The sequence below is a fragment of the Epinephelus lanceolatus genome, chromosome 7 (genome assembly GCF_041903045.1).
Source record: "Epinephelus lanceolatus isolate andai-2023 chromosome 7, ASM4190304v1, whole genome shotgun sequence".
Classification (NCBI taxonomy): Eukaryota; Metazoa; Chordata; class Actinopteri; order Perciformes; family Serranidae; genus Epinephelus; species Epinephelus lanceolatus.
Window position 1 is genome coordinate 376297 of NC_135740.1, and position 144179 is coordinate 520475.

The 144179-nt window shown below is 41.4% G+C and overlaps 1 protein-coding gene across 1 annotated transcript in view; it reads left to right on the forward strand.

The window, feature by feature from the left end:
* The window catches only part of LOC144463869 (uncharacterized), a 1323-nt gene extending 1128 nt beyond the window's left edge, over positions 1-195 (forward strand). The window contains exon 2 of the mRNA XM_078169648.1: positions 1-195. This exon is cut by the window's left edge and continues 273 nt beyond it. Within this exon, the coding sequence (XP_078025774.1) occupies positions 1-120 (120 nt within the window). The 3' untranslated portion in view covers positions 121-195.
* Positions 196-144179: the final 143984 nt, after the last annotated feature.

Consider the following 144179-nt stretch of genomic DNA (forward strand, 5'->3'; position numbering starts at 1 on the left):
TCCACTTGCTTTCTGCTACCATTCTGTGGCCACAGATGGGTTGAAAATCTTCCTGTGGCCGAGAGGGCAGTTCAAGTTTGGCCAGTGATTACGAAGGTAAAATGTTTATTTACTATTTAACCTACTCCCCAATTTTTGATAGTGCTACATTTCTTATAATGTACTACTTTTCTTTGCACACGTTTTGTAAAATTGTTATATTCAAATATATTTGCTATAGCAAATATATTTGAATATATCCCAGAAGCTTACATGATTGTGTCATTGAGAGATGTCAGGGAAGAATTTTTACAGTTTTCCTAAATTGGCCTCACCTGGAACAACAACGGAAGAAGAAAGAGACAACCACACAGAGCCTCAAGAGGAAAGCAGCTGAAGATGAGCTAGAGGAGCTGAAAAAGAAAAGAAAATTCCTAAGAGAGGTGTGCAGCACACTGCAAAAAGATGCTGATCAGCTAGCAGAGCAGACGGAGGGGAAATCAGGATCACTAATGGCCCAACTGATCACAAAGTCCAACACCTTGACGAGGAGACACAAGGAAAAAACTAAATGAGCTGATGCAGACTGAAAAGCGGGCAGAAATCAAAGCAAAAGAACTGAGGCACATGTTATGAGCTTTGATTGGTCTCTATATTATTGGCTGACCGAGGAGGTGTCGTGGAGTTCCTGTGTTCCTGGCTGACTGAGTCAATGTTATTGTAATGTAATGTTATAATGTTATATATGCATGCGCACACATGCACACACAAACACACATACACAGCACTTACTCACTGTGATGTCACCCATTGGTTTGTGGTCTATATTTTAATAAACCTTGTCATTGATTTAATTTATTCTTTCGAGCTTTGTTCCTTCCCACTATGGTTGCGCTCTATAGATTTAATTGAAGTGGCGATGAGGTCTTAAAATATTTTGAGAGGGTCTTTAAAAAGTCTTGAAAAGGTATTGAAATTAACTTCAGGATCCCTGCATATACCCTGAAGAATAGCCAAAAAACCAAAACTGGCGTATTCGTCTCATCAAGATCTACAAATCACGACACCCCTGACCTAAATCCAACAGGAAGTGAGCTATTTGCCCTTTCAAAGTAAGATTTTGCCTCAAAACTGCTCTTCCTAAAAAATCAACTCCTCCTACACCGTTTATTGTATCGGCTTCAAACTCGCACACATGACAGATCAACTCGTGCTAATCAAATCTTCTGTATAACTTTTTCATTACTCCAACAGTTTTGATTTTATGGGCTCCTTAAGGTGACATGTCACAAAACGTCCTGACGATCTTCGAAAGCTGTCCCATAGGAAATGAATGGCAGCAGGGGGAAAAAGGGACCAATCTTTTACCGTTTTTAATCTGTGCCTCTCAAAGTACTATGAGCAAATGTGGAGAAATTGTCAGTTTATAATGGGTGTGTATTACACGGAATGCTGTGAGCTAGAGTGGAGAGGGCTCTAAAAATCGTCTAAAACTTTTGTCTTTAACTGGCTGCCATGGCCACAATTTTCACTGTACATACACAATTTATACAAAAAACGTAGGAAAATTTGTCCTGGTCACAGATATGTTGATATGGAATCTCTCACACGTACACATTTTTGCTGAGTGGCTCCAAAGCGAAGGGAGTGCCAATTTTTTTCTCATTCACTCCCATGTAAACCGAGAGGAGAAATTTCTGGAAAACAGCTGAGGTGCAACACATTTGTAACTCACTCGTGTGACCACATTTTTGACTCTCCACATGTAAAACATGACACGTGCATTCTCTCTCACCATCATTTTCTTTTCATGATTGGACCAACGGTTTGGGAATGGAAAGAACTTGTTTGAGAAATTTCAAACCCATATTAAACAGCCTTTGCTGATCTGCTCACGAGCTCTCTATGTGCCCCTCAGGTGCAGGCAAGTCATTAATCGCCATGACAACGGCTGCTCACACAGACACGCACACACAGTTCTCTGTGTGCGTGTCTCACAATCTTTTAAGGACAGATTACAGCAGCAGAATCTTCATTTGAAACAGCAAATACACATTATTAACCCCTAAAGTGCCAAAATGGGCTCTCTAGCACCACCGAGGTGCACTAAAATGGCCACTGTGGCCCGTAGGAAGGTTGTTGAAAGATCAAACCAAAACTGGCGTGTTTGACTTACAAATCACACGCTGACACCCATGACCTAAATCCAACAGGAAGTGAGCTCTTTGCCCTTTCAAAGTAAGATTTCGCATCAAACGTGCTCTTAAAAAAAACATCTTCTCCTACACCGTTTATTGTATTGGCTTTAAAGATGCACACATGCCAGCTCAACTGCTGCTAAACAGATCTTCTGTATAACTATCTCTCTCACCATGACATTATTTTGATGACTGGACCAACGGTTTGGGAATGGGAAGAACTTGTTCCAGGAGTTAAATCTCCACTAAAGCCCAGCATACACTGTAGGATTTTTAAAATCTTGCTGTTAATACCAGCTCACACTGTACAAATGAATCGTCTGCGATGTGTGGCCAAAGCTCACGATTTATGTGCTCACACTGTACGTTCCGATCATCAAGCACGATCAGAGAGCTCACACTGTACGGGTGAAAACGGCTCGTCGGCCCCAGCTGACTGTCCTGACCGTTGACAGCTGTCAATAAAGATACATTTGAAAGCTCCGATTTGTTCCGGAAGTGATGTTGCCAATGAAGCAGGACAAGCGGTTTGCTTTATTGATTTGCGCTATACTGTGTGCTGAAATGTCCAAAAAGAAGAGACATCGGCGCATATGGACTCGCAGATGGCTCAAGGGACGTGGACAATATGGTTTATCAATTTTACAACGAGAGTTGGAAGTAAGCCGGCCGTTACTTTACTGTTAGCTTGATAACAACCGCACGCAAACGTTCCCTGTTGTGCGGTAGCTATTAGCCCCAAATCTTACTTTCTACGTTTTGACTTCATATCACAAACATTTGTTTTAATCAGGGGACATAATTAACTTTCTGTCCACCAGCTAGTGGCCAGTAAATGTAAAAGTTTTACCAGCCACACGCAATAGATTTAAGCACCAGTTTGCACGAACAACTTTAAAGCAGATGTGTATTTCTGTAGCTGGGGTTAAGCTGTGGAATTCCTTACAGAGTGATTTAAAGGGCTGTTTGAACATATTTCAGTTTTAAAAAATGTTTAAAGAAAGAATAGTTGCATTGTATGAACTTGATAGTTAGGTTTCTATATTGTGTACGAGTGTTAAGAAAGAATTTATTTCTGTTTTCCTTTCATGTTAATGTTATATTGACTATAGAGTAAATGTATTCGGGTAGACCATCTGTTTCTATTGTTTGTGTTTTGAGTGAGGGGCAGGTAAAATAAGATTTTCTTCTTCCTGCTGCTTTTCGGTCAAGGAATATGTGTTAGTTGATAGTTGTTTTTTGTTTGTATGATTTTGAATATTGCCATGATCGGAACAAATAAATAAATGAAATAAAATGAAATGAAATATACCTGTCACTTGCATATTTTACTAGCATTTGGCTGGTGGGCCTAAATGTTGCTGACTTACAACTCTTGTTGTAATTATTGTCAAATTGTAGCCTAGCCATACTGTATGTGCGCACATCTATAAAAATTATAACTTTGCTTTATGATATTATCAGCAATAAACAAAAACACACTGACATATGTTACCGCCAAACATGCCTTAACACCACAACCAGTACCTTAAACTCAAAGCAAAATTGATCTTGTCAGCTTAATCATGTCACCAAGCTTCTGAAATTATGTTTTAATTTTGAACCCTGTCTGTATGTATGTATGTATGTATGTATGTAGGCGGACGATATGAAGGGATTTCGCGACCTTCTAAGAATGTCTGTGGAGGACTTCAGTCACCTTCTGGACAAAGTAACACCTATCATCCAGAAGCAGGACACCCATCTAAGAAAGGCCATTAGCCCAAAGGACAGGCTCTCTGTGAAATTACAGTTCCTGGCTACAGGTCAGTCTACAGTACACACAAATCTTGATAGTATGGCTGGACAATGTACAATAATATAGGGTGTACAAATCATAGAAATATTGATGTAGTACGTGACATCTATAATTCTCTTGTTTTTATGATGCTGTCAGCAATAAATATGCAGTTTTCATGCATTAAGACAGTAATAAGATTTTGTGGTGGAAACCCAATGAGAGTGGACTTTTTTTTCTGAAAAGATGGAATTGAATGAATTACTGGAGAAACTAAGAGAAACATGATGCTACATTTTTTCATGTATCATTAAGTCCAAGAAGAAAGCAACCAGCACCAACAAATCAGTAACATTTTGATTGATGAAGGATAACAAAATTGTGTATTAGAATAATGTCATTTTCATGTGTCATTTAATGTAAACAAACTAATTTCCCATATACAGTGTATGTCTCTGCTCACTATTATTCCACTTTGCCTGAATTGTCATTTAAGAATCTGTATTCACTTTGACAGGTGAAACATTCAACTCAATGAGTTTCCAATATCGGATTGGAAGCACAACTCTGAGCAGGATTGTTATGGAGACCTGTGCAGCCCTAACTTCTGTGCTACGCGAGGATTTCCTGAAGGTAACACAGTCAGAAACACTTACGGCCCTAACTGTACGTCACATGATCTGTGATGATTTCTTTAAGCACAATACACAAGAATTATGCTTTCACTATTGAATATTTTTAATCGCACCTTTTTTAGCTTTACTGAAGGGTGTGATGGTATGGTGTGAAATGTCAACTAACCATGCTATCAATGACATCCTACTCAATATTATATGATTGTCTGAATTTGTTTTGTTTTTGTGTATATATAAGTCATTATTAACATTTCTTTATCTCACTTTTGGTTCACAGACACCAAGAACTGAGCCAGAGTGGAAAGCCATTGCCAAAGACTTCCATGACAAGTGGCAGTTTCCACACTGCCTGGGTGCAGTAGACGGGAAACACATTTTCATTCAACCTTCTGCCAACAGTGGAAGCATGTATTACAACTACAAGTCCCGGTTTTCCATCATAATCATGGCTGTAGTAGCGCAAATTATAAGTTTATTTATGCAAGTGCAGGAACCCAGGGCAGAGTGTCAGACGCTGGCGTGTTTGCACATTCAGACTTGAGAGCCGCAATGGACAAAGGCCTACTTCATGTCCCCCCTGATGACACACTGCCCAGCACTGATATCTTGATGCCCTACATGTTCATTGGAGATGAGGCCTATCCACTCAGAGCAGACCTCATGAAGCCTTACCCCTTCCGAAACCTGAACAGGAGTCAGAGGCTCTTCAATTACCGTCTGTCTCGGGCTCGACGAGTAGTGGAAAATGCCTTTGGAATATTAGCCAATCGCTTCAGAGTTTTCAGAACAACTATTTCCCTGGATCCAGACAAGGTCATGAACATCATCTTTGCATGTCTGTGCCTGCACAACTTCTTACGTGACAGAAGATCTGATGCCTACTTGCCACCTGCCTATGTGGATTCAGAAGATGCCAACCATCAGCTGATTGAAGGTGCATGGAAGAGAGAGGGCATACTACAGCCTGCACCAGTGGGGAGAGCAAGAAATCTCTCTGTTGAAGCGAAGAGGCAACGAGACAGACTATGCCAATACTTTGTGTCACCTGCAGGAAGTGTTTCATGGCAGGAGGGTATGGTGTAGGCTTAAAATCAGGGATGCAGGAAGTAGGGGTCCTGAGGGGGCTGTAGCACCCCCTACTGGCTGTAGCTGCAAGGCAAAACTGTTTACTAAACAAATCGATAAAAAAAACATTTATTTTTTGAATGTAACATTTTAGCATAAGCTGGCTGAGAAACATGTTTATGTGTTAAATGGTTGAAATCCACCCTTTGTTATGTTTTATATTTCATTTCATTTCAGAACATCCATTGTATTTTCTGTGTATCTGATGCATAAACACAGACAGGTTAGATGTGTAACTTGTTATATGTCTCTCAATTTCCTGCCTCACTGGTTACAGGACGTATGAATTTATTATTTCATTTAGTATATGTATTTCTTGTTTCTGTCACAGATCTGTAGAGTGACATGCTTTGAATAAGAGCGAGCAATGATCATGTTAACTGATTTGGCAATGGCTTGAATGTAGTGAACATTGCTTGACATTAATTTAATATGTAATAGTTATTGCACTATAACTTTTAAGAGTGAGAGTGGTTTGATTTTAGCCAGTGTACCTTTCTACAAAATATAGGTTAATTGTTCTCTTTACACTTTTTCTGTTTTTATTATTACAATATCATTATATTCTAGTTATTTGTGTGGTTTTAAGTCCATGATATTTGAAAAGATGTACCTTATTCTATTTTAAACTGTTTATTAAAAGTAATGCAAAAAAACACTTGACTGCTATGCATGTACTTAATTTTGTTTTATTTTGTGTCATATGTCATAAAAGTCAATGACCAAAAACAGTTCAGAGTATTCAAATATAAATATATAAATACTGAGAAGAATATTTAAAAAATACTCATCTGTACTAAAACATGTACAATAGACTAAAAAATGCACTCACTACAGAGTGAATGATAACATTTCCATAAACATAAACAAATCGCTTTTCAAGGCACTTAGAAGAGAACAGTAGTGCAAAAAAAAAGTGCAAAAGTTAACTTGCATCCTGATCAACCACTGCCAATTTTCAACTATTCGTCTTCATTTATCATCCTTATGAAGGACATTGGTTGAGGCTGGAGGCTTTGAGACTGGGTCTGTTGGGCTGGTTGGCTCTGGAGCTGGAGACTGTGCTGGCTCTGATATGGTGGATGTGGCACTTGCATTGGCACAGCTGTGTAACAGTCATACCTTCCCTGAGTTGACTGGGACCCCATAAATGGTACTCCCCCTGGTTGGTACTGACTGAGGGTTGCGTGTTCCCGGGCCTGCTCTGCCTCTAGGGCATCATACAGTATGTCCATAATATTTCTCCTAACTCTTAACCGAAGCACTCAATCTTTAATGCTTCTTAGCTCATTTGCAACTTGTTGACCAAATACCTCCTCACTGTCATTAGTTGTAGAAGACAGAGTATTATGAGCCTGTTTTAACAAAGCTAACTTTGCCAACTCAATATTGTTAGCATCAGAGGACTTTCCCTTTGCTTTGCTAAAACGTGGTCTTTTGGGGGTCTCATCATGACGTGCTGCTAATTTAGCTGAAGATGTTTCCCCCTCTACAGTGGCAGAGACTGAACTTCTAGAGGACTGAGCAGAGGTTGATGGAGGGGAGAGCATCTAGGACATTTCATTGTTGTCAGTTGACATGTCAAGCACCACATCTTCGTCTTCCATTTGCCCCTCCTCTGTCTCATCAATGTCCTCAGAGTCCTCGACGTCAAACAACACAGGTAAAGACATGCAGAAAAAAATAAGATAACAGAAGGGATGCCAACTAGACCTTTTTGTTGAGATCAAAATCTTTTCAACACAACGGAAAGTGACAGACAGTTCACCCAAAAATTAAAGTTCAGTCATCTACTCACACTCAATGCACTGTTGGTGTTTCAGAGGAAAACAGTTTGCAGTTATCCCCCAAACATTTGAATGAAATGGTGACATTGGTTCAAACCAAAATAAAATGTATAATAAAACCATGCCCCCACATAACTCATACAAAGTAATTATCCAAGTGTCCTGTTTTGGAAAATGTCAGAAACACTATGTTTTTAACCTTAATGTGTACTGCAGACGGTGGCATTTTATATGGGAGCCATGTTAACATATGATCAAACATGGCATACAAGTAAGGCTAAAAACATGGCATCAGTGATGTTATTAATACCGCAGTGCATGTCATGGCTTTAGGACACCTGGATCACTTTGTTATGAGCTTTGTGGAGGAATTATATGGTTGTATTATGTATTTTAATTAAATCTGAATTCTGGTCACCATTTGCTTCAATTGTTAGGGCAATAACTGCAAACCCCTTTCCTCTGAAACACCAGCAGTGTTTTGTGAACTAAAAAATTTAACCCATCCTTCAATCCATGAGTGTGAATAGATCATGACAGAATGTTAATTTTTTGGTGAACTGTGCCTTTCGGATTGCACATGCTCGAAAACACTTACTCTCAAGGTCAATTCTGTTGCTCTGTGCGTCATATGGGGCTTTAAAAACTCCAAGTGTGCCAGGATCCATCTTTATTTTGGTGTTAGTGGCTTCTGTCCACTACTACTTGCTTTTGGCTTCACAAGTTTACCATACTGGGTCCTGAGAGATGCAGCTCTGGTTTTCACTTCATTGACTGCATAAAGATGGGAACACATTAGGACCCTGGCCAGACAAATCGAAAGTACAATGTACTTTTTTTCTTTGTAGCCTAATTGATCTGCAATAGTCTGTTTCATATGTCCTTCTCATATAGCCTATATGCACAAAAACAGGTCAGTCCAAGTTTTGATTCTCTCTCTTCTCTTCCCTCTCTTTCTCTTTTTCTCTCTCTCTTTTTATTTTTCTCTTTTTTTCTTTAACGTTATCTATTTTTCTCTCTCTCTTTCTCTTTTTCTTTCTTTTTCTCTTTTTTTCTGTCTATCTCTCTCTCTCTGTCACACACACACACACACACACACACACGGGAACTGCCCATTGGTCCGACAGCCCATTGGTTCGACATCCCATTGTTCCGACCATATTGATCCAATTCACAATTGATGATGGCAGCATGGCGGCTGTGTGGAGTCGCAGTGTGGCAGGTCCTACGACCCCAGGCATCCTTTTCCATCAAGGAGGCCGTTTACCGTATCACAGAGCATACCTATCAAAAACTGCACCAAGGGCAAAGCAGTTTTTTAGCAGCAAAAAGACCTGGGATGTGTTTCATGGAGTGCTTTTTGGACTATTGTTGCTTCTCACTGCTGTATCACCTGTACGTATCCACCTGGCCAGAGCAATCAGTGCTGATGGAAAGCACCTGTGCCATCATGCGCCCCCGGCGCTTGGACCTGGATCAAACACTGGCTTTCGGCTGAACGACGATCTGTCAGTGAGTTTGCACTACAATCTGCTGGGATATTATGCGATCTATTCCTCTGTCCTGCGGCTCGGGCGAGCACATGTACCAGAGCGAATCACTGTTCCAGCGGACCGGTCATCGGTCACACCGTTTCGGAGAATGGCAGGTCTCCTCTTCACGCTGCTCCTGCTGTCCGGAGATGTCCAGCCGAATCCGGGGCCAGTGACCTCTGGAGCGCTGCAGAATTTCGGTGCTGATTTGTGCCCGAGTGTGACCGGGACTCCTTCGGTGCCGGTGGTGAGTAAGCATGAACCTTCTGAGCCGGGCTTCTCCCTTTATAAACTGAACTCTTTTAACATCGGGCATGATGACCTAATGAATAAATCTGCTGCTGACCCTACCGTGCGCTGTAATCCCGCAGTGAGGAGGCAGAGGTTATTCAGAACTTTTCAAACTGTCAATCATGCGAAAGTCCTATGGGACCCGAAGCTGAAACCGAGGGGACTATTCGGCGGACAATTTAACATCAGAAGCATTACTCCAAAAAGTAATCAGTTAATTAATCTTTTGTCTGACTCAAAGATGGACTATCTCTGTCTGACTGAGACGTGGTTGAAACAGTCTACTCCCGCAAGTGTATTCACGGTGCCTGGGTACCAATGCTTTAGACGAGACAGACCTGATGGCAGGGGAGGAGGGGTGCTTTTTTATGTTAGAGAAGACATTAAATGTGAACGTGTGATTTACAAAGCGGGTAACACCTTGGAATATGTATGGATAAAAATTATTTTGTCTCAACAAATGTCTTTTAACATCATAGGTGTCTATAGGCCTCCCTCTGCAGGTGACACTTTTTATGATCAACTCACAGAAGTTCTGAAAGAGTGCCATCACAACAAAGAATTATTGGTCATGGGTGATTTTAATGTTAATTGGGATGACAAATCCAAGAGGAAAAAACTAAAAATGATCACAGAGAAATTCCACTTAGAACAACTAGTGAAAGGCCCAACTAGGATTGCAAAATGTTCCAATACGCAAATTGATATTGATACTGATATTTACCGACAAACCTGATAGAATAACTAAAAGTTATAATTTACTAACTGGCTTATCTGATCATAACTTAACTCTATGTGCTAGAAAGTTGTCTAAAAATAGATTCAAAAACACAACTAACAAGACAAAAATCTGTCAGTGCATACCCAGAGCTAGGCAAGAAGAATTTGCAAGTGAAATTAACAGTTTGAATTGGGGTGACATACTATCTTCTGAAGATCTGGACTATGGGTGTGACACTTTCACTAACAAAATTAATTCTGTGAGGGATAGATTCAATGTGAGTATTCAGATAAAACCTAAAAACAAAAACAATTTACCTTGGTTTAATGTAAATTTGTGGAAGCTGATGAAAACTAGAGATGCTGCATTAAGGAAGGCAATTAAAACTAGAAGAGACACTGACATGCTGCTCTATAAAGGCCTAAGGAACAAAGTTATCCAAGAGCTAAGGTTAGCTAAATCTCGTTTTTATGTCAATATATTGAATGAGGCAAAAAGCAACAATAAAATGATCTGAAAAAACATAGATGATCTCACAAGGAGGAATCCAAAATCTTTAGGTGATCTCACACTAAAAGTACATGGAGAGTTAATTGAAGATAATTGTGCTGTTGCTTCTGCCTTTAATCATTTTTTTCTTGAGTCTGTATGTGAACTTGGGAAAAAATTTTCACCAAGGGAACTGGATATTGTTTCATTGGACACAACAGACCAGGTTTTTGAACTGATAGAAACAAATGTGTCACAAGTACAAAAAATCATCAGCTCCTTAAAAACATCCAAAAGTAGAGATGCTTTTCATCTTGACACCAAGTTTGTTAAGTCACACAAAGATATCTTAGCTTGTCCTATTACTCATTTAATTAATTTGTCTTTTAAACTGAGCCTTTTTCCTGAGGACTGGAAATGTGCCATTGTCACGCCTGTTTTTAAATCTGGAGACCGCCTTGATGCCAGTAACTACAGACCTATAAGCATACTGCCAGTACTCTCAAAAGTTGCTGAGAAGGTCGTCATTGAACAACTGACTACATTTCTTAACACTAGCAATTTTGGTCTACATCGTATGCAATTTGGTTTTAGAGCCAATCATTCCACTGAGACTGCTACCTTGTATTTAATAGAGCAAATTAAATCAAGGCTCGACAAAGGAGGAGTAGTCGATGCTGTACTCTTAGATCTGCGTAAAGCATTCGATACAGTCAGTCACAGTGTTTTAATATCAAAACTTACTAAATTTAATTTTTCTCCTAGAGTGCTGGCCTGGATGTCCTCATATCTATCAAACAAGAGGCAATGTGTTAGAGTGTGTGATGCACAGTCCAACTACATGAAGTGCACTATGGGCGTTCCACAAGGATCAGTTTTAGGTCCTCTATTGTTTAGTCTTTATATTAATGATCTCGCTGAAGAGTGTGCTGATGTAGACCTAAAGATGTACGCAGATGACACTGTTGTATATGTACATGCTAAAACAGCTGACTTAGCAGCTGTCCAGTTAACAACTGCGCTGGAAAGGATCACTCTTTGGCTTGATCAATCATGTCTGAGTTTAAATGTAGATAAGACAAAATGTGTGTTTTTTTCTAAAACCATGGTACAACCTCCTAATGTTGGTATTCTAATTAAAGGCAAACAAATTGACATAGTTACTGATTTTAAATATCTTGGCGTGATTCGGGACTCAAATTTGAACTTTAAGAAACATGTTAAAAAAAATGGTTAAATCCATAAAATACAACCTAGTAAATTTCAGACATATCAGAAACTGTCTTTCTTTGGATGGAGCCAAGACATTTATGCTCTAAGACCTCTCGAGTCCTTATACAAACAAACTTAAAAACTCTAGACAAAAAGCCAATGCGTCACCATCACTGCAGGATACTGGAGAAATATAAGTTATTGAGCTTTGAGAATTTTAGGTTATTTTCCAATTTGTGTGTGGTTTATAAAATTTTAAATGGTTTGGCCCCCCCTCCACTATGTGATTTTGTGCATACTCGCCCGTTAAATTCTACCAGATCCTCCAGAATATCCTCCATACGAGATTGTACCATACCATTTCGCCGTTCTGTAACTGGGCAATCAGCTTTTTCTGTAAAGGCTAATCAGGCAGGGTGTTCCACTAATCAGTGGAACACCCTGCCTGATGTTGTGAGGAGCTGCAGCTCTGTCAGCACTTTCAAAATCACCCTAAAATCTGTTAAAAGCTGCTCAGCTTGTATGCTGTTTTTATCTGTTTTGCTATTGTACTGTATTTTTTGACCTGCCAAGGGACTACAGACGCGAATTAGCTTGAAGCTATAATCTGGTACGGTGCATCAAATGGTGACATTTATGTTTGAGCTGTACATTGTCCCTTTTAAATAAATAAAATAAAATTAAAAAAAAAAAAAAAAAAAAATATATATATATATATATATATATATATTAAACCCATTGATCTGAAATCATCATGATGATCTGTGGTTAAGGTCTGGTTAGGTTTAGGTACAAAAACCACTTGGTTAGGGTTAGGAAAAGATCATGGTGTGGGTTAAAATGAAAAAGAAAGTGGCAAACACATAAGCCGTGAGCCTGCTTTGCCTCAAGTCTTCCCAGCTGACCCAGAGCCGGTCACAGCGCACAATCAAGGCAGAAATACGCCCGCTGGGAGCCGTTCAGCACCGCAGAGAGCTCCCCACACAACCCGGACCCCAGAGTTAATAACAGGAGGTTATGGTGTTTCATTCTCTCCTCTCTATGGCACTTGTATCTCGATCAGTAGCCTACTTTTGTTGCGTTTGCTGATCCTCTATGGTACACAAATACAGTATAGCCTAGTATTATCACATATCGGAACAACAGGACGTCGGACTAATGGGCTGTGAGGGTGCACCCTCTGTGTGTGTGTATGTGTGTGTGTGTGTGTGTGTGTGTGTGTGTGTAACTGTAACCGTTGTAACTGCCGTTGTACCTCGTCTAGCGCGCTAGCTTGTATGTTTGTTGCGCTTGCTTGAATATGAGAGCAGACAAAACTTACCAGGCAGCTGAAGAATATTGGCTATCTCCTGCCAGCGTTTCTCCCGTTGATAGCGGTCATGGTAGGTGGAAGAAAAAACGTCAAACAGGCACTCACACTGTTGCCACAACTCAACCAACCTGGCCTCCATATTTTCAGTCCACCGACGCGTCGCCATGGTGATCTATGTCTTTGCGCAGGCACAGTGAGGGATAAATGCACAGACGTTGGCGAATCGGCTCGTGGCTCTGCTTCTACTGTGTGAATGTCTGTGCTGGCCGACCAAAATTTCTGACATGTCAGAAATTCATCCAACCGTCCGACCGCGCTTCTGGAACAGATGATCGGACCTCGCTCCCCCCTGTACACTGCACGGCAAAAGACGCACGTCGAAGCGGAAATCCGGCCCGAGCGTCGGTAGGTCGTGCGTCTCAAAAATCGGGTCAAATCCGGTCAAATATTGTACAGTGTATGTAAAAGAAGTCTCTTCTCTGTGTTCTGTCTGTCTCTGCTCTTCTGCCAGGTGCACTTACTTAATTACCATGGCAACCGCTGTCACAAACAAACTCACAGAAACATGATGTCTGTGCGTGTCTACATCGTACATGCAGACATGACAGGGGCAGCATCTCCATTTTAACCTTTCAGGTGCCAGAGTTAATTGAGGAAAATATTCCATTTTCATTTCAACATTTCAAAAGACTGTGGCTTGAAAGTGGTGAGAGATAAAGGCATACTGTAAATGACAAAACTATTCATCATGACCCAAAGCTTGTGATAGGAGTAAATTGACTCATCTAATTTGCATATTGTGGCGTCACTAGCCAGCAGCCATATTGGATTTCATAAATCTCAGTAAAACAGCATTCATTCATTCATTCATCTTCTAACCGCTTCATCCTCTTGAGGGTTGCGGGGGGGCTGGAGCCTATCCCAGCTGACATCGGGCGAGAGGCAGGGTACACCCTGGACAGGTCGCCAGACTATCACAGGGCTGACACATAGAGATAAACAACCATTCACGCTCACATTCACACCTATGGACAATTTACAGTTTCCAATTAACCTAGTCCCCAATCTGCATGTCTTTGGACTGTGGGAGGAAGCCGGAGTGCCCGGAGAGAGTAAAACAGCATTTTGAACATATTTACACAGTAGAATTGTTTTTTTGTGCTGTTTTTGTCATCTCATCCTCAACATAAAGGAACAGGAATCAGATGGGAGTAAATTAACTCATCTAATTTGCATATTGTGATGTCACTAGGCGGCAGCCATATTGGATTTCATACATCTCAGTAAAACAACATTTTGAACATATTTACATAGTAAATTTATTTTGTTTTGTGTTGTTTTTGTTGTCTCTTCCTCAAAATAAAGGACGAGGAATCTGATGGGAGTAAATTCACTCATCTAATTTGCATATCGTGACATCACTTATCCATACCTACAGCTACAGAAAGCATTCAAACATCAAAACGTTCAGCTCTGTACGGATTTTCTGATGTTTGTGGCAACATGTTTGATATTTCTAAATAATTCACAGTGACGACATAAGCTGGGGCCCGAAACGGGCGCGAGTGCGAGGTCCCACCAAACGCTGCTTGCAGCTTTAATTATTATTATTCTTTCTCCCGCTGCCTCTTTGAACTGGAATTTGACCCCCTAAACATGCTCAAAAACTCACCAAAATTGGCATGCACATCAGAACCGGTGAAAAATTTTAGAAAATCATGACATTAACCCCTAAAGTGCCAAAATGGGCTCTCTAGCGCCACCTAGGCACACAAAAATGGCCGCCACGGCCTGTAGGAATGTCGTAGAAACATGAAACCAAAAGTGGCGTGTTCGTCTCATGAAGACCTAAAAATCACGCGCTGACACCCCTGACCTAAATCCAACAGGAAGTGAGATATTTGCCCTTTCAAAGTAAGATTTTGCCTTAAAACTGCCTTTCCTAAAAAATCTTCTTCTCATACGCCGCTTATCCAATCGGCTTCAAACTTGCACAGATGACAGATCAACTCGTTCTAATCAAATCTTATTCGTAACTTTTCCATTACTCGCTTAGTTTGGATTTTATGGCCTCCATAAGGTGAGATGTCAGAAAAACGTCCTGACGATCTTCGAAAGATGTCCCATAGGAAATGAATGGCAGCAGGGGGGAGAAAGAGACCAATCTTAGGGCTTTTTCTAGCATTTACAGCGTCTCCATACTTTGTGCTACAGACTCCATTCCAACTCTCAAATGTTGCCACAGCTCTCATCTATTCACTCATGTTTTCATCTTTTTCATATCTTTTACCGTTTTTAAGCTGTGCCTCTCAAAGTACCATGAGCAAATGTGGAGAAATTGTCAGTTTATAATGGGTGTGTATTGCACGGAATGCTGTGAGCTAGAGTGGAGAGGGCTCTAAAAATCGTCTAAAATTTTTGTCTTTTCACTGTACATACACAATTTCTACCAAAAAACGTAGGAAAATTTGTCCAGCTCACAGATATGTTGACATGGAAACTCTCACACGTACACATTTTTGCTGAGTGGCTCCAAAGCGAAGGGAGCGCTGATTTTTTTCTCATTCACTCCCATGTAAACTCAGAGGAGAAATTTCTGGAAACAGCTGGGGTGCAACACATTTTAAACTCGCTCCCCTGACCACATTTTTGTCTCTAGAAATATAAAACATGACACGTGCGTTCACGAGAAGTGGCGCTCTCCCACCATCATTTTATTTTCTTGATTGGACCAACGGTTTGCGTATGGGAAGAACTTGTTCGAGGAGTTAAAACCCATATTAAACAGCCTTTGCTGATCTGCTCTCTCATGAGCTCTCTGTGTGCCCCTCAGGTGCAGGCAAGTCATTAATCGCCATGACAACGGCTGCACACACAGACACGCACACACAGCTCTCTCTGTCTGTGTGTCTCACAATCTTTAAAGGACAGATTACAGCAGCAGAATCTTCATTTGAAACAGCAAATACACATTATTAACCCCTAAAACGTGCCAAAATGGGCTCTCTAGGTCCACCTAGGTGCACTAAAATGGCCACTACAGCCCGTAGGAATGTCGTATCAAGATCAAACCAAAACTCGTGTGTTTGACTTACAAATCACGCGCTGACACCCATGACCTAATTCCAACAGGAAGTGAGCTATTTGACCTTTCAAAGTAAGATTTTGCCTCAAACGTGCTCTTAAAAAAACACATCTCCTCCTACACCGTTTATTTTATCAGCTTTAAAGACGCACACATGCCAGCTCAACTGCTACTAAACAGATCTTCTGTATAACTTCTCTATAACTTCTAACTATCTCTCTCATCATCACATTATTTTCATGATTGGACCAACGGTTTGGGTATGGGAAGAACTTCTTTGAGGAGTTAAATCTCCACTAAAACAGGTTTCTCTGCATTCTGTCTGTCTCTCTCTGCTCTTCTGCTAGGTGCACTTACATAATTACCATGGCAACTGCACACAAACTCACAGAAACATGATGTCTGTGCATGTCTACATCTTACATGCAGACATAACAGGGGCAGAATCTATTCTATTCTATTCATCATGACCCAAAGTTTGTGATAGGAGTAAATTAAGTCATCTAATTTGCATATTGTGGCGTCACTAGGCGGCGGCCATATTGGATTTAATAAATCTTAGTAAAAACATTTTGAACATATTTACACAGTAGATTTCTTTTGTTTTGTGCTGTTTTTCTCATCTCATCCTCAAAATAAAGGAAGAGAAATCTGATGGGAGTAAATTCGCTCATCTAATTTGCATATTGTTGTTTCACTAGGCGGCGACCATATTGGATTTCATAAATCTCAGTAAAACAGTATTTTGAACATATTTACACAGTAGATTTTTTGTTTTGTATTGTTTTTGTCATCTCATCCTCAAAATAAAGGAACAGGAGTCTGATGGGAGTAAATTCACTCATCTAATTTGCATATCGTGACATCACTTATCCATACCTACAGCTACAGAAAGCATTCAAACATCAAAACGTTCAGCTCTGTAAGGATTTTCTGATGTTTGTGGCAACATGTTTGATATTTCTAAATAATTCACAGTGACGACATAAGCTGGGGGCCCAAACGGGCGCGAGTGCGAGGTCCCGCCAAACGCTGCTTGCAGCTTTAATTGTAATTAATCATGCATGCTATGGAAAATGACGGCAAGGCCACCAAGCATAGAAGACAGAGTAGTTGTGCGCACATCCAATCCTGCTTTAGGTCAGGTGCTGGATAATGGGGGTCCATACAGAAAGAAGAAGAAAATCCGCACACTGAATTAGAGCTCCCAGTAAGTTTTTAATAACTAAAAAAGCAACATCTCGACCCAAACGGTCTTCCTCAGGCAACTTCAAAAGAATGAATGAAAAGGCAGGTGGCAGGTATACATATAGGCTAAGAGCCAAGTGTCATCCCACCCACGTCATCTGTCTGTAGCACGCAGCGCAATTAGCTAGAAGAGTGATCACTGGAATTATTACTGGAACTGGTTTATGTGTGATATTTACTGATGCTGGTTATATAGTATGGGACCTTTGAATTCCCAAAGGGGGGAATATGTATTTTTTCCTTCCTCTGATCCCTAGCATTAGATGGGAAAGGGGGGAATGTAGTGTAAGATTTAATCATTAACCATTAATCAGTAAAGTTGAGGAAGGTTGAAGTTCATATAATGATGTTTTTATGTATCCATGTATGGCAAAACACTTTTACACAAGGTTTTTTATTCATATATTGAAAACACACACATACCATACCATGTACTGCCTGGAAGTGGAATAATAGACACACACACACTCTAAGGTTTTATATTACATGAAAGCACGAGGGACCTTATAGAAATAGTCCCCAAGTTCCATATATTTTTAAAAAATGGTGTGAACCCGAGTTCAAACCTAATGGTGGGAGAGTTTGGGGATGTCCAGGCCTGGGGAAAAAGATTACACCATTAAGACATGCATCATTCATCATGACCCAAAGTTTGTGATAGGAGTAAATTAAGTCATCTAATTTGCATATTGTGGCGTCACTAGGCGGCGGCCATATTGGATTTAATAAATCTTAGTAAAAACATTTTGAACATATTTACACAGTAGATTTCTTTTGTTTTGTGCTGTTTTTCTCATCTCATCCTCAAAATAAAGGAAGAGAAATCTGATGGGAGTAAATTCGCTCATCTAATTTGCATATTGTTGTTTCACTAGGCGGCGACCATATTGGATTTCATAAATCTCAGTAAAACAGTATTTTGAACATATTTACACAGTAGATTTTTTGTTTTGTATTGTTTTTGTCATCTCATCCTCAAAATAAAGGAACAGGAGTCTGATGGGAGTAAATTCACTCATCTAATTTGCATATTGTGGCATCGCTAGGCGGCGGCCATATTTGATTTCATAAATCTCAGTAAAACAGCATTTTGAACATATTTACACAGTAGATTTCTTCTGTTTTGTGCTGTTTTTGTCATCACATCCTCAAAATAAAGGGAGGGGAATCTGATGGGACTAAATTAACTCATCTACTTTGCATATTATGTCTGCCGGCTATTACTTATATCCTCACAGCAGCCAGTAGACATCAATCAAGCTTTCACTAGGTCACATGATTTCAAATGAATACGGATCTGTTTGATCACACATGTCAAAGTTTCACCAGGTGACATGGCAACTTTAAAAATATAAGCTCACACCATCTTCTTAAAAGCCCTTTATTTTTAAATGACTGGATTCATTTGTTGTACACACAAGCTCTTAAACAGGTCAAGAGGTTTCACATTTTAAATCACTTATTTCTCCAAACCAAACTGAATGACCTGGAGGCTTAGTAAATTAACCCATTTCAAGTACAAGCCTGTAACAGGAACAAATGCAATATCTTTACACCTTCCTGTAATTATTTGAGTGTTACAAACATCAGGAAAGTATACACAACTTTGAGGAAATGTTACTCTAAAATTGCAAGCTCCTTTGTTTAATCACCACTTTCATTGTTCTTTTATGATTTACTCTCCTTTATCATTCTTGTTTTTTTTTAATCCTGTTAAAATGTATATTATTTATATATTCATGTACTTACATCATAATATGTTACACAACAAAGCAGGAGTACTGTCACCACAGACATTTGTTTTTTAACAATACATGGGAAACACTTCAATTCTTAACAGTATGTAATGAGGCGAAAATCGGTGCCTCGAATTGGGCCAGTTGGCTCCCGACCTCGTCCTCACCTTTTCTTCAAATTGTCCTCTGTGTTAATTTTAAGTATCTTAGGTTCGGTTGGCTGGTACTCAGAGAAACACTGGAGACCAACTGAATTCGGCACAATTCAGTTTAATGTGTTCACAAGCTTCAACACATACAACTCATGAGTCAGGCTCCGGAGCAAGACTGAAGACTCACTTTCTGAGCTCTCCCTTTTATGCTGGTGAAGATTCGAGAGAATCTCCACCCTTTTCCTTTTAGCCCTTCCTACCCGGGCCCAAACCTACTGGTGACAGGCCTTTTTGCTTTTGTTCAGACATGTCCGAACATACCCGGGCATGTCTTAATGGTGTAATCTTTTTCCCCAGGCCTGGACATCCCCAAACTCTCCCACCATTAGGTTTGAACTCGGGTTCACACCATTTTTTAAAAATATATGGAACTTGGGGACTATTTCTATAAGGTCCCTCGTGCTTTCATGTAATATAAAACCTTAGAGTGTGTGTGTGTCTATTATTCCACTTCCAGGCAGTACATGGTATGGTATGTGTGTGTTTTCAATATATGAATAAAAAACCTTGTGTAAAAGTGTTTTGCCATACATGGATACATAAAAACATCATTATATGAACTTCAACCTTCCTCAACTTTACTGATTAATGGTTAATGATTAAATCTTACACTACATTCCCCCCTTTCCCATCTAATGCTAGGGATCAGAGGAAGGAAAAAATACATATTCCCCCCTTTGGGAATTCAAAGGTCCCATACTATATAACCAGCATCAGTAAATATCACACATAAACCAGTTCCAGTAATAATTCCAGTGATCACTCTTCTAGCTAATTGCGCTGCGTGCTACAGACAGATGACGTGGGTGGGATGACACTTGGCTCTTAGCCTATATGTATACCTGCCACCTGCCTTTTCATTCATTCTTTTGAAGTTGCCTGAGGAAGACCGTTTGGGTCGAGATGTTGCTTTTTTAGTTATTAAAAACTTACTGGGAGCTCTAATTCAGTGTGCGGATTTTCTTCTTCTTTCTGTATGGACCCCCATTATCCAGCACCTGACCTAAAGCAGGATTGGATGTGCGCACAACTACTCTGTCTTCTATGCTTGGTGGCCTTGCCGTCATTTTCCATAGCATGCATGATTAATTACAATTAAAGCTGCAAGCAGCGTTTGGCGGGACCTCGCACTCGCGCCCGTTTGGGCCCCCAGCTTATGTCGTCACTGTGAATTATTTAGAAATATCAAACATGTTGCCACAAACATCAGAAAATCCTTACAGAGCTGAACGTTTTGATGTTTGAATGCTTTCTGTAGCTGTAGGTATGGATAAGTGATGTCACGATATGCAAATTAGATGAGTGAATTTATTCCCATCAGATTCCTCGTCCTTTATTTTGAGGAAGAGACAACAAAAACAACACAAAACAAAATAAATTTACTGTGTAAATATGTTCAAAATGTTGTTTTACCGAGATGTATGAAATCCAATATGGCCGCCGCCTAGTGACGTCACAATATGCAAATTAGATAAGTTAATTTACTCCCATGACAAACTTTGGGTCATGATGAATAGTTTTCTCATTTACAGTATGCCTTTATCTCTCACCACTTTCAAGCCACAGCCTTTTGAAATGTTGAAATGAAAATGGAATATTTTCCTCAATAAACTCTGGCACCTAAAGAGTTAAAATGGAGATTGTGCCCCTGTCATGTCTGCATGTAAGATTTAGACACACACACACATCATGTTTCTGTGAGTTTGTGTGTGACAGCGGTTGCCATGGTGATGAAGTAAGTGCACCTGGCAGAAGAGCAGAGAGAGAGAGTGACAGAACACAGAGAGACCTGTTTTAGTGGAGATTTAACTCCTCGAAGAAGTTCTTCCCATTCCCAAACCGCTGGTCCAATCATCAAAATAATGTGATCATGAGAGAGATAAAGTTATACAGAAGATCTGTTTAGCAGCAGTTGAACTGGTATGTGTGCGTCTTTAAAGCCGACACAATAAACGGTGTAGGAGGAGATGGGGTTTTTTTTAAGAGCACGTTTGAGGGGAAATCTTACTTTTAAAGGGCAAATAGCTCACTTCCTGTTGGATTTAGGTCATGGGTGTTAGCGTGTTATTTGTAGGTTGAACACTCCAGTTTTGGTTTGATCTTGATACGACATTCCTACGGGCTGCAGTGGCCAGTTTAGTGCACCTATGTGGCGCTAGAGAGCCCATTTTGGCACTGTAGGGGTTAATAATGTGTGTGTTCTGTTTCAAATGAAGTTTCTGCTGCTGTAATCTGTCCTTAAAAGATTGTGAGACACACAGACCAGAGAACCCTGTGGCTGTGTCTGTGTGTGCAGCCGTTGTCATGGCGATTAATGACTTGCCCGCACCTGTGGCAGACACAGACACGTCAGGAGAGCAGATCACCAAAGGCTGTTTATAAAGGGATTTAACTCCTCGAACAAATGCTTTGCATACCCAAACCGTTGTTCCAAGCAAGAAAATAAAGTGATTTTGAGAGACAGCCACGTCTCGTGAACGCACGTGTCGCGTTTTATATTTCTCGAGTCAAAAATGTGGTCAGGGGAATGAGTTTAAAATGTGTTGCACCCCAGCTGTTTCCAGAAATTTCTCCTCAGAGTTTACATGGGAGTGAATGAGAAAAAAATCAGCGCTCCCTTCGCTTCACATATCTGTGAGCTGGACAAATTTTCCTACGTTTTGTGGTATAAATTGTGTCTGTACAGTGAAAATTGTGGCCATGGCAGCGAGTTAAAGACAAAAGTTTTAGACGATTTTTAGAGCCCTCTCCACTCTAGCTCACAGCATTCTGTGCAATACACACCCATTGTAAACTGAGAATTTCTCCACTTTTGCTCATGGTACTTTGAGAGGCACAGATGAAAAACGGTAAAAGATATGAAAAAGATGAAAACATGAGTGAATAGATGAGACCTGTGGCAACATTTGAGAGTTGGAATGGAGTCTGTAACACAAAGTATGGAGACGCTGTAAATGCTAGAAAAAGCCCTAAGATTGGTCTCTTTCTCCCCCATGCTGCCATTCGTTTCCTATGGGACAGCTTTCGAAGATCGCCAGGACGTTTTTCTGACATCTCACCTTATGGAGGCCATAAAATCCAAACTAAGTGAGTAATGAAAAAGTTACGAATAACTTTTGATTAGAACGAGTTGATCTGTCATCTGTGCAAGTTTGAAGCCGATTGGATAAGCGGTGTATGAGAAGAAGATTTTTTAGGAAAGGCAGTTTTAAGGCAAAATCTTACTTTGAAAGGGCAAATATCTCACTTCCTGTTGGATTTAGGTCAGGGGTGTCAGCGCGTGATTTTTAGGTCTTCATGAGACGAACACGGCAGTTTTGGTTTCATGTTTCTACGACGTTCCTACAGACCGTGGCGGCCATTTTTGTGTGCCTAGGTGGCGCTAGAGAGCCCATTTTGGCACTTTAGGGGTTAATGTCATGATTTTCTAAAATTTTTCACCGGTTCTGATGTGCGTGCCAATTTTGGTGAGTTTTTGAGCATGTTTAGGGGGTCAAATTCCAGTTCAAAGAGGCAGCGGGAGAAAGAATAAAGAATAATAATAATAAACGCTCCAATAAACGGCGAGGACTGGTCTGTGAGAATGAACGCAGCAAAAAGTATAGGGAGGGTGAGTAGTCCACTGCTGCTGGGCCCGGTCACTAATAAACGCACGCAGCAAAAACAAGAGGGTCCTCGCCTTTGGCGAGGACTGCTCTGTGAGCAGTCCTCTGCCTTAGGGCTCGGTCCCTAATAATCTTCTCATATACAGGTCACAGTTGGTAAAGTACATATCAATCTTGGCTATTAATGCTGCCCAGTTACTGTCCGTCAGACACATAGGTGGATGCGCCAGCCATCCGCAGGCGCCGGTAGCACGCCAGTTGACCAGTTGTTGCTGTAGGTCATCCCTAGCCTGCGTCAATTCCAGGACTTGGTTACGCAGGCTGAGTACCTCTGCTGCACGTGCTCCCTCTGCAGCCATTTGTTTTCTGCCTTCCTGATTGTGTAGGTGCCATAGCGGATTCTGCGGAGTCTTTTCCGCAGTTCAAGGGGGAAACTGTGCACCAGCCGGCGGTAGGGGCCTGGGGGTACAGGATGAAGCTGGGTGCGCAGGTCGGCCACCAGTTCCAAATGCCGTTGCGTAGTTGGCACTCCATCAGGCTGGCACCGGAGGCAGCTTTCCACCGCTTCTGGACACACCTCGAACTCGTGTTCCAGAAGAGCTTGTTTCATGTGATAGGGCCTTCATTTTCAGGTGACCCTCACTCTGGGGCCCTAGGCCAGCCCCTGGGAGCGGCGCCCTGGGTGGTGGGCCGGTTGGTGAATAGGATGACAGTGGTCTAACATCGTCCTCTGACGATGACGATGTGTCGGGGGAGCGCAATGGCAGCAACTTATTGTGGGTACTGTCCTTAGGGTTTCTCTGCTGTGGTGGTGCCTGTGCTGTGGTGGTTGTCTGAACCTCTAATGCGGCCTGCACCAGGTACTGGGAATACTTCAGGCCCGAATTCACCTCCCCCAGGTTCCTGTCCCGGCTGGGACCCACCTGGACGCAGCTACCCGGGTTAGTGTTGCCAGTGAGTGGGTTGGGTGTTTCTTGGCAGGATGTCATCTCACCCGTAGTTGATTTCCAATCCACCATAGCCCCGCCCTGGCTGGGGGCTTCGACCGGGTCCTGGAGCTCTTGCAGTATATAGCGGTGCAGGGGGTCAAGGGGGAGCTGGGTCAGTGGCTGAGTTGATGGCAGGGGCTGGGCGTAAAGCATCGATAACGTCATCGGGGCGGGGTGCCCACAGGCTTCCATCGGGGCGCCTCCGCTGGGGGTATAGGCTGATGAGGGTCGGCTGGCCATCGGGCGGGTTGACTCTGGGTATGGTGGAGGTGGCTGGTACGGCATGCTCGGCCACTCCTGCTGATACTTGAATCCAGGTTGGCCCCCTGGGTTCTGCTGGTATGGATATGGGGCTCTACAGTTCTCAGCCATACTCTGCACCTATCTTAAGGTTGTAAAGAATATTCTTTAATGCAATTCACTTTTTCCGTCTTTTCCTTTCCTCTCAACACTTAATTATATACATAAGCCATGCAAGCGGGTTAATTATTAGTACTGGTCTGGTGACAGCAAGAGTGTCGGACAATCTCCTCATATTCTCTGTCCGCCTGCCTATACTTCTGTTTATATAGGACTGCTTCTACTGCCACGCCTCCTAACATTATCTCATATTGATTTCTGGCATATCGCCCTATAATTTGGTCTTGGTTTTCAGGAACCTTTCCCTGAGAGCCACTCATGTCTTCTGGTAGCGCTGCACCCTCAGTGGGCCGCGGACCCTGGTCTAATACGACAAACTGTCCCATGTGGCTTTCCATGGCCTTTCTAAACACAAGCCGCACTAGGGGAAGACCACAGCAAGCTACTACAAGAAGGGTCAGCATGACAAATCCTAACAGCATTCCTATCATTTGCAAAATCTTCCCAGGGGATAGTTTTCCCAGCCACTCCAGAATCGAGGAAATCTTAGTGTTCCAATTTGAATGCTGCACATGTTGGTCTCTTAACGTACATATGTTCTCTAAAGCCCGGGTTAAGTTGCCATCCTCCCCTGTGTGCATGGGGATGACAGTACAACAGTCTTCTCCTATCACGTCACAGGCCCCTTGGTCCTGAGCTAGCATTGTCTCGATAATGAGTCTGTTTTGCACCGTGATCAGGGATGTAGCATGTAGCTGCTCACTTACTCCTTCTAAAGCCTCTATTGTCCAGTTCACAAATCTTTGCTGATTATACCACAAATAATTTACCCAGCGGCTATTACGGGCTATGTACTGGGCGTTCATTATGGTTCCTACAAATGGCATAGCACCTAGTCCTCTACCTCCCCCTATCCAATCATCTGATATAGCCTGTTGATCCTTGGGAACCCCTTGAGGTACCAGATCCCATGTAATGTATATGTTAGCATCCTTCTCCCAGGAACGTCTCTGAGTCTCAGCCGATCTACGAGATCTTTTTAGAGTACTGTTAGTTAAGCTTATTATCGTAATTACTGGGGCACAGATTCCAGTCCAATTAGCTGGTAGTACAGCTTTTACCTGGCGATCGCTCTCACACGTCCAAAATATATCTGCCAATGGCTCTGTGCCGTTACTAAGGTCACCAATCCATACCCAAGCGACATGGGTATAATTGCGTGATACAATAGATGAATTCCTTGAAGCACCGCTGACTACCTGATGGCACTGAATTTTGGCTTCTTTGGTGGTATTACATAACTTTTCCTGCCTCCGGGAGTCAGCAACTCCCTGGTTTGTGATATTTTCATACCTGCAGTGGATCAGCTCCTCTGCCTCTTTAGAGGTGTTGCTAGAGGTGGAGTTGTCTAACCAGTGTTCTATATTATGTCCTCGTGCTATGCAAAATAGGAATACGATATTCTGTGCCAAATGCACTACTGGAGGTACTTGAACCTCCTTTTTAAATTGGTCAGGGGCGTCTTTAAGACTTACTGGACAAATTGCAGTGTTATTGGTGTGTTTCCCTCTCCCTCTTGCCATCCATATGGTGCACAGAGCAAAACAGAAAAATGTTCATGCACACTCCTCTATATCTGGGAGTGGCTTGACCCTGGGTAAGCCCATCTTCCTGTGACATGCTATACACGAGCTATTGGTTACCTGTTTAGCGGAGTATTCTAGCCATTGATAGAACATATTAGACTTCCAAGTGGTCGTTCTTATTATCTCTACTCTTTGTACCTGCACATGTCTTGGTTTTCTCTGGGACACTGGATCTAATTGGAGCCACTGGTGGGCTACCTTTGTAGGTATGCTGCGCCCTGTGTCTGTGTTGGTGCAACCTCTTGTGTCACACATAACTCTTGCTGTCACCCTTCCTTCGGCACTACAGCGTGATCCTATGGACCAGCCATGCAACCTAATGCTTCCTGGGCCCTCCACCGATATGTCGTCGTAAGCATGCGATTTATAGTAGGTTAATTCTATTATCTCTCTGTAAGGTATCCTGCCCTGCTTTGCGGCCATGGTTCCTAGTGCCACTACGTACACCTACGACACCCTTCTGCCCTTGCCTACCTTGCTCTGCTCCTTCACTTTGTTTCACTCCTGCCAGGATGAGCAATAGGGTTAGTAGTACTGCCGCTATTATTCCTATTTTAACTCCTCCCCCCATACTGCCTGGGCCCTCAAGCCTTCCCTGGGCTGGTCTACCGAGGGGCTGGTCCTGCTCCAGGGCTTGTGTCTCCTGTGTCTGTGTCTCCTGTGTCTGTGTCTGACCTTTCGGTGTCCCTAGCTTCGCCTGTTTCTGAGCTGTGGCTTTCTTCTCCTTCTTCTCTTTCTGCCTCTGCTCCCTCCGCTCTCTCTGTTCTCTCTGCCCTTGGGCCCTCATCAACTTCCCTGCGGCCATCAGGTGACGACTCATGAGATTCATCGCCAGCCACTGTGGATGGGGTGCTTCCCTCCGAGGTGCTCTCTGATGACACCCTCTCTGGTAGCGACCCACTGCTGTCACTCCGGGCTCTGCCTGGGTCCCGTCTGAGCACCAAGCGTACAGACCTCCTGGTCCCCTGTTCCTGCGGGGAGGCATCGCCTTCCCCTTCTGGATGACCCCCTTCTTCCCTTGGGGCGGCTTCGCCCTCCCCTTGTGGATCTGGGGGAGCTGCTCTCTGTCTGGCTCTAGACTGAGGTATAGGTCTCTCTGGGTTGTTAGCTCTGCAGTAGTGGTTAAGATGGAACCAAACATCCTTACCTTCAAGGCAGTTGGTGTGGCTAATATGACCTTGTATGGACCTTCCCTTCCTGGCTGGTCCCAATTCCTTTTGAACACCTTGACGTATACCTACTCTCCAGGAAGTATTCTCTGAAGGTCCTCTGGGATTTCGACCCTTCTGTCCTCGGTGGTGCGTTTCACCTGCTGGAACACGGCCCTGTGGATACGAGTCAGACTTCATAAATAGTCAAACATTTCGCCTTGCAATTGCTCCAGCGAGGGCCCTTCGTAGGGACCTCTCAGGTATGGTATTGGCATGGGTCGACGCGTAAGTATTTCATGCAGTGTTAGATGCGTGATTCTGCTGGCTTGTGAGCGCATAGACATTAATGCAAGCGGTAAAGCATCCACCCAATTAGGCTTATCTCCACTTACTCCACAGACTTCTTGACACAGAAATTTTGCAACTGTTCGGTGGTCTGATTTTGCGGTGGCTTTTGCCTCCACCCATCTACTGTATCTACATATATATATATATCTAAGATATATCTAAGATATATCCAAGATATATCTCATTCCTCTTGCTCTCGACTGTGGTCCCATGTCTATATAGTCTAACATGAGGTGTCTGAAAGGACCATCTGGTAGCGGTATATGCGCCAGTGGGGCTGTAAAGACTTTCCTGATGTTGTATCTTGCGCAAGTTTCGCATTCATACTCTATCTACTGTGGCTGCCATGAATGGTGACCACCATACTGCTTGCAATTTCCGTAGGATCTCCCCCTTGCGCAATGGTCACTACCATGCGCCCAAATTATTGCATGTCGTAACAGTAAGGTTGGTAGTACAAAATGGCCATGACTATCTCGCCAGAGACCATTTGTTGGACCCTGTTGCACTGTTCTGATGGCTCCTCGTTTCACCCATAGGCGTTTTTCGGCCTCACTTACTCTGTTTTGAGCGGTTATAAGAGAGGACATGGTAGTGAGGGGTTCACAGTCTTGTATGGTTAATATGGGTGCCATTATTGCACCTATTGCTGCCTGTTTAGCTGCCACATCAGCAAGGTTATTCCCTTTGGCTATTAACGAATCAATCTTTTGGTGGGCTGGACATTTAATTACTGCTAAAGTTGTGGGAAGAAGCATGGATTCTAATAGGTCAAGGATGGCTCCTCCATGAGTTACAGGAGTGCCATCAGCTCTGCGAAACCCTCTTTGTTTCCATATGTTAGCATGAACATGGCAAACGCTATAGGCATGCGCTGAGTCTGTGTATACATTTAGCGACTTCCCCTCCACTAATTTACATGCTGCTGTTAGAGCTTTTATCTCCACGAGCTGGGTTGAGCAGGGCTGAGCAAGTTTACATGATTTCAATGACACGAAAGTTTGGTCATCGTTGTTGAGTTGGACAACCCCGTAGCCTGCATGGCTACCAGTGGCATCACGGAAACATGACCCATCAACAAACAGTGTGAGATCAGCCGGAATTGGTTGGTTATGTAAATTTTCCCTAGCACGCATAAATTTCTCTGTATCATGAATACAGTCATGCGGCGCACCTTCTGTTGGTAACACCAGTTTTGTGGCTGGGTTAATGATGGTACAGCGCTGAATGTTAAGTTCAGGGGCTGATAGGATTACCTCATAGCCCGTGCATCTGGCTTGTGTTAAAACAAATTGTGGACTTGTCAATACCGCATGTATTTGGTGGTAAGTGTACAACATCACAGGATGTCCCATGGTCTGTGATGATGCTTTCTGAAATGCAAAAACAGCTGCGGCTAGCCCCTGATAGCAAGGTGGCAAACCAGCCTCTATGTTGTCCAGCTTGGTGCTATAATATGCTAAAGGTTGCTTTCCTGTAGGTGTGTCTTGCATAAGCACTGCGCAGGCAAAGCCTGACCTTTCAGCCACATATAGATGAAAAGGTTTGGTATAGTTAGGAGTCCCCAACGCTGGAGCGGATTGCATGTGTATTTTTAGAGCCTGGAATGCTCCTTCTGCTTCCTCTGTCCATACCAACTGTGCTGTGTTATTGGTTTGTCCTGCTGCCCTTATCAGAGCCCTGAGTGGAGCGGTTTTTATATCATAGTTGCAAATCCACGGCCTGCTGTAGCCTGTCATGCCCAAAGAAGATAGCATTTGGCCCACTGTTTGTGGTTGCGGGGCCTTGATCACTGCTTCTAATTGAGATGGTGCAATACATCTTTTGTCCCCGCATAGCCTTCTCCCCAAGTAGTCTACCGACTGTTGGCAGAACTGCAGTTTGTTTTTACTGACCTTGTGCCCTCCTTCTCCTAAAGCTGTGAGCACGGCAGTGGAGTCTTTCTCACATTGGTCTTTTGTAGGGCTACAGATAAGCAGATCATCTACGTACTGCAGCACTGTGCTTGGCACGTTCAAACTTGCTAGATCTTGCGTCAACACACGGTTAAAGAAGGGGAAAATGACCAATTAACAGTCCTACATTGTCTCCCTGTCCATGCTCTCAACAATTAAGATAGGATTACTTTTTGAACTTTTGTAATGTCCCTCACATAGACTACTCAGACTACAGTACATCTTAGGCAGAACACACACAAACAAAGGGAGAGGAGAAATCATGGAGACCAAAAACAACAACAACAGCAACAACAGGCATGGCGATCGCGGCAGGTGTGTGTCACGCCCCTTACCGGCACCTGTAGTGCAGCTGCGTTATTGGCTGCTAATGCGGACCTGTTCATATACCCCCCCGCTGTCGTTTAGTCGCCCTCTCTCCCCTGCTGAAGCAAGTGATGGCCGGCGTGCAGCTCCACCGAGCCGTGGTTTCCCGGCGTAGTATGTGCCGTGTGTTCGTTCTCCAGGTTGGTGTGTTGAGCCGAGGTGTGTGTGTGTGTGTGTGTGTGTGTGTCCCCTTCCGGTTAGCCGCCGCTGCCTCCGTTAGTTTCCATCAGCTTGATTATTGATTTGTGCAGGCTACAGCTGACCACGCAGTTTGCTTGGCATTAGGCTGCTGTTTTGTCCTGCCTTGCCTCTTACCTCCATAGTTTGTTTTCTTTTTGTTTTGCCTGGCTCACTTAGACAGCCGCCCTGCCGCTCTGCCTTCGTCGTTTAGACGCCCTTTTTTAAAGTAGTGTATTGTAGCTCAAGACTGACCTCAGACCGTGACTCCTTAGTGGGGGGTGGGAAGTTAACACAGCATTGAGGACCTGCTAAATTTATGCATGTAGCATGTTTATTTTTGTTTTTCTTTCGTTTTGATTTGAGTTTGCAGTTGTTTTGTATATACATATTTTGTTTGGTTTCTTTTCTTTCTTTTTGTTTATTTGCGCAGTTGACCTCAAAAACAGCTAAAGTGTTGACTCTCTCTTTCTAACTTAACTTTTGAGTCACTGGCACAGATTAATATTGTACCCTCTGGAAATAAAAAGAACTATATAACTGTTTTTTTTTTAAAGAGAAATAACTTAATAAAGAAATTATTTTATTGTGAGTAATAAAACTTGTTAAACTTCTTACATCGTGCCTGTATTCATTTGTGTAACTTACCTGTGTATGGGTGATTTTTGGGAAACCCTCTGAGAAATTAAAGCGAAAAGTAGATTCTTTTGGTGCAAGTCCTAAGGTGGCATTGTTGGTGCTAATTCTCCAGATCTGCCTCTCGCAGTTCAACTGGTATTGCCACAGAGGCAAATTGTTATTTGTGATATTGGGCTTTATAAATAAAACTGATTGATTGATTGATTGATTGATTGATGAATAAATAAATACATGAATACATAATAATAACAATCATAATTTTAACTGCTCACTTATTAAATGCAATCATTTCCTGTTGTGTTGATATGTAACATCATAATTTAACTGTTGCATCTTTTCTAAGTTACTGATCAGAATTTTGAACACTAGAGGGATACAGAAAACATGCAACATCAAGCCTGTCTATTTTCTTTAGACATGTATACATGAAACAGTTGCATATGAACACACCAGGAGTGAAAGAACTACAAAGTCTAACATGCATAAATACATACATTCACAGTCATAACAGAGACCAACAACCAACATGTGGCAGACAGAGACCAACACATCTACAATCACTAACAGCTGTGAAAACCATGATTGTATCAATTAACTCTGTACACACTACACTGTTCACAACAGCTAACACTCCACTCATTCCACCTGTAACACATGATTTGTTTCATCTCACATCTCTACACAATAATCACATACCATATACTAAAAACATTTCCACACAATACACTCAAATCTCCCTACAATACACAATCTTTACACGATGGAGTGGGAGAGAATCTACACTAACACAAATTCACGTGAGTGCAAACCTACACAATGTCAACACAACAACAAACTACAAGTCAGTTTCCTCTTAAAACCCTACAGATAAACACAATGACAACAGTAATAACACCACCACTACCTACATTTGCACTGGGACTTTGTATGAGTCACATGAAGCTACATCGCACAGACTACACAAACCAACCTGATCTAATCCACATCTAAATAACACTACACATCCACCTCTACATCCTCAAAGTCCTCAAACAACCTGTCTAAGTCCTCTAGCTCACCCTGATTATCTCTCACACTGAAACTACACAGAATACCTTCATGATCACTGAAGTACGTGGGCATCAGTGCACATTCCACATCATACTGTGCTGTTTTAACATAAACGTGATCAATTAATGTCCCCTTCTCTGTTGTTTCTTGTGTTACATGCTGATGAAATCCTTTTTGCCCCATGAATTTACAAATTGATGATTTTTTCAAAATGTTTTCATTAAAATCTCCCATTACTACAATTGTGTCACTAATTGGATTCAACCAATCAAGTAATTTCCCCAGATTTTGTTTAAATAAAGAATTTGGATAACATGGTGGACGATAAATTACTGCCATCACAATGTTAAATTTGCTACACAGGCACACCAAACACTCCAGATTCAAATTGGGTGCCTGCAGGATGCTACAGTCCAAATTGCACACACCATACAAACCAACTCCACCATGTTCTAGATCCTGAAGCTCTAACAATTTGGGGTTACTGCTGCTGTAACACAAACCTTGCGGACGACTGTGGAAAGTATATCCATCAATTTGGACACTGTCTAACGAGGACTGTGCAGTGAGCCATGTTTCTGTGACAGCAATACCGTTGAGCTGTAAATGCTGTGTGCAAGACACCAAATCCGCCAGGTGGCGACTTAAATTTTGAACGTTCATTAAATACACAGAGAAACTGTGTGCACTTAATGAAGGTTTAGGCTGCTCAATCAAAAATGGACGCATGTTGTCTAAGGCCTCCTTTATGGCATCCTTGCAGTAAATGGCCTTCTCTTCAAAATCCCTGATGATCAGTCCAGATAAAGCCCTAACATGACTCAGAACTACATACGCCTGCCCAGGTGCAAACACCTTCGTCAAAGACACAACAGCCTCATCTACCGTTAATCCCTGCACTTTATGCACTGCACACGCCCACGCTAGCCTAAGAGGAAACTGAAGTCGCAGACCACCTGCTTTAGTTGCCCTCTCCTCCTCGGGATCAATAGCGGTAGAATACCTGCATTCTACTGCCGCATGTGCACGTTTTCCTCCTCTGTGAGCCAATTTTGTCATCATCAAATTTGACATAAACTGTTTTAGGAAAACTTTCATCATCACCAAAATCTATCTGAGTTACCGTGCCACATGCGCCATTGACCAGACCGTCCTCAACATCTACGTTCTTACATAACATAACACGGGCGTTCCTTGCCAAACACAACCTCTCTGGTAAACATGTGTCCGCCGCATTACTATGATGCCCTGCTGTACATTCCAATTGGCCTGTTTTCCTGTTATGTTTGAAATCTTTGGCTTCTATCTTAACATAATCTGGACACATGGTAATCAACTGCATAAAATTATGCTCACTTGCATATTGGTTGGAAAAATATGCAAAGCAGAGCTCTCTTCCCCTGTCTCGCGAGCCTTTAATATTCCAACATCACTAGCTAACATGGCCTTTGAACGCATTCTCAACCTGTTCAGCAACGCTGCAAACACACTATCCTTCTGCCTAACTATGGTTTTCAACTCCACTACACTAAAGCCACACCACAGGTCCACACCAAGCTGACAACTATACAGAAGCTTCCCTTTAACGGGAGGCAACTGATAGAAGTCTCCAACAGCTATCACACTGACATTACCAAATGGGGAAAAGTCGCCCGTCTGCTTCACCTGCCTTAACCTACCATGAACATATGCCAACAGATTGTGATCAACCATACTGATTTCATCTATGATTACAATTTGGAGGTGACTAAATTTGGCTCTCAAAGAGTTTACTTTGTCCTCACCCAAAGGGATGTAAGGTAAACCGGCATGTGTGCCAGTACTGAATGTGTGATGAATTGTTGCTGCATTTAAATTGTATGCAGCTATGCCTGTAGGTGCGGTTAACAAAACACAAATATCGTCTGGTTGATCACAAAGTGTGGACAACAACCTCCCTGCCTCATACTGAATTAAATGACTTTTCCCCGTCCCTGCACCACCTGTCACAAACACATGCAGAGGTTCTGGGTTTTTACCCATCACCTTCTGCAGACACCACTGTCTGACCTTATAAAACACAGCCATCTGTGTCTCATTCAGAGACCTAACTAAAGCTAAACCCTCACTTCTACACATCACATTCCTCTTCCTCTCCAACTGCGCTACCTGTCTACTACCAACAACCAAATCTGGCACATTCTCCAGACGTTCTTGTAACCGCTCCTCTGCTATCTCAGATCCCTGCTGCTGCCTTCTCTCCTCTAAACACTCAAGGCGTTCAACTTCCTGTTCAGGGCACAGCTCCCCCCAAGCATCCTCCTCATCTACGCCATGCTGCTCTGCAATCTCCTGCGCACGCTCTAAATCTGGACATCATCATCATCAAACACTGCTCTGTTATCCTTCACCACATCCTTAACCGCATGTACCGACCCGTCACTAAATGTCACACTTCCATCCTCATGGAACTGTTCAAACAGCTCAAAGCCTTCAGGTTTGAGGTCTGAGTCAGTTCTATAAGGAAGGAACAACTGCAGGAAACTCTGAAAATGCGCCTCCGGATGTTTTTCCAAAACTAAACGCGCATGTACCTAACAACCGCAAACTGAGTACGTGTTCTCCTCAAAATGAAGCCCAAATCATTTTTCAATCGATTCATGTTCGTAGACTTTTCGTTTTTGGCAAGAACACGATACTCCGACACAAATGTCGCCATACACATATTTTCAAACACATTACCGTCGGGCCTGTTCCTATATCTATCCACGAAGCTCGTCATCCACATGTCTTCTGTCCTAAGATCATGTGCAGATGCACTCTGCTTCAAAACACTGAGGGGTAAACTCATCTTCACTATATTACTCCCTGTCGGCACAAACACAACCTTCCTAGAGCACTCCTTCAAATGCAAGTTTGTTAACCTATACACTGCCTCCTGAACACTAACGTCCCTATTATGCAAATACACACTGCCTAACTTCTTCAATGTGTCTTTAGCTGAGACATTTCCTTGGTTTTAGCTTCTTTTTGGGCATTACTCAATAACAGGCCAATTTCGCTCTCTGCTTTTGTAATATACGATATTATATACACAACGACTACGTAAGCATCAGTTACAAAGCTCACGTCAATATTAGTGTTCCAACACTTCTTTTTTTTTTCTATTTATATTTTTATTTTATTTTCATAAATAATAAAGACAAGCCAATGACAACAGTAAACACAGAATCAACATAACAAGAACAATAATAAACACAAAATCAACGTAACAATGACAATAATCCACAACAACACTGGACAGCAACAAAAAACAACAGTCACAACATAAACTACAACTCTAACAATGGGAGGGGAGGTGGGGGGGGTGCACACTGTGTAAGCAAAAGGCGATTGCATTGGTGGAGACATACAAGATAGGGTGGCATTTTATGTACAGCACATTAATTATACAGGAAAAAAATATCTGTGAGTTTGTACACTGAGAAAGGATCTTAAAGTGTCCCAGAGCTCACTTGTATCCTTGTGTAAGTCCCTTAGGATGGAGGTGGCTTTCTCCATACTTAATAAATGAAGAAATTCCCCCAGCCATCTATCTCTGGAGAAGCAGGAATGTGTCCTCACCTTCCAATTCATTAAAATCATACGTTTTGTTGATAGGCATGCAAGGGCGATTAATCTTTGATGCTTATTACTTTGAATATTTTCAACAGGGGCGCCCAACAGGCATGTTGTAGGACAAAGCTGGAGATCCATATTGAGAATCCCTGACAACATATATGCCACCTCATTCCATAGGGACTCAATGGCTGGGCAGTGCCATAGCATATGGAAAAGCGTTCCCATTTTCCCACAACTATGCCAACATTGATCTGAGAGGCTTTGGTCCATCTTTTTTAGTCTCACAGGAGTGAAATATGCCCTGTGCATTATCTTCATCTGTATCACTCTATATCTTACACAATTACTCATATTAATCGATTTCCTCCACAAACTATCCCATTCCCATAATGATAAATTAATTCAAGATCTTGCTGCCATCGCAGTTGGGTTGGGACATTGCAATTAGGGGATGAAATACATAAAAGTCTATAAAGTTTGGAGACTACTCCTCTCCCACGGGCAATACCCTCCAGCTTCTCGTCCGTTTCCCTATGGCTACCAATGGCACTGCCCGACACTGACAGTTTGTTTAAATTGACTTTAAGTTGTGCATATGTTATAAATGAATTGCTGCTCAGTCCAAAATTAGTTTTGAGTGCAGAAAGTGGAAGTATTGAACCATCCCTCAGCACTTGGCTGAGCCGAAGTACATTCAGGCTCTTCCATATTTTATCGGATAATGGATTCCCACCTATTGTTAATAGTGGATTGTTCCATAAGGGACACGATGGGAGGGAGATTCCACTGGTGCCCAAGTTCCTATACAATTTTTTACAATGTCACATGAAAACTTGATGATTGGGTTATCTAATTTCGATGGCAGTTTAGGACAGTACCATAATGAGGATAAAGAAATGGACCTGTTACATTCCCTGATTAATTCTCTCTCCAGCCATTCCCAGGTGCCCTTTGTCGTGATATTACTGTAGCCCCAAGAGAGTGGAAATCTCACATTGTATTAGAGGTAGTACAAAGATATATCTGGGACACCCAGACCACCTTGAGATCTTAGTTTTGAGAGCTTTTTGCAGTTTATTTTTGGTTTCTTGTCTTTCCATAAAAAGCTGGTGAATAGAGCCTCAATCTCCTTAAACCAGCCTTGTGGAAATTGTACTGGGAGGGCAGAAATAATGTACGACAGTCTGGGTAGTATATTTGTCTTTATGACCTCTGCTCTACCCCATAGTGACAGTGGGAGAGCTGTCCATCTTTTAATGTCTTCTCTAATTGTTCTTACTAGGGGAGGGCCATTAAGCTCAAAAATTTTGGAGATCGGTGATCTAATGGTTATTCCTAAATACCTCATTTCTTCAGGTTTCCATACAAAGGGGGTATTGCTCAGGTCCACTGAAAATGTTTTAGAGTTCAAAGGTATTGCTTTGCTCTTACTCCAGTTGATTTGGTATCCTGAGAACTTGCCGAAGGATTTGATTAATTCCAAAACTTTTGATATTAAATGAACTAGGTTTGATAGGGTTAATAAAATGTCGTCTGCATACATGTTTAACTTAAAGTCGTGGCCACCTATTCTTATGCCAGTTATGTCAGTATTCTCACCGATGGCACATGCTAGTGGCTCCAGAGCTAAAACAAAAATAAGTGGGCTCAGGGGGCAGCCCTGTCTTGTGCCGCGATAGAGATGAAAAGGCGTTGAGATCTGACCATTAACTTTAACTGCGGCAACAGGACTATTATACAGGGCCTTTAACCACTGGGTAGCAAATGGTCCAAAACCATATTTTGACACTATCTGGAACAAATAAGACCACTCTAGTCTATCAAAAGCTTTCTCCGCATCCAGTGACATCGCTACAGCTGGACACTGGAGGGAGCAAGCTTTAAACATGACTTGAAGCAGTCTTCTCATATTGTTGGCTGGGAGTCTGCCTGGTATAAATCCTACCTGGTCAATGTGTACCGAGGAGGTGATAACTTTTTCTAGTCGAAGGGCCAGAACTTTTGCGAACACTTTATAGTCGTTGTTTAGTAGACTTAAAGGCCGAAAATTTCCCATGTCTAAATGGTCTTTTCCTGATTTGGGAAGGAGTGAAATTGTGGCTGAGCGCATCGTCACTGGCATTGACTGGTGTTCAATAATGTTATTGTACAATTGGGTTAGGACTGGAGACAAGATGCTCTGAAATTGTTTGTAGAATTCTATAGTGTAGCCGTCTCCCCCTGGAGATTTGCCGTTTGCAAGCTTTTTGATTGCAGTGAGGATCTCTGTACCCCAGACCGGTGCCTCCAATTCATCTCTATCCAGTGTACTCAATTTAGAAAGGGGGATGTCCTCAAGGAAATCCACCATATCAGTGAATACGCAAGTTTCTGCACTATTCTGATACCACACGATTTACTGATAAAATACAACCCCTCGAGGTTGACGATGGCTGCCAGAAAGACGCTGTGAGCAGCTCTCCGTGTCAGCCGTCCCAAACACGCTGCTAAATCTAGCTTTAACTACCGCCAACCACACCAACTCAAACTGGAACCGTTTGTAGAAGAATCCATCGAGCAATTAGAACTCTACATAGACACGATCTACCGCAACATGGCCAAACAACCTGACAACAAACGAGGAAGAGACCAGCTGAGCTCAAGTGATCTTGACAACTTGAATATAGCAATGGATCTCCTCCACATTCGAGAATCCATGACCACGATGCAACAACAACTGGAAAAACTGGACATACTAAAAAAGTTATCGGATGATGTTGAAGTCTTAAAACAAGCTATGGACTTCAACAACGCGCTGGTCGAAACCTTCAAAGAAGACAATGCTTCCCTCAGAATGGAAGTGAACAAACTAAAGAAATTAACAGCGGAACTCCAACAACAAAACCACAAAACGACAAATGATATTCTCGACATGCAATCCAGAAGCATGAGGGATAACATAATAATCCATGGGATCCCAGAAACCAGCAAGGAGACTTACCATACCTCTGAGCAACTGGTCAAGTCATTCATGAAAGACAGTCTGAAGATGGATGAGCGTGAGCTTGGGGCCATCCGCTTCTTGAGAGTGCATCGCATTGGGCAGGTCGAGGCATCCAGACAGAAGAATCGTCCCATGGTGACAAAAGTTCTCGACACAAAAATGAAGATTTCCATCATGGAGAGAAGGAAGGAACTCCGGGGCACCAACTTCTCCATCAGCGACCAGTTCCCGCCGGAGATTCTAAGGAGGCGCAGGATACTTCACCCCATAATGACGGAGGCGAGGAAAAGCAACAAGAGAACTCGTCTTGTCATTGACAGACTCTACATCGACGGGAAGCTGTATATTAATCCAGATATCATCTACTGGCTTGGTGGAGGAGACAACACGAGCTAGTACTGCTACCAGCTCATGTAAACAGTCGCCTCCCTTGGACATCATCAGAGCAACTGTCACCATAGAAACTTAATGCACCGCCGTGGCAAACGGACCCACAGATTGGTCACGGTGATATCTCCCCTTCCCTTTTATTTCCCCCCTCTTCTTCTTTCGTTTGATTCTCCCTCATTCATTGTTTTCTCCCTTTCTCTCTTACTCCCCTCATAACATATATTATTTAATTAAATTTTTTGTTCAGTATTTTTTTTTATTAGTCTATCTAGTTTACGTGTCATCTCGCTTCCTTTTTTTCTCTCTTCTTCCAGTTTTTTTTTCTCTTTATCTTCTTCTTTATTTTTTAAATAGATGCAGCCTGGTAATGGCCGACACACACTTTTTCATGTGTGTCCCTCTTTTCTTTTCCTCGTTTTTTTTTTTTTTTTTAATTTTTATTTGTCACGGTTTAATGTTAAACTTTTCTCTTCTCTTTACCTTTTTTTTTCTTTCTTTTTTTTTCTCTTTTCTACCTTCTCCCTTCTCACCATGCACATACACATACATACACACACACACACACACACACGCACACACACACACACACACACATACTACAACGCCTCAAATACTCTCAAACACCTACTAATTGAATTATGACCACGTTTAAATTTGTAAGTTGGAACATTTGTGGAATTGGAAGTCAGTCAAAGCAGCTGAAAGTGACCAGCCACCTACACAGAATACAGGCCGATATACAGTACAGGCCAAAAGTTTGGACACACCTTCTCATTCAATGCGTTTTCTTTATTTTCATGACTATTTACATTGTAGATTCTCACTGAAGGCATCAAAACTATGAATGAACACATGTGGAGTTATGTACTTAACAAAAAAAGGTGAAATAACTGAAAACATGTTTTATATTCTAGTTTCTTCAAAATAGCCACCCTTTGCTCTGATTACCTCTTGAAGCTCATCGAGAGAATGCCAAGAGTGTGCAAAGCAGTAGTCACCTGAAATGGTTTTCCAACAGTCTTGAAGGAGTTCCCAGAGGTGTTTAGCACTTGTTGGCCCCTTTGCCTTCACTCTGCGGTCCAGCTCACCCCAAACCATCTCGATTGGGTTCAGGTCCGGTGACTGTGGAGGCCAGGTCATCTGCCGCAGCACTCCATCACTCTCCTTCTTGGTCAAATAGCCCTTACACAGCCTGGAGGTGTGTTTGGGGTCATTGTCCTGTTGAAAAATAAATGATCGTCCAACTAAACGCAAACCGGATGGGATGGCATGTCGCTGCAGGATGCTGTGGTAGCCATGCTGGTTCAGTGTGCCTTCAATTTTGAATAAATCCCCAACAGTGTCACTAGCAAAACACCCCCACACCATCACACCTCCTCCTCCATGCTTCACAGTGGGAACCAGGCATGTGGAATCCATCCGTTCACCTTTTCTGCGTCTCACAAAGACACGGCGGTTGGAACCAAAGATCTCAAATTTGGACTCATCAGACCAAAGCACAGATTTCCACTGGTCTAATGTCCATTCCTTGTGTTTCTTGGCCCAAACAAATCTCTTCTGCTTGTTGCCTCTCCTTAGCAGTGGTTTCCTAGCAGCTATTTGACCATGAAGGCCTGATTCGCGCAGTCTCCTCTTAACAGTTGTTCTAGAGATGGGTCTGCTGCTAGAACTCTGTGTGGCATTCATCTGGTCTCTGATCTGAGCTGCTGTTAACTTGCGATTTCTGAGGCTGGTGACTCGGATGAACTTATCCTCAGAAGCGGAGGTGACTCTTGGTCTTCCTTTCCTGGGTCGGTCCTCATGTGTGCCAGTTTCATTGTAGCGCTTGATGGTTTTTGCGACTCCACTTGGGGACACATTTAAAGTTTTTGCAATTTTCCGGACTGACTGACCTTCATTTCTTAAAGTAATGATGGCCACTCGTTTTTCTTTAGTTAGCTGATTGATTCTTGCCATAATATGAATTTTAACAATTGTCCAATAGGGCTGTCGGCTGTGTATTAACCTGACTTCTGCACAACACAACTGATGGTCCCAACCCCATTGATAAAGCAAGAAATTCCACTAATTAACCCTGATAAGGCACACCTGTGAAGTGGAAACCATTTCAGGTGACTACCTCTTGAAGCTCATCGAGAGAATGCCAAGAGTGTGCAAAGCAGTAATCAGAGCAAAGGGTGGCTATTTTGAAGAAACTAGAATATAAAACATGTTTTCAGTTATTTCACCCTTTTAAGTACATAACTCCACATGTGTTCATTCATAGTTTTGATGCCTTCAGCGAGAATCTACAATGTAAATAGTCATAAAAATAAAGAAAACGCATTGAATGAGAAGGTGTGTCCAAACTTTTGGCCTGTACTGTATGTTTATTGCAAGAAACCCATCTAACCGAATCAAGAAGCACTGTTTTGAAATCTACATCTTTTCCACACATATTTACCGCAAATTATAACTCCAGACAAAGAGGAGTTGCAACTATAATCAGTAACAGAGTAGCATTTAAGCACCACACCTCAATCTCAGATCTGGAGGGACGTTATGTCATTATTCATATATCTATTAACACCCCTCTAACAATAGTCAATTTATACGGCCCCAATAACGATGATCCCTCTTTTTTTCATAAAATCTTTTCCATTCTCAACAAACTTCCTAGCTCAGACTTAATAATAGGAGGAGATTTCAATACCATTCTGGACCCAACAATAGACAAATCAAACAGCACAGGAAATATCAAAACACCTCAATCAACTATTGTCATAAAACAATACATGGAGGATTGTGGTCTTGGCGATGGTTGGAGGCTAAACCACCCAACTGATAAAGAATACACCCATTTCTCCAAGGTTCATCATACATACTCTAGAATTGATTATTTTCTCACTAGTAATTCCCTACACCCCATCATACACAACACACAAATACACCCAAACACAGTCAGTGACCACGCAACGGTTTCATTTACATTAAACACAAAAAGAACTAACAGCACTTCCACTAGATGGAGTTTCAACACTTCACTGCTAGAAGACAAGGATTTTGACAGTTACTTTAAGAAAGAGTGGACATCCTTTATGGAAATGAATGACTCTCCGAACACGTCCGCATCTCTACTTTGGCAAACTGGGAAAGCTGTGCTAAGGGGAAAAATAATCTCATATTCATCATACAAAAAAACAGAAAGATACAGAGCTAGAAAATGATTTGGAAAAGAAAATTAAAGAACTCGAAAACACCCACGCAACCAATCCATCCGAAAGCATCTATAATGAATTACTGAAACACAAGACAGAATTAAGTAACCTTTTAAACAAAAAAAACAAATTTCTTACTGAAAGACTCAGATTGAATTCAACACAATACAGCAATAAATCAATGGCCTACCTGGCAAAGATGGTCAAACAAAACAAAGACAAATCAACCATAACAGTAATTAAGGACTCAGCAGGGAAGCCACACTACAACCCCACAGACATCAACAATGTATTTAAAAATTATTATCAAGATCTTTATACATCCCCTCATAACCCAAATATTGAAGACATCTACAAATTTCTGAACAATATCAATCTACCCCAATTAACATCAGAACAATCTAATGCACTAGAACAATTATTAACCGCAGAAGAATTTTACAATGCACTCCATAAGATGCCAAACAACAAGGCACCCAGCCCAGATGGCTTCCCTGCTGAGTTCTACAAACATTTTTGGTCTACAGTTTCTCCACTCTTCTTTAGAATGATAGACGAAACACTCAAAACTAACACGTTACCTTCCACCATGAACACAACTTTAATCACCCTACAGTTAAAGCCTGACAAAGATCCAACCCTTCCATCCAGCTACCGCCCTCTTTCTCTAATTAACACAGATATAAAGATCATAAGTAAGGCACTAACAAATAGAAATGAAAAGGTCATCACCTCTATTATACAACCAGATCAAACTGGTTTTATCAAAGGAAGACAGTCATTTCACAACACTCGGAAGCTGTTCAACCTAATGCAATATTCGCAAAACAAGAAATTGAGAACCATAATTCTTTCACTAGATGCACATAAGGCATTTGACAGGGTTAACTGGAAGTTCCTGTTTGCTACTCTGCAGAGGTTCGGGTTCGGAGAGTTATTTATAAACTGGATCAGGGCACTGTATACTTCACCGACAGCCACTATCACCACTAACGGTCTAATCTCACAACAATTCACTCTTCACAATGGCACACGACAGGGATGTCCACTCTCTCCATCACTCTTCGCAATTTTCATAGAACCACTTGCAGCCAGCATACGGCAAAATATAAACATCAAAGGTATTACATCACTATCCACAGATCATAAAATAATTCTGTATGCGGATGACGTATTGATCCTTCTTCAGGAACCATATTCCTCCCTGCTAGAATCCCTCTCAGTTATTCAGACTTTCTCATTACTCTCTAACTATTCTCTCAACCTGTCCAAATCCACCCTTCTCCCTCTCTGCATGGATGAAGGGGATGTGGCAGCTCTTACCTCACAGTTCCAACTACCTACAGGAAATATTAAATATCTAGGTATCCACATATCCACCAAGCTGTCAGAGCTATTTAACCTTAACTACAGCCCACTACTGAAATCAATACAGAGTGACCTCCTCCGCTGGACAAATTTACCGCTTTCTCTCTCAGAAAGAATTTCGACAATTAAAATGTCAATTCTTCCCAAAATAAACTATTTATTCTCCATGATCCCCACTCTCCCAAACCCACCCTGGTTTAAAGCTCTAAACTCGGCTATTTCTCACTTTTACTGGAAAAATAAAACCCCTCGTATTAAACTATCAACATTACAGAAACCCAAATTATATGGAGGACTAGAGGCACCAAATTTCGAACGGTACCATACTGCAAGTCAATTAAAATACTTAAAACAATGGCTCTCCCCTTCTGACTTAGACTCACACTGGATAGAAACTGAACAGGCATTATGTGAAGACATAAATTTATCCGATCTCCCTTTCATCAGTAACTCAGTCAGACATAACATCTGCTTCCAGAACATCACCATAGCCTCAACTCTGACAGCTTGGTGGAACACCCACCTCAGTAAAGGCTCTACAGTTACACCATCCCCTCGCTTTCCAATCTGGAACAACCCAGACTTTACAATAAACAGGAAACCACTACACTTCACAAAATGGAAAGAAAAAGGCATTACACACTTACACCATATCACCCAGGACTCCAAAACAGTACCTTTTCAACACCTAATCCAGAAGTTCGGCATTGGGAACAATCAATACCTCCAATACCTTCAATTGAAATCCACTATCCTCCCCAAACTGAATAGTACACCCAATGCCAAAATTCAAGATATCATTATAAAAGACTTCCTGAACATCCCCGGATCGCATAAATTACTCTCCAGAATATATATATATATAGGCCTATTATTAATTTTGTATGAATATGATTACTATTACCTCTACTGCTCATGACTCCTCAACACAACACAAAACACACACTCAAACACTTTTTTCTTTTTTCTTTTTTTTCTTTCTCTCTTTCTCTCTTTCTTTTTTCTTTCTTTTTTGTTGTTGTTTGTTTCGTTTCTTGTTTCTGCTTTGTTTCGTTTTATTGTCATTTGCTTGTTTGTGATTCTGTCTACTATACGTTGTCACTTGTCTTGTTCAACTTCACAATAAAAAAACAAAAAACAAAAAAAAGGAAATCCACCATCTTGTGCTCCTGTTGTTGACATTCGGCCTGGTAAAGTTTGGAATTAAGCTCTTTAAAAGCAGAGCTTTTAAAGAAGAGCTGTTCTGCAGTAATATTCCCACTGCTGTCCCTTATTGCTGGTATTGAGTGTTTGTTCTCCTGCTGCTTAAGCTGATAGGCGAGGATTTTACCCGCTTTATCACCACTCTCAAAATGTCTCCTACGCAGACGATACAGGGCAAAGGCAGTCTCTTTGTGGAGTATTGACTGTAGGTCAGCTCTTGCCATAACAAGCTTCCTCTTCAGGGCTAAATTTGTTGTTTCAACCATATGTTGGGTCTCTAGTTTTTAATTTCTTCTAATAGTCTGTTTTTCTTTCATTTCTTAATCTACGTTTGGCAGTTGAATAGGCAATTATCCAGCCCCTGCACGTTACTTTAAATGCTTCCCAAACCGTTTGAATGGAGGAGATTGAATTTATATTTATTCTAAAGAACTCATTGGTTCAACACTTCAACAACTGCTTGCTATACTGATTTACCCAAACTTCATTTACTCCTCTCTTATAAACTACCTTGGTCTTGTTTTCCATACTCCTATACGCCATTTCAAAGATCTCCTGATTAATGCCCACACTCATAAATAACTCCTCTACACTACAAAACAATTCACTTTCCACTGCTTTCGTAACAGACTTCAAAATAGACTTCGTTGTGTCTTTTCTCATGTTATTCCTATGTTCAAAACAACCGCAGACTGGTTTGGCTTCTGACTGAGGATCCTCCCCTGTCTTCTCTGCCTCCTTCTTGTCACACGTGCATTTTTTTTCTTCTATTTTACAAATAAATGTACACTCAGAAACAGGTTTTGGGAAATTAAAACGACATACCGTCTTCTTTTTCCTACATGACTTTGAATGTCGTTTAGAATGTGTTTGCACTGATGACACAATGTCCAATAATGCGTCATCATCTGAGGGTAACTCACACGATATGTACTTATCAATAAACTCTACAACCTCCTCATCTGTATACTTATCAATTTGGGGAGCACCCTCGATCCAAAACAGACAGTGAACATGAGGAGAACCGCGCTGCTGAAACTCAACCCTATAAAAGTAATCTATGATTTTGCCAATTGGTTGAGAAGGAGACATGAGAACCTTTTTCAGAAAACAATGCAATCTGTAATCAAACATCCTCGCTGCTGTAACCGGGTTACCACGCAACAACTGACACCTGTCTGCTCACTCCAAATCCTCTACCGTCTGCGTTCTGCCTTCCTGCTTCAGGATGCTGGTCAGGAGATTCTGCCAGGGCAGATCTGCAGACGAAAACAAGCAAAACCACGTCGGAATCCCTAACTGACGCACACAGGCCAAGACGTCTTTCTGCACTGACATCCAAAAGGCAGGCGTCCCATGGACGGGCTTTAAAAACCTAAACCCATCATCAAACTGCAACAACTGCTCCAGAGACTCTTCATCCTTCAGCATACTCTGACCTCCCTTACCTTTACGCAACGCCACAGAAACACTCGACATCACCTGATCTATCTCTGACATGTACTGAGCAAAAAATATGTACTCTACATTACGTGCAAAACGACCATCGCAGTGCATAATCCTATTGTTGAAATAATGCGACAGACTCAACTGATAACACCGACTGTCATGGAAGTTCTTCTGACCCAGAGGAAACAATACAGGGAAACTCTTTGCTTCATTACTCCGGTCAGAAAGCATCCTAACTGGACTATTTCCCTCTGCAGGCGCTATATTCACAATATCGTCGAAATACTGATCTAATGCTTCCTGACCAATATCAACAGGCATAAGACAAGTGTCCTGAAACATGCAGTGCTGCTGTCTGTCATGTAAATTTTCATCTTGTGTTATATCTGCTGATTCTGCTAGATTATCAACCTCAGCCTTTTCTACAACCTGACCAGCAACCTCATTTCCTGTACCAGCTTCATCCTCACTAGCTGATCCAGCCTTTTCCCTGTCCCCATCGTCCTGCCTACAAAACTCATGAATCCACTCCTCATTAAACTCTATCTCTCTATAATGAACATTGGTCCTCTTTAAATACTCTAGCGCCTGTCTTACATGCAACGGATCCACAAACTGGTACTGGTAATGTCCCTTATATGTCAACTTGCGCTTTAACTTCACCTGCACCAAAGACCCTTCCATACTCGAACGTGGCAACACATTACTAGTTTGTGTAATGTTGGCAGGAACACAGGTCACTGGACCATGTACTCCATTTTGCCCCCCTTTAGGCATTGCCAACATTTTCATAAAAGGAATATGCAAGGCTATCAAATGCTGCTCTAAATTATTCAGACATCCCAGTTCTGGTGGAATGGGATCAACATCCAAGTTATTACTCCAACATTCAGCTGGCATCTCACCTGCACTAATCTTACGATGACACGTATGACAAATCCACAGCTGACCTCTACACAACACCAACTGACAAGGCACAACACACTGATCATTACATCTATGCAAATACTTCTCACTAATGCACTCGTCTGCAATACCCGCTGTAGCTAAACTTCTACCATACACTTCCCTGACACAGCTCTGCACCTGATTTCTAAACAACAACAACCTATGACACACACAACACACAAAATCTGGACCATCTCTGACCTTTTCCAAAAACTGCTCCATAACAAAACCAAAGTCTACTGACTTCTCCATCCTCTGCTTCCTACTCAACCTGACGCTATCCATAACCCTCTGTCAGTGCTGGATGTCTTCTCTATATTTACCGACACTCATCATTTTAACCCTCTGTCTGTGCTGGATGTCTCCTCTATATTTACTAACACTCAGCGCTTTAACTTTCTCCCTGTGCTCGATGCTTTCTCTATACTTTGCCATACTCTTAGCTTTACTAATCGCTTTAACCCTCTGCTTGTGTTGGATGTTCTCTGTATATTTACTAACCTTCCTCACTTTAACACTTTCTCTATACAATACGTTTTCCTGATACATCTTCATAAACTCTACTTGACGCCTCTCCCTAAGCAACCTACTCATTTTCTCCTGTGTCCCTTTTCTCTGCCTCAAATACTTTGATTTCACAGACTTACGACCTACGCCTTCAGACCCTACACATTCATTAAATCCAATGGCTAACTTCTCACTATCCACAACACAACATCCACAACATCTGTCACTCTAGACCTAATGCTATAACCTGACACTTCATTAACTTTACAATAACTATAACAAGTCTGCAGTCCAGGCTTATGCACACACAGTGTTCTCAAAATGCTGTCCCATGACATTCTCTACATAAATACACTCTGCTGACAAACTGTTACACTTGTACTTCAACCAACATCCATCATAAAAAGTACACACACTAATTCCTAACCAATCTGCTGTGACCTGGATTTCTACCTCTGTAGCCCAACTGTTCACATTTCTCATCCTGGACTGCTGAAGATACTCGGACACAGATGAATACTCACTTCTCAGAAGACTTCCATACTTATCTGCATTTCTTTCTAACTCTTTACACACAGCTAGCCTAATCTTGCGATGGTGCTTCTGTGAGCCACTCACAGCCTGAGAGATGGCTCTGAAGAAGCAGTTACCATCAGCCACAATCCTCTCATTTAAACACGGGACCCCTAACAACCCAACCTCTGTGGACACCGAACCACTGACCTTCTCAAAGTCTACATTTAACTTACTACACAACGCTTTACAGACATCTACACTAAGAGGATGGAAGAGCAGCTCCTCATTTGCCACAGCACTAACAAATTCTACATCTGCATTAACCTCACTAACATCAAATGCCTTAAATTTCTTAAACACACTAGTGTAAGAAGAAATTTTACGCTTCCTACTAGGGATGGGTCACGATTTTCGAATTTCGAATAGTCATTTTATTTTTGAAAAATTGTTTTTTTAATGCGACTATTACTATTAGCCGTCTTATTCCCCCCCCTTTATTTGACATGCAATTCAGCTCCTAACCACATGAGAGCAGTATGGGATTGCTACAGCGGTGTGAGATGGGCTACCAGCTAGTTTGATGCTCTTCTACAAACAGGAGAAACATGCAAAGACTACTACAGTCATCAAAAAGTTCCGTGTGGAACAACTTAGACAAAATAAACGAAAATGAGGTGCAGTGCAAACTCTGTGAGGCAAGGCTTGCGTATCACAAGTTTACAACAAGTATGCACAGTCATTTGAGAGCGAGGCACGCAGGAGGCGGTGAGGGACCGTAACGCCAGGGCCACACCACCGCGGAAGCGCTGCGAATAGCCTCAAAGCGCCGAGAAGCGAGGCCAGTTTCCTTTCGGCGCTCATGTTAACTGATTGCAAGCCGCGAGCCAATATGTCAAGCCGGGTGACGGAGACAACAGCTGGGAGCAGAACCGCTTGTCGACTGGCATGGAGAAATGCCCAATGTGAACGGATGTGCTCCGGCTCGAGTGAGAATGTCGGTGCGCCACGCTTTGCAGCACTTCCGCGGGCGGTGTGGGCGTTGGCGTAATGATGAATGGATCTCTATGTGTGTGGCTCCAGGGGGGGCGATTATTCAAAAAATTGTTTAATAGTTGCCATGATTTTCGAATAGTGTTTTTGCTTGTGCTGCCCATCCCTACCTTCTACCATCACTAACTGTAGACTCTGCCACTGAACCACTGCTCACCTGGCTGGCTAAAGTCACAACCGAAATGCCAGACAGTGCTGGACTTACAGTTACACCGACACCACACTCAGACACACGATTTCCTGAGGAAATGTGTTTTACCCTGGCCTCAGAAACATCACTATACTCTGCCACTGGAGCAGTACTCATCTCAGTAATACAGCTCTCCACAGAAACACAAGACAGTACTTGGCTTGCACCCTCACTGACACTAGTGCCACTCAGCTCAAAGAGCTTCTGCCTAGAACTGAAACTGTCTGCCAAACAACAGATGTATCCACAGAGATCATCCAGACAATCAAACTGCAACACCACACTTTTACCATCACTATGCACTAACCCAATGTCACAACGCGAGTGACTGTCTACCACAGCAAACCGTCCATCCTTACAAATGATGACAGAACTACTCCCACACAGCGTCATAATACATGTACTATACTGACTGAAGATCCTCTCCAGTCCATTTCTCAGACTGATGAACACACCGCTGTCGATGTGTTCACCCTCAGTCACGCCTACTTCACCCAACATTGTGTCACCGTGGCTAAAGCTAAACAACTGCTCCCCAACCTCAAACTGCTTTGGCAAATCTCCAACAGACAGCAGATTTGATTCGTGGCTAAAAATGTTCAGGTCACACAAAGTAGTGTACAACTCATCACCTACAACCAATGCACAATCAACATCAAACCTATCCCACGAGAACACACTCAACAATGTGTGTTTGGCTAAGCTGGCCAAAGCTATAGCCATACACTGCCGCCCTCTATACACAAACTGCTCATCTCCCTGGTGAAACGTTCCCCTCACAACCTTCCCCAGCCTAAACCCTCTGCTACCCTCTGCTGCCACAACATGACAGTCTGACTCTGACACAACTGCACTAACATAAGGAACACTAACAAAAGGAACAAAAACATCCTTATCTGTGCCGATCCTCTGTGGCATCCGGGTTCCCTCCTGGACGGCGGACTCCATCGGCACGGCAAGGCATGCTGCAGCAAGCTCCTCCACCACCTCCACGGACGGCTGGGCTGTGACCTGCACCTGGCACAAAAACAAAATATGAGGTTTTACTAAATAATACAACCTCCGTTGCAAGACACTTTAATAGTCACAAACACACTGTAAGTGAACTACATTACATGGGCATTGAGACGGTTAACATGCCACACACAGGTGGTAACAGGGATGAGATCCTGCTTCAGAGAGAGACAAATTGGATCCATTTCTTAGATACACTTATCCCTATGGGTTTAAATGAGGAAATCTCATTTGCATGTTTTTTAATGAATTGTGTGTAATCCTCATTAGGTTTATTTTTTTGGTTAATTTCTTTGTTGTTAATCCTTTTTTTTTGCATGGTCACGTGACTCAGTCACCAATTGACTCCCACTGCTGTGATTTACAAGCTGCGTCAGTCAGGTTGATTCATAATTAAGTGCACCTGTGCCAGCTGTTGTATTTTTGCATGGTCACATGACTCAGTCACCAATTGGCTCCCACTGCTGTGATTTACAAGCTGCGTCAGTCAGGTTGATTCATAATTAAGCGCACCTGTGCATGCTATTGTATTGTTTGCCAGAGCAGACTGAAGAAGGGCCAGACCCGAAACGTCTGTGTGGCAAAATAAAATTTGATAAACTTGGAGTGCTGTTCCTCTCATCTTTTTGAACTTTACACTTTATTTGGAATTCAGCACCCAGTTTTTTGTTTTTGTTTCTGTGAGTTGAGCGCATTGTCTCCTATTTCTGACTAAATTATACAGTGAAAGACGACATGTTACTGCTTCCTAAAATCATCAATAAGTGACATTACATTTAAAATGAAACAAACCTCCTGGACTGCTGGGCCGGGCTTGGAGGCAGACTCGGTCACAGGGGCAGGCACAGGTGTTGTCGGAACCTATCAAGATAGAATAAAAAACAAAAACCATTAAAACGCAGCACTCACTTTGTCGCAGCATATTTTTTAGAAATAAACAAAAAAAAATTCCACATCAACATCCTAAAACAAAACAAAACAAAAAAAAAAAAAACACCAACCTGCTGCTTTTGTCCTCTGCGTGTTGTGGCAACACCTCTCGGCTGATGCTTCACATGGAAGGTCTGTAGGAAGGAAAACAAACTGTCCTCCTGTTTTGACCTCTACAGTATTGACGCAATGTGTAAACAGCTTACCTGGCCGGCTGGTGGATCAGCAGGGCAGTCAGAGCCAGAAGAAGGGGAAGCCTTCTCCATGGCGTCCAACATGCCACTGCTAAACCACACAGGGTTGGACGGGATCACAGACTGTACCATCAGAGATGTTCCAGCCTTACAAAACATAAAACAACAGAGTTGGTTAGATTTCATTTTTGGACAAAAAAACTTCACCCACTCGCAGGGGTCACTGTGACGCGGCACAGGAACGTGCCCCGTCACGACCAGAGTGGGGAACACCCGGTCACCTGGTGATCTCCGGGGAGACACCGGGGGTGCGGGCGGAGGGGGTGCCAGCAGGAGGAACGCCAAGTTCCACAGCAGCTGCACCAGGATGGGCATGCCATCGGAGTCGCTGAGGTGCACCTGAAAGACAGTTTAACACAACCAACATGTCACTCCAAAAACATGAAACTCCGGCCTGTGAAGACACCGTTACAATAGTCCAGCCTGCTGAAAATGAAAGCATGAACAAGTTTTTCTGTATCTTGTTTAGACAGAAATTCTTTTATCCTTATGTTTTTAAGGTTGTAGTAGGCTGATTTAGTAATTGTCTTAATGTGACTATTGAAATTTAGGTCTGAGTCCAGAACTACACCAAGATTTCTGGCTTGATTTGTAGGTTTTAGTATCATGGCGTCAAGGTGAGCACTGACTACTGATCTTTGTTCTTTGGGGCCAAAAACAACTATCTCAGTTTTTTCTGTGTTTAGTTGTAGAAAATTCTGGCACATCCACGTATTGATTTCGTCAATGCACTTATTTAGTAGATATAGGGACCTGTAGTCATCTGGTGACACTGTTATGTAAAGTTGTGTGTCATCTGCATAAGTATGGTAGGAGATGTTATGATATTCCATAATCTGAGCAAGAGGGAGCACATAGATGTTGAACAGAAGAGGCCCAAGAATGGACCCTTGAGGAACTCCACATGTAATCTTTGTTCGCACAGATTCATAATTGCCAAGTGACACAAAGAAATCCCTGTCTTGTAAATAAGATTTAAACCAATTTAGCACAGTGCCAGAATGTCCCACAAACTTTTCTAGTCTGTCGAGCAGTATGTTATGGTCAACTGTGTCGAATGCAGCACTGAGGTCCAGTAATACCAGAACCAAAATCTTTGATGCATCACTGCTCAGATGAATGTCATTTAAAACTTTTACAAGTGCAATCTCAGTGCTGTGATGTGCTCGAAATCCAGACTGAAAGGCATCAAAGGAATTGTTTTGCTCCAAGAAGGTGTTAAGTTGCTGAAAAACAACCTTTTCAATGATTTTTCCTAAAAATGGTAGGTTTGATATGGGCCTGTAGTTATTTATTACTGAGGCATCCAGATTAGGCTTTTTTAAGAGAGGTTTAATGACTGCAGTCTTCAGGGCCATTGGAAAAAGGCCTGACTGAAGAGAACAGTTGACTATCTTTAGTATATCTGATGCTATGCAGTTAAAAACATCTTTAAAAAAGCTTGTAGGCAGAATGTCAAGGCAGCAGGTAGTGGACCTAAGGTTTCTAACTATGTCTGTCAAAGTAGCATAATTTAATGGGTGAAAAAGTGCCAAATTAACTGGAGTAGTCTTATGAGGCACAGGTGAAATAGCCACTGTGCTGGAGTTACAGAGAGTCTGTCTTATCTTTCAAATCTTGTCTGTGAAAAAAGAAGCAAAGTCATTGCATGCCTTGGTGGATAGCATTTCAGGAGGGACTGACGCTGATGGGTTTGTCAGTCTGTCAACAACAGTAAATAAAGTCTGTGCATTGTTGTTATTTTTGTTGATAATCTCAGAGAAAAAGGACTGCCGCGCCCTTTTTAGCTCCAAGCTATAGATGTGCAGACTTTCCTTATAGATGTCATAATGAACCTTGAGTTTGGTTTTTCGCCACCTGCGTTCTGCTTTTCTGCATTCTCTTTTTTGAGCTTTTACCTGTGTGGCGTTCCTCCATGGTGGTTTTTTCTTACCAGAGACAACTTTGACCTTCATGGGGGCAATATTGTCCATAATATTTATAGCTTTAGAGCTGAAACTATGAACCAGATCATTGACAGAGACTGAGGGCACAGCTGGTGTGGGTATAAAATCCTGGGTGAATAGTGTACAGGTGTTTTTGTTGATATAGCGTTTTCTGATTACCCCTGCTGTACTTTTACTGGTGTCAGTGGAGATGGCCATTTTAAAGAAAACACAGTAATGATCAGAAAAGGCAACATCAGTCACCACAACCTCAGAAATGTTGAGCCCTTTGCATCCTTAAACATCCTTAAATAAAGTGGCTACTCCACCTCCTTTCCTAAGTTCTCTAACTGAGCTGATAAAATGGAAGTTTGGGGGGGCTGATACTGCTGCATTGTTGTTTTCATTTAACCAAGTTTCAGTTAAAAACATAAAATCAAGGTTTCTCTTGATAATAAAATCATTAATTTATAGTGACTTGCCAGCCAGAGATCTCATATTTAATAAAACTAAGTTTAATGTACTAACATTGTCTGACACAGTCTGTGGCTGACGCATAACTGGAGTCAGATTAGATAGAGTAGCTGTGCGCTTCGAGTACACATTGTTTTTCCTGATGCTAGTCAAAACAGGAATGACAGACCTTGGAGATGACTCTGGCTGATGCTTTTCAATTTCAAGATGTGTTTGACCATGCCACAGGCTATTTAAGATTGCCGGTATGTTTAAGGAAGCAGCATGGGGTCTGACTGATCTCTGACAGGCACCTGAGTGATGATGTCTAGGGCTACTATTTAAGAGTTCATCAGTTTGACTGAGCTTTAGTTTTAGTGTTAGTGTGGCAACATTAGCTAACTCCTTGATTGGTGAGCGTGGTGGAGGGGGGGAGGGTTGACGCTGGCTCCTTAGTGGTTGCGCCGCTGCTGGGGCGTCCCTTAAACAAGCACATAACAGAACAGTCTGCTCACAACTAAAAAAGGAAAAAAAAAAAAAATAAATACATAAAACACACCTTGGGCCAGCGGCTGCAGATGGTGGTCAGGAGCACACCTAAGTCCAACGCCGCCTCACTGATGGTCCTGCTGGCAGTGAGGTTGTTGCTCAGGGCGAGCACACACACGGCGTCCGGGGTCCACGGGACAGCAGCATGCAGCACCTCCGTCCTCAGCTCCCTGGCGTCCGCACCTGGAACAGAACCAAAAGACAGACAGCTCTCCGGGATGGCCACGAACCCGTCCACCATGGCGAGCAGGTGGGAGTCTCCAACGACGAACACGAACTGCAACAACAGAGACATCGCTTTAGAACACAGACACCAAGCGTGACACCATGCAACCATCACTGTCTTTATGATAAGACAGAAATCATACCTGCTTGTCCGGATGCTGAGCTGGAGTGACCAACTTGAAGCTGCGCTGGGTCAGCTCCGAAGTTGGCCATCTCCGCACATGATGGCGGTAACCAGTACCGCGCCCTGTTCAGACAAATCAAAATTCAACAATGTCAGCACAAGATTTACTCATCTTTAAATTACATTTTAGTGGTACCATTGGAACACGTTAAAAGAACCTATTTGATACATACAAGCATGAAACTCGGGGACAGGCGGCAGGGGGGGTCCAAGTCTGCGCCGTCGCCATCCTCCTCCTCAGGGCCTGGGCACGCCGGTGGGACTTTGCACGGGGCATCTGAAAAAGACACAAACAACCAAAAAAAATTAATTCAACATTCACACAGAAAACATACAAATCACTCTGACTGTATGCTAATCACACTCAAAAGCCATACTTTACAGGCAGACTCTGGCCTCAGCCTTCAAATACATACACAGCTCAACTTACCTTGGAAACAGTAGACAGACACCTACTAAAATAATCAAGTGTGTGTGTGTGTGTGTGTGTGTGTGTGTGTGTGTGTGTCTATATGTGAATGCGTGCGTATGTACAGAATCAGAAATGTGTTTATCAGTTGGCTATATGTGTTTATGATTGAATGAATGTATCTTTGTCTGTAGTGTACAAGTTCTGGATCAGAGGATCACAGATGCAGTGCAGATGATTGCAGGTCAATCGCAGCTGTCAAAGCAGTAGGGATTGCTACCACTACCAGATTGGCCAAGTGACAATGCTATCTGTAGATTAAAGAAAACACATTGCTTCATTTAACAATAAGTGTGGCGTAGGAAATGTGTACAATTAAATGCCTGCTGGAGATAATGATAAAATAACATACCTGCATTATTTTTTTAAATTATATTTTTAAACGTCTAACATGGTAAAATGGTAGACACAGTCATCCATTTTAAGAGATCTTCCATTTAAACAATATGCTCATCTAACACAACAGCATCCATATTAAATATTGAAAGTAAAATTGCTAACACTACATTAAAAATCTGTAAGGTATAGACGCACAGCTACACAGAGCTTTCATTTAAACAATATGCTCAACTAACACAAAAGCATCCATATTAAATATATGTTCTTACTGAAAGTAAAATGGCTACCACTAAATTACAAATCTCTAAACTATAGCCACACAGCTACACAGAGCTTTCATTTAAACAATATATGCTCAAGTGACACAACAGCATCCATATTAAATATATGTTCTTACTGAAAGTAAAATGGCTGACACTGCATTATAAATCTCTAAGCTACAGCCACACAGCTACACAGAGCTTTCATTTAAACAATATGCTCAACTAACACAAAAGCATCCATATTAAATACATTACACAAATCAATCTATACCCCAACTGGGCTAAATAACATGAACAGAAACACAGAGACAAACAGACACATACACTCTGTAATTTCAGTCTCAGCAGGACTGAACAGCATTACAATCAACACATCACATTACAGTCAGACTACAGTTGATGAACAGCGGCTAAATGTAGGTCAAATATAGCTGTGTTCAATAACACTGCTTCCCATTAGCATCAGCAAGAATCCTGTTTGACCAAAAACTTTCAATAAATGCTTAAAATACATCACATGTATTGTGCTAAATCTTATAGCCTACTTAATATTTGTTTAACTCAACCACTTGTACATTAGCCGTCGAGTTTATCACACAACAGTTAGCTGTAGTTACCTGAAAAGCTAATTCTCTCAAGGCTAACATCAAACACAATACGCAGCTAACGGACATTAGCATAAGTACAAATCAAAATCCATCAATTAAAAATCCATCTCACATCCACTCCACTGCCTTTAAAATTTCACAGAATTTCTTTAAATCAAGCATCTGTACCTTAGCAATCGAGTTTACCACAGTAAAGTTAGCTACAGTTTGCAGCGCAAAGTAATCACCTAAGCTAGCATAAGGCAGAATGTTGTCATCACAAAACACACCGCTAACAGACATTAGCATCAGCATAAATCATGCTACTTCATCAAAATCCATCAACAAATGTTAAAAATCCATCTCACATGCACTGCACTGCGTTTTACATTTTACAGTATTTCTTTGAATCAACCACTTGTGCATTAGGCGTTGAGTTTAACAAAGGCAGGGTTCAACGCTAAGGTTTTTTTTTTTCACTTGCCAGGTCGGGCAAGTTGGTCAGAGATCTACTTGCCTGAAGTCAGTTTTTACTTGCCCTATAAACATTGTTTAATTTAAGCGGCTATCAATTAACAAAGACTGCAGTTATTTTCATGTGATGTAATCTTTATTCACACTGTATTTATTAATTAAAACAACATATGTCATGTATTGTAGCTTAATTCCTACACAAATATGACAGTGTCAGGGCTTAAAGTGAAAAATGTGTCAATCATTCTCCGTCTATAATTTTGCGCCCATGCCCACCTCTATTTATTTTTCACCCCTCTCTCCAGTTCTGCTGTATTAACACTGGGTTTAATATACTTTGCTTCCATCTCTCTGCCCTGCTCTACTCTACTTCAACGCTACTTAGCTCTCTCTCTACTCTACCAGTAGACTACCACATCCACCTGTTGCACAAAACGCACACAGCAGTGTTTACCCTAGGGTGGAGTTGTAGCAGCGGAGGTGAAGCACACGCATGAAAAATAATTTTCACGTGTGAAACTTTTTTGTATGCTTGCAAAGCACAGCCTGCTGGGATGTTTCTATGTATCTACTGGCACCAGAAGGGCTCTTTAGGACTAAGTACATACAGTACATGTGTGCACAGTAATGAGCAGGTGAAATGTCTGTCTAGCTTACATATGAGGTGTCTCAAGATTTAGGAGCATACAAATTTATTGAATATAATGAAAGTAAAAAGTCACTTGACATGCTGCTGTTTTGTGCTATGACCTATTTAAGTGCTGGAAGATGTTATTTACATGACAACGCCTGAACGCAACACAAGGTCAGCATAAGTGCCGTGCTACGCTGCTCGGAGTGCAGCGTGTTTGTCTGTGCGTAACAGCAATCTGATGGTTATTTACACAGTGTCCATAACAATAACTTTGTCAGCTGACAAACTGCACCGGGCTCGGGGTCAGGTTTGGTCAGGAAAATGCGGCCCGAGCTGCTCTAGTGTGCTCACCTGTGTGTGTGGTGGAACTCCGCCGTGCGTGATACAGAGAGCAGAGGAGAATTGTTAATGCGTGACCATGTAGAGACAGAAATGACACAAAGACATAACACCATAAATAGTATATTGTTATGTTATTATATGAAACGTTCGTTGCGCAAAATAATATCAATGGGGGCTGTGGGCAGGACATTGTTACACAGCTGTGCCTGTGACTTGTAGTGTAATGTACTGATTTACTGAAGACATATACTGTACCTTTTAGCTGACCTTTAAAAGATATGTGTTGAAGCAATATAATCTGTGCAACTGACAAATTACACACTGGTTTAATATTTCATGTATTCTTATGACACACACACACTCATTGAGCACTTAAGCATTGTGGTGGAGAAGTACCTAGGACTCACTGTGAATTATTTCTAAAAATAGCATGAGGATGGGTTCAGAAAACACTAGTGGAAAATTAGGGAAATTACAGCTTGTCCTGAGAATGACCCTAGTAAGAGGAGGCGGTCCTAGATCTAGGAAAAACATTACTCAGCAGAAATATGACACCATTATGGTGGAGAAAAAGTGACTCAGCAGAGGTGGGATATCGTTACGATCAGAGCCAAGTGGGAAGGATTAAGTGAAAGAGATGACTCAGCAGAAATTCTACGATAAAAGAGCGAGCGCAAACAAAGAAATTCCAGCCTTGCTCCGGAGCTTGGCTCATTTGGGTTGTGATGTGTTTGTTGCCTGCGAGCACATTAAACTCAGTTGCATCTGATTCTACGTGTCTCCAGTCTCCTCTGAGTATTTGAGTTTTTGATATCTAATGGAAGACAAAGAAAGTCCGTTTGAGAGGAGAAGAGCGAGGTCGCGAGCTAACTGGCCCAGCTCGGGACCTTGACTTTTTTGCTTCTACATTATTTGGCGAGCCAGCGTAGGAGGACGAGGAGGTCGGATCCTGAGATCGGGGGGCGCTTGGCTGCACATCACAACCGTAGAGGTGGCCACCAGATAAGGTAAGCAGAGCCTTTTTTCTGCCTAAACCGGGTGCGTCTGAGGTGCAGTTGGGAGCCGCCCAGGTCGGAGGTACAAATTCCTCTCCTAAAGAACCTAAAATGTGATGTAAAAATTACTAACTAATAACACAACATTGGAACATAGCTGATATATTGCTGGAGACAACTGAATCTACTGCAACACAGTGTGTGTGTGTGTGTGTGGAAGTTAGAGAGATAAACATGGAGAGTGAATGTGGGAGTGAGTGAGTGAGTGTGTGTATGTGTGTGTGTGTGTGGAATGTGGGGGAGTGAGCTAGAGTAACCAAGCAGGCAAAAGAAAGAGTGAATGTGCGTGTTGAATGTAAGGGAAAAAATAAGCAACAAAAGTAGGTAAGATAGTTAAAGTATTTAAAGTATTGAGAAAACATACTGAGAAAACAAGAAGTAAAACCAGTAAAAGAGTAAGAGATCTAAAAGCATATCCGTGGTTACCGCTATTGACTTGACAAACGCACCCTTTAAATCTGTGAAGGCAGGGGCGTTGAGCCAACCAATAGGCTGCTCGGGCGGAATGCAAAGATAAAAGAGTCAGAGGCACTCAAAAGCAAATCTGTGGATACCGCTAGCGACCTTTAAGCCTGTAGGGACAGGTGTGTGTGTGTCAACCGTTAGGACTGCTTAGACGGAGAGCTGAGGAAATAGAGATAAAAAGGCCTAAAGTAAAAAGCTTCTGTGGATACCGCTGTTTTGAGGAAAGTGACCTCCCGGCCAAGAAGGAGGGGAGTCACCATAGACAGAACAGGTCTGACATGGGCAGAACGCTTAAAACGTTGCAACCAAAGAGATAAAGGAAAAGAGAAAAAGACAAAAAAGAAGTCAAAACAGTTAACAGATCGATCAAAAGTGTAAAATTTGTAAAAATCTAACTGTAAGCTATAAAGTTGTTGTACATACATTGTAGTATATCTAGAAGTAAGTTGTAGTAAACACAATATAACCTATTCAAAGTAATGCATGAAGCGTTGTATAAAGTGTTGAAAATACAGTAAAGTGTTAAATAAAATGTAACTGTAAAAAGACTGACAAATCATTGGGAGACTGACTTAAGAGACAGTACAAAGGGAGGGGGTGAGGAATGCAGCCAGCACAGAGTGAGGAACACAGCCAACAGAAGTGGGCTTATACAAAAAACAAAGCTTTGTTAAAATTTGATAGTTTGGTTCTGACCTCTATTGGGTTAAAGGTCATTACAAAGAAAAAAAAAGACATTTTGGGGCCTGAATGTTTTATCATAATCTGGTATTTGTGTGTTTGTTTTATGTGATTTGTTTCAAAGTTTTGTTACATGAGGTAGTTATTAACAGTGTCTCAGTGAAACAAAACCAGACAAGGGTAACCTAACGGTGTCAACAAATTGTCTGGGGACTGGAAACCTAACGGTGCCAACAAAAAGTCCACATGTTTCACTGATTTAACCAGTTGCTCGGGTGAACTCCATACAAACTGGTTGGCTGTTAAGAGGAGAATAAAAAAGAAATATCTGTTATTTAAATTTAATTTTATAGATAAATAAAATAAGTGATAAGTATAGTCTCATAAATGAATAGAATAAGTAATAAAATTATAAATTATAAATGATAAGTAGTTTTAGTTTATATGTATAGTTATAATAAATAAAATAAGTAATAAAATAAAGAAAAAGAAGTTGAGATCCAGCTGTTAAGAGTTGGATGGAAGAGGGTGACAGCAGTAGTAATGAAATTTGGGCTGAAGAATATTGCATGACTGATGGTTCAGTGGACACTAGAGGCATAAAAAACACATTTCGGGTTGGAAAGAAGCCACATAGACAGCGAAGGGGGTGAGCAGATAGAGAGAATCAAACTAAGCTGTTAAATAAATCAAGTATACACAGGCTCCCTGCTGCAACATTGTGAGATCATAATTAGGCTGTCTGATAAGGCCTCGCTGCTGCAACATTGGGAGATCAAATTAGGCTGACTTCACTGGTACAACATTGTGGACCAGAGATAACACAAATAGGGAGAGTAATAAGGCAAACACATAAATTTCACCAGTGACAGGTTAAGAGGTGAGGTTATACATAACTCACATCAGAACACCTGAAATAGATGGAAGAGGGAAATGAAGGGGGAGATGAGATTATAACAGAGAGTCATTGCGTCACTGAGGGTCCAGTAGAATTCAGGGGCATAAGAACACATTTTTGGCTGGAGAAGAACATACTTTGACAGTAAAGGGGTAGAACATTGGCAAGACGAGCAGGAGATCAAACAAAAACTTTGGCAGGTCACCAAATTTGTTAACTTGAAGAGAGTAAAAGAGTTATTTCCAGGTGTCCCGTGGGAAGTGATTTTGCGCAGACTGTGGGTTCCTTACTCATTAAATCCGCTGCTGCAGAATTTGTGTGATAATCATAAGGACGCGCCAGTAGGTTCACTCCCTCTACACCAGATAAGAATACGAGGTCACGAAGGAGAGACACATAATCCACGACTGTGGATTGTTGTTGTGCCCAGAAAAGTTGATTTGGGAGACATGAACATTTGGCTGTTTAACCAAAGCCCCCCTAGGAGACAGGTCACATAAATTAGAATATAATCTCTGAAAAAGAAATAAGAATAATGGTGATGATAATAATAATAATAATAACAATAAAAAAAAGAAACTACCGTTACAGTAGAGGAAATTATTAGCACTGATAAGCACAAAAGAAACAGACAAGCAACAAGAAATTCCAAGAGCTGGCACAGTGAAACAAGGCTTCAAGGAAAGATGGAAAAAAGGGTCTGACACCCATAGAGATAGTGATGACATAACATCCAGGTAGGAGAAACTGAATCCAGTGCTGGGTGACTATATGGCACAAAAGAACATCAGGAAAAACAAAAATAAATAAATAAATAAATGAATAAATCAAAAATCTGGGGGAAAAAAAAAAAAAAATGTTGGCCTAAGGATGGAACCTTCAACCTGGCATGTTGCGACGAGGTGGATACAGAACTAAATACATTGAGGCAAAAGACACTAAGGTGAGTTATAAAAAAAGAACAATAGGGTTAAGGAAAGGGAGGTATTAGGGTGGTTTAAACAAGCAGGGGGTAGGAAGCGAATGTTGCAAGTAGTCAAGTCAAGTTAAGTCAAGTCAAGTCAACTTTATTTATAAAGCACATAAAAAAACAACTCACATTGACCAAAGTGCTGAACATATAAAAAATAGAAAATGAAAAATACAGAGGAAACACAATAACAAAAAAACCAAAGCCATAGCAGCAACATACATAAATACATAAATCAAGGCACAAATAAGCACAGAGTAGGAGATTAAAATATCATGTCAGAAGAATACAAATGTTTTTGAGAAGAGATATGTTTTGAGCCTAGATTTAACCGAGCCAAGGGAGTGCAGCAGGCATCCACAGGACCCACGGGCACTGATGGATGTGAGACCCACAGCCCCACCCCTACCAGCATCACCACCACCATACCCACAAGACACATCACCATCAGAGACGGGACAATACCCACTGCGCTCGGTAGGGGAGGCAAGAGCAGCAACAACAATGGAAGGCCAAGTGGAGGGAAGGTTCACCTTGACCTTGGCCAGGGATACGAAGGCCGAGAGCAGATGAAAGAAGACGCCTCCCACACGCAGAACACTGACAATCCAGTGCCACTCATTACCACTCCAGAGGCCCCTGAGGTGGCGGGGTCGAGTTGGACCTAGGGGAGGTCCGGCAGGCCGAGGAGGATGGAGAGGGGGACTGAGCTTTCCTCCAAGACCCCAGCCATCGCAACAGCAAACCTATCAGCGAGCCGCACCCTTATCAGCAATCAGGCTCCCAGGAAATGAACACAGGATTTCCAGGAGTGAATCCTGCAGCATCTAACCAGCTATGCTGGGGTTGTTACCAGCCTGGCCACCGAAGCAAAGAGTGTTCGGTCAACCCATGGGAAGGTCCAGCAGAAAATTTGCCGAAAACGAGACAGGGTGCCCATGGTAGGGTTGCCCGGAGAAGCCTGAGGGGGAAGTAATGTCACCAGTCATTTCATTACAGCCACACGACGAACCAACTGTACCTGTTGTCATCCACAAACAAGCATATCCTTTTATGGTGGACACAGGGGCTGCCTATTCATGCCTAGGAAAAGAGGGCTCTGAACTCCCCCTCTCTAAGTCATCCATCAAGACCATAGGCTTCTCTTTGAAATCACAAGTCATACCATTGACAGAGCCCGTTCCAGTGCTTATCGCAGGAAAAGTCATATTTGCACTCATACTCTACTCAGCTCATACGCCAGTGAACCTTCTAGGCAGAGGTACATTGTGCCCTCTCAAAACTAAGATCATGAGACTTCTCTGACGACCCCCCACAAAGCATGATGCCACAGCTGCCCGGGAACGCCACAGAGACATTACAGGCATTGGTCTACTGGATCCAACTGACATCAGAAGAGTCTCACCTTAAACAGACATGGACTCAGTGGGAACCATGAGTCAGGTTACATTTTGACACAGCACATAGTCCCACTCTGCCACTGCATTGCACACTCATGTATGACGCGGACCAGACTCATGTAGATTGTCAAGAATGCAGGGACACAGTGCTCAAAAAAAAACAAAACATGCCTGATCATTAGTGAAGACATGTATTCAGCACCTCAAGGTGTGGCGGCAGCCGTCCGCCTCCCAGAAGAATTAGCAGGATGGTTTCAGGTGCCAAATTCTGCACCACACGTTACATTGATGATAGCAGAAGGTTATGAGTCTCATCATCTGGGTCCAATGGTTGGATGTGCACTGCAGGTGCGAGAGTGGTTACCCAACAAGATGACAAACAATACATTAGAATCTCAACTAAGACAGGTGATAAAGCAGTCACAGATAAGGTACTTGTAGATGGTACTACTCCCACACAGATGGCAGTCACAGAAGAACACGCACAGTTCCACCACAGCTATGGACAGCACATAAAACAGACGTAGGCTTGATAAAATCAGCGCAACCTATTCACATCACACTAAAACCACATGCTAGCCTACCATACCAGAGGCAGTATCCTCTGTAGCGGCATGCCATTGACGGTATCCAACCCACAATTGAAGGCTTGGTAAAAGCCAGAGTTCTGGTCAAAACTAAAAGTCCCTGCAACATGCCCATTTTTCCAATCAAGAAACCAAATTCCTCAGAAGAGCAGCTAATGCAGTGGTGGAAACAGAGACGCCACATGTGCCAGATTCACACACGTTGCTTTCAAACATACCATCCGACACACAGTGGCACACAGTTATCGATTTGTGTTCAGCCTTTTTCAGTGTACCGCTTCACCCAGACTCTCAATATTTGTTTGCATTCACTTATGAAGGTCAGCAATATGACCTAGCTAATTTGAACGTGCCAAGCACTGTATTACAACATGCATATGATTTGCTTGTCTGTAGCTTTTCAAAAGAACAATGTCAAAAAGATTCCATTGCAGTACTCACAGCATTAGCAAAGGGGGGGACACAAAGGTCTGTAAAAACAAATTGCAGTTCTGCCAGCAGTCTGTAGAGTACTTGGGCAGACAGTCGAGTGGGGATAAAAAGTGCATTGCCCCATCTCAAATAGAGGTAGTAAGTAAGGCACCTCAACCGCAGGCGGTGGGCCAAATGCTGTCTTTTCTCGGCATGACAGGATACAGTCGGCCATGGATTTGTGACTATGCTATAAAAACTGCTCCACTCAGAGCTTTACTAAGAGCAGTAGGACAGACAAACAACACAGCACAATTGACATGGACAGAGGAAGCTGAGAGTGCGTTCCAAATCTAAAAAATAGACATGCAGTCAGCTCCAGCGTTAGGGACTCCTAACTATGCTAAACCTTTTCATCTCTAGGTAGCAGAAAGATCAGGCTTTGCATGTGCCGTCCTGATGCAAGACACGCCCACAGGCCAGGCGTACGGGCTATGAGGTAATCCTATCAGCCCCTGAATTTAACATTCAGCGCTGTTCCACCATCAACCCCGCCACTAAACTGGTGCTACCAACAGATGGTAAGCCACATGATTGCATTCATGACACAGAGAAATTTATGTGAAGATTTGCACAATCAACCAATCCCAGCTGATCTCACATTGTTTGTAGATGGCTCATGTTTTTGTGACGCCACTGGTAGCCATGCAGGCTACGGGATTGTTCAACTTCACAACAATGACCATACCTTTGAGACACTACAATCACGTAAACTTGCTCAGCCATGCTCAGCCCAACTTGCAGAGATAAAAGCTTTAACAGCAGCATGTAAATTGGCAGAGGGACAATCACTAAATGTATACACAGACTCAGCATACACCTATGGTGTGTGCCACGTCCATGCTAACATATGGAAACAAAGAGGATTCGCAGAGCTGACGGCACTCCTGTAACACATGGAGCTGCCATCCTCGACCTGATAGAAGCCATGTTCCTTCCCACAGCTCTAGCAGTAATTAAATGTCCAGCCCACCAAAACACTGATACATTGATAGCCAAAGGCAATAACCTTGCAGATGAACAGGCAGCAATAGGGGCAGTAATGACACTCTTACTAACCATACAAGACTGTGAACCCCTCACAACCATGCCCTCCCTCATAGCAGCTCAAAACAAAATTACTGAGGCCGAAAAACGTCTACGGGTAAAAAGATACAATATCATTGGACAATGGTAGCCATTTTGTGTCTAACGTCATACAAGAGACACTGAAACAACTAGGGATCAAACAAAAATTTGGCTGCGTTTACCATCCCCAATCACAGGGAGCTGTAGAAAGAGCAAATGGTATTTTAAAAACCAAAATAGCAAAAATAGTAGTAAATAGTGGAAATAAGCTTAACTGGGTGGATGCTTTACCGCTTGCACTAATGTCTATGCGTTCACAAGCCAGCGGAGTCACGCATCTAACACCGCATGAAATGCTTACGGGCCAGCTCATGCCGCTACCATACTTAAGAGGTCCCCATGAGGGACCATCCCTGGAACAATTACAAGGCGAAATGTTTGACTGTTTACGAAGTCCAACCCGTATCCATAGGGCTATCTCCCAGCAGATGAAAGGCACCACAGAGGACAGAAGGGTCGAAATCCCAGAAGACCTTCAACGCATACTTCCTGAAGAGTGGGTGTACGTCAAGGTGTTCAAAAGGAAGTGGGACCAGCCACGCAGAGAAGGTCCATACAAGGTCATATTAGCTACACCAACTGCCTTGAAAGTTGAAGGTAAGGACATTTGGTTCCATCTTAACCACTGCTGCAGAGTTAACAACCCAGAGAGGGTGTCGACAGAGAGCACCTCAGAGGAAAACACCCCTTCCTCAGTCGCCACCTGGTAGCCACAGGGCTGAGGATGAGGGCCCAAGCGCAGAGAGAACAGAGAGAGGAGAGAGAGCAGAGGCAGAAAGAGAGCAGGGAGAAGAAAGCAGCAGCTCAGAAACAGGTGAAGATGGTAACCTGACTCAAGTTTACATATGTAGACAGAGACCAACAAGTACAACATTCCAATTGGAACACTAAAAACCTCATCAATTCTTGATTGGTTAGAAAAGTTCTCTGTTGGAAAAATCTTACAGACTATAGGAGTAATATTTGGACTCGGCGTCCTTCCCCTAGTACAGATCCTGATAAGAAGGGCCATGAGAACGGCCACGGGACAATTTATTATGCTAATACAACAGCAGAAAAAGCTCCCTAAGAAAGGCGAATTGTGGAAACTAGATAAACCGTGGATAAGATCCTATGCACCCAAAAGATTGAACAACGATTTATATGAAACCATGATTGACAATACGGACGTATGTGAGAATATGGCTGACAATATAAACTTATATGAGCCAATGAAGGGGAACCTGGAAGGGGAATACGAGGTTGTATAGAGGGAGAGCCGATTCAGGGTAAAAAATAACCAAATAATTGGCAATAGATTCAGGAAAAACCTTGCTGTTACCAAACCCATACTAACAATCGACTGATTAACATATATAGGTTATCTATACCACAGGGCAATTAGGAGGAAAAGGAGGGAAGTAAATTGAACTAAACAATGTCCTTTCTAACACACAGATTGGTGCAGAGCATGGCCAGCATGTGGAGATCCCTGTATCCAAAGCAGCAGAATCCAGGGTTGGCCTACCAAGAGCGCCCAGCCATGTCAGAGGACCAGCCCCCATTTGAGCCCAGGCTAGGGATGACCTACAGCGGCAACTGGTCAACCACCACGTGCTGCAACGCAAGATTGAGATGCTGAGGGGATCAGGTGGCATCCTACTGGCGCCTGCGGATAACTGGTACATCCGCCTATGTGCCCGACGGACAGTAACTTGGCAGCATTAACAGCAAAGATAACTATGTACCTTGCTTACTGTACCCGGTATATGTGAAGTTATCATGTATTCACTGAAGAAAATACCAGTAACGACTGTAGTCACAACCACTGTATAAGAATGTCATTATGATTAATCATGCAACAAGAAAAACAAAGACATTATTAGGCTAGCTCTTATACTCTATATACATACAAATTATTCGAGGTGATAATCATGAATTGTGTGTGATACCTACGGATGACAAAATGTGTGACAGATACTGCTGATAATCAATGAAGTATGACTTATGTGCAGCTCTACTGATGTTGATCACTGGAAAATGATTCATGTGTGATAATAGCCAATCTAAATCTTAATGGTATGGGACTATGAAGTCCCAAAGGGGGGATATATATATTTTCTCCCCCTTGCTGTGATTTAAGATATTATATGGGACTATGGAGCCCCAAAGGGGGGAATGTAGTGTAATGTACTGATTTACTGAAGACATATACTGTACCTTTTAGCTGACCTTTAAAAGATATGTGTTGAAGCAATATAATCTGTGCAACTGACAAATTACACACTGGTTTAATATTTCATGTATTCTTATGACACACACACACTCATTGAGCACTTAAGCATTGTAGTGGAGAAGTACCTAGGACTCACTGTGAATTATTTCTAAAAATAGCATGAGGATGGGTTCAGAAAACACTAGTGGAAAATTAGGGGAATTACAGCTTGTCCTGAGAATGACCCTAGTAAGAGGAGGCGGTCTTAGATCTAGGAAAAACATTACTCAGCAGAAATACGACACCATTATGGTGGAGAAAAAGTGACTCAGCAGAGGTGGGATATCGTTACGATCAGAGCCAAGTGGGAAGGATTAAGGGAAAGAGATGACTCAGCAGAAATTCTACGATAAAAGAGCGAGCGCAAACAAAGAAATTCCAGCCTTGCTCCGGAGCTTGGCTCATTTGGGTTGTGATGTGTTTGTTGCCTGCGAGCACATTAAACTCAGTTGCATCTGATTCTACGTGTCTCCAGTGATTTTTTTGACCTCTGAGTATTTGAGTTTTTGATATCTAATGGAAGACAAAGAAAGTCCGTTTGAGAGGAGAAGAGCGAGGTCGCGAGCTAACTGGCCCGGCTCGGGACCTTGACTTTTTTGCTTCTACAGACTTCAGGCAGAGAGACCACTGCATCAGAGCCGAAGGAGCACGTTTTAAAATATGTTTATTTTATCAATTAGTTATTAACTTTTACTATTTTTAGCAACTTGCCCGATCGGGCAAGTGAGTTGTTAGTTTACATGCCTGACCTTGAGTTTTATTTGCCCCGGGCAGGGGCAGGTTAGCTGTTAGCTGTAGTTACCCAAAGAGTTAATTGACTCAAGGCTAACATCAAACAAAGCTAACAGCTAACGAACATGAGCATAAACACAAAGCCAAAACCATCAATAAATGTTTAAAATCCATCGCCGACACAGTCATCCATTTTAAGAGATCTTCCATTTAAACAATATGCTCATCTAACACAACAGCATCCATATTAAATGTTCTTACTGAAAGGAAAATGGCTGACACTACATTACAAAACGCAGAGCTACAGACACACAGAGCTACAGTCACACAGCTACACATACCTTTAATTTAAATAACATGTTCAACTAACACAAAAGCATCCATATTAAATACAATTACTACATTACACAAATCAATCTACACCCCAACTGGGCTAAATAACATTGACAGAAACAGAAACAAACAGACACATACACTCTAATTTCAGTCTCAGCAGGACTGAACAGCATCACAATCAACATATCACATTACAGTCAGACTACAGTTGATGAACGCGGCTAAATGTAGGTCAATTATAGCTGTGTTCAATAACACTGCTTCCCATTAGCGTCAGCAAAAATCCTGTTTGACCAAAAACCTTAAATAAATGCTTATAATACATCACATGTATTGTGCTAAATCTTATAGCCTACTTAATATTTGTGTAACTCAACCACTTGTACATTAGCCGTCGAGTTTATCACACAAAAGTTAGATGTAACCTGAAAAGCTAATTCACTCAAGGCTAACATCAAACACAATACACAGCTAACGGACATTAGCATAAGTACAAATCAAAATCCATCAATAAATATTAAAACCCCATCTCACATCCACTGCACTGCCTTTCACAGTATTTCTTTAAATCAACCACTAGACGTCGAGTTTATCAAACAAATATTAGCTATAGTTATCTGAAAAGCTAATTCACTCAAGGCTAACATCAAACGAAGCTAACAGCTAACAGACATTAGCATAAACACAAAGCCAAAATCATCAATAAATGTTTCAAATCCATCGCTTCCATCCACTGCACTGCCTTCAACACTCACTAATATATGTCCACATCAAGCAGCTGGGTCTTAGGAATCAGTAAAGTTAGCTACAGTTAACGTTAGCAGCACAAAGTCATCACGCAACAAGCTGACACTAAGCTAGCATAAAGCTAACATGATTAACACGGCCACTTACCTCAGAGTCGATGTGAAAACGCTGAACACGCTCTGCAGCATGAGGCTTTTATGAGCTCAGATGATGATGAGCAATCATGCCACCGGGAGATCCAATCAGCTATCATTGCATGTAGGCACTTAATCCATGTGGCGTCAAAGTCAGCGTTCTGCGCAGGAACCCCTGTTTCTTTTGCGGGGTTTCCCTCAGAAAAAAAAATAAAATGAGATGACCTAGTAGCAATTCAGGATTTAGCAGCGCAGTGTGTGTGTATTGCACGGAATGCTGTGAGCTAGAGTGGAGAGGGCTCTAAAAATCGTCTAAAACTTTTGACTTTAACTGGCTGCCATGGCCACAATTCTCACTGTACAGACACAATTTATATCAAAAAACGTAGGAAAATTTGTCCTGCTCACAGATATGTTGACATGGATTCTCTCACACGTACACATTTTTGCTGAGTGGCTCCAAAGCGAAGGGAGCGCCAATTTTTTTCTCATTCACTCCCATGTCAACTGAGAGGAGAAATTTCTGGAAAACAGCTAAGGTGCAACACATTTTAAACTCACTCGTGTGACCACATTTTTGACTCTACACATATAAAACATGACACATGCGTTCACAACAAGTTTATCTCTCTCACCATCACTTTATTTTCTAAATTGGACCAACGGTTTGGGAATCAGAAGAACTTGTTCGAGGAGTTAAAACCCATATTAAACAGCCTTTGCTGATCTGCTCTCTCATGAGCTCTCTGTGTGCCCCTCAGGTGCAGGCAAGTCATTAATCGCCATGGCAATGGATGCACACACTAACAGACACGGCCACACAGCTCTCTGTTTGTGTCTCACAATCTTTAAATGACACATTACAGCAGCAGAATCTTCATTTGAAACAGCAAATACAAATTATTAACCCCTAAGTGCCTAAATGGGCTCTCTAGCGCCACATAGGTGCACTAAAATGGCCACTGCAGCCCGTAGGAATGTTGTAGAAATATCAAACCAAAACTGGTGTGTTCGACATACAAATCACGCGCTGACACCCATGACCTAAATCCAACAGGAAATGAGCTATTTGCCCTTTCAAAGTAAGATTTCGCCTCAAACTTGCTCTTAAAAAAAAACATCTCCTCCTACACCGTTTATTGTATCAGCTTTAAAGACGCACATATGACAGCTCAACTGCTGCTAAACAGATCTTCTGTATAACGTTATCAACGGTTTGGGAATGGGAAGAACTTGTTCGAGGAGTTAAATTTCCACTAAAACAGGTCTCTCTGTGTTCTGTCTGTCTGCCTCTGCTCTTCTGCCAGGTGCACATGGCAACCACTGTCACACACAAACTCACAGAAACATGATGTGTGTGCGTGTCTACATCTTACATGCAGACATGACAAGGGCACAATCTCCATTTTAACCCTTTAGGTGCCAGAGTTTATTGAGGAAAATATTCCATTTTCATTTCAACATTTCAAAAGACTGTGGCTTGAAAGTGGTGAGAAATAAAGGCATACTGTAAATGACAAAAATATTCATCATGACCCAAAGTTCGTCATTGGTGTAAATTAACTCATCTAATTTGCATACTGTGGCGTCATTAGGCGGTGGCCATATTGGATTTCATAAATCTCAGTAAAACAACATTTTGAACATATTTACACAGTAGATTTATTTTGTTTTGTGTTGTTTTTGTCATCTCATCCTCAAAAAGGGAGGGGAATCTGATGGGAGTAAATTAACTCATCTAATTTGCATATTGTGGCATCATTAGGTGGCAGCCATATTGGATTTCATTAATATCACTAAAACAGCATTTTGAACATATTTACACAGTACATTTATTTTGTTTTGTGCTGTTTTTGTTGTCTCTTCCTCAAAATAAAGGAAGAGGAATCTGATGGGAATAAATTGTCTCATCTAATTTGCATATTGTGACATCACTTCTACATGCCTACAGCTACAGAAAGCATTCAAACATCAAAACTTTCAGCTCTGTAAGGATTTTATTATGTTTGTGGCAATATGTTTGATATTTCTAAATAATTCACAATGACGACATATGCTGGGGACCGAAACGGGCACGAGTGCGAGGTCCCGCCCAACGCTGCTTGCAGCTTTAATTATTCTTTCTCCCGCACCTTTGAACTGGAATTTGACCCCCTAAACATGCTCAAAAACACACCGAAAGTGGCACGCATGTCAGGACCGGCGAAAAAATTTTAGGAAATGAAAAAAGTAACCCCAAAAGTGCCAAAATGGCCTCTCTAGTGCCACCTATCCACCTAGGCACACTAAAATGGCCCCTGCGGCTTGTAGGAATGACGTAGAAAGATCAAACCAAAACTGGCGTGTTCGTCTCATTGAGACCTACAAAGCATCCACTTGCACCTCTGACCTAAACCCAGCAGGAAGTGAGCTATTTCCCTTTCAAAGTAAGATTTGGCCTCTTTTTAAAAATTCCTTAAAAAATCAACTTGTCCTAGACCCTTGTATTGTATTTACTTCAAACTCGCACACATGACAGATCAACTTGTCCTAATCAGATCTTCTGTATAACTTTGTCATTACTCAAATGGTTTGGATTTTATGGCGTCTTCCAGGTGATGTCTTACAAAACCTCCTGACGATTTTTGTGCCACCTAGACACACTAAAATGCCCGCTGTGACCGGTAGGAATCCCGTAGAAAGACCAAACCAAAACTGGCTCATTCGTGTCATCAAGACCTACAAATCACACACTGTAACTACTGACCTAAATCCAACAGGAAGTGCGCTGTTGCCCTTTCAAAGTAAGATGTAGTTTTTCACAAATTCTCTCTCTCAAAAAATATTTCCTCCTACACCATTTATCCTATCGGTTTCAAACTCGCACACATGACAGACCAAGCCCTGCTAAACAATTCCTCTGAACAACTTTGTCATTACTTGAAGAGTTTGGATTTTATGCTGTGTTTAAGGTGACATGTCACAAAACCTCTTGACAATTTTTGTGCCACATAGTTACAGTAAAATGGCTGCTGTGGGCTGTACGAATGCTATGGAAAGATTAAATGAAAACTGCCTTCTTCATTTCCTCAAGACCTACAAATCACTCATTTACACCACTGACCTAAATCCAACAGGAAATGAGTTAGTGCCTCTGGAAGGTGATATGTCACAAAACCTCTTGACAATTTTTGTACCACCTAGACACACCAAAATGGCTGCTGCGGCCCGTATGAATGGTGTACACAGATTAAATCAAAACTGTCTTCTTTGTCGCATCAAGATCTACAAATTACTCATTGACACCAATAACCTAACTCCAACAGGAAATGAGCTAGTGCCTCTGAAGTAACATGAGCAAATGTGTCAGCTGTGAGCTAGACATCATAAACGTGCGTCCAAGATTGCATTTTTTATTTTACAAACATGAAGCCTATATCTATGTGTTCAGAACGAGTGTATCTCTCTTGTGGTATGTTCAGATTGATGATTGGACCTACGGTTTGGGACTGAAAGGGAGGAGCTGAAAGCCACCTCCATCTGCCTGCTCTTCAACTTGTCTCTCTCTGTCAGTGGTGGACTTAAGATTTTTGTTGGTCAGGGGTGAAAAGGAAAAAAGGGCACCTACTGCATGACAGGGGGGGCCATTGATGTTGAAAAAAATCAGTTTACCCCCTAAACCTGCTCAAAAACTCACCAAAATTGGCACGCATGTCAGGACTGGTGAAAGATTTTAGAAAATGAAGTAATTCATCCTCAAAGTTCCAAAATGGGCTGTCTAGCACCACCTAGACACACTAAAATGGCCGCTGCGGCTTGTAGGAATGACGTAGAAAGATCAAACCAAAACTGTCTTGTTCATCTCATCAAGACCTACAAATAATGCACTCGCACCCCGACCTAAACCCAACAGGAAGTGAGCTATTTGCCCTTTCAATGTAAGATTTTGCTTCAAAAATGCTCTTTCTTCAAAATCCTTAAATAAACAAATCCTCCTACACTGTTTATCGTATTGGCTTCAAAGTAACCCTGACAGATCAACCCCCAGGGAACAAATCATCTGTACAACTTTTTCATTACTCGAACGGTTTGGATTTTATGGCCTCTCAAAGGTGACATGTTACAAAACCTCCTGATGATTTTTGTGCCACCTGGACACACTAAAATGCCCACTGCAACCGGTAGGAATCCCGTAGAAAAACCAAACCAACACTAGCTCATTCATGTCATGAAGACCTACAAATCACGTGCTGTAACTACTGACCTAAATCCAACAGAAAGTGCGCTATTGCCCTTTCAAAGTAAGATGTAGTTTTTCACAAATTCTCTCTCTCAAAAAATATTTCCTCCTACACCATTTATCCTATCAGTTTCAAACTCACACACATGACAGACCAAGCCCTGCTAAACAAGTCCTCTGAACAACTTTGTCATTACTCAAACAGTTTGGATTTTATGCTGTGTTTAATGTGACATGTCACAAAACCTCTTGACAATTTTTGTGCCACATAGACACAATAAAATGGCTGCTGTGGGCTGTATGAATGCTATAGAAAGACTGAATCAAAACTGGCTTCTTCATTTCCTCGAGACCTACAAATCACTCATTTACACCACCGACCTAAATCCAACAGGAAATGAGTTAGTGCCTCTGGAAAGTGACATGTCACAAAACCTCTTGACAATGTTTGCTCTCTCTCTCTATCTGTCTGTCTGTGTCTCTGTGTGTGTGTGTCTGTCTGCCTGTCTGTCTGTGTCTGTCTGTCTGTCTGTGTGTCTGTGTCTGTGTCTGTGTGTCATACTTCTACTGTTATTATACTCATATGATTATTGTCACACATGTATACTATCAGATATTAACTTTCTTTAACTATATACTTTCAACATATTGTACCACAATATCCAGAATTATAATTATAATATTATTACTTTCATTAATGTTGTTGTAAGCTACTGTCATTATCATTTGTCCTGCATCTCTCTCTGTCTCCCCTTCTGTCTCACTGGGTCCTGAGGACAGAGGGATGTTGGATGCTGTAAAGCCCTGTGAGGCAAATTGTGATTTGTGAGACTGACTGATTGATTGATTGATTGATTGATTGATGTCCTCGTCAGTAGTTTGGTTTTCAGAAGCCATCAAAGTTCTACACCCACGTCATGGGTTTATTGCCAAAAATGACATTGCGTTCTATTGACATTGCTTATTTTATCGACATTCCGACTCTTATAAATAGGCTAATTCACACCGTCTACGTGAGCTGGAGGCCGACAGTGAGGGGCCGAGGTCCTGCCCAACGCTGCTCGCAGCTTTAATTATTAATTATTTCCGATAGCCAATTAAACCCCAACATATTTGGTGCCTCCGTGTGAAGCCTGGTGTGTTGACCCCAACATTTATGGTGCCGCCGAGTGAGGTAAATATATCTTGATTCCCAACATATTTCGTGCCTCCGTGTGAGGTAAATACATGTTGATTCCCAACACTATGCAAATTTAATGACTCCTGCTACAAATGTTGTTTTACAGGCCTGGCTTGAAAGGGTTAATACTAATCATTTGGAATGCAATACATTTTCCACCACCCCTTGTATGAAAAAACATTAAAGAATGTAAATTTGATGCATTTAATTTATGTATTCAGCATACAATATCATAAGTCTATTTTTGTGTGATTTGGGGTTAATATCTGAAAATGCCCAAGGAATATCACCGAGCACCCTCTTGTATTTTGAAGAGGTACCCCCAAGCTACAATTTGAATTTGTGAATTTATTTTGGTCATTTACAACTTGTTTGAGTACACAAACAATAACTCATACACAAAATTTAGACATTGAATAAAACAATAGTTAATTTCCTTTCAGTACTGAAAACCAGAACATAAATATCTACAAATGCACTGACCGAAAAGGTATAGGCTTAAGCCTTAGCTTATTTTGCCTACCCTTCTTACATTAATAAGGTTTCGTCAGCTCCCTTTGAAAAAAAGATAAAAGAATGAAAGAAACGAAACAAAACGTGTATATTATGTACACAAAAGGTCCCAATGCAGTTGGTGAATGGTGTGAATATGAATAGTGTTCATAATTCTGTTTTGTATTTACTAATAATATTATTTTTAAATATCTTTTTAACCTTTTACTGTTATACATCTTTGCTTTACATTAGTTCTTGCCTTTGCTTTTTGGAACATGCAAATCCCTCTTAGTTGATATTGACTCACTCTGACCTGAAACATCCCCTGAATACTTCCTGGAAGCAGATTGTTATTTACTTTATACATAATTTGTGCAGTTTTAAAGTCAACCAAATTAGTGAATTTGAGGATCCGTGAATTCATTAATAATATGTTTGTATGTTCATGATAATCAGCTCTGTTAATTATTCTTATTGCTCTCTTCTGTAATATAAAAATTGGGTTTGTGATAGTTTTGTAAGTGTGTCCCCAGACCTCCACACAGTAAGTGATGTATGGCTCTATGAAGGAGCGATACAATAGATGTAATGAATTTCTGTTGAGAATGTATTTTGTTTTGTTCAATATTGCAATAGATTTTGATATTTTGTTGTTGATATGATTTGTATGTGGTTTCCAGCTTAATTTGTGATCTATAATAACTCCTAAAAACTTATTTTTCCAGACTCTTTCTATTTCAGTGTTATCTATCATAATTTGTGTTTGATTTTGAGTTTTACGATATCCAAATATTATATATTTAGTTTTATTTAAATTTAATGACAGTTTATTAATATCAAACTATCGTTCCAAAGTTTCAAGTTCTTTTTCCATTGTATGCAGAAGCTGCCTCAGGTCAGAACTGGAGTAAAGCAAATTTGTGTCATCAGCAAACAAAACAAAGTGCAACAGCCTGGACACATTACAAATATCATTAATATACAGAATAAATAACTTTGGACCAAGCACAGAACCTTGTGGAACCCCACATGTAACCCACAGTAAGTCAGACCTTTCATCATTTAGTTGTACATACTGATATCTATTATCCAGATAGTTACTGATCCATGAGTATGCTATCCCTCTGATCCCATATCTGTCCAGTTTCCTCATGAGTAGGTTATGGTCGATGGTGTTGAATGCCTTTTTTATATCTATAAATACCCCCACTCTATATTCCTTATTTTCTATTTGCTGTTATTTTATCTACTAGCTCCATTACTGCCATTGTGGTTGATCGATTGGTTCTGAATCCATATTGATGTTCACTTAATAAATGTTGTTTTTCTATGAAATTATCAAGTCTATGGGTGAATAGTTTTTCTAAAAATTTTGAAAACTGAGGAAGAAGAGAAATTGGCCTATAGTTTGAAAAGAGGTGCTTATCTCCATTTTGGTAAACTGGAATGACTTTTGCTGTTTTCATTTGGTTTGGAAATATGCCAGTTTGAAGTGACTGGTTGCAGATATGGGTCAGAGGGTCAGCTATACTATCTATAATATTTTTTACTAGTGCCATATCAATATCATTACAATGGGTGGATTTTTTAAGCTTGAAATTGTTAACCACATCAATTAGTTCCTTTACTGTGATTCTATTCAGAAAAATTGAATTAGGATTTATGTTAATAATAGTTTCATCTACACCATTTTTCATTATTGGGTCAACAATTTCTTAAGCTAAATTATAATCAACATTCACAAAATATTTATTAAATTCATTTGCAGTCTCTTTTGTTTTGGTTATAATTGGTTGATTGTTTTTAATTAAGTAATTTGGATAATTTAAATTTCCTGTACCTTTTTTAATTATACCATTAAGCACTTTTCATATACCCTGTGTATTGTTTCTGTGCAGTTCTAATTGTTTGTGGTAATAATCCTTTTTACTGAGTCTCATTATGCTTATTAATTTGTTTTTATATTTTTTATATGTATTTTCTGCTTCCTTTGTTCTAGTTTTTAAAAACTGTAGAGTAAATTTTTCTTTTTACAGGCATTTTCTAGCCCCCTAGTGATCCAGGGCTTATCTTCATATTTAGCTTTCCTTTTTGTTCTTCTAGGACAGTGTTTGTCATAAAGGGTGGTAAAAGTGGACAGAAATTCCTCATATGCTGTATTTGGGTTATTATTCAAATAAACTTCTGTCCAACTTTGCTCCTTTAAGAGCCTATATGGCCTCTGGTGTTCTGTGTCTGATCATCTTGTAGGTATCAGCAATGATCTGGGTTTTGGTCTCACTGGGGTACTATAGGGTTGCAAAACGGGAAGGTGATCACTTATATCATTGAGAAGCATTCCACTTACTATTCTATTTTCAATTGTGCTGGTAAAGATGTTGTCTATTAGTGTTGCACTGTTAGTTGTTATTCTGGTTGGTTTTAAAATGGTGGGAAATAAGCTTATACTGTACAATGTATCAATGAAGTTTTTTGTCTTACTGTGGTCATGTATATTTAACAGATCTATGTTGAAGTCCCCACAAACAAAGATCATTTTTTTAACATTCATCTTGTCGTACATATCAATAATATTATCATTAAATATTTCAATACAAGATCCTGGTGTCCTATAGATGCAGCTTATTTTAATATTCTCAGTTTTTTCCATATTTATTTCTATAGTGACACATTCCATAATATTTTCTATTTGTATTGACATACTCTCTATTTTTTTTAGATTTTAATTCACTATTTACAAATCCTCCTTATAAATTTCCTCCTTTTCTATTTAGTCTATTGGTTGTGAATAGCTCATAGCCCTCTAGTTTAACATCAGTTTCCTTCTCATTGTCCAGCCAAGTTTCTGAAATTGCAATTATGTCAAACATGGTGAATTGTTTCAAATAGTCCTTAATTTTAGTAAAATTGCTGTTCAGACTTCTGCTGTTGAAGTGTATTATTGAGAAACTTCCATCCATTATTATATTGCTTTTAAATTGTTCATCTGTATAGTACTCACAGTTGCAGTCCACGTTATTGTAGTGGTGATTTTCTGGATCAATGTCATTCTCCATCTCGTACATTTTGTGTTCGGTGTAGTCAAATGTTTGTAAGTTGAGTTGTTCATAGTTTGGATGTCCACTACTCACGCCATCTGGTGGGCCTATTTCAGCCAGATCCCCCTCGTCAATGTCGCTAAATGGAAATGTATAATCCTTATCGGGTCTCATTGTTGCAGTCATTGTATAATCCATCATTGTATCCATATTCGCCACACGTCCCACACATGTCATACAGGTGTCTTTTGTTCATCCACATCCTGATGACTTTTGTTCCACTGAACAGGGCGTCGTGCACCATGAGAAAATGTTGGTTTGTGTGCGCCGTCATCTATATGGATCCAGGTCCTTCATCTCTCTCACCATAACCACTTTAGCAGTGTCTGGAGGTCCATTCAGCTGGATCATAACTTTGTAATTTCTTGTCCAGGTGGATTGTATCTTGTTTTGCTTTCGCAGTATGTGTGCCTGCCAGGCAATATCTGCATTCTTTTTGGTTAGGTGTTCATTCAGGTTCACTCCCGTCCCGGACAGCTTCCTTGCCTGTCTTAAAAGCTCGATCTTGCTTTTTCAGCTCAGATAGCGAACTATAATTGCCGGCTTTGATCTGCTGTCCTTTCACCTTGTCTCGTCTTGTCTTGTTTTCATCCCTTTCTTGTTTCGGCAGGTTGAAGTGTTTTATTTCATTTCATTTCCTTTATCTCTCTCAGAAGGAGCCAGGGTTTCTTTCCAAAACCGCCGCCACCATTACGCACGCCCAAGCAAGAAACAGCAAAGAAAAAAATTGCACCCAGCAAAACAAGGTTCAACCCCATGGCTCCCGGACTAATATATATGTATATATATATATGAAATCTTGTTCAGTAGTTTCTAGCAAGATTACTGCACTTGTGAAACAATTTTATGTATTTTGTGTAGTGTCAGATCATCCAGATCTGTGTGAGGGCCATGCAACTGGAAAAGATGGGACTGTCAATCAGTCAATCAATTTTATTTATAAAGCCCAATATCACAAATCACAATTTGCCTCACAGGGCTTTACAGCATACGACATCCCCCTGTCCTTTGGACCCTCGCAGCGGATGAGGAAAAGCTCCCCCAAAAAAAACCTTTAACGGGGGAAAAAAACGATAGAAACCTCAGGAAGAGCAACTGAGGAGGGATCCATCTTCCAGGACGGACAATAGATGTCGTACAGAACAGATCAACATAATAAATTAACAGTAATTCGTATGACACAATGAGACAGAAAGAGAGACAGAGACAGAGAGAGATGCAGGACAGACGGTAATGACAGTAGCCTACAACAACATTAATGAAAGTAATGATATAATATTATAATTATACTTCTGGTTATTGTGGGACAATATGTTGAAAGTATATATAAATGTCTGATAGTATACATATGTGACAATAATCATATGTGTATAATAACAGTAGAAGTATGACTAATGATAACAGCAGCAGCAGGAGGCATCTGGCAGGACCATGGCAGCAGCACAACCACACATCACACTATCCAGGCACTGCTGCGATATAAGTTAACCTGCGAGACAGTGAAGCACAAAGGCTCCAGAGAAGAAGCTGAGTTAGTGACATGCAGTACAGCCGAGTTAGCAAGATGTAGTAACAGGACAGAGAGAGAGAGAGAGAGAGAGAGAGAGAAAGAGACTAGGCCTAAGTCAGCCTAACTAGGGGCTGGTACAAGGTAAGCCTGAGCCGGCCCTAACTATAAGCTTTATCAAAGAGGAAAGTCTAGTCTTAAAGGGATAGTTCAACATTTTGACAAATTTGCCTATTGCCGTAATCCCTATAGTCATATGAGCAGGTACGTTACCTTTAATTGAAATGATGGAGCGCAGAAGCTCAGGAATGATTCAAACTCCTTTCTTGAGAGACACTGCCATACCATCTGTCGGCATCACTAAATGAGCAGACGTGGTAAGTGATCGTTATGTATTTTGCTCAGCAATCTCTCTGCTGTAATGTTAACGTTACCTCCATGTTGAGTAACATTAGCCTACAACCCAAGCATGGTAAATAAGGCTAAAATGCAAATGTTGTTGTGGTTATGTAATGGATAAGTGCTTGCCCAGAGCATATAGTGAAGTGACTGGCATTACTTCTCATTGTTGCGAATAAACAGACTGCTAGGGAACATTGTATGTATGTTCCTTCAGGAGGTGTGGTGATTTATGAGTGTGGAATTAGCATGTTCTCCCCGTGTTCCGGTGATTATTTTGAGGTGTACTCTATATTTATATTGCACAGGTGTACCTAATAAAGTGGCCAGTAAGCCCCACATTTACACCACCGGCTCTGGGTCTCCCCTCAGCCCCTGGTTGTTCGGCAGCCTCAGCCTCTCTTCTTGCTCTCTCTTCTTCCAAAACCTGTAACTCTCCCTCTGTATATTCTGGCTTCTTCTCAACAAACTTGTTGTTTTGATGACGGGAGTAACTGCACTAAACATATGCTGTTTGAAATCACTCCGCCCAGCAAGTTCTGTATGTCTGGAATGTAGTTCCGGCTCTGCATTTGGTTTCAAAACAACTCTGTCTCGTAATATTACATTATTATTTCATTGTGTGGTGAATGTGTAAGCTACAAGTTGTCCACAAGAGCGTTTTGGAGTCATTTGATGGTGTATTTGATTAGTTTTGAGGGAGAGAGGGACCTGTACCGTTCACCTCCATTTCAGCGGGCAGCTCTGCCCCACCGATCTCAGAACAGCACGCACTGACAATTAAAGGTAATGTACCTACTCATATGACTATAGGGATTACGGCAATAGGCGAATTTGTCAAAATGTTGAACTATCCCTTTAAATGTGGAGACAGTGTCTGCCTCCCGGACCGCAACAGGAAGATGATTCCACAGGAAAGGAGCCTGATAGCTGAAGGCTCTGGTTCCTGATCTACTTTTGGAGACTTTAGGGACCATGAGTAACCCTGCATCCTCAGAGCGCAGTGTTCTGGTGGGATTATATGGCACTATGAGCTCTCTAAGATATGACGGAGCCTGACCATTTAGAACTTTAACAGTAGGATTTTAAATTCAATTCTGGATTTTACAGGGAGCCAGTGCAGAGAAGCTAAAACAGGAGAAATATGATCTCGTTTCTTAGTTCCTGTCAGTATACGTGCCGCTGCATTCTGAATTAGCTGGAGAATTTTTAAAGACTTACTAGAGCTGCCTGATAATAGGGAGTTACAGTAATCCAGCCTAGAGGTAACAAAAGCGCGGACCAATTTTTCTGCATCTTTTAGGGTCAGGATAGGCCTAATTTTCGCAATATTACGCAGATGAAAAAATGCAGTCCGTGAGGTTTGTTTTAAATGAGAATTAAAAGACAAATCTTGATCAAATATTACTCCGAGGTTTCTTACAGTAGTGCTAGAGGCCAGAGCAACGCCATCTAGAGAAACAATGTCATCAGATAAAGAGTCTCTGAGGTGTTTGGGGCCAAGAACAATAACTTCAGTTTTGTCTGAATTTAACATAAGGTAATTGGTGCTCATCCAGGTTTTATGTCTTTAAGGCAGTTATGAAGTTTAGTTAATTGATTACTTTCTTCTGGCTTCATCGATGAATACAACTGTGTATCAGCCGCATAACAATGGAAATTTACAGAGTGATTTCTAATGATGTTACCTAAAGGAAGCATATATAGAGTAAATAGGATTGGTCCGAGCACAGAACCTTGCGGAACTCCAAAACAAACTTTAGTACATAAGGATGATTCATCGTGAACATGAACAAACTGAAAACGATCAGATAAATAAGATTTAAACCAGCTTAGTGCAGAACCTTTTAGGCCAATTAAGTGTTCCAGTCTCTGCAGCAGAATTTGATCAGATTTGGTCAATTGTCTCAAACGCCACACTAAGATCTAAAAAAACAAGTACGAGTCCTTTGTCTGAAGCAATCAGAAGATCATTTGTAATTTTAACTAGTGCTGTCTCAGTGCTATGATGCACTCTAAATCCTGACTGAAATTCCTCAAATAAATTATTATCATGGAGAAATCACACAGCTGGTCTGCAACTACTTTCTCAAGGATCTTTGAAAGAAAGGGAAGATTAGATATCGGTCTATAGTTGGCTAACACCTCTGGATCCAGGGTGGGCTTCTTTAGGAGAGGTTTAATTACAGCTTCCTTAAAAGACTGTGCTACATAGCCTGTTAATAAGGTTATATTGATCATGTCTAATAAGTGAGTGTTAACTAAAGGTAAAACTTCCTTAAGTAGCCTAGTTGGGATGGGGTTGATGATTTAGATGAAGAAATCACTGAGGTCAATTCTTGAAGAGAAATTGGGAAGAAGCAATCTAAATATGTATTAGGTCTTACAGCTGTGTTTGAGGGCAGATACGTATTATCTGAGGACAGGAGGTCATGAATTTTGCCTCTAATAGTTAGAATTTTGTCATTAAAAAAAACCCAATAAAATCATTACTGCTAAGGGCTAAAGGAATACAAGGCTCAATAGAGCTGTGACTCTCAGTCAGCCTGGCTACAGTGCTGAAAAGAAACCTTGGGTTGTTCTTATTTTCTTCTATTAAAGATGAGTAATAGTTTGCTCTGGCATTGCGGAGGCCCCTCTTATACATTTTGAGACTGTCTGCCCAGATTAGACGACATTCTTCCAGTTTGGTTAATCACCAATTCCATTCAAATTTCCGCAATATTTGTTTTAACTTACGGGTTTGAGAGTTATACCAAGGAGCGAACTTTCTTTGCTTTGTTAACTTCTTTTTAAGAGGTGCTACGGAGTCAAGTGTTGTTCGCAGCGAGCCTATGGCACTATCAACAAGATGATCAATTCGAGAGAGGTTAAAGTCTGTACAGGAAACCTCTGTTACTGAAGGACATGGTATTAAATTTAACAACGGAGGAATCATTTCCTTAAATTTGCGACAGCATTATCTGATAAACATCTAGTATAGTAACTGTTGCTGAGTGGCGTGTAATCGAGTAAAAAGAAATCAAAAGTAATCAAATAATGATCCGATAGCGAGGGATTCTGTGGAAAGACTTTTAGGTTATCAATTTCAATTCCATACGTCAGAACTAGATCGAGGGTATGGTTAAAACAGTAAGTGGGTTCATGTACACCCTGACTGAAGCCAATGGAGTCCAATAATGAGATAAACGCGGTAGCCAGGGAGTCATTATCAACGTCAACATGAATGTTAACATTGCCTACAATAATAACTTTATCTGATTTAAGAACTAAACTGGATAAAAACTCTGAGAATTCAGATACAAATTCAGAATACGGTCCAGGAGCACAGTACACTATAACAAACAAAAGTGGCTGCAAGGTTTTCCAGGTCGGATGTAGTTTAGTTTAGTTTAGTTAGTTTTTTCGGATGTTGGACAAAGAAAATAGAATACATTCAAATAGAATACATTCATTTGAAAGTATAAATGAAAAGAAAAAAGATAGAAAAAAAAGAAAATGCAAAAGGAAATACAAATCCTATCATGACGCCCTTTTTAGAAAACTCAACAATTTTTTTTTCCTTTTTTTAATAATTTTTGAGTCCATATGTCCGAAAAAAAGGGGATAGGGAGAAGCACTAAGCTTGTCGTGCCCTACCCCTAGTTTACACCCCTGACCAGTTAATATTTAAAGTTAAATAAGCAGCATACTGACTTTAGATTTGAGCTTAGATGGCAAAGAACATTAGTAATGCATCTCTATAGATGCTTTAATATGATACATAACAATAATAAATTCTACAGTTTGGTGTATGCAGTGTAGCATGATATGGCATACTAATTAATTAGATCATTTCCCCTTCTGTTTCATCTCTGTACCTGTTGAGAATTGGTTGTTTAAGTCTGTTTTTGAAGTGAATGATGTTTTTGCTCTGTTTCAGTTCTTCCTGTAGCCCCAAGGTTACACTATAGGAGGAGATACTCATTATTTTAAGGGTTGTATGCATTACAGGTTTTATAAAGTTCAAAGGTCCCAGGAGGTTGTACCCCCCTCCTTTTCCATAAATTTATTTTGTACATTACCAGGTAGTTGATTTTATCTTGCTTTGTACATAACTTGCAAAACTTTAAACGTAACCAAATCAGTGAACTTCAAAATATGTGATTCCAGAAGCAATCTGTGTGTATCATCCTGATACCCTGTGTTGTGTATCACCCTTAGGGCTCTTTTTTGGAGTGTAGTGATTGAGTTTGTTGTTGTTTTATATGTATTGCCCCAAACCTCTGAACAGTAGTGCAGGTATGGGAGGATCATTGTGCAGTACAGTGTGTGCAGTGATTGGGGATTGAGAATATGTTTTACCTTATTTATTACTGAAATGTTCTTTGCCATCTTAGCCCTGACATACTCTATATGGGGTTTCCAGCAGAGCTTATGGTCTAAAATCACACCTAAGAATTTGGTTTCATAATACTCTTTCTATTTCAATGTGATCTACTATCAGCTTGGTGTCTATTTTGTTCTTAAGACCATACATTTTGTTTTATTTAAGTTTAAAGATAACTTGTTTCTGTCGAACCACAGTTTTACTTTATTCATTTCTGATGATAATACCTTCATAATCTGCTGGATGTCCTCCCCTGTACAGAATATGTTTGTGTCATCCGCAAACAATACATATTTCAATACTGATGACACCGAACACAAATCATTGATATATAAAACAAACAATTTTGGCCCCAAGACTGACCCCTGTGGTATACCACATGTAATTTCCATACACCTAGATTTACATTCTCCCAGTTGTACATACTGTTCCCTGTCTTTTATATAACTACCAAGCCAATTTGAGACAACCCCTCTAAACCCATACTTTTCCATTATTCTTAGAAGGATATCGTGATTTAATGTGTCAAATGCTTTCTTCAAGTCCACAAAGACTCCCACGGTGTACATTTGTTTATCAATACTAGTTGTTAATTCCTCCATTGCGGGTGATCTGTTGGCTCTAAAACCATATTGATTCTCTATTAATAAGTTGTTTTGTTCTACAAAGTGATCCAATCTGCTCACACATAGTTTTTCTAACATTTTTGAGAGTTGTGGAAGCAAGGAAATTGGTCTGTAGTTTGTAAACAGTTGTTTATCGCCTGCTTTGTACACTGGGATGACCTTTGCTGTTTTCATTTTCTCTGGAAAGATGTCATTCCTAAATGATAAATTACATATGTATGTTAATGGTTTTACAATGGTATCTATTATTTTTTTGACAAGTGACATGGTTAGGTCATTACAATCAGTGGATGTCTTGTCTTTACATTTACTAACAGTTTCAATAATTTCCTGTTCCTTCACAGCTCTCAGAAATATAGAATTTTGGTTACAGAAACCCAAATTATCAGCCGGCTGATTTTCATTCGACTGCGTTGCTGTAATTTCATTTCCCAGAGTGGGTCCTATATTGATAAATAATTTATTAAAACCATTCATTATTTCTGTTAAGTTTGTTATTGTTTTGTTATTTTCAATGGAACATTGTGGGTAGCTTGCTGACAGTGATCTTTTTTTTATAATTCCATTCAGTATGCTCCATAGCCCCTTAATATTGTTTTTATGATTTTCTAATAAGTTATTATAATAATGTTTTTTGCAAGCTCTGATAATATAAGTTAGTTTGTTTTTATATCTTTTATATTTACTTTCAGCTTCTATAGTTCTATTTCTTATAAATTCTTTAAACAATGTGTTCTTTTTCTTACAGGCGTTTCTCAATTTTGGTGTGGTCCAAGGTTGCTTTTTCTCAGTTTTCTTTTCTTTACATTTCCAGATAGGGCAATTCCTATCATACAACTGTTCAATTATACTGAGAAATGTGTTACATGCTTTATTAGTATCATTTTCATCATATATTTTAGTCCAGTTTTGGGCCAGCAGATCCCGTCTCAGAGCCTCCGTGGTATTCTCTGTTATAAGTCGTTTATATCTAGGTATAGTTGCATTTTTATTCTCATATCCACATTTATACATTACAAACACAGGCATATGGTCTGTACTATCATTCAATAGTATTCCCCTCTCTATATTATTCCCAATTTCATTTGTAAAATTGTTATCTATTAAAGTTGCAAAGTTACCTGTTATTCTTGTAGGTCTTGTTATTAATGGATATAAGTTAATGCTATACATAGTGTCGATGAAATCATCTATGGATTTATGTTTGTGTGGGTTTAACAAATCAATATTTTGATCGCCACAGACAAACAAAACTTTCTGGTGGGTATTTGCTAACAGATTTTCCATTTGGTTTCTAAAATTTTCAGTGTCACTCCCAGGTGCTCTGTAGACACAGCTAACAAATATATTCTTATGTTTTTCTCTATGAATTTCTATGGATATACATTCAAGCATATTGTCTATAGCAATTGTCATGTTTTCTATCACCTTATATTTAAGGTTGATGTCTACATATAGGGCAACTCCACCCCCTGTTTTGTTCTCCCTGTTTCTGTAATTTAGCTCATAGCCTTTTAGAGGGAAGTTAATACCCCTGTCAAGGTTGAACCACGTCTCAGAAATTGCCACAATGTTAAAAGGTTTTCTGTAGCTATTAAGACAATCCTGGATGCTATTAAAATTTGCATACATACTCCTACTGTTGAAGTGTATGATTGAGCACCATATTCTGTGTAACTGAATGTTTCCAGATTCCAGTCACCTGCACTCTGGAAACAGTCATTCACCCCAGTCAGATTGTCAAACCCAATTACTTGGCTCATCTGGTAGTTTGTGAGTAAGATATACTATAACTAGTGCTCCATGAAGTATATACAGTACTCTGTACAAATAATTTAAGATGTTTGTGGTATACATACAGATGCCCTCAAACACACAGTGCAGACATCTCCACACCAAACATCTCCACACCAGAAACACACACACAACAAAACAACAAGCAAATAAACAATAAACAAACAAGCAAACGTATCCATGCAGACTCCGTTCGGAGGGAGAAAACAAAACACAAAAGCGCCACGATCCAACAATCCAAAACAATCGAACAAGAAGGAATAAATTAAGTTCCATGCACAGTATTTGTCCCCCGGTTTGACCATTTGTCCACCAAGTCAATGAGATTAAGCCAGTCATCTTTTATCAGTTTATTCACCTATCTGTATGAGTCTAGGTCTCGGAGATCTCTCACCTTCATTACCTTGGCTTCTTCAGGCGTAAATCCGTTCAAATGTGCTTTACCTGCTTGACAGTTTCGAAAAGAGGCCATTGAGATCAGGAAGCGGGCAAGCGGCACCATCAACCGGGCCAAGGGGGCGTACACCCTCTCGCATACCTGGGATTCCCTACTCCAGAGAACAAACAACGATGTGGGAGGCGGGGTTGGCCTCACAGACTCTGATTGATCTGTCAGGTCCACCAGCTGATATATGACACGTCAGCAGCACGTTGGATGATGCTTCTGAGGAAGACTGGAGTCTCAGTCGAAACTGTCAAGCAGGTAAAACACATCTATGGCCTGAAATATGTGCCACCAGAAACTGAATTTGAATCATTTATAATTTGAATTTGAATTTATAAACTTGAATAATTGCATTGAAAAACTGAATTTGAATCACATAATTTAAAATTGTATTGTTTAATTTGAATCATTGAATTGTAAACCTGAATCTGAATAATATAATTTGAAATTGAATTTATTAGTTTGGAACTGAAGTCCAATCAAATTTGATCCTCACTGAAAATTCAACTCTATATATCTTCACATTCAGTTCACACAGTTCAAATTCAGTTCTCAAAATTCAGTTTCAAATTTACTGTGACAGACACCCGAGTACTTGAAGGATGAAGGAAGAGCAATCGAGCGCAGATACACAGGACTCCTCTTCGGCCAATCAGCACCTACGTTTTTGAGCACGTAGGAAGAAGCACTCGCTCGCCTTGACCAAGCGGCAACCTCCGGGGGTAACGAGTGACGGTTTTGGTCTCTATAGCTAATTTCCCCTTTCATGACAGCTGTGGGGGGTGAATTTTTTTTTTAATATCTCATCCGGTTAAATGTTATTAAGGTTTAAAATTGCGCATAATTAAGGGCGTGGCCACTTTGAGTGACAGGTGGCACCATCACAGGTGGCTAACTAGCATGCTAACTAGCCGCTGGCTCTGCTGTGTGTAGCTGAGCTCAGACTCGGCCGTCTGTTCGTCATCATCTCAGCTAATTCGCATCCATGTTCAAGCCATTGAACCTGTCCTCTCAGCCGTGTTTGTGCCTTTTCGATATTTTTTTCAGGCAAATATTGGAGTAATATGGCTTGCTGTTCGATTAATTGTACCAACAGACCGTCCAAGAAGTCTGTGCTCCAGTTTTTTCGGTAAGTGAAATTCGGAAATTCTAGTATCATTTTATTTATGTTTATATGTTAGCACTAATTAGCGGGTATCGGTGTCTGCGGTCACCACCTAGCTTATCAGCTTATTGTTATTATTATTAAGCCTTTATTTAGGACATGCAATATCATGTTGAGACCGGAGGTCTCATTTTCAAGTGCGACCTGTATCACAGCAGCAACATCCACATCAAGTTACAGAGCAACAGACAATACAATACAAAACAAGTTTAGCTTGTTAACTAGCTAGCTAATGGTTAGCCTTCGAGCAAGATGCCAATCCGGGATGCATCAAAGTCAGAACCTAACAGAGAAGTGTTAGAATTTAGGCATTTAGGGAGAGAATATTTTGAACAAAAGGCGTCTGTGTGAGGTTTGAAAATAAAGGTCCACCACGTTAGTTAGCCAACGTTATGCAATGTTAACGTTAAATTTGTCATATGAGCAATGTAACTTTAACATAACATTAAGGCTATACTTATGTATGTAAATTAAGAAGTGTCGAACTGTGTGAAATTACAATAAGGTGCATAACGTAATTAAAAAAAACTAATGTGGCATTTGACTGTCACATGAAAAATATTAATAAAATAAGAATAGGATATAGGCCTGCAGGTCACATGGTGATGTCAAGGAAGATGTCTGCCAGAGAGTCGAGCTCCGGTATCATCGCCACTTTTTTTTGCTGTTTTAGACCTAAAACTGGAGATAACTGTTAGACATTTTTGGATTCTCAACTTTGTAACACCCCTAACAAGCGAAATAATGCCATAGATGACCGATAACGTCAGTTCTGCCCGACAGCACCCATACGACACAAGGGCCACGGCCAGCCAGGTCTCTCGTCAGCACCAATGGCAGCACGAGCGGAGCTGAGGCGCCATCTAACACAGCGATTATGGGGTTTCTCCAGCAACTAGCTGATGACCAAAAGACAAATTTTGCTGATATCCGGAAGGATTTGTCAGAGACACAGAGAGGCATTTCTGCAGTCGAGGAAAAGCTGGCGGATGTTTTAACCAGAATAACCAGCGCGGAGGTCCGCCTTGACATGCTGGAGGACGCTGAAAAACACCGCCGTGACCATCCTATGGCACCTGCATTGGAGGTGGAGAAGCTGCACCCCAAACTGACTGAGTATGAGGACAGAGACAGACGTGTTAATCTACGTATCTACGGTTTTCCGGAACACTGTGAGAAGAACGATGCAATCTCTTTTTTAAAAGAAAAGCTGCCTGAAATCCTTCACCTTGATTTTCCAGAGGGCCTTGACCTGGAGCGTGCGCACTGGGCATTGGCCCCCATTAAACCCGGAGCTCCGCCGAGGCCGTTTGTGGTGCATTCCAACAAAAAGAGCACCTGAGGAAAGCAGCTAGGGAGATTGGCAACGTGCGCTGGCAAGGGAACCGGGTCAGCATTTATCAGGATTTCTTAAAGGCAACCCAGGACCGGCGACATGCTTTCCTGGATTGTAAGAGGTTACTCCATGCAGCCAAGATCCCATTTGGCATTGGATATCCCGCCGTCTTGTCCTTCACCACCGCCAGTGGTTTCAAACACCGATTTGATGATCCGAGGAAAGCGCTGCAGTTCATCAAAACGCTCTTGACTCGGCACTACTACGTGACATACAGGACAGGTGCATGCTTGCTGAATTTACATCCATGTTCTCGGAGAAATTTGCCCTGGTAAGAGACTTTGCAACAGGCTTCACTATATTATTTCCCCGGCTCCAAGTTTCTGTTTGTTATTTTAAGTGTGCTGGCCGTGAGGGAGCTCCACACATTGACTCTGCTTCTGTAACTGTTGCGTGATGGCCGGCAAAGCAACCACCTTTTATCTAACCCGGGTGTTTTGCCTCATTAGACGGGGATCATTTTTAATTTACAACCTGTTACGCTGCTTCAGGGACTAAAACAATTTACTCTTGTGCCTTTTATTTTATGTTTATTTTTAACTTGACTGGTATCCTATATTTGTTTTCTCCATGCCTTTCTCTGCCAACACCGAAACTCTCCTCGATTTAACAGATATCCGTCTACTTCTAGGAGCAGATTTTAATGCAGTGTGGGACAATAATATTTACAGGTCGAGTGGGACAGAGACTAGAGACCAGCGGCTCACGTCTGGGGCATTGAGGCAGTGGGCTAATCAAATGGGGATGATTGATCTCTGGCGTTTATTGAACCCCTCCGTAAAGGATTACTCTTTTTTTTCAGCCAGGCATAGATCGTTTTCAAGAATAGACTTTTTATTTGCTTCCAAAGATTTATTTCAAAATGTCACTAACACAGTTCACATCCCAGTCACCTGGTCCAACCACAAGCCTGTTTATTGCTCTGCCTCCATTAAGCTCTGACATGGCGTTTTAATACTTTGTTACTTAACAATGAGGCTTACAAATCACAGTTTAAAATTGGTTTTCGGGAGTTTCTGATGTTTAACAAGGGATCGGTTGCTGATCCTAGGACTCTGTGGAACGCGGTGAAGGGCTACGTGAGTGACAATATGCTGCGCTAGATGCCACCCTCCAGCATACCTATACTGAGTCAGTTTCCCTTCAAAAGGAGCTGGTTAAAAAAGAAATCAACTCGCTTCTTAAATGGAGATCTGAATTTCTTATTCATAGAACTAGGCAGAAATATTATTTCCATGCTGCAAGGCCCAGTCACTTGTTGGCCCTGAGACTTCGGACTAGCGAACACTTCTCGGATATCTTTAGCATTAAGTCAAAGGAGGGGGTTGTTTTGACTGATCCTGTGGGTGTAAACTCCACCTTTAGATTGTTTTATAAAGAATTGTACAGCTCTGAAACCCACATGTGATAGCTATCTAAATAACATATGATTGGAGCAGCTCTCCGAAAAGGAATCTGAAGCGTTACCTTGGAAGAGATCGAGCAGGCCTTAAAGGATATGCGTAAGGGCAGATCACCAGGTCTGGATGGAATTCCGCCGGAGTTTTACCTTGCTTTTTGGCCCTTGTTTGGTCCCTTACTATATGATATGATTCAGTATTCAATACAGGAGGGCTCATTTTTACAAGATGTAAACATTGCACTGATCTCCTTGCTTTTGAAAAAGGGCAAGGACCCACTGGAATGTGCTAGCTATTGACCTCTCTCACTGCTGAATGCAGACCTAAAGATTTATGCTGAAGTGCTGGCCCGTCGCCTTCAGGGCTATATGACGAAGCTGGTGCACTGCGACCAGACAGGTTTCATAAAAATTAGGCTAGCTTCTGGCAATGTAAGAAAACTTCTGCATATCCTGAATGGCGAGCGTAATCTAGACTCCCCTGCGGCGGTTCTATCACTAGACGCGATGAAAGCTTTCGACAGGCTGGAATGGCCTTTCTTGTGGTCGGTACTGGAAGCTATGGGTTTTGGTTCTCCTTTTATCAACATGATCAAGGTGCTATATTCGAACCCTACTGCTATGGTCCTCACCGGGAAGACCTGCTCTAATCTCTTTGACGTTGCAAGGGGGTCCAGACAGGGCTGCCCCTTAAGCCCGCTGCTATTTGTGCTCTCCCTCGAGCCGCTGGCCCAGACAGTCTGACTTTCGCCTCTTTTGTCTCCAATCTCGATCAATGGAGCACATCATCACATTTCGTTGTATGCTGATGATCTGTTATTGTATATTGATAATGCAACACAATCTATTCCTCGAATACTTGTTATTTTTGACAGATTTGGTAAATTATCTGGTTTTCGAATAAATTGGCAGAAGTCTGCCTTGTTGCCCCTGAACAACGGCATGGCCTGTGCACCCGTCCCTCCGATCATTCCGGTGGTCAAACATTTCACATACCTGGGCGTCGAGATCAGACTGGCAGGTGGGTTATCTTTGCCAAACTTTAAGTTTTATTATTGGGCCTTTACTCTCAGACCTTTAATAACCTGGTTTGAGTCTAATGCCGCAGTGTCTTGGTGGGCCGTGGAAGAGAGTTTTGTACGTCCATACACTCTTCAAGACTTTATATATTCTAACGTGCCTTTAGCACGACGCAGAGAAACATTTGGCCCAGTAGTCTGTCAGATGATCGCTGTCTGGAGGGCTATAGAGAAGAGGAGTGGGTTCCCCTCGGAGTGGCATCCTTGTTCACCTATATTTGATAACTCTAAACTGTTGATAGGTGGACGCCCCATACAATATCCTCACTGGCAGGAGAGGGGAATTCGTACATTGGGAGATATTTTTGGAGACGGGGGGTTGCACTCCTTTCAACATTTGTGTACACAATTTGATATTCCGCGTTCTTCCTTTTTTTTCTATCTGCAATTGAGATCTGTTTTGGGGGCTTGCAGAGTTCCGTTTCCGCTCGCACCACATCCATTAGACAAGATTCTACGTAACGCCAGAAGCACGGGAGGCCTAGTCTCCAAACTATATTGGTTTATTTCCGAGCATGCTTATAGACCCCTGGCATTGGAAGTTTTATGGAGGGCCGATATACCAAATCTTAACACAGATCATGATTGGAGGAAAGTCTGGTCTAACATTTTGCTGGCCTCTAGAAACCCGGATCACCAGCAGATCCACTTTAATTTTGTTCACAGAACTTATGACACCAAGGAAGCTTTGCTCCATGAAGCTCATTTCTGATCCCCACTGTAAGCTATGCTCTTTGAATGCTGTCGGCACCTTCTTTCACATGATTTGGGACTGCCCCCCAGTGTCTGTGTTCTGGGGGATGGTTGCCTCCAATCTTTCTAAACTGTTTGGGTTTGTTGTACCACTATCACCTATCATATTCATTCTCAATGATCTGTCTACCCTGGGGTTTTCACTGTCTAATAGCCATGCCCTGCTGGCTGGGTTCACGGCGGCCAAGAAACTGGTCGCCGTGAATGTATTTGGACATTGTATACTTAGAACTATCTACAGCCTGTGTACATGGAGCACAGGAGACTACAATTGAAATGTGGAATTCTCTTTCTGTGAAACTAAAGAATTTATTAGAATGAAAGTCACTGAAGCTGTTTTGTGTATTGCGTCCAGGTCCCTGAGGTAAGGGTTGGGTGGGTGGGTGGGTGGGAGGGTTTATTTATATGATTTCAGATTTAGTTTAAGTTGTTGATTATTTTCAAGGATTTCATTATTATTTTCTGTTTATTTGATCTTGCTGATTATTTTATGTGCTACTTGCCAATGTATCTGCTTTTAATTTTATGACGTTTGTTCTCATTTTCTTTTCTCCTTTTTGTATAAAGATTTCTTGAATAAAGAAAAAATTTGATCACAAAAAAAAGGATATAGGCCTGCCTACATTTAAATGCATTGTATATATTACTAATTTTCATAGATTACTAAGTACTTGATTAGGGCACAGCTTTCTCTGTATTATTACTGATAAGGTGAAATTACTGACACACCAGTGCAGTTTAGTGTTCCCCTGATGCAAAAGGCCAAATGAAGATTTTATCAATCAAGTAACATGACATGTATTTACCAACTTTAACATTTTAGTGCATTTTATGCAAAGACCCTTTATCATAGTGAGAATTACTACCTTTTTCCCTGCATACAGTATCTCACATAAGTGAGTACACCCCTCCCATTTTTGCAAATATTTCATTATATCTTTTCATGGGACAACACTATAGAAATGACACTCTGATATAACTTAAAGTAGTCAGTGTACAGCTTGTATAGCAGTATAGATTTACCTTCCTCTGAAAATTACTCAAAACATAGCCATCCACATCTAAACAGTTGGCAACATAAGTGAGTTCACCCCACAGTGAACATGTCCAAATTGTGCCTAAAGTGTCAATATTTTGTGTGCCAAACATTATTATCTAGCACTGCCTTAACCCTTTTGGGCATGGAATTCACCAGAGCTCACAGGTTGCTTCGGGAATCCTCTCCCACTCCTCCATGATGACATTATGGAGCAGATGGATGTGAAGACACCTTGCGCTACCCCACCTTCAGCTTGAGGATGCCCCACAGGTGCACAGGTGAGTTTAGGGCTGGATACATACTTGGCCAGTCCATCACCTTCACCTTCACCTTCAGCTTCCTCAGCAAGGCGGTTGTCATCTACTAGGTGTGTTTTGGGTCACATGTGCCCCTGTAGGCCATCCTCAAGCTGAAGGTGGAGGAGCACAAGGTGTCTTCACATCCATTGACCCTGACGCTCCCAGTCGAGCCTATAAATAGGCCCGTTTTGAACATCATGTCTCCATTTGTAACCCTGATGAAGACCCAAGAGGTCGAAACCGGTCGTTTTTTTTAAGTGTCTTTGTACAAGTCATAATAAAATAAAGGCTTCTTAATGAAGTAATCAAGCTACCTTTTTTCGTTCCCTGCTCCTTGCAAGAGTGCCTGAAGTTTGTTTTTCGTCTTTGGTGTCATTTCTATAGTGTTGTCCCATGAAAAGATATAATGAAATATTTGCAAAAATGGGAGGGGTGTACTCACTTATGTGAGATACTGTATAGTCTGTGAAGAACCAATGGAAAAAAAATATTCTCAAAATGAGACAGCCGAACATAGCATGATTCCACAGTGGCAGTGAGCTTTGAGAACAGTTCAATTTCCTTTTAATAGCAACAAATATTTTAATTTGGATGAATTGCATACTGTACATTCATACTCCAGTTGTCTTGATAGTACACTGTTAAATTTAAAATCACATTCAAATATAAAGTCGAATATTCACAGAACTTAAACACAAAACTATTTTATGAATGACAGCCACTTACTCAGCAATAAGATCATTTTGGTGGTGAGTGGGCTTTTAACCAAGACAGGCTGTAGTCAATGTTTTCTACCTGTGTTTTTAACCTGTCATCTTTCTCTCTTTTAGGACACTTGAGGAAAGTTAAAACGCCTATGCCAATGTGATATTTACTCCACAGTAAAGAGGTTGTTTCACAAGAAATTAAGATTTTGCAAATTATGACACTGGGTCCCAATCCATAGGTTTTATAATTACTGTTAAAAATCTTTTCATTTATTCCATGTGTACTTTTTGTAACCTTTTAATATAGATGTTTTCATGAATGCAAGCTTTGACTTTATTTTGTGAAACTGTTTGTGTAATGGTTATAATTTTTGTTATATAAAATGGATCAAACAAAATTTACTTTAGAGTAAAAGGACATTTTTTGAAAGCTGTCATTCATCAGTTTCCTGTGATGATTGGAAATATAGTGGTGATTTAAGCCTTTAACAAAATATAATAGTTAATAATGGCATCTTAATGTTTTCATTTATGTCTTAACATTTACCCACGTTGTGACATACGAGAAGGTTCTGCTCGGTATTGAGGCTTATATAGTGAGGCTAAAAAAAAAAGACAAAAAAAACCACACAATTGGCTGATTATGTTTCTATTTGCCTCATTATAAATACGTCACGATACCTTTGCCTGAGGAAGACCCTCTCAGAGTTGGCAAACAAGTGATACCTCCTTGGGGGCTTCAAAACAATTGTGTCCAGTTAATTCTTTGTTTTTCACTTTGAGCCCTTTTATTCAGTCACATTCTTTATTGAAATTTTAAACAAGTCATAGATGAATATAAAAAACTCAACATTAGCCATGACAGCCTGGGCTATGTTCAGGCCTAACAAAATGTGTCCTAAAGGCCAAATTCAAAAGCAGTGACACTGCCAACAGTAAGCAGTTCACTGCGTTTGGAGGTGGTCTTTGAGACAATTAACTAATTTACTTAAAAAACATATCATTTCCCCTAGGTGTGAAATGAACTCTTTCCTGGCCTTATCAATCTTTGCTGGATTGCCACCAACCTCCCACCTGCACCTTTGGGCCAATGAAGAAAATATTATCTTAATGCCAGGATGCTGGAGGTGAAGCTGGTGCAGGTCCTCCTTCATCATGCTGACCAGCTTGACACTGCTGACCTTCCCCATGTTGTTGCTCCTACATTGGATGATGAGGACATCTGGTGCTGCTCTTCCTCGCAGGGAGTGGGAAAAGAAGGAGAGAAGGCCTCTCCACTGCAGTCCATCCCAACCAAACCAGCAGACACAGACGCCCGGCATGCTGAGGTTGCGTCCCAATGTCTCTGCAGCTCTCTGGGAACCACGCCGGACATAGGTGTCACCAATGATTCACACTGTGCCTACGAAAGTAAAATGAGTGTAATAAATGCTTTAGGTAATGAAAAACAGAAAGTTAACTATAAAGGGTGACAATACTAATATGTCACATCTGTAGGATAAAATAAAACAGGGAGCAACACCTCAAAATATAGATGACTTGATGATGCCTTTTAAATGCTTTCTTTTTGTCCTTGGAAGACAATGTAATATTAGCTATCTAAAGTCAAGTAGCCAAAACACTTACAGTTTCTGCTGTGTGTAGAAGGCGTGGTGGAGACGTCACAAGTGGCCATGACCTCAACACCAGATATGTAATGGAAGAAATTAACATCTTGTAACAAGTATAACATTGCCTTTCTTTCGCAATTTCTACATTTCTTTATTATGTTCTAGATGATAATCTCACAATGCGCTGTTCATAACAGTAATGTACATTTCAGTCCCCTTCGGACTTTAACCAATGTCAAAATCATAAATATGCGCGCTGTTTGCAACAGCGGTGTGGGTAACGTTACAAGGATATAATCTTTAATGTCAGCCGTTATGCACACTGCAAATCCAACTACTAACTCAAATTTCTTGTTTGGTATCGACAAAACATTCATGGTAAGAAAGAACACTACTGTTAATTGGGTGACATCACATGTGACATCACATGTGACTTGTAGACTAGCTCGTTGCTGCATTGCTAAAATGATAGCTGAAATAATGCTAACGTGCTGGTCGCCTAATGTAATTGTAAACATGGTTTGTTTATGCTCGCTGACAAAACGAAACGTTCCTACAAAGTAGCTATAATATTAACAACAGTTAAAAAGGTCGTTAAAATATATGGTAAAATGCCAAATTACTGTATTTGTCCCAGCCGCATCCATGGTCAAGGCGAGCGAGCGCTTCTTCCTACATGCTCAAAAACGTAGGTGCTGATTGGCCGAAGAGGAGTCCTGTGTATCTGCGCTCGATTGCTCTTCCTTCATCCTTCAAGTATCCGGATGTCTGTCACAGTAAATTTGAAACTGAATTTCGAGAAGTGAATTTGAATTGTGAGAACTGAATGTGAAGATATATAGAGAGTTGAATTTTCAGTGAGGATCAAATTTGATTGGACTTCAGTTCCAAACTAATAAATTCAATTTCAAATTATACTATTCAGATTGAGTTTTTCAATGCAATGATTCAAATTAAACAATACAATTTCAAAATATGTGATTCAAATTCAGTTTTTCAATGCAATTATTCAAGTTTATTAATTCAAATTCAAATATAAATGATTCAAATTCAGTTTCCGGTGGCACATATTTCAGCCTATACACATCTCCTTACATCCTGTTTGTCTGAATATAAGAAAACCTTAAAATATTCTAAATAAGAAGACAGTATGAACCTTATCAATCTATTACTAAATCTACGTTTGGCTTTAGCCAGCTTTTCTTTTTAAATTTGATTCAATGTCAACTGCTCTGGCCCCAGGGATACATTTGACCATGGCCGCTGGTGTTGCTAACTTCACGTTCCTCAGAATAGAGCTGCCAATAACCAGAGTTTTGTCCTCAGCGAGTGTGTCCCTGAGTGGTGAAAAGCAGTTAGAAACATGAAAAGGCTGGTGGTGAACCGTAGGCTTCGGCCTAGAGCTACGCTTCTCACGGACAATTAACCAGCCTCCCGGCTGCACGGGCGTTACCAGGGGACCGCTAGCGGAGGCTATGCTATGTGGCTCCGCACCGGCTACAGAGGACTGGCTAACTACCGCAGCTACTAAGTGATTTTCCATGGTGCGGAGCCACGCTTCTAATTCACTGAGCCTTGCCTCCAATGCAGTACTATATATGGAGGTAGATTTGTGTCTTTATTATTTAATCAAAAAAAAGTTGCTTCAATCAAAAAATATATTTTCAATCAAAAAATATATTTCCAATCAAAAACAACTTCACTTCAATCAAAAAAGAAAACATTTTTAAACAAAGAAAAATAGTGTTTGAATGCAAAAAAATATTTGAGGCCCAAAAATTGCATTTGAACACTTTTTTTCTTTGCTTGAAAAGGTTTTTTGTTTGATTGAAGTGAGTTATTATTTGATTGAAAATATTTTTTTTGATTGAAGTCATCTTTTTTGTGTTTGGGCCATATTATAGGTAGGACATTTGTGTCTTTATTATTCAATCCCAAAAAATATCACTTCAATCAAAAGAAATATTTTCAACCAAAAAAACATTCACCTCAATCAAAAAATATAGTTTCAGTAAAAGAAAAAAAGTGTTTGAATGCAAAAATAAAATTGAGACCCCAAAAAAATCGTATTAATTAATTGACATGAGACATTGGAGAGGTTGTCAGTCCTATTCTATAGTCTGTAATATTTTTTTTATTTTATCATAACTTCTCAGAAATATATGTGTGCTTCTGAGCACACGGGCAGACAATTAAGTTACATATGACAGTCTGGCACACCGTTGCGGTGCTTGGAGGGGCGCTGTAATCCTGGGTCCTATTGTTAAGAGTGTGTCAGCTCAATCTTACAACTCCTTCTTAGTGAAAGATCTTCTTTAGCTAAGAGCGATCTGGGAAACGCGGCCATTATCATATCAACATACAGGGAAAATGTGTCCAGAGTTTATGACATTTACCGGGAGAGCTAGAGCCATTTGACTAAAGCTGACGTTATTACTGCTGTAGCATGATGTTATTAGGCTAAATACTACATTTCTAACAAAGTCTGAGCTGATTTATTGACACAGCATGCTTGTAGGCTGCTGTAACGTTAGATTGTAGGTGGGTTTTTTTTATCCAGTGAATGCAATGCGCTTCTGTAGAAAATAGTTCCGGGTCACGCAAGTTGGATCAAATGAAAAATCAAAATCAAATTTTAATTGTGGCCCATTTTTCGATTTGCTATTTTTGATGTGAGCATAAAATCAAAATTAAGAAAAACAAACCGTTTTTTTTTTTGTATTTTTGAATTTGATCATGAAACGAATGATGAAAAAACAAACCGTTTTTTCGTTTTTTGATTTTAAACTGAAAATGGAATGAACGAATGATACACGGACCTTTCTGGTGTCTGATTGTGTCAATTATTCCCAGAAAACAAACAGTTAAAAGGTACCTTGGTCGGACCACTACTACTGCCTCATGCTGAACTCCCTTATAAAAATGCACTATTTAAAACATCTTTGTTTGTAGGTGTAAGACAAGCAGTATGAATAATAGGTTTTAAATAAAATAACATTAGGAGTCACTGTTTAATTCAGCACCTATTTTGTAGGTAAATGTGGACTTGTTGCAGTAAAAATGTACTTAAATGTTGTTATATTAATTAAAAAATACACTCCCCGTGTTATAAATACAGTTCCTGCAGCGTTTGTGTAGCACGCATCCCTAGGGGGTTCAATTCTCTGCTGATAAATGGCGAGTTGCACTTACCAGGTAGTTTTACTAACTTTCAATGAAGAAAACTGGGATTCACGGACAATCTGCTGTTAAAGTGAATGGGGTGCTTAAGCTTTAGCAGCAGATGTTGGGCTGCAGGTCTTTCGCAGACTTTCAAACACACGGCGAGAGACTTTTCTTTTTTTTTTACAAGGGTGACGCCAAAGTAAAGCTGCATCTGTTTTCTTCTCACCCCAGACACTCTCCTCTCTCGCTGTAGGTAATACAAATCCATCCATTTTGCCCCAGACATATGTTATGCCCAGTCTAGGGGTGTCTGAGACACAACATGAAAGGCCCCATCTTCCCCAAGTCCCAAGTAGCCACAATGACACAAACGTGTGGAACGATAGATAGTGCGAATGTATTACAATATTTAAATGACAGAATTAAGTGAAATAATAACGTCAGGGTGGACTAAGGCCAAAACCACAAACAAAACAATCCTGTCCAGGGAGTAAGTAAATAACCTAATAAACAACAAATGACAAAAAGCTTACCGCCCTAACTGAATAAACAGGAGAAAAGTGTGAGGAACAAAACTGGCAGTCCACCCCTACGATTCAAGAGTTGATAACATACAATAATGATTCACTACAATAATACAACAATGTGTGGCCGGTTGGGAGAGGAGGAAGGTGAGGTCTGCCTGCTCGCTCGCCGGCAACCGCCATCTTGGCCCTTTAAAAGCCGAACGCCCGCGGCTGCAGCCAATCACGAACGAGGACCTAATCAATCCGCCAATCACCGCCGGGCTGTGGCACACACCTATTTACATACACAAAACAAACCACGCAGAGAGAACACATGCAGGAAAACACAAACTTACAGAAATTACGACAGTCATAACACATATCTGAAGTTAGCTAGCCAGATGCAAAGAGTTGCATTTTCTGGTTTTCTGGTTCTCGCGCCACGCCTCTCCTGAAGTCCTCTGTCTCCCCCGAGAGAAGTCTCGTGTCACACTTTGAAACACAGCTTTTTTTTTCTCAAGCCCTGCTCACTTTCTGTGATATTAGTTAAAAGCAGGACCTGTTTCACCTGTTTTCAGAGGGAGGTTTGTTGCGGTGACAGTGGGGGAATCACTGAAAAGCCCATCTGCTCAGGTGTGCCAGTGCTGTACCTTGCAAATGGCGACTTGCTTGTTCCAGAAAGAGATTCCTATTTCAAACGTCATTGGCGTAGACACTTGTCACTCAAACATGTATGACCAATGGGGACACATCTGCCCACTGCGGGATATTTGTGTCAAAATGATCCAATTTAAAAAAAAGACTTCAAAACTTTTTTCCACTTCAATCAAAAAAGAAAAACAAAAAATCAATGAAAAAAATATTATCAATCAAAGAAAAAACATGTTCAAAAGATTTTTTTGGGGGTCTCAATTTTATTTTTGCATTCAAACACTTGTTTCTTTTATTGAAAATATATTTTTTGATTGAAGTGAATGTTTTTTTTTTGGTTGAAAATATTTCTTTTGATTGAAGTGATATTTTTTGGGATGGAATAATAAAGACACAAATGTTCACCCATAATATGGCCCAAACACAAAAACGATGACTTCAATCAAAACAAATATTTTCAATCAAATAATAACTCACTTCAAACAAAAAAACTTTCAAGCAAGAAAACAAGTGTTCAAATGCAATTTTTTGGGCCTCAAATATTTTTTACACTATTTTTCTTTGTTTAAAAATGTTTTTTTTGATTGAAGTGAAGTTTTTTTTATTTAAAATATATTTTTTGATTGAAGCAACTTTTTTTGATATAATAAAGACACAAATTTACCTCCATACACTTATTACAGTTACCACTGTCACTAAAGGAGGTAGAGGCATAACTTAACATTTGGCACACTGAGCAAGAAAGAGCAGGAGAAGCAGAAGCCATCGCTAAGCTAATGTAGCTAACAAGGCTAATAACGTGCAGACAACAGCTAAAAGATTAGCAAGAAAGTCGTAAAAAGGAGGAGAGCTATAAGTGCTTAAACAGAACAAGAGTGGGTTAAGACTTGAATTAGATGTTAAGCAATTGAAGTGAGAAAAACAGAAAGCAGGCTAGTAGAATTCACTAGAGCAGCACAGAGACGCTGTCGGAAATGACACAACACGCTTACCGCAATTCGTCAGCACGTCCCAGCACCCCATCAGACGGTCTGAAACTGTGTGGAAGCGTATATAGCCAGGATTGCGCACTGCAGAGCGCAGTCACATAATATCTTGACTGAAGTAGCTGGCCTAAATGCACATGCACGCCGTAATATTGATGACCATTTGAGCGCGTTCATGTGTCTGATGGATCGGGCATGCGTCTGCGACTGTACGGTGGCAGAAGTGCGTTGGTGTGGAGCGGTGCATGGTTTCCAACATGACTCCATTGTCTGCGATACAGAGAGCATAGGAGAGTTGTAAACGTGTGACCATGTACAGAAACGAAATTCGTTAGTCTTAAATATGAAGAATTGTAAAATGTCACTAAACTAACGAATTTTGTTAGTTTTAAATATGAAGAATTGTAAAATGTCACTTGGATGAGGCTGTCAGTCAGTCAGTGAGAGATCACAGGCTGAAATTGGCATTTCATCCTCCCATGCAGCCGCAACAATGTTCAAGCTGCACATAGTCTGCAGAGTTTAACTGAAAGGAGTGAGTACTTTCACTAATGGTGACATAATGTGGTCATGTTTATCTTGGAAGGTGAGAGAGCTCAAACACATACTTAGCATTACCATGAACCTATTCATTCCCTCTGAATGGGTGAGTGTTTCCATCTGAATAGGTTTCCCAGTCACTCAGATCATCACACTAAGTGGGCTATACAAGTTTTGATGCAAACATTCAACAACACATCATCACTGTCGATGTCTGAACTACCACATAAAAGTGATATTTTACAATTCTTCACATTATAAACCTAAAAATTGATTTTGTCTCTTAATTAATGTTAATGTCATTTTAAAATTTAAGTCTCTCAAAGAGCAAGTTATTTTCAGAACGTTTCTCATTATTCTGAGAGACTAACTCAATATTTTCAGATAGGAGAGACCTGGGTCAGTTGTAACAAAATTTTAGATTTTCCTTAATAACTAATGTGTTTATAACTCTGATGCTGCAGCAGATAAAGGTGGTCATTTTAATAACTTAAATACTGCTGGGTGGCTTATTCTAACTTGTAATAATATAACCTAGCAACAAATTTATATTATTGTACAGAATTCCCCACCAGGGGGCAGTAATAGCCAGAGACATGAGGGAAATGAACAGGCATTGGGCTGGACGCCTAAGCCAGGCTGGGGTCCTTCACAACTTGGGACTGCCAAGGAGTGAACAGTGTATGTGTATGTCATCAATAATTGCACGTTAAACTAGTTCATAGCATATGTGGCATCCAGCATCTTAGCTTAGCAGGCTAAGCAACATCGCATTTATGGCATTGAACCCTCAGCCTCGCAGGCTAAGCTGCATCACATTCATGGCATTCAGCCCCCAGCCTCGCAGGCTAAGCAGCATCACATTCACAGCATTAAGCCCTCAGCCTCGCAGGCTAAACAGCATCACACTCATGGCATTCATCCCTCAGCCTCGCAGGCTAAGCAGCACCACATTCACGGCATTCATCCCTCAGCCTCACAAGCTAAGCAGCATCGCATTCACAGCATTCATCTCTCAGCCTCGCAGGCTAAGCAGCTTCGCATCCATGGCATTGGATGAGAAAGCATTCAGCCCTCAGCCTCGCAGGCTAAGCAGCATCGCATTGGATGGATTGCATCCATGGCATTGGATGAGAAAGTATTCAGCCCTCAGCATTGCAGGCTAAGCAGCATCGTATCCATGGTATTGGATGAGAAAAAAAAAATCTATCATTCTGTGTTTTGCCTATTTCTGTATCTTATCTCTTAACAGATAATTTGATTATGTTCACTGCAGCTCGCTAAGTAAACATTCTTTGGGGGTAATTTTAGGATGTGGTCTTTTCTCGCACCCTGCACCCCTTTCATTTGGGGGGATTTATCTTGCTGCTACTCAGATGTCTCGAAGGATCTCCCTGTGGTGTCTAAGCGCCAAAGACTTTGTTATAATCTTAATTAGATATATTCAGTAGATCTATCTTTTTACAACCATATTTTACAACTCTATTTTACAAGCCGCAAAGAAACCTACCGTCCTAAAAATGCCGTTTCTAGCATATTAGCTAAAATATAGAAAATTAGCCGACATCTTTACTTTTTCTTAACATAGTTCATCTAGGTGCAGTGTAATAACTAGTTCAGCTTTACTAGATATTAGATATATTGGATAGATATATCTTTTTACAACCCTATTTAGAACCCTACTTTGCAAATCAGAAGAACTACAACTTTGTTGCTGATATGTATCAAACTGCATGGCGCAGGCCCAGGGAATTGTAGTTTTTAAAAAATATGTTTTTCCTAGATTTGGAAGTTTTAAATACTGAATTGAGAGTACACTGTGGACTTTAAGGGGATGGTAAACACACTTGTGTAATCAGATTTTAAATATCTAATTTCTAAATGGGTGAAAATTTATTTTATCCATATTTTACCTATATCTGACAGCACCCCCAGTTGTTGACTACAATCACACGATAGTTGAGGTCAAGAACTCTTTATAACAGTTGGTCCCATGTCGGTACCCCCTTTTGTTGCTGAGTTATAAGCCCTCAAACATGCACTGTAGAAGCAAAAAAGTCAAGGTCCCGAGCCGTGCCAGAAAGCTCGCGACCTCGCTCTTCTCTTCTCAAACGGACTTTCTTTGTCTTCCATTAGATATCAAAACTCAAATACTCAGAGGTCAAAAAAATCACTGGAGACACGTAGAATCAGATACAACTGAGTTTAATGTGCTCGCAGGCAACAAACACATCACAACTCAATGAGTCAAGCTCCGGAGCAAGACTGAAATTTCTTTGTTTGTGCTCGCTCTTTTATCGTAGAATTTCTGCTGAGTCATCTCTTTTCCTTAAACTTTTCCACTGGGTGCTGATCATAAAGGTGTCACATTTCTGCTGAGTTTGCACTTTTTTAGTCCTTCCCACCATATCGGTGTCACATTTCTGCTGAGTTTGCACTTTTTTAGTCCTTCCCCCTCTAGGGTCATTATCAGGACAAACTGCAATTCCCCTAACTTTCCACTAGTGTTTTCTTAACCCATCCTCATGCTATTTTTAGAAATGATTCACAGTGAGTCCTAGGTACTTCTCCACCACAATGCTTAAGTGCTCAATGAGTGTGTGTGTGTCATAAGAATACATGAAATATTAAACCAGTGTGTAATTTGTCAGTTGCACAGATTATATTGCGTCAACACATATCTTTTAAAGGTTAGTTTAAAGGTACAGTACGAACACTATAGTAAATATTACACTACATTCCCCCCTTTGGGGCTGCATAGTCCCACTAAATACTGAGGGAGGAAAATATATATATTCCCCCCTTTGGGACCAGAAGGTCCCATACTATAATCTACATGAATCAAAAACATAACAGAGGAAAAAATATATATTCCCTCCTGTGGGACTTGAAAAGTCCCATACTACAGATCCATCATCAGTATACATCACACATAAAACAGTTCCAGCAATAATTCCCGTGAACACACTTCTAATTGCTCTGAATGTTATTGATGTAGTAGTGTTTTGAGTACAAGAGTTATACTGGGTGCCCTTGCTGTCATTTTCCATTATATGCGTGATTAATCACTATAACTTTCTCATATACAGGTTACAGTAAGCAAGGTACATAGTTATCTTTGCTGTTAATGCTGCCTAGCCGACTATCCGTCGGACACATAGGCGGATGTGCCAGTCATCCGCAGGCGCCGGTAGGACGCCACCTGGTCCCTCAGCATCTCGATCTCCTGTTGCAGCTCGTGGTGGTTGACCAGTTGTCGCTGTAGGTCATCCCTAGCCTGGGCTCAAATGGGGGCTGGTCCTCTGACATGGCTGGGCGCTCTTGGTAGGCCAACCCTGGATTCTGCTGCTTTGGATACAGGGATCTCCATATGCTGGCCATGCTCTGCACCAATCTGTGTGTTGGAAAGGACATTGTTTAGTTCAATTCACTTCCCTCCTTTTCCTCCTAATTGCCCCGTGGGATAGATAACCTATATATGTTAATCAGTCGATTGTTAGTATGGGTTTGGTAAGAGCAAGGTTTTTCCTGAATCTATTGCCAATTTTTTTGTTATTTCTTACCCTGAATCGGCTCTCCCTCTATACAACCTCATATAAGTTTATATTGTCAGCCATATTCTCACATATGTCCGTATTGTCAATCGCGGTTTCATATAAATCGTTGTTCAATCTTTTGGATGCATAGGATCTTACCCATGGTTTATCTAGTTTCCACAATTCGCCTTTCTCAGGGAGCTTTTCCTGCTGTTGTATCAGCATAATAAATTGTCCCGTGGCCGTTCTCATGGCCCTTCTTATCAGGATCTGTACTAGGGGAAGGACGCAACAGATTATCAAGAGAATAGTCAATGAAACAAGTCCAAATATTACTCCTATAGTCCATACGATTTTTCCAACAGAGAACTTTTCTAACCAGTCAAGAATTGATGAGGTTTTAGTGTTCCAATTAGAGTGTTGTACCTGGTGGTCTTTTAATCTACGTATGTTTTCTAAAGCTTAAGTCAGGTTGTCGTCTTCGCCTGTATTCATGGGGATGGCTGTACAGCATTCTTCCCCTATTACATCACAGACACCTTGGTCCGGAGCTAACGTTGTTTCGATGACAAGTCTGTTCTTCACAGCCATTAGGGATGTAGCATGCAGCTGTTCACTCACACCTTCCAGTGCTGTTATAGACCAATTTACGAACCTCTGTTGATTGTACCACAAATAGTTCACCATCTGGTGACATTGTATCCTAGTTTGTTCTATGGTCTGACACACTTTTGCAATCCAAGTCTGATTAGTTTACTTATGGGTGGCACTTTCCCACCGGCATTGGATCAATTGTTCCGCCTTGAGCGTGTTGTTGCTACTAGTGGAATTCTCTAACCAATATTCGATATCACCTCGGGCTACACAAAAGGGAAATACAATATCTTAAGCCAAATGCACTACTGGTGGTACTTGAAATTATTTTTTAATTTGCTCAGGAGGCCCCTTAAGACTTATTGGTCAGATTTCCCTATTACTGGCATAATTGTTTTTCCCTGCCGCCATCCACATAGTACACTGCGCAAAACAGGTGTCTCGTTGTTCACAATCCTCTATACCCGGGAGGGGCCTAACTCTAGGTAGGCCTAATTTTCTGTGGCAGGCTATGCACGAGCTGTTAGTTACCTGCTTGGCGGAGTACTCTAACCACTGATAAAACATATTAGATCTCCATGTGGTACTTCTAATTAGTTCGGTGTCTCGTACCGGTGTATTTCTGGTTCTTCTATGGGGGTTTCGGTTTTAGTTTGAGCCATTGCTAAGCCAGTTCTACGGGTACTGTGTGCCAGGTGTCTACATTGGCACATTTTTCATTATCACACCAGACTCTTGCTGTCACCATCCCTTCTACACTACATTGTGGTCCTATAGACCGGCCATGCAACCTAACATTTCCTGGACCTTCCACTAACACATCATCATAAGCATGTGACTTATAGTAAGTCAGCTGCATGATCTCTCTGTAAGGTATCTTGCCCTGTTTTGCGGCCATGGTCCCTAGTGCTACTGCACACTCGCCTAGTTGTGCCTGGCCTTGTCTGTCTGGTTCTGCCCCTTCACTCTGTTTTACTCCTACCAGAATAAGCAATAGGGTTAGTAGCATTATTATTCCCACTTTAATTCCTCCCCCCATGTTGCCTGTGTTCTCAACCTTTCCCTGTGCTGGTCTATTGGGGGGCTGTTCCCTGGGCTGTTCCTTCTCTGGGGTCTGAGTCTCCTGAGTCTGTGCTGCTTCTGTCTGAGTTCCCTGTGTCTGCGTCTGACCTTTCTGTGCTTCTAGCTTCGCCTGTTTCTGAGCTGCTGCTTTCTTCTCCCTGCTCTCTTTCTGCCTCTGCTCTCTCTCCTCTCTCTGTTCTCTCTGCGCTTGGGCCCTCATCATCAGCCCTGCGGTTACCAGGTGGCGACTCGTGAGGTTCATCGTCAGCCACTGAGGATGGGGTGTTTTCCTCTGAGGTGCTCTCTGTCGACACCCTCTCTGGGTTGTTAGCTCTGCAGCAGTGGTTAAGATGGAACCAAACGTCCTTACCTTCAACTTTCAAGGCAGTTGGTGTAGCTAATATGACCTTGTATGGACCTTCTCTGTGTGGCTGGTCCGACTTCCTTTTGAACACCTTGACGTACACCCACTCTCCAGGAAGTATGCATTGAAGGTCTTCTGGGATTTCGACCCTTCTGTCCTCTGTGGCCCCTTTCATCTGCTGGAAGATAGTCCTATGGATACGGGTTAGACTTTGTAAATAGTCAAACATTTCATTTTGCAGTTGCTCCAATGGGGGCCCTTCGTAGGGACCCCTCAAATATGGTATTGGCATGGGTGAACCCGTAAGCATTTCATGCAGTGTTAGATGCGTGATTCTGCTAGCTTGTGAGTGCATTGACATTAGTGCAAGCATCCACACAGTTAAGCTTGTCCCCACTATCTACTACTATTTTTGCTATTTTTGTTTTCAGAATCCCATTTGCTGGTAGGCACAGCCAAACTTTTGTTTGATGCCTAGTCGCTTCAGTGTTTCTTGTATTACATTAGATACAAAGTGTTTTCCGTTATCTGATGATATGGTATCCGGCATCCCAAATCTCAGGAAGACGGCAGAGGAATTTTGCAAGTGTTCTATGATCTGATCGGCTGTAGTTGTTACTTCTACCCATTGGCTGTATCTGCATATGACCACCAAGACGTATCTCATTCTTCTTACTCTGGATTGTGCTCCCATGTCTATGTAGTCTAACGTGAGGTGTCTGAAAGGACCGTCTGGAGGTGGTATATGTGCCAGTTGGGCTGTAAAAACTCTCCTGATGTTGTATCTTGCGCAGATCTCGTATTCGCCTAGTACTAGTACTCTATCTACCGTGGCTGCCATGAATGGTGACCACCATGTTGCTTGCAATTTCCGTAGGATCTCCCCCCTTGCACAATGGTCATTACCATGCGCCCAAATTATAGCATGTCGCAGCAACAAGGTTGGTAGTACAAAATTGCCATGATTATCTCACCAGAGACCAACACAATCTTGGATGGTTAACATGGGTGCCATTACTGCACCCATTGCTGCCTGTTTGGCTGCTATCTTGCTAGCTATCAGCTAGGTTATTATCTTTGGCTATCAATGAATCAGTCTTTTGGTGGGCTGGACATTTGATTATAGCTGGGGCTTTGGGGAGGAGTATAGCCTCCCACAAGTCAACAATGGCCTCCCCATGTGTAGCTGGGGTGCCGTCTGCTCTACGAAACCCTCTCTGTTTCCAAATGTTTGCGTGGATGTGGCACACTCCATATGCATACGCTGAATCTGTATATACATTCAGTGACTTTCCCTTTGCTAATCTACATGCTGCTGTTAGAGCTTTTATCTCTGCAAGCTGGGCGGAGCAGGGCTGAGCAAGTTTACATGATCGTATAGTCACAAAATTCTGGTCGTTATTGAGCTGTACAGTTCCATAGCCTGCATGACTACCTGTGGCATCCTGAAAACAGGAGCCATCAACGAACAACGTGAGATCAGCTAAAATGGGCTGATTATGTAAATCTTCTCGAGCGTGCATAAATTTGTCTGTGTCATGAAGACAGTCGTGGTGTACCTTCTGTGGGTAGAACCATTTTGGTGGCTGGATTAATGATGGTACAACGTTGAATGTCAAGCTCAGGAGTGGACAGGATAACCTCATATCCTGTGCGTCTGGCCTGTGTCAAAACGAATCTGGGACTTGTCAGCAGGGCCTGAAGCTGGTGAGAGGTGTACAAAGTTACGGGATGTCCCATTGTTAACGAGGATGCTTTTTGAAATGCAAAGACAGCTGCGGCTAGCCCCTGATAACAGGGAGGCAAACCGGCCTCTATGTTATCGAGCTGAGTGCTATAATATGCTAATGGTTGTTTACCTGTGGGTGTGTCTTGCATCGGAACCCAGATTTCTTTGCTACGTAAAGATGAAAAGGTTTGGAGTAGTTAGGAGTGCCTAACGCTGGAGCGGACTGCATGTCTATTTTTAAAGCTTGGAATGCACCTTCTGCTTCCTCCGTCCAGGACAGCTGTGTTGTGTTGTTTGTCTGTCCTGCTGCTCTTACTAAAACTCTGAGTGGAGCAGTTTTTTAGTCATAAATCCATGGCCGACTGTATCCTGTCATGCCGAGAAAAGACAGCATTTGGCCCACCGTCTGCGGTTGAGAAGCCTTACTTACTGCCTCTATCTGAGATGGGGCAATGCACTTTTTATCCCCACTCAACTGTCTGCCCAAGTACTCTACAGACTGCTGGCAGAACTGCAATTTGTCTTTACTAACCTTGTGTCCCCCCTCTGCTAATGCTATGAGCACTGCAATGGAATCTTTTGACATTATTCTTTTGAAGAGCTACAGACAAGCAAATCATCTGTATATTGTAATACAGTGCTTGGCACGTTCAAATTAGCTAGGTCATAATGCTGACATTCATAAGTGAACGCAAACAAATATTGAGAGTCTGGGTGTAGTGGTACACTGAAAAAAAAACAGAACAGAAATAAATGACTGTATACCCCTGTGTGTCGGGTGGTATGTCTGAAAGCAGCGTGTGTGAATCTGGCACATGTGGCATCTCTGTTTTCCACCACTGCATTAGCTACTATTCTGAAGAAGTTAGTTTCTTGATTGGAAAAATGAGCGTTTTGCACGGACTTCTAGTTTTGACCAGAACTCCGGCCTTTACCAAGCCCTCAATTGTGGGTCGGATACCATCAATGGCATGCTGCTGGAGAGGATGCTGCCTCTGATATGGTAGGCTAGCATGTGGTTTTAGTGTGATGCGAACAGGTTGCGCTGATTTTATCAAGCCTACGTCTGTTTTATGTGCTGTCCATAGCTGTGGTGGAACTTTACTCAACAACTGTGCGTGTTCTTTTGTGACTGCTACCTGTGTGGGAGTAGTACCATCTATGTGTACCTTGTCTGTGACTGTTTCATCACCTGTCTTAGTTGAGATTCTGAGGTATTGTTTGTCATCTGAAATGTGGATGTATTTGTTCTTGGTGGGTAACTCTCGCACCTGCAGTGCCCGTCCGACCATTGGACCCAGATGATGAGACTCATAACCTTCTGCTATCATAAGTGTAACGTGTGGTGCAGAATTTGGCACCTGAAACCATCCTGCTAATTCTTCTGGGAGGCGGACGGTTGCCCCCACACCTTGAGGTCCTAAATACATGTCTTCACTAATGATCAGGCATGGTTTTTATTTTATTTTTTATTTTTTTATTTTTTTTTATTTTTTTATTTTTTTTTGAGCACTGTGTCCCTGCATTCTTTACAATCTACATGAGTCTGGTCCGCATCATACATGATCGTGCAATGCAGTGGCAGATTGGGACTATGTGCTGTGTCAAAATGTAACCTGACCCATGGTTCCCACTGAATTCATGTCTGTTTGAGGTGAAACTCTTCTGATGTCAGTTGGAGCCAGTAGACCAACGCCTGTGATGTCTCTGTGGCATTCCCGGGCAGCTGTGGCATCATGCTTTGTGGGGGGTCGTCAGAGAAGTCTAAATATAGTCCATCTTGAGTACTCATGATCTTAGTTTTGAGAGGGCACAATATATCTCTGCCTAGAAGGTTCACTGGCATATGAGCTGAGTAGAGTAGGGGTGCAAAGATGACTTTACCGGCGATGAGCATTGGAACAGGCTCTGTCATTGGTATGACTTGTGATTTCCCAGAGAAGCCTATGGTCTTGATGGATGACTTAGAGAGGGGGTGTTTAGAGTCTTCTTTTCCAACACATGAATATGTAGCCCCTGTGTCCACCATAAAGGGATATGCTTGTTCGTGGATGACAACATGTATAGTTGGTTCGTTGTGTGGCTGTAATGAAATGACTGGTGACATTACTTCCCCCTCAGGCTTCTCCGGGCAGCCCTATCATGAGCACCCTGTCTCGTTTTTGGCCAGTTTTCTGCTGGACCTTCCCATGGGTTGACCGGACACTCCCTGCGTCGGTGGCCGGGCTGGTAACAACCCCAACACAGCTTGTTAGGTGCTGCAGGATTCACTCCTGGAAATCCTGTGTTCATTTCCTGGGAGCCTGATTGCTGATAGGGTGCGGCTCGCTGATAGGTTTGCTGTTGCGGTGGCTGGGGTCCTGGAGGAAAGTTCGGTCCCCTTCTCCATCCTCCTCAGCCTGCTGGTCCTCCCCTAGGTTCGCCTCGACCCCGCCCCCTCAGGGCCTCTGGCTATCGTTGTTTCCACCTGCTCATTGTGGATAACAGTAGTGGTAATGTGAGGCATTGCATTGTCAGTGTTCTGCGTGTGGGGAACGTCTTCTTTCATCTGCTCTCGGACTTCGTATCCCTGGCCAAGGTCACTGTGAACCTTCCCTCCACTTGGCCTTCCATTGTTGTTGCTGCTCTTGCCTCCCCTACTGAGCGTAGTGGGTATTGTCTCGTCTCTGATGGTGATGTGTCTTGTGGGTATGGTGGTGGTGATGCTGGTAGGGGTGGGACTGGGGGTATCACACCCGTCGGTACCTGTGGGTCCTGTTGGTCCTTGCTGTGCTCTGCTTGCACCATTTGCTTCCCACCCCCTGTCTGTCTAAACCACCCTAATACCTCCCTTTCTTTAACCCTTTTGTTGTTTTTTATAACTCACCTTAGTGTCTTTTGCCTCAATGTGTCTTAGTTCTGTCTCCACCTCGTCGCAACATGCCAGGTTGAAGGTTCCATCTTTAGGCCAACAGTTTTTTCCCTGATGTTCTTTTGTGCCATTTAGTCACACAGCATTGGATTCAGTTTCTCCGACCTGGATGTTGTGTCATCACGATCTCTATGGGTGTCAGAACCCCTCTTTCCATCTTTCCTTGGTTGGCTCCCATGAAGCCTTGTTAACTTTACTCGCTCTTGGAATTTGTGGTTGCTAGTCTGTTTCTTTTGTGTGTATCAGTGCTAGTAATTTCCCTACTGTGAAGGCAGTTTTGTATTATTTTTCTTCAGAGATTATATTCTAATTTATGTGACCCGTCTCTTCCCAAATCAACTTTTCTAGGCACGACAACAATCTGCAATCTTGGATTAAATTCCTCTCCGTTCTCTAAATCTTGCAATATTACCTGGTTCAGAGGAAGTGAAGCTACAAATATTGCAGCAGTGGATCTAATGAGCGGGGAGTCCACAAATCATTTAAAATCGTCTCCCACTGTATACCTGAAATTCTTCCTTCACTTGTTTCAATTGGTAAATTTACTAACTATCCAAAGTTTTAATCGAATGTCTTGCTCGTCTTGCCACTGCTTCTCACCCTCGTTGTCTATGTAGGTTCTTTCTAACCCGAAATGTGTTCTTTATGCCTCTAGTATCTACTAAGCCATCAGTCATACAATGTTGCTCAGCCCAATTTTCATCACTACTGCTGTCACCCTCTTCCACCCAGCTCTTAACAGCTTGATCTCAACTTCTTTTTTCTTTATTTTATTGCTTATTTTATTTATTATAAAACTATACTTATCATTTATAATTTACTTATAATTTTATTACTTATTCTATTTATTTATGAAACTATACTTATCACTTATTTTATTTATCTATAAAATTAAATTAAAATAACAGATATTTCTTTTTTATTCTCCCCTTAACAGCCAACCAGTTTGTATGGAGTTCACCCGAGCAACTGGTTCAATCAGTGAAACATGTGGACTTTTCGTTGGCACCGTTAGGTTTCCAGTCCCCAGACAATTTAATGACACCATTAGGTTACCCTTGTCTGGTTTTGTTTCACTGAGACACTGTTAATAACTACCTCACGTAACAAAACTTTGTAATAAATCACATAAAACAAACACACAGATACCGGATTATGATAAAACATTCAGGCCCCAAAATGTCTTTTTTTTTCTTTGTAATGACCTTTAACCCAATAGAGGTCAGAACCAAAATATCAAATTTTAACAAAGCTTTGTTTTTTGTATAAGCCCACTTCTGTTGGCTGTGTTCCTCACTCTGTGCTGGCTGCATTCCTCACCCTCTCCCTTTGTACTCTCTGTTAAGTCAGTCTCCCAATGATTTGTCAGTCTTTTTACAGTTACATTTTATTCAACACTTCACTGTATTGTCAGTCTTTTTACAGTTACATTTTATTCAACACTTCACTGTATTTACAATACTTTATACAACACTTCATGCATAACTTTTTTAGGCAGGTTATATTGTACTCACTATAGTTAATTCCGATGCTACTAAATATATTACAGTGTATGCACAACAACTTTATAGCTTAACTTTTTACATACATTTACACTTTTGATCGATCTGTTTACTGTTTTTTCTTTTTTCTTATTTCTTTATCTCTTTGCTTTTAGCGTTCTGCCTGTTCAGACCTGTTTGTCTATGGCAACTCCCCTGCCCTCTTGGCTGAGAGATCACCCTTTAAACAGCGGTATCCACAGAAGCTTTATGTCTCTTTAATTCTCTATATCTCACTTAGCATCCCGTCTGTGCAGTCCCACCGTCCAACACAGCACACCTGCCCCTACAGGCTTAAAGGTGTGCTGAAAGGATAGGCAGCGGTATCCACGGATATGCTTTTGTATATCTCTGTTTTCTCTTTTGCTTTTTCAACTCTTATTACCGGTTTCTTTTTCTCTTCCCTGTTTTACTCTTACAGGTTTCTTTTTCTCTTGTGCACTTCTTATTCTTGTTTGTCTTCTTAATACTTTAAATACTTTACTCTTAATACATTCCTCACTACATTTGGTACCGTACATTCAGCACACACACATTCACTCTTTCTTTTGCCTGCTTGGTTACTCTAGCTCACTCCCCCACATTCCACACACACATATACATACACACACTCACTCACTCCCACATTCACTCTCCATGTTTATCTCTCTAACTTCCACACACACACACACACTGTGTTGCATTAGATTTAGTTGTCTCCAGCAATATATCAGCTATGTTCCAATGTTGTGTTATTAGTTAGTAATTTTTACATCACATTTTAGGTTCTTTAGGAGAGGAATTTGTCAAATACCTCTGACCTGGGCGGCCCCCAACTGCACCTCAGACGCACCCGGTTTAGGCAGAAAAAAGGCTCTGCTTACCTTATCTGGTGGCCACCTGTACGTCTGATGCGCAGCCAAGCACCCCTGATCTCAGGATCCGACCTCCTCGTCCTCCTACGCTGGCTCGCCAAATAATGTAGACGCAAAAAAGTCAAGGTCCCGAACCGTGCCAGAAAGCTCACGACCTCGCTCTTCTCTTCTCAAACGGACTTTCTTTGTCTTCCATTAGATATCAAAAACTCAAATACTCAGAGGTCAAAAAAATCACTGGAGACACGTAGAATCAGATACAACTGAGTTTAATGTGCTCGCAGGCAACAAACACATCACAACTCAATGAGTCAAGCTCCGGAGCAAGACTGAAATTTCTTTGTTTGTGCTCGCTCTTTTATCGTAGAATTTCTGCTGAGTCATCTCTTTTCCTTAAACTTTTCCACTGGGCGCTGATCATAAAGGTGTCACATTTCTGCTGAGTTTGCACTTTTTTAGTCCTTCCCACCATATCGGTGTCACATTTCTGCTAAGTTTGCACTTTTTTAGTCCTTCCCCCTCTAGGGTCATTATCAGGACAAACTGCAATTCCCCTAACTTTCCACTAGTGTTTTCTGAACCCATCCTCATGCTATTTTTAGAAATGATTCACAGTGAGTCCTAGGTACTTCTCCACCACAATGCTTAAGTGCTCAGTGAGTGTGTGTGTGCCATAAGAATACATGAAATATTAAACCAGTGTGTAATTTGTCAGTTGCACAGATTATATTGCGTCAACACATATCTTTTAAAGGTCAGTTTAAAGGTACAGTACGAACACTATAGTAAATATTACACTACAGCACCAAGGTCAAGGTTCAAAGGTGAATGGCTGAAAGCAGGAGCTATGTAGAAGCTTCATACTGACATATGTTACTCTCCAGGTTGAGACCTTTCCAATGATGTATTTGGTTTAGCTCTACGACAAAGTTTTGATTTTTTCATTTTTTGGACACAAGCCATGCCAGGTCTAGTTTCAGAGGGCACTTTGAAGGCCCAGTGTATAAAAAGATTTTTATTTGTTTCTTTGCTTGTTTTTTTCTTTTTTACTGTAGGTAATTACTAAAATGAATCATTGTCAGAGAATACAATACTACTAAAAAGTAAACCAATAATAACAATAATGAAGTAAGCAAAAATAATATTAAAATTATATTGAAATTTTAAAATCTATTTACAGAGTGGAATGGCAGCCTAACAGATAACTTAGGTACAATTTATTATTGTTTAGACACTATTTATTATTGCTTAGATACTATTTAGCCTATTATTGTATTTACTTTTAGCATGTTCTACTTTTATCTACTGTAGGCCATATGTTTTAATTTATTTAGCCTAATAACAAATGTATTTTATGTTAGGCCTACATCTTAATATTTTATGTCATTTATCATAGTTTAGTTCTTAACTCCAGTGTTTCCTCAGTGGGAGCGTGTGCGCCAAGGGGGGTGGCCACTGGTTCTGTGGCGCTGGCTTGGGCTCCGCTCTCCCCAGGTGGAGTGGAGGGTGGCCGGGTTGCCGTGGCAGCCACCTCCCGATGCAGACGGCTGCATGTGATGGTGTTTCCTCCCTGGTTCCTGGTGATTTTGGTTGACACATATATCCATGCGTCACTTCCTTGGTGGCACAATTTGTATCCTGACTGTCAGCTCATATGCAATCAAATCCTTTTTTCTGCCATGAAATGTGCCATCTTAATCTCTCTCTTCTCTCTCTCTCTGTTTCTTTCACACTCACTCTTACAACTAACACACAAACAGGCACACACCCCGGTGGCCATGAATCCCTCTGCACTAACACAACTGCACTGAGTTATGTGAGGCAGGTGTGAATTATGACACTGTCAGTTACATATATGTAGTTGCGGAGGTGTGTGTGTGTGTGTGTGTGTGTGTGTGTGATTTCAATTTCAAATTGATCCCTGGAACGCTGTTTAAAGGAAGTGCTTATCAACTATATGGACAAATCCTTCACAGAGATTTTAGATAAACACAGCATTGCTCTCTTGCCTTAATGTACTGCTGGTGGAGCTTTCAGCCTCGTAAAACACCTTTGCCAGGGCTCAGTCATGAACATTTGCGTCCCACAAATGCTCCCACATTGTGTCTGTCACTCTCATCAACATTCTTTACAATTTATCACATTTTCTCTGTGTTTTGTACAAACCTTGTAATACATGGCCATTTTTTAAGTCTGTTCAGCCTTTATTCCTCCCTGGAAGAACCACTACCAGTTCCATATACCTTGAGCTGTTGGGAGTTGCCCAGTATAACCAGTCTACTACCACTGTGAACTGGTCAGCAGCTTCCCATTGCTCTACAGGAATCACTGAGTAATGAGCTTTGAGCTGTGTTGAAGGGCACCTTCAGGTTGTTTACTCTGGACAGAGCTGGACTCAAAGTTTAACCTTCCCATGAGCTGCTTCTCCACTTTAACCTTAAAGCTCCTTCTCCAGTTAAGGCTAATGATAAGTGACAGCTGTCAACATTTCCCATGTGGATAAAGTCTCCTATGACCCTTCCACAAAGCCAAAGTACTGGCAGTGTGAATTAAAATGTATGTGATATTAGAACTGAAATTATTCACATGTAAAAGTTATAAATCAACTCAAGGAGAGCATTATCTCAAATACAAATCTCTTTATATAATACTATTTTGCTTCACCAAAAATGTTTTGGAGAAAATGTAATTTCAGGGTTCACAGTCTGCATCTTAGGTTTAGGCTACGAAAAGTTAAGCAAGGTAGGTAGGTAGGTAAGTGGGTGGGTGGGTAAGTAGGTAAGTGGACGGGTAGGTAGATGTGGAGGTAGGTGGCCAGGAAGAACGATAAGTAGGTAGGGAGGTGGGCAGGAAGCTAGGTAGGTGGGTAGCTAGGTAGGCAGGTAGGTAGGTAACAGGTTGACTGGCACAGGGAGATGACAGCTGGCAGAAAGGACCTCCTGTAGCTGTCCTTGGATCAGTCTAATACTGAAAGTGCTTGCTGTTTCACCAGGAGGTTGTAAGATTATTCAGTCTGTTTTGGTGGCTGGCTCTGATGCTACTGCTCCAGCACATTGCAGCAAAGGAAACCATGCTTGCAACAACAGACTGGTAAAAGATCTGCAAAATTTTGTTGCACACATTACCTGAGTTTCCTCAGGAAGTAGAGCTTTTCAGCCCTTTCCTGTAAACAGCCTCTGTGTTACATTGCCATTTGAGACTGTTGTGAAGGTGAACTTTAATGGATGTTAGCCACTAAAGCATGGCTAACATCATGCTTTAGTTGGTAGGAGCAAATACTGTTATTAAAACTAATTATTTCATTGACAATATACATTTTCAATGGCGACTGTGTAGAGAGGGTCCACACCTTCACTTTGCTGGGCACCACGATCTTTGCGGACCTCCCCTGGACTGCAAACACCACGGCTGTCATCAAGATGGCACAGCAGCATCTACACTTCTTGAGAGTGCTCAGGAAGAACAACGTCACTGAGAAGTTGCTGGTGACCTTCTACTGCTCAACCATTGAGAGTATTTTAACATACTGCATCTCAGTATGGTTTGCGCACTGCACCGAGGCAAGACCGAAAGAGGCTCCAGAGAGTGGTCAAGACGGTGCAGAAGATCATAGGCTGCCCCCTCCCCTCTCTGAAAGATATTTATACATCCCGCTGCCTCAGCAGAGCTGAGGGAATCATCAGAGACAGCACCCACCCTGCTTCACACCTGTTTGTCCTGCTGTCCTCTGGCAAACAGGCTCAGAGACAGCTTCTTTCCACAGGCCATCACTACATAGTTGGTAGGAGCAAATACTGTTATTAAAACTAATTATTTCATAGACAATATACATTTTGCAAATACACTCAACATTACACATCAGTTTGTTTTGATGTCAAGCATGCAGAAAATGATTTCTTGATTAACTCAGGGCAGCTTTATATTTCCTGTCAGTGTATGTTATGAAATCATTCATGTTGACTTTTGCTTTCATCTTGACGCTGCTTCTTAACACAGGATCTGCTAATGGTCTTAGTGCATGTGTAAATACTACATCTTCTTTAAAAATCCATGTGCTTCATCAGGATATTCAAGTCATTTTCTCATTTTCTGACAAGCTGTCTTTTTTGAACACTGAAAGCTCCTTTGGTGCAACAATCTGAATTGATTGTGAACGAGCATCTGCGGTTCCACAGTCAAAAAGCAACTTGGAGTATAGAGTCACATCAGGTTCCAACGCACTCAGCCCGAGAGTATGAACCAGCTGTCTCTGTTTGGGAACTGCACCTTCTCTGGTTTATTTTGTGATACATTCCTGCTTTATTAAGCAGTATATTAAGGACTGGTGCAAAAGATGAGGACAGAAGGGATGATGTTGTGTGATGGAGTTTCTTTATGTGGCTTGCAGGGACTGTAGCTAAATGATGTACACGACACTGACAGCTCCTGTTAAAATCAAAGCAATGATTTTTTTTCTTCCTCTGTGAACTTTGTTCATTTCGTCTACAGTGTGCTATTTTTAGCCCCCCCTCACTTGATGTTTCTTCTGTCTGCCCTTCTGAACCTATAAATTGCATTTAGCCGCTTGCAGTCTTTTACTTCTCCCTCAATTAACTCCAATTCTGAATATTTTGTTTAACTCTGTTTTTCTCCTTCTTCTTTAACATTCTCTCTGCAGATCTTTTTCTCCTGTCTCTCTGACTCCCCTCCCACATAAACGCACACACACAAACTGCAGGGCTTGACTGAAATCCATCTCTGTTAAATGCCGTCCATTTTTCTTGCTCAGAGAGCTAACAGTCGTGCTAATCACAGCTGTGTACATACCACCCGATGCTAACACTAGCATAGCTCTCTCGCTGTTGTCACACACCATAAAAACATTACAGCAAGCTCACCCCGATGGTGTACACATTGTTGCTGGTGATTTTAATCAAGCGAACTGAAAGGGATACGCCAACATTTTTTTTGTTTGCGTGTCTTGCCTCACACCCGAGTCCATGACAAGCAGGTAGATACCATTCTTTCGGCTATACGTGCAGTAAAAAGGGAGAGCCGGGCAGAGCTCGCCCACCGCTAATTAGCTTAGCTCAAATGCTTGGAGTCAATGGGTATTGTTAGCCTGCCTCTGCCTGCAGTCATCAGATAAACTCTTCAGCAACTCTAAACGGTCCTGTGTGCTTGTTGTGACTCGTTTTTACCGCGTTATGTTACGTTATCTATTTTTAGACTAAGATTAGCACTTTATATAAGTTTTGAAAGAAGTACATAGGAAACTAAACCGCAGTTTTTGCGCATGCGCAAACCACCGCGGACGTGCTTGGAAGTAGGTAAACAGAACAAAGCCTCTGTTTAGGAGAAGAAGAAGATTGCAACTACGGATTATGGCCAACTTTGTAAGAGAGGACGAAGATGATTTTTTCGGGACTGACGAAGATCCACAACCTTACCTATTTGAACCAGAATATACAGAGGAGGAACTACATGTTTTGGAGCGTGCACGAAGAGAAGCTGAGACAGTCGAACAGCCTGGGGCTGAGGGGAGAGTCAGAATCGGCATGGACTGGTGGTGTAGATGTGGGGCTTGTCAACCTATGCCGACAGAAAACGAGTGCTTCTGCTGTACTGAGTGGGAGTTGGTGCTGCCATCGATGGGGAGGCTTGATATATCTGGCGAAGAGGAGAGTACACAAAGAGATTGTGTCACAACGAATGATGCTTTTCCAGCTTTAGTAAATCCTGCAGTTGTTGAAACTTTTTTCCATCTACCCAAAATAAACTGGAAAAAACGCCCCAGGCCGTCTGGACCTAACGGACAGTTGTCCGTAGAGTAAGTGACTATTATAATCTTATTATAAATTATAATATAATCATTATAACTATAATAAAGATGCATGGGGCACATATTGTTGTATATTGCAAGCTGTATAAACAGTTAGTCTAGTAAAAAGTTACAGTCGTTTATGTATTTGTGGTTATTGATTAAAAAAATTCTTGTTTCTCAGACAATACAGGTTGGTGTCCTACCGCATTGTTTTGGAGTGGGCCCTGAAGGGAGAAACGCTGGGGAAAGGCAATCGTAAACCTTTGCCATCGTGTGTCGTCAGTGCTATTCGTAGAAGATATCCCTCACCAACGGGAACATACCAAGGATTCCAAGAGGCACAGGATGTTGTAGACCCAAAAGCTTACAAGCCATTCCAGTTATCAAAACACTATATAAAGACTTGTCTTGATCACACAATTGGTTGATACATTCACTATTCATATCCTTGTGACATACAGTACAGGCCAAAAGTTTGGACACACCTTCTCATTCAATGCGTTTTCTTTATTTTCACGACTATTTACATTGTAGATTCTCACTGAAGGCATCAAAACTATGAATGAACACATGTGGAGTTATGTACTTAACAAAAAAAGGTGAAATAACTGAAAACATGTTTTATATTCTAGTTTCTTCAAAATAGCCACCCTTTGCTCTGATTACTGCTTTGCACACTCTTGGCATTCTCTCGATGAGCTTCAAGAGGTAGTCACCTGAAATGGTTTCCACTTCACAAGTGTGCCTTATCAGGGTTAATTAGTGGAATTTCTTGCTTTATCAATGGGGTTGGGACCATCAGTTGTGTTGTGCAGAAGTCAGGTTAATACACAGCCGACAGCCCTATTGGACAACTGTTAAAATTCATATTATGGCAAGAACCAATCAGCTAACTAAAGAAAAACAAGTGGCCATCATTACTTTAAGAAATGAAGGTCAGTCAGTCCGGAAAATTGCAAAAACTTTAAATGTGTCCCTAAGTGGAGTCGCAAAAACCATCAAGCGCTACAACGAAACTGGCACACATGAGGACCGACCCAGGAAAGGAAGACCAAGAGTCACCTCTGCTTCTGAGGATAAGTTCATCCGAGTCACCAGCCTCAGAAATCGCAAGTTAACAGCAGCTCAGATCAGAGACCAAATGAATGCCACACAGAGTTCTAGCAGCAGACCCATCTCTAGAACAACTGTTAAGAGGAGACTGCACGAATCAGGCCTTCATGGTCAAATAGCTGCTAGGAAACCACTGCTAAGGAGAGGCAACAAGCAGAAGAGATTTGTTTGGGCCAAGAAACGGACATTAGACCAGTGGAAATCTGTGCTTTGGTCTGATGAGTCCAAATTTGAGATCTTTGGTTCCAACCGCCGTGTCTTTGTGAGACGCAGAAAAGGTGAACGGATGGATTGCACATGCCTGGTTCCCACTGTGAAGCATGGAGGAGGAGGTGTGATGGTGTGGGGGTGTTTTGCTGGTGACACTGTTGGGGATTTATTCAAAATTGAAGGCACACTGAACCAGCATGGCTACCACAGTATCCTGCAGCGACATGCCATCCCATCCGGTTTGCGTTTAGTTGGACGATCATTTATTTTTCAACAGGACAATGACCCCAAACACACCTCCAGGCTGTGTAAGGGCTATTTGACCAAGAAGGAGAGTGATGGAGTGCTGCGGCAGATGACCTGGCCTCCACAGTCACCGGACCTGAACCCAATTGAGATGGTTTGGGGTGAGCTGGACCGCAGAGTGAAGGCAAAGGGGCCAACAAGTGCTAAACACCTCTGGGAACTCCTTCAAGACTGTTGGAAAACCATTTCAGGTGACTACCTCTTGAAGCTCATCGAGAGAATGCCCAGAGTGTGCAAAGCAGTAATCAGAGCAAAGGGTGGCTATTTTGAAGAAACTAGAATATAAAACATGTTTTCAGTTATTTCACCTTTTTTTGTTAAGTACATAACTCCACATGTGTTCATTCATAGTTTTGATGCCTTCAGTGAGAATCTACAATGTAAATAGTCATGAAAATAAAGAAAACGCATTGAATGAGAAGGTGTGTCCAAACTTTTGGCCTGTACTGTATCTGCTGGCTAATAATTGTGTTCACTACCTTCCTATAATACTCTCTTTTTACCCTAATAAAAGTTTCAATACAGCATTATGTTGTTATTATTACATGCAGCGTAGTAACAATCTGTGAACAGACAGGTGACTCCTGAAATTGTAAATAGATTACACACCATATATTAGTTCAATACTCGACCTTCTGACAGCTAAATGATTTCAAAATAGTTTCTCTTTTGTTGTGTGACAAGTTCATCTATCTCCAACACTGCCCTCTTCTCTCAATCCTTCCACCATAACTGTTTTCCTTGTTTGTTTGAGGACATCAACAGTTGTGATGGGAGGATCAGGAAGAGGGCAGGGTTTGAGATTGCTGTGTAATAACATCTGTAAGCTATTTTTATCAAACATTTCAATGTACAACTTGTAAATAACATGATCGGATTTTCAAAAGTAAAATGACAACTCACAAAATGATAAACTGTGTTATTTAATTTACAATATGTACATGTATGAGGTAAGAATGAATACTTTGCGTAAATGGACAGGTATGGATGAACCTGCAGTCTTTTGTAATCAAGTCATTTGTTCAGTCGACAGACTGGTTTGGGACAGAAAAAGTAGCACTATATCACTATATTACTGTATGTCACACTATAAAACTATAACATTATGTCACATTACATCACACTATATTACACTATATTACATTGTCCCAAATAAAAAAAGAATATCACACTGTAGCATCCTATTTTACAATGTATCACACCAAAATCAACAAATAAATATAAAGGCACACTTATGACTGCTTTTGGGATAGTGTGGAAGGCACTTGGGTGTCACCGTGGTTAGCCCTGTTGTTTACAACGGAAGATGGTACAGGTTTTTTAAAAGGGGGGGGGGGGGGGGGACGACAACATGCAACTTGAATATTATTCCTCTGATGAGCCTGTGAACCTAGATTGGTGTGCTTTTATGACATCCTCCTTGTTGGGTTTAGGAAATGGGGCGATGTTGGCAGCTAGACGGGGGATGTTCACTTTTGATGTGGAGTCTCTGAATATGACTGAGGGATCCAGCCGTCTGTGCAGTACTTGCTCCATCAGGCCATCTCTGAATCTTTGAGTTGTCTCCTTGTAAACTGGCCGGGAAACCCACTGCTTGGACTGCTTCTGAAAGACAACGTTGTGTCTTTGGAGGCCTGAAATGATATACAAGCATGAATTGAGATGTTTCAAAACGTTCAATGACTTCTTGACAGATGCTGTTCCATAACATTTTATTTACTGCCTTGAGCAGAATGAAATAAGTCCTATATAGCTCTAGTTTACAGTGATTACGGTAGACAACTTGTGCAATGAAAATTCTCAAAAACTAAAATGATCTTTTTTAGGTATTTTGTGTAAACTTGCCACTACTTATATTCTTAGTATTTACCTGTTGCAGTCAAAGCCTGTTCACGCTTTGTGTTGTGGTTCTCATTGTGATCCATGACAGCCAACCTTGTGCGTGCCTGCATCGAAGGATAGTCAAAATGCAGGCGCTTTGGACAGTATTTCAGGAGGGCATTATGGAAAACCTCGAGGTTTCCTGAAAACACAAAAAACATAATTGACATTACAAACTACAAACTATAAACCACATACTTTATGCAATATTTATCACAGTGTGTGTGCATGACCTGTTGAAGATTGTCATTGTGGAATAATGTATTTATGTCTTATGTATAAAAACTAAAAACGTAGAATAGTATGCATACCAATGCTCCTCTTGTCTGTGGTGCTACATAACCACCCCATTTACTGTAAATCATTTTCACAGAAATTTCCTGAACACACAGTTACATCTTATTGCATTTTATTGGGCCTTTTCACTATCTTCCAACACATATATACATACCCGTGTGCTTGAACAGCGTCATTTGCTCCAAATCTTGAAGGAGACGTCTGTTCATCACCACCTCATATAAGGCTTTGAAGGCAGCTGAGTCTTCCAACAACCATCTCTTCTTCCTTTACTCATCTGCTGACAAATCGGGGTGGTAGCATTTGTGCTCTTCTCCATTTTCCTCCCAGCGATGGACTCCACGGATATGATGAAGGAGTGACTTCCATTGTCGAATCAACTCCTGACAATAACATTCCCCCACAAGAAGAAATCATTGTAGCACTGATGTAACATTCCATATTAACTATCCACTGAATAAAATTAGAAACATTGTATGCCATAGACATGTCAGCAAATCAGTAATAATGTTTCATCATTTTAGGAATGAAGTACTGAAAATGAGGTACTGTATGGTCTAGGTCCACAAGGAAAAGTGAAATGCTGTAGGGCTGTCTGCAACGAGGTGTGATTGTGTTTACCTCTCCATCTCCTTTCGATGTGCTGCAGCATGAGGTGACTGAAATCGGTGCCTGGAATTGGGCCTGACGGCTCCCGACCTCGTCCTCCTTGTTTCTTCTAAAATGTCTTTTCATTGTCAATTCAGTATCTTAGGTTCGGCTGGCAGGTACTTAGAAAAACACTGGAGATAGGCAGAATCTGGTGCAATCGAGTTTATTGTGTTCACAGGCAACAACACAGACAAACTCACGAGTCAGCCTCCGGAGGACGACTGAAAAACTGCTCTCAGCGCTCTGGCTTATATGCTGGTGGAGGTCGAGGAGATCTCCACCCATTTCTGTAGTCCTTCCCATTTCGACCCGTTTTTACTGGTAGCAGACTTTTGCCTTTATTCCTGCTCAAGCTGGAATCTGCCACCAGTATTTCCGGGGTCGCTCTCACTCTATTTTTTAAAAACCCATGTGATCTGTGGGGACTCACATGCTACAGTCCCTCGTGCTCTTATTTTTAGAAAAACATGTGATCCCTGGTGACTCACATGCTACAGTTCCTCGTGACACAATCATTTGAATGTATGTGTGACCTTTATATAAACTCCTAAGTGCATTAAGCAGTACAATCAAGTGAGTGTGCTATCTTCTTCACACAGCACGTGGTAACTTGTATGAGTGTCACTATAAGTTCACAACATCATGTGAGTGTAGGTTAATGCATTATATCATTACACAGCGCGTGATAGGTTATGTGTGTCAATAAGAGTTCACAGCTGAGATGTCACTAAGAGTTCACACTGTTATATTGCATATTACACATGAATGCAGGATTAGTTTTTGCAAACGTCTACACACTAACATGGTTATATAGCTATTTGTATCTCATCCAACTTATATGGTTTAATATCTGATGAGGGTTTTGACTTTTACACTACAAGCACCACCACAAGTGATTGGTTATGCTCTTTATCCAAGAACCAATGTCTTTGCAGTACTTGTGTTTAGAGGCTTGGACCAATTTCTTTTTTATTCCTAAAATAAAAGGGGAAAAGGATTAGAAACGGACATTACAATTCAGAAATGGCACACACAGACAAATTATTTTCTATGGCTGTTCTCAGTGAAAACACAGCACGGCATTATACTAAGTGACAGGTATTGTGCTATATGGGCACATACAATATTGTTATAAGTAGACCAACCTTTTGTTATATGCCAAGGATCAAACTGGTGGTCTATGTCTGGAAAAGTCTCTCTCAAAGTTTTCCTGATGGACGGATGTCTGTCAGTGGTTACGACCTTTACATGGATCCCTTCATCCAAGAGCCTTTCCAGTCCTTTCCTGAAACCTAATGGCTCCATACCAACAGAACTTTTTGCTTAGGTCACCTTGGGGGAACAAGAAAGGTTTACGAGTTACTGGTGATTACATTTTTGAAAGAGACTTTGTAGCACAATAACCGTTATATTTTTGTCTATTATTGTGTTTTTCTTACCTGAATCAATTCAAAGAGTATGATTTCATTTGTGGAGTCATCCATGAAGGAGTAGGTTGTGTATTTGCTTGAATGGCCCGGGCTATCACTTCTTCCATCTCCACACACATGCACCGCCTCACCATCCAGAGTCTGGCAGATGAGCCGTGCAAAGATGGCATTCTCCTGCATCTTGTATGCTTCCTCAATGACAGGAATCAGGTAGCTAGACTGTATGTTATAATATGTGGTTTTCTTGGGCAGTTGAAGCCTCAAAACCGCTGCCCAATCAGCAATGTCAGTGTAAGTTGCACCAGTGAACAGCGTTTCTGCTGCTGTTGTAAGCAGATTGTTTTCAGCCATCCCACGGACATTTGGACATGACTCCCATTCTCCAGTGTGACTGTTGTTGCATTGCCATCTCACTTTGAGTCTGCTGCCAGATGATGCTAGGCTGTTGTCACACATTTCAGCTCCACAAATACTGCATCTTTGAAATAGTTCCATAAGTCTGGACTCATTCACTATCCACTTCTTTTCCATCCATGTTCTTGTTTTTTGTGGAACGCTGGATGCGCTTTCCGAGCTAGATCCCTTTTCTGAGGTGGAGGGGCTTGTAAAGGGGACAAAACTGGAATCAGCAGGGTCATCACCAGGCTCTGAAGTCATACTGATGTCCAAGGCAGATGACTGTGGAGTAATATCCATTTCATCTGTTTCCTTTTCACTAGTTTCCTGTGGTTGGCAAATCAACATGACAATATTTAGTCTCTCTACTCACTTGTATAGTTTTTCAGCACTGACGGTTTCTCACTGCATTTCTCAGAAAGGAGAATATACAAATATCTGCCTGTTCAATTACTGAATTTTTGGTGCTCTGGATAATTGCTAAATAAAAGCATGAAATATAAATATGATGCAATAAATTGATAAATCTGTTTTTATTGTCATGGCTCCTAGGCTTGTAGCATATACTTACATGAAATAGTAGGCTTGTTCGTGCCCTGCCTGAAGCAGTCATTGTGGATGACGATGCAATGCCCTGTACAACAAAGAGATGGATTTCAAAAATTGTTGCATTTATCACAAAGTAGACATGACAACAGAGTAATTAGCATACTGATTGTTCCCTCCAACTTGGTGCCAGGGCAAAATATTTCCCAGATCTTGAGGGCTTTGTGCGTGGACCTGTCTGCTCAGGACTAGTCAGCTGAAGAATGAGTAAGGGGCCCTCAGCAGCATGGCTTTTGTGGGGGGTTGACTGTGGTACACCACTGGCACAACAGCTGAAATCAGCCACCAATTCTGTCGGATCTAGCGGGACATCTCTCACCTCGTCCTGAAATAGGTAAGATAACACTATTCAACAAAAAAGGATTACTTTTCATATTACTCACAATACATACATGAAGGCAATACATTTGAATGCAATTCATTACAGATCATCCAATACCCTACACATTCAATGGCAAATGTAAAGAATAACATCTTAGTTGGTAAGTAAGTATTGAATATTGAGTATTGAAATGCAGTAGGAAAAAAAATGGTATTAAGCATAATTCATGTACCATAATCCAATTACTGTACACTATCTAGGTTTCATAAAAGATGAACATATGTAATAAACAAAAATATATAGATAGATATTCTGAACCATTACATACTGTAACCTTGGAAAAAATTACTTGGGCTAGCCTTGAGGCTGTTCGGCCAAACAATGTAAACATACATCGTTTTTTTGGTATTGTTGTTTTTGTAGCGTTATGTATGTTATGACTGTCATGTAGCTTACTACATGCACTTCAGAGCTACCATAACTTGGTTTGATTTTACAGATAAAAATAGCACAGTTGTATTCTCAGACTGGTTTTCCCTGCCAACATAGTAGTAACGTTACTCAATAAGGGGAAACACGATGTGACCCCCGGAGTTACGAGGCGAATACAGTAAAATGGCCGTCCTATTTATCTTGTCTGGCGCAAGATAATATGCCGTGCTAAGCGTTACAATGTGAAAACAAAACACAAGTACTTGCCTCGTTTACTGTCTGTGTGACACCGAGTGATGGGATGGCCGTGTCCTTCAAGAAAAGTCTCATTGTTTGGGTTCTGAATTCCAGTTTTTCGTAGTAGTCATCCCGTGAAAAATGCTCTGAGCAAACTAGCATCCTCTTGACTGCTTCTTGTGGGGTGTTGGGATCCATGTTCAGAGCACCTAGCCATTGTTTCATCCGCTCCGGATTTCTAGTTGGAATTGAGTGAAAAATAAGATGTGACGCTATCTTCTGCTTATTGTCGCAACCCCGTACAGCACACGTACGAGGCATTTTGTAAAATTGGGATTTATAAGTCTCTCTCTTCCAAAAAAAGTGTCACAGTGTCCTAGAAACTCCTTCACCGATCTACTGCATGAGCTCTTCTCCTCTTCTTCTTCTTCTTTCTTTTTATGGCGGTTGGCAAACAACTTCTCAGGTGCATTACCGCCCTTCTTCTGCTTCTTCTTCTTCTTCTTCTTCTTCTGCTTTCTTCCTCAGCTGTTTACTGGCGCGCATGCGCAGAACTGCAGTTTAGTTTCCTATGTACTTCTCTCCAAACTTACATAAAGTGCTAATCTTAGTCTAAAAATAGATAACGTAACATAACGCGGTAAAAACGAGTCACAACAAGCACACAGGACCGTTTAGAGTTGCTGAAGAGTTTATCTGATGACTGCAGGCAGAGGCAGGCTAACAATACCCATTGACTCCAAGCATTTGAGCTAAGCTAATTAGCGGTGGGCGAGCTCTGCCCGGCTCTCCCTTTTTACTGCATGTATAGCCGAAAGAATGGTATCTACCTGCTTGTCATGGACTCGGACACGCAAACAAAAAAAATGTTGGCGTATCCCTTTAAAGTCTGTCCTGCCTAGGTTTTATCAGCATGTTAAGTGTCTGACCAGAGGGAATAACACATTAGATCATGTTTACACAATTATTAAACATGCATACAGAGCCATACAGCTCCCACACTTAGGCCAGTCAGACCACCTATCTCTGCTCCTTACCCCCGCATACACACCTCTCAGAAGAAGGGCAACTCTATTGATTGAGAACATTACAACATGGCCTGAGGATGCACTTCTTCAACTTCAAGACTGTTTCACCCACACCGAGTGTTTTTGAACATCAGGACCTGGCTGTACACACGGAGTCTGTACTATCCTACATCAAGTTCTGTATGAAGAATGTCATGGTGGACAAACGCATCCAGGTGTTCCCCAACCAGAAGCCCTGAATGACCAGCCAAGTGAAGACACTCCTCAAGGACCGCAACACCGCCTTCAGGTCAGGTAACAAAGATCTGTACAGCGCTGCTAGAGCTGATCTGAAGAAAGAAATAAGGAAAGCCAAGTCCGACTACAGGAGGAAAATAGAAAACCACCTTACCTACAACAACCCACGGCAGGTGTGGCAGGGTATCCAGCAGATCATCAACTTCAGGGGGCAGATCAACACAGCAGAGGACTCAAGCATTGCACTAGCAGAAGGCCAGGTCTTCCCCACAATCTTCAATCTCTCCCTGACACAGGCCACCATCCCAGCCTGTCTGAAGTCTGCCACTATCATTCCTGTACCCAAAAAATCAGCCTCAGTCAGTCTCAATGACTAATACCCAGTTGAACTTACACCTGTCATCACCAAGTGCTTGGAACAGCTGGTCCTGAATCACATCAAAACCTGCCTCCCTCCCTCCTTTGACTCCCACCAGTTTGCTTACAGAGCAAACAGATCAAACAAGGATGCCATACCCACCACCCTTCACACCACGCTGAGCCACCTGGAACACCGGGAGAGCTACATCAGTATGCTCTTCATCGACTACAGCTCAGCCTTCAACACCTTCATCCCCGATACCTTGGTCAGCAAACTGTCTGACCTGGGACTCCCCCCACCCACCTGCTCTTGGATTAAGGACTTTCTCACAAACCGGCCTCAGACAGTGAAACTTGGACCCCATCTCTCCTTCACCCGGACACCGAGTATGGGCTCCCAACAAGGGTGTGTGCTGAGCCCACTACTCTACACCCTCTACACCTCCAACTGTAGACCTGCCCTCACCAGCAACACCATAGTGAAGTTTGCTGACAATACGACGGTGGTGGGGCTGATCTCAGGTGGAGATGAGCCTGCCTACAGGGACGAGGTCCTGAAATTATCTGCGTGGTGCATGGCAAACAACCTGGCTCTGAACACCACAAAGGAGATCATCCTGGACTTCGGGAAGCACAGGGCAGAGAGAGTGTAGAGAGGGTCCACACCTTCACTTTGCTGGGTACCACGATATCTGTGGACCTCTCCTGGACTGCAAACAGAACAACGTCACTGAGAAGTTGCTGGTGACCTTCTACTGCTCAACCATTGAGAGCATTTTAACATACTGCATCTCAGTATGGTTCACGCACTGCACTGAGGCAGACCGAGAGAGGCTCCAGAGAGTGGACAAGACGGCGCAGAAGATCATCGGCTGCCCCCTCCCGTCTCTGAAGAACATTTATATATCCCGCTGCCTGAATCATCAGAGACAGCACCCATCCTGCTTCACACCTGTTTGTCCTGCTGTCCTCTGGCAAACAGGCTCAGAGACAGCTTCTTTCCACAGGCCATCACTACATAGTTGGTAGGAGCAAACACTGTTATTAAAACTAATTATTTCATAGACAATATACATTTTGCAAATACACTCAACATTACACATCAGTTTGTTTTGATGTCAAGTATGCAGAAAATGATTTCTTGATTAACTCAGGGCAGCTTTATACTTCCTGTCAGTGTACCTTATGAAATCATTCATGTTGACCCTTGTAATTGCTGCTTCTTAACTCAGGATCTGCTAATGGTCTTAGTGCACGTGTACATGCAACATCTTCTTTAAAAATTCATATGCTTTATCAGAATATCCAAGTCATTTTCTCATTTTCTGACAAGCTGTCTTTTTGGAACACTGAAAGCTCCTTTGCTGTAGCAGCCTGAATTGATTGTGAACGAGCATCTGCGGTTCCACAGTCAAAAAGCAACTTGGAGTAAAGAGTCACATCAGGTTCCAACGCACACAGCCCGAGAGTATGAACCAGCTGTCTCTGTTTGGGAACTGCACCTTCTTTGGTTTATTTTGTGATAGATTCCTGCTTTATTATGTCATATATTAAGGACTGGTGCAAAAGATGAGGACAGAAGGGATGATGTTACATGGCTCTGTTACACCAGAAACTAAACCAACATACAAACAAAAAAAAACCATATAATTATATTATAATATACAACACACTGTTCAAGATTACCCTCTTGACCTCTGCAATAGAAACGGTCCACCAGTGCCTTCATTGGTAGTTTTGCTTATTGTAATGTCATTTCTTGAAGTATGTGCAGGGTTCAACGCTAAGGTTTTTTTTTCACTTGCCCAGTCAGGCAAGTTGGTCAGAGATCTACTTGCCCGAAGTCAGTTTTTACTTGCCCTGTAAAAATTGTTTAATTTAAGCGGCTATCAAATAACAAAGACTGCAGTTATTTTTATGTTATGTAATCTTTATTCACACTGTATTTACTATTTAAAACAACATATATCATGTATTGTAGTTTAATTCCTACACAAAAATCACAGTGTCAGGGCTTAAAGTGAAAAATTTGTCAATCATTATCCATCTATAATTTTGCACCCATGCCCACCTCTATTAATTTTTCACCCCTCTCTCCAGTTCTGCTGTATTAACACCGGGTTTAATATATTTTGCTTCCATCTCTCTGCCCTGCTCTACTCTACTTCAATGCTACTTAGCTCTCTCTCTACTCTACCAGTAGACTACCACATCCACCTGTTGCACAAAACGCACACAGCAGTGTTTCCCCTAGGATGGAGTTGTAGCAGCAGAGGTGAAACTTTTTTGTATGCTTGCAAAGCACAGCCTGCTGGGATGTTTCTATGTATCTACTGGCACCATAAGGGCTCTTTAGGACTAAGTACATACAGTACATTTGTGCACAGTAATGAGCAGGTGAAATGTCTGTCTAGCTTACATATGAGGTGTCTCAAGATTTAGGAACATACAATTTTATTGAATATAATAAAAGTAAAAAGTCACATGACATGCTGCTGTTTTGTGCTATGACCTATTTAAGTGTTGGAAGTTGTTATTTACGTGACAACGCCTGAACGCAACACAAGCTCAGTATGAGTGCCGTGCTGCGCTGCTGTGCGAGCTGCTGTTTGTCTGTGCGTAACAGCTGTCTGTTGATGGTTATTTACACAGTGTCCATAACAATAACTTTGTCAGCTGACAAACTGCACCGGGCTCGGGATCAGGTTTGGTCAGGAAAATGAGGCCCAAGCCGCTCTAGCGTGCTCACCTGTGTGTGTGGCGGAACTCCGCCGTGCGTGATACAGAGAGCAGAGGAGAACTGTTAACGCGTGACCATGTAGAGACAGAAATGACACGATGACATAACACCATAAATAGTACATTGTTATGTCATTATATGAAGCGTCCGTCACACAAAATAATATCAATGGGGGCCGTGGGCAGGACATTGTTACACAGCATGTGCCTGTGACTTCAGGCAGAGAGACCGTTGCATCAGAGCAGAAGGGCACGTTTTAAAATACATTTATTTATCAATTAGTTATTAACTTTTACTATTTTTAGCAACTTGCCCGATCGGGCAAGTGAGTTGTTAGTTTACATGCCCGACCTTGACCTTGACGTGTATGCCCTAACCCTGATGTGTATCTTCAAATGCTTCATATCTCTAAAATTTGTAAAAACTAACCTAAACAGTTATATGAGTCAATAAACCATAGTAATTACTAAAAGCCTTTGAAATTTGTTAGACACTACAGATGATGTGTTGTATTTTACTGCTCAGAGTGTTTTCACAACATGTTGATAAGGAAGAGCAAAGGATCAGATGAAAAATATTATCAGGGACTAATTTTTTAGATTAGATTTAGTTATGGACCACTTGCCCTTCACTGAGATCCAATTCTCCCATCACAGTCGTCACTTTGACCAGTAGAAACACAGAACGATCTGCTGCCATAGACAACTGTATGACAACAACACCCCAGCATTTTTAATATTTCCTCTAGGGATGTTACCACATGGAGTAAAAGGGGAAGATGATGGTGTGAAACAGCAGAGGCACTTTATCAACGTGCTGTGTAACGTTACTGTCATTAGCATCAAGCTAGCAAACAATGTTACATCCTCACGGTCGGACATAAAGTAATAACATTAACAAATAGTGTCGGGGCTTTTACTCATCACAACTGCAGAGGCTACCAGCTTCATTTGAAACAGACTACATTATTATTATTCATTATTCATTAATCCCTCTGTGTTTTTATATATTTACTTTTTATCTGCTCCCGTTGTCTTTATAAAGTTAACATATCGCGCCGTCATTTCAAACTCAACACTTTCTGAATTTCTTGCAAATTAAAAGACCCTTATAACCTCGGCTGAGAGAATCCCTCCATTTTCTAAATAGGCTTTTATTGTGAAACGTTTGTAGGAACTTGGTTGTGGAGGATATGCTTGAATGTTTACGTACTGTACTTAAAATGTAGCTTCTGCCATCTGCTGATGCTTTTAGGGGACTACAACAACATTTCTGGCACATGAACAGGCACAATGACTCAGATGATAGTAAAAGTAACTAGAAAAGCATTCGGAAGGCGCAGACCTCCGCCAAGCAGCTCGGATTTCCCACCATTTTATTATTTTATCCACTTCGCTTCAACCGATCACCACCGAAATCTATAATCTGTTCCTTGTCTCATTATCAACCTTTCCTGAAAATTTCATCAAAATCTGTTCAGAACTTTTTGAGTTATTTTGCAGACAAACAAACAAACAGACAGACCAACACCAGCGAAAACATAACCTTTTTGAGAGAGGTAATAAAAATAGGACAAGAATAACCCAATGACATCAGACATGCCATGAAAGATGACCAGGGATAATAAATGAGTACCATCGTGTAGTGTGTCATGTCTGTCGGCCAAGTCACGGCATGATTTTATGACTCCACAATCGTGTAATGTGACATAGTGACTTTCAGAACGGGCAGAAAAGTCGTGTAGTGTACCAGGCATAATGCAAGTCCTGAGTCTGACCTGTCTGTCAGCGAGTCCTCCTCCACCTTTTTTTAGACTCCACCGTAGACAATAGTAGCATTTCTTCTGCCACATAGCGAGCCACAAGCTTCATGGCTTCTTTCGGATTGATAGGTTTAACATTATCTCTGTTATTAGAACCAAAAGACAGTCGTTGCTGTTTTGGAGCTGAAGGACCAGCGTTCTAAAAGTAACAGAAGTAACTGATGGCTTGTTTGAAAATATACTCAAGTATTCGGGGGAGGGGGTTGGGGTAAAAAAATGGAGAAAAAAATGAGTGGCGACAGCAAGAACAAGACGTGTGTGTTTGTGTGTGAAATGAAGCTGGGAGGATGAGTGAGGACAGACACAGGGACACTGAGGAGTGATGGCCGTGGCTGGAACTGACAAGTTACGGCTGCTGAACTGAGAGAGATTAGGGGAGAGAGACATAGAGGGGACAGAGAAAGAGAGAGGGAGTGTGAGTGAGGGGAATGCCAATGTTAGGCCATACAATCCAGGTAATGAGGCATTCAGTTCTGCTGGAGAGACACGGCTGAGAGACTGTTCAGTCACAGCTGTTGCAGAAAAAGAGACAAAAGAGGGGAGAAGGAGAAAAAGGCGCTGCGCTTCATGTCTCCGTTACCTTGTTTGATGGGCGGCTTGCCTAAAAGGGATGGAGAAAAGAAACTCAGAGGAGGGGATAAAGGAAGAAATGCAGAAGGTGAAAAGCAAGGAGAACCCGACATACAAAAAGTTCAGAGGCAGTGTGAACAGTCAGCAGAAGAGGATGGATCCACATTGTTTCTGGTCTGTGTGAGCTGACTAGTCTGCTGACTTGACAGTTTTCAGATTCCTGGTGAGGATAGAATGATGCAGCAGAGAGAGCTCGATTCAGCCTCATATAAACCTCCACACCTGCTATGTGCAGTCAGAATACCCAAAGATACATTTGCTTTATGGATCTTAATGCAATTACAGCTGCACAAGAATGACAGACACCCTGAAGTTTTTGTATGTAAAATATTGAAATCAGCTTTACAAATGGGTTTTTTAGGGACAGCCCAAATGTAGATATTGTAGAACCTTCTAATCCTAAGAACTCACTTTCTGTTTGGAATTATGAGGTTCTATCTAGCAAAACATGAAAAGAAGCAATGATTTTCATGGAAAACAAACACTTAACATATAATTTGTTTTAAAACATAAAATTAGCATTGTAACAGATTGTCTACCTGTATGAGAAATGTATGAGAATGTTTTCTGATATTTTTACAACATTTATTTCTTGTTGGATAACAAATCTTATTTTACTAATTCAAGAAAGCATTGCAGATTAACTGTCAGTGATAATATTTTTGTTCAATGTAGAGGTCAGAAGGTAGAAATATGATTGGTTATTATAACACATTCCAGGAACCATTAGTTTAAGTTTTCTTTGTGTCAGACAGCAAACAGATATCTAACCAGGACTGTACTGCACAGACAGTGAGACAGGTAAAGTATAGGGATAGTCTACATATTCACTGTACTAGGAATGTCAGATTCAACTAATTTAGGTAATTTTCAAGGGAAAAAAAGCAAATTAACATGAAATACAAGAGCATTTCCTTTTGGTCTGGAGCTCCATTAACTCAGTGAGCTCTGATACCACTTCTCTAAGCTGTATCCGTTAAGAGGTGGATAGAGATAAAGAATGTTTTGTGAAGTAATGTAAATGTCTTGCCTTTATTTTCTGTTGGCTCTGCTAACAGATGGCTAGCTGTGATTACATCCGGAAACAAAGTGCCCATTGCCCACCCTCCAGTCTCCACTGGTTAGCTAATGTTGACCTTAGATGCTCTGCACTGTGCACCAGCCAGGCTAGCTAATTGGGAGCTAGCTGCAGCACTCATTCATGATTACCACCATCCAGGTGGTGGGATGACATAGCTGCGGAAACATTATAGCCACCCCCAGTCTTCCCCCAGGTCTACACGGTGAGTGAACAGCTAATTTTGAGCCACAAAACCTCTTCAGCATTATTTAATGTTAGCACTATAATCGTTAGCACCACTAGCTGTGCTGCACCACTAAAGGTGCTTACAGGGCTAACAGTAGATAACAATGCTATAGGGGGTTTGCTGCTCAAAATGAAGTCACTTGGGCTGCCTGGGAGGCAACTGTGGCTGGCCATGATGTTTCCACAGCATTGCTGTTGAATCAGGACAGCATTATTGGCAGTAGGCTTATTGCTGAATGGACCGCTCTGTTAGCAACCTCCCACCAGACACGGCTGGTCTACAGTGCAGAACACAAGGCTAGCTGAACTACTAGCGACGGGCTTTGATATCAGCACTGACACATAACAAAGAAGCTGGACCTGACCGGTTGTCTTGTGTGCTTTCTCAGTGCTGATTGGCTCACAGATAGAACTGTTTTGTTTTCTAAATAAAACATCCAAAGATGCATAAAACTTAAAAAACACATCACATAATATTAATACGTTGTCACAGAATGAGAATACATAGCCTAGCTTTGGTTTTGGTGAAAATGTTAGAACGTTATAATTCCAAGGTAACAATCTGGACAAACAAACAATTCGATTATGATTCAGAGGGCAATGATTTGATGGATCATGATGCATCTTGATGCATCTAATTTTCTGAATTCTATACATGATATATTTTTCTCACTGTGTGACCACTTACTACTTTTAAAACATAGCATAATGTAGGTTTGTAGTGATCCATAATTAAATTAACAGATGAATTTGCTTGAAGATGATGCCAAAATGCTTGCATACCCGAACTTTTGAACCAGGGAGAGACAGTGGGATTGTATTCATCGGTGGTTGCTCATATTAAGCCTTTGTGGGATATTTATGCTGGCATAGTGTCCAGTGTTTGTAGACTGTAGTATTTAACTAGAAATAGTAAACAAGTCATGTACAGTTGACTAGTAAATCATCCACAGCTGTTTTAATTTAAAAGTTAACTTGCAATAATTCAGAATTAATTAATTTGGAAATATCTTGTAGTCCCCTGCCTGTATGACAGTGACATAATGAGGGGGAGGAAGAGTGCTCTGCAGCTCTGCTGTTGTTATGGACATCTCCAGTAGCAGAGAGCAGCCTCTTCACTCCACATTAGCTCCAGGAGCGGACTGGGCACAGTTTTTTAAGTTTTTTTGCAGGAAAAAAAAGTGCTTGCAACTGCTGCATTTTCTGAAAATGAATTAAACATGGACTTAAGTGTGTGCTGCACTGCTCCCACCAGTTTCATTCCGTCAACACATTACTAATGAACATTTAGTGACTGATTATTGAAATTTGTGAATCGTTGCTGAATAGTCCATGTCCGCATCCCAGTGCATCTAAGAATCCATTAGTTCTCCCACCCCTAATAAACACCAACTGTGATTTGTGTTTAGCCTTATCATGACTGGACAAGCAAAGCAAGATGGCCCCTTTCGCGTATCTACTAGGGCTGTAGTCAACCAAAGTAAATTTTGGTTGCCTGAAATTTTACCTACTCTTAAACGAATTGATTGGTCAGTGGGACATATAAATGAATCTGCACAGTATCTCTAGATTAATGAGTCAGCAGGCTAATTTTATAAAATACCTTTTCCAAGTTGTACATATTCAATGTATTTTGAAAGGCTGCCATCACATGACCAACGCATTGCTGGGAGTAAACAAGGAAGCAGTCCTGAGTAGTCATGTAAGGAGGCAGGTTGAGGTGGTGAATGGGTCACAAAATTGTGGGCTTTGCCCCCTTCCTCTGGAGATGTGTGTTTGGAACCATGTGAACTTAGTCATTTTAAGGTACGTCCTCACCACGCTTCTTTTCCTAAACCTAACCTCAGTAACATTACTTACCGAAACCTAACTTCCATAACTTTATGTTAATTACGTAACTGTATGTTGAGGATGTAACGTCATTCTTGGGGCTCTAATTCATAGGATATCATATGAACTGCTGTTTGTGTATTTTTGTAGGATATCATACTAGCCGTTCTATGATGATATGGTCAAATCAGCAACACCACTGAGTGTGCTCTACCTGGCAGCGTGGTGTGTTCTCTCTAACTACATACTTCAGCTTTCCCTTTGTGACCAACCCCGGTGTAAGTGTCTCTGCATAAACCCACAAACAAATTCTTTCCAAGCTACAAGAAGAACCGGAGACGTGCATTCAAGTCAAAAACTCGGTATTTATTATAAAAAATGGAATGAAAGGGGCAGTAATGGACCTAAAGATGAAAGAAAAAATAAGACAATGATCAGTTTATGACAAGGTCTTTAATGTTACACTACTAATAAATAATGAAAACTGCAAAGTAGCTGAACCAACTGATTACAATATAAATTAAAGCTGCAAGCAGCTGTGATCGGGCCCTTACTCCCCCATGCAACCGGGGGGGCCTGAGGCATGCGGGGGCTGTGGCACGAAGCGAGAAGGGAGAAAAAACCTGGCAGGAGTGAAAAAACACAATGTTTTGTTCATCCACCAGGTGGTGCTACGAGCGTAACTAGATGTGGGCAGGTGTGTTCAGGGGCGGACCCTCATCAAACGTGAAGTTTCGAGCAAATCGGACAAGGTCAATGTATAACAGGGCATTTCCTGTTTCCACAAGGGGGCGGCATGAGTGAAACCAGATGTGGGCAGGTGTGTTCAGGGGTGGACCCTCATCACACATGTGAAATTTTGAGCAAATCGGACAATACATGAAGGATTTATATCAAGTTGATGTTCCGTGGCGAAGGATGAAAAGTCGCCACTGCTGCGGCCTGCAACATGACAGGACACGTGTGTCACTGTGGAGATTCATCAACTTGATCATCATGTGGCCAGAAAATGGAGCTGATCAGGTAAGGAGCTTGAGGTTGGTGTTTGTCAGTGTAAAAGATGGCATTTCCTGTTTCTACAAGGGGGCGCCATGAGCAAGATTGCCTTTGAGCATATGGAGGTGTTGAGGGCGGGGCTCTTATCATGTACAGACATTTTGAAGCAGTTTGGATGAATTATGTGGGAGAGAGAGCTGCTTGAATAAGCATGGCGATGGATCAAAAATGGCAGCACCATAGCAGCCACAATCTTTGACCTACAGACATGCAGAGCACAACTTTTGATCAGCATGGTGTCTGGAAAGGGCCGAAATTGGGACACGAAATGTCGCAAGAATAATAATAATAATAAACAGCACGATTTCAATAGGGTCCTCGGACGACTTCGTCATCGCTCGGGCCCTAATAAACAGCGCGATTTCAATAGGGTCTTCCGCGGACGACTTCGGCGTTGCCCGGGCCCTAGTTAAAGCTGCAAGCAGCGATGAACAGGCCCTCGCAGTCCACGCTCGTCGGGGCACGCTGCAGTAGGGGGGCGTGCACCTAGATGTCTTATCAGCTGTAATAAATAAAAAAATAAACGTTATCTCTTACTTACATTTCCAGTATACAGGTAGGCACCCAACCCACGTATGTATTTTTCCAAAAAGTAGAAGCTGAAAACATGCCCAATAGTTCAAGGTCTTCTGACTCTTTAAAGGTAGGGTCTGGAGGATTTTCCAGTTGCTGTTTGTAAACACACATTCAAATTTGGCCCCTCCTATCAGGCTCAACTCTCCCGGGTGTATGGAGCCCGGAGGTACGGAAAAAGGCTTTACAGAAGAGGTGCACGCTCGGACACGCTTGGGCACGCTCGGGCACGGCACCTGCGCTCTCTCATTGGCTGGGGAAATCTCCGCCCAGAAGCGGTCCGACCTCCCAAAAACATCAAAATACAGTTAAAGGGCAGGAGCTCTGCAAACAGAGTCACCACCACACATGAGTAGAAGCCCGTAGGTGATGATTAAGCAGGATTTCATTTGTATATGTCTATATTTTGTTTTGTTTGAAAATCCTCCAGATCCTACCTTTAAAAGTTGACATGGTGTCTCTAGCTCAAAGTATGAGGGACAAGAAGAGGTTGAAAGTCGGTGAGTTTTGAAGAGGATTTGAAGATTTTCCAATTTACTTCCATATACACTAATTAGACTGCCACCAGAGCGCCACCTATTGGCCGATTTGCACCGAATTTTGCACAATCCCTCATCGGGCCATGGAACACAATTAGCAAAAGTGTTGTGGTAATCCGTCTGTATTTGGTCAAGATATGAAAGACTGACTGTTTTTAAAACAATGTGCAGGAATTTGTAGTTTTATATTTTGGGCTCAAAATTCTTTTAATAACTTTTTGTCAGGAGGGTCCACAGATGCTACATGCAAAATTTGGTGCAAATAGGTCAAATCGCCTAGGAGGAGTTCGAAAATTTTTTTCATTTGTTGAGATTTAGCAAATGGAAAGTTACCGCGAAAGTGGATGTGGCTTACACCACACAATTCAGCTGAATTCAGAGAACACGTAAATAGAAGGTTTAACAATGTGCGACATATTATGTGGGAGATATTAGCCAAAAACGCTTTTGCATTGAAAATAGCACCACCTGCTGGTCATTTTTGGTGTGTGAGTTACAGGGGCCAGTCTATACCACACCTATCAATTGTATTTCCATGAGTGTTATGGTGTTGGCACAGTGCCAAATATTAAATTAGATGGCCACCAGAGCGCCACCTAGTGGCGGATCGGTAAGTCCTTCATCAGATATCTTCAGGAGGGCATTGACAATAATTATACCAAGTTTCGTTTTAATCCGCCCAACCGATGTTGGGATATAAAATACTGTAAAGAGCACCACCGTGTGGTCATCACCCGAACCTTTGCACAGAGCCTAAGGGGCTCATGGGGAAGTAGTAAACTGAGTTTCATGTCATTCGGACCCCCACCAATGTGGAGATATGCAACACTTCCTGTTTAGAACTAAATCTGCAGGAAGTTGTTATTTAATAACTTGAGTATTCTTTGGAATATCAAAATTCTTTTAATCACTTTTTGTCAGAAGAGTCCACAGATGCTGTGTGCAAAGTTTCGTGCAAATTGGTGAAATTCCGTAGGAGGAGTTCGAAAAAGTAGGTTTGCGACATTTTGCGAATTTGCGAAAAAAAAAGATGGCAGGGAAATGGGCGTGGCCTATATCACGAGAATCAGCACAATTCACTGAACGCATGGGTATAAGGTTTTTGAATGTGCAACAAAGTATATGGGAGTTATGAGCCAAAACGCACTTTCCTTAATAATAGCGCCACCTAGTGGTAGAAATTCAGGACGACAATAGATTATAAAATTTTTCGCCAGGTGTGACTTATATTCCAAGTTTGGTGAGTTTTGGGGTATGTTCAGGCAGTGAAAAATGCGATCATGTGGGCGGAAGAAAAAAAAAAAAAAAAATATATATATATATATATATATATATATTTAAATAATCGGGAGAAAAACAATAGGGACCTCGCAGGCCTCCTGCTCGGGCCGTAACTAGAACTGCAAGCAGTTATGAACGGGGGCAAAGCCCCCCCGTGCGACTCGGTCCCTGCGTCCCGCGGAGCCCATGGAATTTGTCCCCGAAGGACAACGGGCTCTGGGCGAGCGCATGTTTATGAATGTGTCATTTAAAATGTGGAAGTTACAGGCAAAACTGCCTTTGCATCCGTTATAGTGCCACCTATAGACCGATTTGCAACAAATTTGGCACAAAGCCTCTGGATGACCTTGGGAACGAGTGACTTAAGTTTGATGTTGAAAGCATCTACTTTGAGCGAAATATGAAACAATGTGTGTTTTTTAGCTAGCAAAAAAGATTGGTTGGTTGTAACAAGCGCATTTTTTGGAGTGCCAAAATTCTTTTGATAACTTTGCACATAGAATCTCCAGATGTGTCTGATGAAAAGTTTCAGGCAGGTGGCACTTAAAATGTAGGTGGAGTTCGAAAAAGTAGGTTTTGGACATGTGGTGAATTAGCAAAGAGAATGTGGAGCAGAAGTGGGCGGGGCCTGTGTCGGAAAACCCCGCTCTATACAGGGAAGACATGGATATAAAGTTTGTGAAAGTGTCATTTAAAATGTGTAAGTTGCAGGCAAAAACGCGTTTGCATCCGTTATAGCACCACCTAGTGGAGTACATGTACAATTTTTGGTACGGAAGATCTGTGTCCTATTCTATATGTACCCTTAAAATTTCAAAGCTCTCAGCATAATAGTTTGGCTGAAATTAATGTTTGTTGTTTATCTTGTAATAAACCATGCCCACATTGACCAGTCATGACCACCTTCAAGATATGACCTCAGAATTGGCCCTACATCATACCAACCGAATTTCGTAGAAATCGGTGCAGCCGTTCAAGAGATATAAACTTATCATATTTGTAGCACCCCCTAGTTGCTAAAATTTGCCAAATTCGGCTCATACCCTCACAGTCTTATGCCAACCAAAGATCTCAAATTTGGTGTTAATAGCATTTAGTTTGACCGAGATATCCAACAGTTTGCATTTTTATAGCTAGCTGTAGAAGTTTGTTTGTTAATAATTTGCGCATTTTTTGACCGAATAAAATTCTTTTGATAACTTTAGATCAGGCCCAGTAGAAGAGAGTATATGTCAAGTTTCACGCAGATTGGACAAAATCCCACGGAGAAGTTTGAAAAAGTAGGTTTTCCAGTTTTCGCGATTTTGTGAAAAAAATTTCTAGCCGCAAGTGGGCGTGGCCTATGGCAACATGATTCAGCTCTGTTCAGGGAAGCTGGGGATACAAGATTTTTGAATGTGCGACATACGGTGTGGAAGCTATAGGCAAAAACGTATTGGCCTAAGTTATAGCACCCCCTGCAGGCAGATATACATAGTTTTTTGCGCCTCAGGTACGTGCAGGGGTCTGGACCACCCCTCCAAATTGGACCGCCCTCCCTTGCACGGTT